Source organism: Panthera leo, chromosome A2 (assembly GCF_018350215.1).
Source record: "Panthera leo isolate Ple1 chromosome A2, P.leo_Ple1_pat1.1, whole genome shotgun sequence".
Taxonomy (NCBI): Eukaryota; Metazoa; Chordata; class Mammalia; order Carnivora; family Felidae; genus Panthera; species Panthera leo.
This window is the reverse complement of record NC_056680.1, coordinates 75,995,407-76,121,416: the sequence shown is the minus strand read 5'-3', so window position 1 is coordinate 76,121,416 and position 126,010 is coordinate 75,995,407. Positions and strand designations below refer to the sequence as shown.

The window sequence follows — 126,010 nt, the reverse complement described above, 5'->3', positions numbered from 1 at the left end:
TGGCCCTCTCTGCATTCTATTACTGCTCAAACCTGTTTGCCTAAAAGCGGCCTCTACAACTTGTTTTTTGAACTTCAAGCAAATCAAACAAGGAATCAAACAAGCTGATTTCTTTTTTTCCCCTTCTCTTTTGTGTCTCCCCCTATTCGACATTACGAGCGATTCATCCATGTCACTGCGTATAGCAATCATTCATTCATTCTCACTGCTGTGTTCTGTTGTCTGAATTTACTACCACTTATTTATCCATCCTACTGTTTGTGGACGTGTGTGTCATCATTTTTTGGCTCTCATAGATATTCTCGTTCATTTTTGTGTGTGTGTGTGAACATGCACGCACAATTCAGTGAAGTATATGCCGGGGGATGGGGTGGCGGGGCCATGTATGCATGTTTTGCTTCAGTAGATACTGCAGTGGACTCATCTAACATCTACAGCAGACTGTTTCCCAAAGCCTTGCACCAATGCATGCTTGTATCAGCCGGGACATTAAGAGTTCCAGTTGCCACATGCTTTTCTCAACACTTGGTTTGTGTCTTCTCCACATTTGCATGTTGCTGATGACTAAAGAAGTTGAATGCCTTCTCAGATGTTTATTATTATTTAAATATCCCCTTTTGTGAATCATCAGCCCAAGCCCTTTGCCAATTTCTCTTTTCAATCATCTGCCTTTTTCGAATGGCCTTGTAAGAGTTTACATAGGGAGGATACAAATCCTTTCTTTTTTTAAAATTTTATTTACTTATTTATTTTTTAATTTACATCCAAGTTAGTTAGCATATAGTGCAATAATGATTTCAGGAGAAGATTCCAGTGATTCATCCCCTATGTATAACACCCAGTGCTCATCCCAACAAATATCTTTCTTAATGCCCCTTGCCCATTTAGTCCAGCCCCCCAACCACAACCCCTCCAGCAACCCTGTTTGTTCTCTGTATTTAAGTCTCTTATGCTTTGTCCCCCTCTTTGTTTATATATATATATATATTTGCTTCCCTTCCCTATGTTCATCTGTTTTGTATCTTAAATTCCACATGAGTGAAGTCATACGATGTTTGTCTTTCTCTAATTTCGTGTAGCATAATACCCTCAAGTTCCATCCATGCTGTTGCAAATGGCAAGATTTCATTCTTTTTGGTTGCCGAGTAATATTCCAGTGTGTGTGTGTGTGTGTGTGTGTGTGTGTGTGTGTGTATACCACACCTTTTTTATCCATTCATCTGTCAATGGACATTGGGCTCTTTCCATACTTTGGCTATTGTCGCTAGAGCTGCTGTAAACATTGGGGTGCATGTGCCCCTTTGAAACAGCACACCTAGAACACAAACTCTTTGTTGTGTAGGGGCCAAGGGCAGGCCGCTTCAGAATGGGCCACTTTGGCATGAAGATTATCTTTGAGTTAAAAGCAATCAAAACCCAGAAGATTCGGGAGAAGCTCCTTTACCTGCCCCACAACAGCCCAAAAAGAATTGAGATAGAAGACCTACTCTAGGAAGAGAGGTATCACCAGGGATAATTGTATTATGATATGAACTAGGTAGGGTAGACAGTGAGAAACTTAGCAGCTGTTTGATCAACTGTATGTCCCATTGTTTCTGAGTGGCCCCGCAAACACTTCACAAACATTTACTCTTTTTCATCTTCCTGTGAATTGTATTCTGTCCCCTTGAAGCACCAGACCCCCTACCCAGTTCTCCTTAGGTCGGAATGTCATAGGTACCTCTTTTTGCCTCTCCGTGTCTGTGTGGACTCCCTGTATGTACGAAGTTAATGATTTGTCTTGCATCGATTCGATTCTTAGTCCAGCTGGAAGGATCTGGAAGGGCGGAGGAAACTCGTTCTTCCTAGCAGGCAGAAATATGTAGTGCATATATCTTATTCCATTTGATGGGAGCATAAAGGACAAAGCTGGACTTTGCTGTGGCTCATAGTCTCCAGGCAGGATTCCTGAAGCATGCAGATTCGAGTATCCCTACAGCTCCCTCAAGGACTTCCTTTAATGTTTTACCACTCTAGCTTTGCTCTGGTGTGACTTCCCTCTGATAACTGTAAACCCTCCCCCCACCAAGATATGTTAGCAATCATCCTTCAAATACATGGCCCACTGGTACACATTTGAAGGGTCTCTTGACTAGTGACTTACTAGGCAGTATTAAATAACCTTATCTTAACAGCAGCTAGCCCCTTAAGGTCCTGGAAGCCTTGCTTCCAAATTCCTTAGTGGCTTACACTATCCCTAACCCCCACTAACTAAGGTATATAATCAGTCACTCCTCACAATCCCAGTGCAGCTCTTTCTGCCCACAGGCCCTGTCCCTGTGCTACGATAAAAACACCTTTTTGCACTGAAAACGCCTCAAGAATTCCTTCTCGACAATTCGCTTGCGGCCCCACAATGTATTCTGTGGATCGGCTTTTCATTCTTAATCGTGCCTTTTAATTAAAAAGAATTTTTTTTACATGTTTATTTTTGAGAGAGACAGAGACAGAGCACAAGCAGGGGAGGGGCGGAGAGAGAGAGAGAGGGGGAGACACAGAATCTGAAGCAGGCTCCAGGCTCTGAGCTGTCAGCACAGAGTCGGATGTGGGGCTTGAACTCATGAACCGTGAGATCATGACCTGAGCTGAAGTCGGACAGTTAACCGACTGAGCCACCCAGATGCTCCAATATGCCTTTTTAATTTTAATGTAGTTCAACTTATCATTTTTCCCCCTTAATAGTTAACTTTTTTTTTTTTTTTTTGAATATAGCTTAGGAACTCTGTGCCTAAGATAATGAAAATATTTTCCTATATTTTCCAATAAAACCTTTGACTTCTTACATTTAGATGGACACTATATCTGGAGTTGGATTTTTGTATATGGCATGAGGCAAGGAGTGAAGAGTGCCAGGTGCACAGCAGGTGCCTGATCGACACTGTTGGAAGGCTGAATTCAGCTGCGGTGGTGCTGAACAAGGCCAGTATGGTTTGGGACCGGCAGTCGGATTAGTGTGCAGCTGTTCAGAGTTTCCTGGGCTTGCAGGCCTATTTCTGGGGCCCACCACAGCTCCCCTCCCCATTTGCCCACTCACCCTCCAGGTCCCCAGAAAAGGGGCTGGGTATTCACGTGGACGCACACAGAGGTTCCAGGAGTGGAAGGCCCTCCTAGACTCCATACTCATTTTGAATCTGCCCACTTCATCCTTTTCTTCAGGGACACCTTTGGGCCTGGATACACAGGAACTGCCTCTGCATCGGATCTAGCTTAAAGGCCATCTGCAATGCACTGTTTTAGATCAAGTGCTCCAGTGTTCTGAGTACCCCCTGCCCAACTCAAACAAACAAAGAAACAAAAACAAAAAAAAAACAAACAAAAAACAAAAAACAAAAAAACCAAACCCAAACAAAACACTTTTTGAAATAATTATAGATTCACACGAATTTGCAAGTAAATGTGTGGCCAGGTTCCCGTGTACCCTTCACCCAGCCTCCCCCAGTGTTCACATCTTGCCTAAATATAGTAAGTATAATATAAAACTCATGACATTGACACTGGGACAAACCATAGAGTTTATTCACATTCCACTAGTTATACATACTCATTTGTGTGTGTGTGTGTGTGTGTGTGTGTACCTCTATGCAACTTTATCCCCTGTATAGCTTCATGTAACCACCATCACTATTGAGATGTTTAACTGTATCTTCAGGACAAGACCCCTTCTGAGGGCCCATTTTAGAAAGCACTCCAATCGCAGATACACCTCTTCACGTTACACCACCCTCAGACTTAAGGCGGAACAAGAGCATCCTGAGTCATTGTTTTTTTATTTTATTTTATTATTTTTTATTTTGTTTATTTTTTAATGTTCATTTTTGAGAGAGTGAGAAACAAAACCTGAGTGGGGGAGGGGCAGAGAGAGAGAGAGGGAGACACAGAATCCAAGCAGGCTCCAGGCTCCGAGCTGTCAGCACAGAGCCTCACCTGGGGCTCAACCCATGAACGGTGAGATCTCGACCTGAGCCGAAGTCAGACACTTAACCGACTGGGCCACCCAGGCGCCCCCTGAATCCTTGTTTAGAAGGGGTATCTCTGATAATTGCACTTCCCACAGCCCAGAGAAGTTGGCCCCCTCATATTCTATTTTAGAATTTGTTTGCATTTTTTTTTTTTCATTTTTACTCATTACCGCCCCCAGTCATGGAAATCTACACCTTTCTGACAGCAGGAGCATCTGCAGGTCAGCTTTAGATGTCAAAGAATGGTACAAATCCCTGACCAACCAGTGCGACAAGTTGGTGGGGACTGACTCTTCGGGAGGGAGACCAGGTATGGCTTGTCTTTGTGCAGGCTGCCATACGCTCTGTGGCTTAAACAACAAACATGGATTTCTCAGAGTTCTGGAAGCTAGAAGTCTGAGATCAGCGAGCCAGCATGGGCAGGTTCTCGGTGAGCGCCCTCTTCCTGGTTTACAGAGGGTTGCCATCTTGCTCTGTCCTCACCCGGCTAGCTCTCTGGCCTCTTCTTGTAAGGACGCTGATCCCATGGTGAGGCCTCCACTCTCCTGGCTTAATTATCTCCCAAAGGCCCACTTCCAAATACCATCACTTTGGGATTATGGTTTCAACACATGAATCTGTGGGAGATGCGCTGGGTTCACTGCAGCTCTCTTCAGAACGCCTGTGAACTAGGTGGCACTGTCACATAGCTGAAGACGGGTTCTGAGCCCTGCGTGTTGATCAAAGCAGCCAACCCCATCCATTCCAGGTGAATTCACTTCCTCACTCATCAGTCAATGGGTGGTGAGTCTCGCGCAGCAGAATCCTGGAACGCATTCCCTCGACTCTGTGCCATACATAAAAGGAGGCCTGAGCGTTCCTCTATACCCCGGCACAGAAGTGTTCAAGTGCACACGAGACATCTGCACCATCAGAACATGCCCGTGAGCCTGTGACCTTTCTCCACTAAACGTAAGGGAAGGAAGCGGTGGGCAGTGAGGGTGGGGTGGGGCGGGGAACTGGGCCCGGTTATGAGGGGCCTTGTATAGCACATTAAGGAGCTTGGATTTTTATCCTCTGCTCTGGTAAGAGATAAAGGCCAAATGGCTGGGTCACATTACCTAGCTAATCCAATCAGCTGACCTGGACACCTAGAGATAAATTCCGAAGGTGAAATTAAAGTAGAGGTGAATGCAGCTTTGTTGTTTAGTTTCCAAGGAGAGAGTAACAGATGAAAGCAGACGCATTAATTAGCTTTTGTGACTTAAAAAGCTTGTTCAGGGATGTGATTTTTAGTTCTCTCGTTTATCCTGAAGGCAACTCGAGCATTCTGTTATCAATAATGACTAAATGTAATCATAAAAGTCATGCCTCATTACTTTTATGATTAGGAAAACATGTGCCATATTAAAACGTTTAAGGCAGAAGCGGATACTGATTGGAGACTGTGGAGTCAACGTTCCTTACAAACGTGTTGCCGTTTCTGTGTGGGAGTCACTGTCTTTTCTGGCGTTGCTCGCTTGTTAAAAAGGAAAAAAAAAAAAAAAGAACTTCTGGTCTCTAAAACAAAGGGAGAAGTGTTGGCTTCATATTTCTGTTTAAACCACTTATTAAACGTCCCTGACAAAATACAAGGTCTGGCAAAGCGCTCTGTGCCTGCTGCCACTTCTTCCCAGAAAGCTCGAGGCTCTGACCCTTTGGGAGTGATGTTTTTTTGCTCTTCTCTCCCTTACCTTCTCTTTTCCGTATTGGGAGGTTGGCCTAACCAGAGACACAGCCAACCATACAGTGAGGAAGCTCAGGATAAAAATCTAAAGTCTATAGTCGGGGAAGAAACAAGACGGAGACCAAATCTGCCTACTTAAGCAGTTGAGGGTAGTTTCTTTTTTTGGTTTCATTTGCCTTTTTATCAGGACACTAGTCTTCCCATTAGTTCCTTATTCATCCATTCACGCATTCATTCATGCATTCATCAAGTGTTTACTGTGCACCTATGTTGTGACGTGCACAGAACTAGAAGCTGGGTAGATAGTGATGGTGAACCAAACAGAACAGACGCAATTTCTCCCCTCACGGAGAGAGGGTCAATACACAAGTAAACATATGGTGTCAAATATATGGTGACTACTTGTGGTAGAAGCTTGGAGGCAACAAATGGAGGGACTTCTGCAATGGAGAAGAACAGGGGTGGGAAGGCTGTGCACTCCCTGAGGAGTAACGTGTAAGGAAAGAATGAGTGTGTGTGGATCTGTGGGGAAACCATCCCAGCAGAGGAACAGCCTAAGAGTCCAGAGGCGGGAATGATTTCAACAGAGAAGATGGCTGTCTGGAATTGAGAGGTCAGCAGGACTGAGAGGACTGCTAATGTAGGGTCCTAAGCCTTCAAGAAGCTGTAATGGGAAAGCACTTAAAGGTTTTAAACTGGGGGATGGTCAGTTTTGTGTTTCCGGAAGATTACTCTGAGAGATATATTGACTTGTTTCTATGTGCAGCTATATCTGAAGGGATCCACAAGGATCTGGTCATTCGGGTTACCGATAGGCAGAGAAACTAGGTGGCTGAGGGACAAGGGTGTGAGGCAGTTTTACTGCAGACCTTTTATTAACTTCTGAGTCTGACAGTATCATATATATCCCAAGACCGGGAGCAGGAACAGGAAGGCTACTGCAGATGTCCAGAATAAATTTCAGACACACTTCAAGAAACTCGGTGATCAGACTGTGGGAGTGAAGAAGGGGGAGGCATTAAGATAATCCCTGCAACTAAGTGGATGGTGATGATAAATGATATTGGAGAGAGGTGAAGAGGGACAGTTTGGGGGCACGGACAGTTGCAGAATTTCTATTAGGAGAGGCTTAGGGGTGGTTAGCGAATTGGAAGCAGGGGCTGGAAGAGATTTGTCTGCAACATGCCTTTGCGTAGCCTTTATATCATCAGGATAAGTTCGATTATCCAGCCGTAACCTAAACAACACACACAACATGCACACACCTCAGAACTTAAAACAGCAAAAAAACTCGGTGACTTAAATAACAGAGATTTTTTTGTTTTCGTTTTTGTTTTTTTCCTTGCTCCAAGTTTGCTACAGGTCCAAATGACTCTCTGGGCAATTTTCCTGCACGTGATGGCTCAGCATTCCAGGCTGCTTTGATCTTAGGGATCTGTATCTCAACACATGATAACTTTGGGACAAAGAAAGGGGGAAAAAAAAAAAAGAAAAAGAGAAAGAAAAACAGCAAAGAGAAATTGTGCACCTGTTCCTAAATATTTCCACCCACATGCGAGATGTGTAATTTCCCCTCATATTCCGGTGGCCAGAGTAACTGCCATCACCCAGTCTCCCTTCAAAGAGATGGATAAATATAATTCTCCCAAATGTCTAGGAAAGCAAGGAGAGCTAGAAGTACACTTATTGGTAAAGCACTAGTGCTGTCACTATGATACTTTACATAAGAATGAAAAAACTTCTGGGGCACCTGGGTGGCTCAGTTGGTTGAGCGTCTGACCTCAGCTTAGGTCATGATCTTGCACTCTGTGAGTTCGAGCCCCGCGCCGGGCTCTGTGCTGACAGCTCAGAGCCTGGAGCCTGTTTCCGATTCTGCGTCTCCCTCTCTCTCTCTGCCCCTCCCCCGCTCATGCTCTCTCTCTCTCTCTCTCTCTCTCCCTCCGTCAAAAATAAATAAACATTAAAAAATAAAAAAAAAGAATGAAAAAACTTCCAAAGTTTGTATCAAAGAATGGGGTACATTAAAAAAGGGGCTCCTGGCTGGCTCAGTTGGTAGAGCATGTGAGTCTTGATCTCGGGGTCATGAGTTTGAGCCCTATTGTGGGTGTAGACATTACTTTAAAAAAAAGGAACGGGGTACAGGTTATGAAGAGAGTCGAAACATGGGCCATCAATGAGCACGTTCCCCCTCCCTCCCTGTCAGTGCTGTGTTGTGTGTGTGTGTGTGTGTTTGTGTGTGTGTGTGTGTGTAGGGATGACTGAAAAATTCCAATATTGGACACATTAAATTCAAGATGCCTCTATCCAAGTGGGTGTCAAATAAGCAGCTAAAAGAAAATGTCAGAGGACAGATCTGGGCTAGGGATGGAATTTGGGGAGATTTTGGGGCGCCTGGCTGGCTCACTCAGTGGGATGTCTGGCTCTTGATTCCTGCTCAGGTCATGATCTCATGGTTCATGAGTTTGAGCCCCGCATCGGCTCTGTGCTAATGGGGCAGAGCCTGCTTGGGATTCTGTCTCCCTCTCTCTCTGCCCCTCCCTGCTTGCTCTGTATCTCCCTCTCAAAAGAAACAAAAATAAACAAACGAAAAAGAGTTTGGGAGATTTAAAAAATATCTATGTATATTTGGGTCTGAGAGTGGGAAGTCCAGGACAGGGGTCTAGGCTGGTGTGGTTGGGGAGAAGATGATCTAAGGAGGATGCAGAGGACAATTCAGACAGTTGTGGACAGAACCCTGCCGCCGACCAAAATTAAAGAGGGGTCTGAAAAGGAGACAAGAAACAACTGCAGAAGGGAAGAATCAAGAGTAACGTTGTTACACCTAAGGGGAAAGGGCTTGAAAGGGTACGTGTCTTTCTTCTGAACTTGTCAGAGCAAAATCCTCCGACCAGGGCGATGGATCCCTACCCCTTCCGTATCTCCACTCCTGTCTCTCCGTTGAATTAGAGCTGTTAGCACTTAACGTGCTTTAGTGGCTTTTCATTGTGTGTTTACATGGTGGACGGGGGCAAGGGATCTTTGTGGGGTCTTGTATTAAGGGCACTATTCCTATTCGTGAGGGCTCTGCCCTCAGACCTTCTCGCCTCCCAAAGGTCCCATCTCCTAACACCATCACCTTGGGGGTTAGGATTTCAACATACGAATTTGGGGGGGGGACATGAACATTCAGATTATAGCAGCGCTTCACGTCACACTGCCCTGCTGTTTCCTTCGCAGCATTTACAATTCAACGCTTGATCTTAGAAAAGGCCAAGCAATGCTACAGCATTTACAATTCTAATTATTAATTAGATGTATAATGTATACTGTGAGTCCCCAGCCCCAACACAAAGCAAGCTACTGGAAGATATAGGAAAGCTTAGCTGGGGGAAGGGATGTGGATTGGCAAGCGTAAGTGGTGGTTATTTCCTTCCAAAGTATCACATTTTCACCAATTGTATGATAGTGTCTTGATAAGAGAGTTGTCGATATGATGAAAATAACATTTGAGCAAGCAGTCTGAAATTCAGATTGTGAAGCAAGCAGAGGAGTTAGTCAAAGTTTGGCACCTCAAAGTCATGGGCTCACCATCCCCCTCGACATGGCCCCGGGACAGACAACTATGATGTTACAACCTGGGTACCCCCTTGAGACAGGACCCTGTCTATCTGTACATCACAGGGCCTAGAATGGTGCCAAACACATAGTAGGTGCTCAATAATTACTGAAGTTGTATTTACACAATCTTACATAAATTATTTTATTTATGCTATAATATGTATAATTATATAACATACATTATTTCATTATTTATACAATAAATAAACAAAGTTGCAAGTATTGTGGATAGCTTAGTTAGATTCAGGCTGAAAACTCCCCGGTGATTTTGACATGAAGTTCACTGATAATCTCAGAGGGAGCATTTGCAGTCAGGTGTTGGCAAAATGGCCACAGTGCAGGGAAGGAACAGTAAGTGGAACCGGGGAGACTGCTCTTTCTAGAGGCTGGCAGCAAAGGGAAGAAAACAAGACAGTAAAACAAGAGTTTTTGTTTTGTTTTAAAAGGTAGAGACTTTAATGGGGCGCCTGGGTGGCTCAGTCGGTTAAGCGTCCGACTTCGGCTCAGGTCATGATCTCGCGGTCCGTGGCTTTGAGCCCCGTGTCAGGCTCTGTGCTGACAGTTCAGAGCCTGGAGCCTGTTTCGGATCCTGTCTCCTTCTCTCTCTGACCCTCCCCCATTCATGCTCTGTCTCGCTCTGTATCAAAAAATAAACGTTAAAAAAAAAAATTTAAAAAAAGGTAGAGACTTTAACATCTTTTGTATATGTAGAGAACAGAGCCAGCAAAGAAAGAACTGAGGGGGCTTAGAAATGACAGCTGATGGTGTGTGGACAAGAGGAGATCTGGCATGTATAGAACCAGGAATTCCCTTTCCCCTGGGACAGAAACGAAGGACGGGTTGGGGGCCCGCCAGCGGCCTCTATCATCTTTCCAAACACAAAGAGCTGAAGCGCGACCTTTCCAAACTGCTCTTTTCAACTTGCCCTCTTCCCCAATTTAATTTGGTTCCACATTTGTTTACAGACCCTCTTCACTTCTGCCCACTTATGCGTCATCTGTCAACTCCTCCCTGTTCTGGATCCACCTGCAGCCCCGAGGTTTTCCACCGGCCTAGTGTATTACCATGGCCAGTTGTCTGGGATTGTCCTGCTCTTTGATACCCAAATGACAAACTCTTGCATCCCGTGGAACTGTAGGGATTCCAGGCTTTTATCTGCTGTCTCTGAGTACAGGTGAGGATCCTCATGGAGTGCCCTCACATCTCACAAACTCTTAGCACCCTACTTCTGTAGCTCAGTTCCAACTGGTCTAAAAATTCCAAAGATGGACAAACCTCTCCCTTTTTTCCCCAAAATATAACTAAGAAATCTGAAACATTTTATTTGAAGGCTTAGGGATAACAGAAAAGAATGACAAGAAAGTAAAAAAGTGTTGTAACTCAAATGTCCAGGCCATTTTGTTCTTGCTGTACCTTGAGGTCATTTTCTCAGATGTCAGAAAAGCAGATCTCATTGCAAAAGCACTACTGATATTCCTTATCACATAGAAAAATCTGCTAAAACCCCATTTGAACACTTCCGTACTTCCAACCAAGTTTCTGTCCCCATGTCATTTCTGTCGTTTCCCTTCTCTGTCCTTGCAGAAGGTCCCTCCCACAGCGCAAAGTCTCTGGCCTTCCGCAGGGTCCTCCAATCATGCCACCTCAGGAGAACAAGAGCTGGAGGAACAGAGGTCTGCAAAACAAAAGCCCCAGTTGTTACCTAAACCTGACCAAGCGTCACTCCGCTGTACCTGGAAACAGAATAGGAGGGTTTTTCAAAGTTTCTCTGCTGATCCCCAGCATCAGAATCTCCTGCAGTCAGGGAATCAAACCAAAACGATTTGACTTGTACTGGTTTTAGACAATTGCTTCAGGACATTATTATGAGTCAAACACTTAGTTTGGGGGCCAAACTGCATTTACATCTATATATGTACATAGCCTTATCACCACTACAGTTTTATTGGTCTCCTCACGGGACTTCCGAATTTACGAAATAGTGTTATGTGGGAGATTTTATTTACCTGTGGTTGGTGCCACCTAGTGGACATCATCTCCTAAACAGCTTAGAGTCTCGGATTTTTATCTACCTGGCGAAGGTAGTGATGAAGATGAAGGTGGCTAACACCAAGTTTTGTTTTGTTTTTGTTTTTTGTTTTTTGAATGTAGGGCTCCACATCCGGTGCAGAGCCCAATGCAGGGCTTGAACTCACAATCCTGACATCAAGACCTGAGCTGAGATCAAGAGTCAGAAGCTTAACTGAGCCACCTGGGAGGCCCAAACACTCTCGGTAAGTTTTCTATTATTTGTTAGGCATGGTGTTAGAGGTGATGCTAATCTATTTAAATTCATCGGCTCATTTAATCTCCAAAACAAAACTAAGAGGAGGGAACAACTATTCCCATTTTGCAAAATACAGAAACTGAGACAAGGAAAACTTGAGAGTTGCCTCTCAGGAAGTAAATGGCAGAGCTACAATTCCCGAGTCCAAGCCCTTAACAACTGAGCCAAAACACCGAGTAAATTCTATTAATGAGAGATTTCAGTACAATGTGTGTATATATTGGGAGGTGATGTTGACGGTGTGGGGTAGCACCTAGGAGGTGGCTGAAGACTTAGGTACGTAGTACTTTGTTAGGTACTAACACATTCCAAGGAAGTAGCTCAGTTGTCCCTTGAGGCATTAAGAAGGGGCCAAAGAAATGTCCCGCATGGGCCACTGGGCAGACAGGATTCATTCTTCTGTGTCCTAAATTCCTCTGGTGTCCACGATGCAGGCAGACCAAGCCATCATTTTTATTGCCTTTCATCATGAGAGAGAAGCAAATATTCACAGCAAGTGGGACAACTAAAGTAGGGTGAAGAATGATGGATAGTCTCCCTCCCCACACATCAAATCAGAAAGCTCAGACGCTGACAACCTGGTGTCTTTATTCCTGACAAGGGAAGAGTGTATCACTCTCTAGCATCTCAGTGAGAAGTCCGATGCACTCATGAGGACTTTTTCTGTGGAGCGGACCTTATGGTGCTGTCAGGGCTTTTCTGTGTAACTTGGAAAAGTTAGGTCATTCCCAGATGTCTTCGTCAGCTGGGGCTGCCATGATAAAATACTATGGCTTACACAGCAGAATTCATTTTCTCACAGTTCTGGACGCTAGAGGTCCGAGAACTGGGTGCAGGTTGGTTGGGTTCCGGTGAGAGCTCTCTTTCCGGCTCACAGAGCCTTTCCTGAGTGCGTGTACCAGGAGAGAAAGAGAGCAAGTTCTCTGCTGTCTCTTCATATAAGGGTACTAATCCCATCACCAGGGCCCTACCCGCAGGACCTCAATCTAATCCTAACTACCCTTCAAAGGCCCCACCTCCAAACACCATCGCACTGGAGGATAGGAGTTCAGTATGACTTTGGAGAGGGCACAGATATTCAGTCCATAACATTCTGCCACTGGACCACCAAAATCCACATCCTTGTCACATGCAAAATACATTTATTCCATCCCAACAACTCTCAAGTCCTGCCTCATTCTGTCAGCTCTGAAGTCTAAAGCCCAGAGTTGCATCCAAATATCATCTAGATCAGGTAGGCGTGAGCCTCTAGATAGGATTCATCCTGAGGTGATATTCCCCTCTGGCTGTGAACATGGGAAACCAGACAAGTCACGCGCTTCCAAAACACAATGGGGGACGGGCAGAGGACAGACATTCCCATTTCCAGAGGGAGAAACAGGAGAGAAGGAAGGGGTGATGGGTCTCAAGCAAGCCCAAAACTTAGCCAGGCAAACTCCATTAGCTCTTAAAGCTGGAGAATAATCTGGGCGCCTGGGTGGCTCAGTCGGTTAAGCGGCCGACTTCGGCTCAGGTCATGATCTCATGGTCGGTGAGTTCGAGCCCTGCGTTGGGCTCTGTGCTGACCGTTCAGAGCCTGGAGCCTGTTTCAGATTCTGTGTCTCCCTCTCTCTCTGACCCTCCCATGTTCATGCTCTGTCTCTCTCTGTCTCAAAAATAAGTAAGTGTTAAAAAAAAAAAAATTAAAAAAAAAAAAAAAGAAAGCTGGAGAATAATCCACTTTGGCTCAATGCTCTGCCCACCCTCCAGGTCCACTGAGGTGGCAGTGCCACCGTATCACCGCCCCCCCTCCTGCTCCCCCCCATGGAGCAGCCCTGCCCACGTGGCTCTCCGTGACTGCACTGTCCATGCAGCACTGCTGAGCGGTCCCGCCCTTTGAAAACGAGGCCTTGCCTGTGGAGTAGCAGCCTTAATGATCTCTGAAATCCCGTGCGGTCCTTCTTCCCTGTTCTTGAAGGACAGCACACACATCCATGGCCAAATGGCTCCATGGTCTCGTGCTGTAAATCCAAGAAGCCCGACAGCCACCCCTCATTCCATCTTGTCTTCTCCCTTCCCTTCCGCTCACGCCAGCAGAGCCTCTGCTGGTACAATCCCATCTCTACGTGTGGCTTCTGTTGAGACGGCTAAGTCCATGAACTGTTGTACCGATGATCTGTATCTAACGGCTGTTCAGCCGCACCTTTAGTGATCACTTCAAAACCAGTTCTCATTTTACGCAACACGGACAGGCTGAGAGCTTCCCAAATCTTCCTTTTCCGGTTCCCTTTTGCCTAACGACTCCATCTCTCTCATTTTGCACGTCAGTCACTAGGAGCAGTCAGGAAGAAGTGAGCTGCTCCTTTCATAGCTGCTTGGGGATCTCCTGAGCTAAATACCCGGTCTCATCACTTGCAAGTTCCACCTTCTACGAAACACCCAACCACAGTCTAGCCAAACTGTCACTTTACAAAGGATTGCCTTTTCTCCTGTAAACGTATTCCTCCAATAACACGTTCATTTGTCTGCGACCTCACCAGAACTGCCCTTAGCGTCCATGTGTCTACTGTGCACTTCAAAGTTCTTCTAAAGCTGCCAAAGCCACTTCTGCCCGTTTAGGTATCTGTTACAGCAGCACCCACGTCCTGATACCTAAATCTACACTCGTCAGCTGGGGCTGCCGTAACAAAATACGGCAGACTGGCTGGCTTAAACAACAGAAATTTATTTCCTCACTGGTCTGGAAGTCTGAGATCAGCATGCCAGCATGGTCAGGCCCTGGTGAGAGCCCTCTTCCTGGCTTCCCTCTCACTGTGGGCTCACGTCGCCTTTCACTGGTGTGTGTGTGACGAGGGAAGGAACACACTCTCTGGGGACTCTTCTTGTAAGGATACTGATCCCATCATAAGGGCCCCACTCTCATGACCTCATCTAACCTAATCACCTCCCAAAGGCTTTACCTCCAAACACCAACACACTGGGGGGTTAGAGCTTCAACATTTGAATCTGGGGTGGGGAATACAAACATTCAGTCCCTAACACCAGATATTATTTTAATTGCTTTTATTGCTTACATTTGTTTTTATTGCAAATGAGTCTGTCTCATTTTTTTCTAACTTTTCATTATATAGTATTTTAAACACCAGAAAAGTTGAAAGAACACAACAGTATATCACTGCTTAGATTCATTAATTACCACATTTGCCATATCTATACGTCTACATGCCTACCTGGCTACATACTTCTTTTCAAAGTAACTTGTGGACATCATGGTATCCTATCCCTGTCAGCATACATCTCCTAACCAAAACATCATTATTACACTTAAGAAAATAATTCCCTTATGTCATCTTTCAGCCAAGTCATATTGAAATTTCCCCAATATCTTTTATACCTGTTCCCCTCTGAATTTGGATCAAATGAAGACTTAAAAAAAATTTTTTTTTAAATTTAAATCCCAGTTAGTTAACATATAGTGTAATAATGGCTTCAGGAGTAGAATTAGTGATTCATCACTTACATAGAACACCCAGTGCTCATCACAAGTGTCTTCCTTAATGCCCATCACCTATTTAATCGCTCCACCCACCGCCCCTCTAGCAACCCTCAGTTGGTTCTCTGTATTAAGAGTTTTATGGTTTGCTTCCCTCTCTGTTTTTGTCTTATTTTTCCTTCTCTTCCCCTTGTTCATCTGTTTTTTTTTCTTAAATTCCACATATGATTGAAATCATATGATATTTGTCTTTCTCTGACTTATTTTGCTTAGCATAATACATTCTAGTTCCACTGGATCAAATGAAGCTTTAAGCATTGCATTTAGTTGGTTCAGCTCTTTAGTCTCATTAATCTGAAAAGCCCTCCTACACATTTTCCCCCCATGACACTGACTTTTTGAAAAGACAATGTGATAATAGCTTTGTGACCATGTTAACTCTTTGGGATATACAAAAATATTTGCCAGTGAAATGGGGGAAATGCTGTTACAAAAATACAATGCATACTTAACTGGCCTCAGATTTAATTTAGGCTTCTCACCTGAGTAGAATCTGAAAGCTTATCAGTTGAGATGCCTGGGTGGCTCAGTCAAGTCTCTGACTCTTGGTTTCAGCTCAGCTCATGATCTCCCGGTTCATGGATTCGAGCCCTGCTTGGGGCTCTGTGCTGGCAGTGCAGAGCCTGCTTGAGATTCTCTCTCTCCTCCTCTCTCTCTCTGCCCCTCCCCTGCTCGTGCACACACTCTCTCTCCCACTCTAAATAAATAAACACTAAAAAAAAAAAGCTTATCAGTTGCAGAAACTGACATATTATTACATGGTGAGAATACTGGAAAACACATAATTCTAGAACTCTGCCTAAATTTACCATAGTTTTAAACCAATGTTCGCTGATGGTTCGGCTTATCAAAATGTGGATGAAAATTTTTAAAAATCCAACCTAAAAAAATTCTCAGTGCAGAAAAATATGAAGTTGCCAGAATCACTCAAAATCAGTCTACCCATAAATAACTGTTATTGCTACTAGGTAAACAGCACGTGTAGCTATCTATACATCTCTACGGGGAGATAGGTAGCAATACTTTTATAAAAATAACATGGTACTCTATATTCAATGCAGGGCCTGTGTGACCGTTCCTTGCCCTATCAGCACAGGGGTTTTGACCCTACCAGGCTGCATATCCCAGGCTCCTACGTTGGCTAACATCTGGCTGGGGTCAATTAATGAAAGACTGTTGGGAGACCAGAGGGCACAAGAAAGAGGGAAGTGAGGGCTCTATTCTTGACAGTGGCTGTGTTTTTTCTAGCTCTCTACGATTCAGGTAACGCTGCTTTCTCCCCTTGTCCCCTCAGCCTACCCTCGGTGGCTTCTGGCTCTTGTACTAATCACCAGATTATCTCATTGGTCGTATTTAGCTTCTTAGATTTTCCTTTACCTGTATAATCAATTCCTTGCACTAAATTCCCTCACTGAAAATATTCAAAGCAGTTTCTGGTTAGACCCTGACTGCTCTATGATAGATGCCATTTTTAATGAAAATATTCTAATTTTAATGAATTTTACTTGAATTTGATGCAACAAAAGAACATGAAGTAGAAAACTTTTTCCTTTAACGTGAAGGGTGTTGTGTTCTAAAAGCTTTTTCTACGTTAAGAAAGGAAATTCTGAAAAGCTGTCAGAAGTTGGAGTTGTTAGGCTTCATATCTTTAACTACTTTCCAATTTTAGACAGTTAAAGTAGACAATTCATGAAAACTAGTATTCACATGCTTTCTGTGACCTCTTCACAATTTTTCAGTTATGTTTATTTTGCTCAGGTTTATAACATTCGTATTCTATTCTGTAACCATAATTTCCATAGTTGCTCAGTATTGGTGAAGATACATATTCAAATCATTAATTCCTATTTCACTTGGAATTGGGTTTCACACAGGCAAGTAGGCTTATTTACTTTATTCACTGATAAGATTCCTTTTTTTTAATTAAAGAGTTTACTTTTAAGTCATCTCGACATCCAGTGTGGGGCTCAAATCCCCAACCTCAAGATCAAGCGTCACACGCTCCGCTGACTGAGCCAGCCAGGTGCCCCATGTTCACTGATATATTCAAAGCAGCTAGAAGAGCGTCTGACCCAAATAAATACTTGTTGAATAAATTATTTACCAAAATTATTCACTTTCTTAGTTTTAATTTCCCTCCTAATTGGCCGGACTTCATGGTTGTATATGTTGATATGTATAAACACACACACATAGTTTGTCACTCAGGAAAAACTCAGGCATGTAGTGCTGTTTGAGTTTCTTCATGTTTGAAGACCTAGGCTGTTGTCTTCTGGCATTAGTGTTCTCTGTTCATTTTATTGAATGAACTCTGAATACAGTCATAATAAGCTGTTACTAATTCTTGACAATCCTACTGGTCAGTGCCCTCCTATCATACTTATTTTATACTGTAAGCTTTTATCTAGTTGTTTGCCACATTTGTGTGCAGAACTTCTAAATGTTTGGTGTTTTTTTTTTTTTTTTTTGACAGGGCCACACTATCTTTGATGATATTCTTTGGTAAGTCAAAAAATATTTCGTAAGTGCCTTCTGCTAAATACTGTGTATTATGTGCAAATATAGATAACCGATGGACCCTATCCTCAAGGAGCCTGTCCCTGGAGGGTAGATAAAATATGCCTGCTGCTATAGTATGAAGCAGAGTGAGGTCTTAGGAGAAACACAGTTCCTGGATGTTTTGAAGAGACGGTAATTACCAAGAGGAATGAAGGAAATGAACACTTAGAGAAGGCCTGTTGTCTGGCAAGTAAAGGCAACATAAAGAGCCTTCATAGATGTTATCTCCTTTGATCTTCAAAACAATTCTGCAAGAAAAATGATCATTATCCCCATTTCGGTGACACCGACATTGAGGTTAAGTAGTTGTCCAGTATCACACAGGGAGAGTTGAGATTTGGACCCAATTCTGCCTGATTCCAAAGCTCATTCACTTTCTCTACTATATATATTACTTGTGGCAAGAATGTCAGAGAAGGCTTGATGAAGAAAGTGGCATACGAGCAAGAACCTTGATGGGTAGGTAGGTTTTAAGGTAGGAGTAAGAATTCTAAATCTACACCCGGTGTTTTCCTCAACTGAGGTATAAGTGAGTGTTAAATCTACTGTCATGAAATTGTTTTTGTTCACGGGGAGGCCCAGTTCTGAGGAGGTAGCTATTACCAGTTACAGGAAAGAAATTCCCAATAGCCTTGTTCTTGAGCTTCCTGGCATTCTTTGGTCTTGGATATCTATCTTCTTCCTCCTCACCCCTCTGCACAGCCACACAAGAATTAAGTCCTCCTGGGGTTAAGATTTATCCTTCCTCTCAGACGTTTCTAGAATAGCATAAATTCTTCAAAACACCATGGGAGCTGTAAAGCAGTGGGTTCCAACTTAAATTCCAAGTCATTAGTGCACTTTTAGACATTTTAGTGAGTCATAACCAGCATTTTTTTTTTAAAGGGACAGAAGAGAAAACAAACAGCACAGGGAACTGCATATAGTTACTTATAACATTTACATGTGTGATATGCAGGTGAGTTTGTTTATGTACTGTGCTATGATGTAAAGTACATTTCTGATAGTGACAGACTCTTGTTTAAACAGTAACAGGGCCTATTTACAAACCATGTACACCAGGGAAACCTGAAATCCTTTTCTAACTGGGATGGAGGCGGCAGCTGGGCTTAGGGTCAGGGAACCCTGAGATGACAGCTTTCTCAAGTCTAGGAAAGTTATCACAGACTGCTTGCTTAAAAACAGGCACAGCTATCAAGCAGTGTTAATATCCTAAGCATTCTTTCAAGAGTAAGTTGAACAGAAATGTAGAGGACAAGAGGCAATTATCTCTTAGTAGAGGCTCTGGAGGGAGGAGTAGGTCCATCTAGCTCAAAGGTTACCGAGTACAAAATGTGCCTTCTCAGAAGAGAGAGGCTGCAGGACTTCTTTAGATTAAAGTACTCCTCTCTGAATGGGTATATATATTTCCAGAATGACAGTGGGGAAATGCCTTCAATCAGCAATATTTAGTCCTTGTTAGTCTTTACTTCCTTCTTATTCCCTGAATCTGTCTCTTGCTCAGTTTTTGATGGTGTTTGGAAAGCCAGCTGCCATATTTGATAAGGCTTGCCTGGGGTAATATGGTATTTAGGGTTCAGTTCCAAGAGCCTGTAGGGAGAGGAGGAAGCTGGGACTGTGTGGGGCTAGAATTAAGGTTACTAACCCGATTTAATTAAACTGCTTCCAATATAGAGAAGTCAGAGTCTTAGCTAAACATCAGTTTTGCTTTGTGTGTGTATCAGTATGATGATAGGTGCAAATTTGCCCTAGGAACTCTATCTCCGAAACCTATCGCCAACCATTTTAATAGGTAATAATAAAATTGTAGCTAACATTTAATATTCATTTAATAATGTGTCAGCTGGTATGCTAAGTATTGTCTCATTTAATCTTTACTATCACCTCAAGAAGCAATGACTCTAGCTAACTACCCTGGTAATAAGAACTACTATTTCGTGACGGCCTACTGTGTGCCAGGAGGTACTAAGTGCTCCAGATAGGTCAAAACATTTAGTTTTCACAACTCGAAAGATAGGTGTTATCATCATTCCCATTCCACAAAGGAAGGAAATCAGCCACAAAGATTAGGTAATCTGCGTAAAGTCTCACAGCTGGGAAATGACGGCTCTGGACTTAGAACCCCCGGTTGTTAACGCTCAAGTTCATCTAGCCAATCACTATATTCTACTGCCTTTCCCGTCTACTTCTGCTAATCCAACTTGTTGATGTATAGTGGACACTATCCTGATCAGTTCTTCTCTTACTAACAGTCCATTCATACTTACTAGCAATTTGGACATCACAGGAGTCTCTGGCTGGCTACTTGGTCAACTGTTCTCTCTCTTTAAGATTTTGTTTTTAAGGAATCTCTACGCCCAATATAGGTCTCAAACCTACAACTTTGAGATCAAGAGCTGCATGCTCCACCGAGCAAACCAGCCAGGCGCCCTAGTGAACTGTTCTTCTCTTACAGGCAATAGTATTGATTCACTCCCCTGCCCACCCCACCCCCCCAAAAAATTTAAGTTCTGCTCATTGTTTTCAAATGTATCTTGCTGAACTATGTTGCTTATATGAATGATATACCATGTTAGGTTTTGTTTATGTGCCTTTTTTTTTTTTTCAAATAAAAAAAATTAAGTAAACGCCACACCACAGGTGGGACTTGAACTCATGACCCCGAGATCAAGAGTCACATGCTCCATCAACTGAGCCAGCCAGCCTAGGTGTGCTTTCTTAACTGTTACTCTGGAATCTTCTCAAGGTTCTGCATAAGCACACCTAATTTTCTTTTTTAGTACTCTCAAGTGAGGACCAACAACACAAGTCAAGCTGATCGCTGTCCTCTACAGAAGTTACAATAATTCTCTGTGCTCTCGCTCTCACCTGTTTCATATGCCTTATTGCTGTCCTACTCTCCAAATCCTCCTCATTCATCAAGGCTCAGCTTAAATCCCTCCAGAGTCTACCTAACTACCCTTGGTCCTACTGCTCATTATTTTCTCTGAATGTATGCAGCACTGCATTCCCTCAAAACACTTAAATTATATGTGTTTTTAATTATTTCTATAAATGCTAGCCAGTGTAGTCGTTGTAGGGACTTTTATTTAATACAGTTCTTGCCCTTTGCAGTGTTAGGCACAACAGGGTGGTATTACTGAAAGAGCATTAAGGAGACATCCTGACCTGGTATTGAGGAGTCTCAGACAAGCTCCTGGGAAACAAGCTCTCTGCTACCCACTGTACTTTTCTCTTAGCATAAACTAAGTGCTATATAAATGACAGGCTATTAAAACATCTTAAAAACATCAGCTTATAAATGATGGGCTGGCAGACAGTTTGTCCGTAAGATGAATATCCGCACCTCAGTGCTTTAGATCACCCATTACTATGATGTTTTGTTTTTATAAACCTTAGGGCAACACGATGCTACAAAATGAATATGAATGTCGGCTTTTTTTGTTGTTTCAAATCATGCTAATTTTATTTTTATTTAATGTTCTCCATTTTATAAAAGTTGATTAAGTAACAATCAACATAATGATAGATTATTACATAGAAGGCACATGGAGGGGATACTAATAAGAATGTCGACTTTTAGGGGTGTTTGGGTGGCTCAGTTGAGCCTCTTGGTTTCGGCTCAGGTCACGAACTTGCGGTTTTGTGGGTTCAAGTCCTGCGGTTGGGCTCTCAGCTGGCAGCACGAAGCCTACTTGGGATTCTCTCTCTCTTCCTCCCCCACTCACGCTGTCTCTCTCAAAATAAATAAATAAGTAAACTTAAAAAAAAAAAAAAAGAATGTCAGCTTTTAAAGAAATTGTGACTGGTTATAGCACAGAGATCACTAGCAATGGATACCAGAGGGCAGTAATAAAAGTGTAAGTACAGTTTCACTTATCGGTTTATGTGAAGAGATAAATTTGTCACACTGCTACTGCTCTGGTAAAATGAGGCAGCTACAGCTAAGGGGGTAATGAATATAGAACACAGATGCTGCAAGCAATGCATGAAAGCAACACATGTCAAATAATTCGACAGATCTTTACCTAACATTTTATCAACAGGAAATCTAATAAAAGAGTGTCCTGTCAGTAAATTTTCATAACTTCACGCACCATAAGAATGCAGACACAACTTCTGATTTACAGACTAAACTATGTAAAATATACTTTGAAGCCTCTTTTTTGCTCTAATTCTTAAATATGCTTTTTTGCTCTAATTCTTTAAACATGAGCATCAGCAGACACGAATAATATCATTATGAACCTGGGTTTGCATTAATCTGAAGTATGGCTGACAGGCTAAATATGAGAGAAAAAAATAAAAAGAGCGCTTCCTAGGTGAAAACTACCTTCTTCTATACCTCAAATAGGTGAGAAATGACCCATCGTATCAGCACTGTATTTAGAGAAGTGGGAAGGTATGGTTAAGCTTCCTTCCTCCAAACCTCCAAAACAAAAAATAAGCCCAGCAATTGAAAGCATCTTGGAAACCACTTACTAATACAGAAATCTACATGTAAACAAAAGCAGGGGTGATTCTGATTCACAATGGTCCTTGGTTGTAATTGTACCTAAAAACTTGTTCATAAAGCTTCAGGTGTAGCAGGGCAGTCTTTTTAAAGACCCCAGTACAACACGCCCCAGATCAGCACAGAGCACTCATAGTGCTGATCTTTATGACTCCAAGCTGTTACTGCCTAACTACAGATACAACGCATCGCTGCACATACTTAATCCAGAATTCGGCACCGTGACAACATCTGTCAGAGGGCAATATAGTAATCTCCTATTGATCCAGGAACTCTGGCACCGAAAGCGTGAACAACCCAAGGTACTGATGTCGTCACCAGGGGACGACAGGAATAGAACCCAAATCCCTAGGCTCCCAAGCTCGTGTTTTCTACTAATTGTGCTCCTTTCTACTCATCCGAGAGCATCAAGTGTAGAGGGCTGGAGAAGGGAGTGGACACAAATGAGCCAAATCGGCGAGGTGGAGACCGCACTGAAGGTCCCCAGGAACCACTCTATGGTACTTCCCTTTGTTTTGGTTGAGGACGATGAAGGCAGCCGCAGCCACAACCCCCGGGGACCAAGAACTGGAACTAGGTACTGCCTGTTGTGCTAACTCTCTCTTCCTCATTTTAGGCCTTTCCTTTTCAACCTCTCCCTTCCGGCCAGCCCTGCCGTTCCCTCCACCTCACGCCGCGTCCGTCCCGTCCCCCGGCTCCGCGTCGCACTTTACAGCCGGTGTCCCCCGGGGAAGCGGCAGCTGCGGGGCACTCACCCGCCACCCGGCCCTAAGCCCAGTCCTTAGGTGGTCGCGGGGGTTCCCAGCGCCACAACCGTTTGCTCTAAAACAAAACAAAACACACAAACGAGTGCTAGTCAAGCATTTTGTGTTTCAACGATCAGAAACTTAATTAGTGGGAACGGGGGTATATACCAAGTTGGCTCTGCGTAGCTGGTCAGGACAAAGCAAAATTTAGACAATACGCAGAGAGCCTTTCTCTTCTCTCGTAGCTCGACCATGCCCTGGGCAACCTCCCACTGGAGGACGCCTTCCGGAGCGCGCGTGTTTACACTTTCCCTACCCTGGGTGCAGGAGACAGCGCTCGCGCACTCCGGGGGATTCCAAACCGTTACTCCGCCCGCCGGGGTGGGACCAGCCCAACGGCCGAGCCTGCGCAGTGAGCCTGGCCGGCCCCGGGGCCCCAGCGCACTACAAGTCCCAGAAGGCAGCGCTCCCCGGGGGCGGGCGGCCGCCTTACCTGCCGCGAGCTTATGCCTCCGGCTGTTACCGCTCTCCCCCTCCCCCGTTCCCGTCGGTCGCCTTTCCACAGTTAAAGGCTACTTTCTCGTGAAGCACGTGAGGAAGAGTCTTAGTAACCTCGACCTGGAAGCTCTTCGCGTGTCCTTTCTCTCCCCGAACTATGCCTGACTCCCTCACCGGAGTTGGGTAGTAGACGAGAGAAGGAAGCTTTCGGAGGCCAAAGCCGAGGCAACTTGGTCGCACTTCCGCCTCCCGGGCTCCGGAAGGTAGCGCGCACGCGCTCTCTGCGACTCCGGCGCGGTTGACTTCCGCTCCCACTGTGCCCTGCGAGCCGAATCATGGATCACACTGGTAAGGAGGCGGAGGCAGTGGGGGTCCCAGTTCCATGCCCCCTTGGCCGGCCTGGGACTTGCTGCCCAGTGGGCAGAGAGGGGATACGCTCGCCCTACAGCACTGGGGTCTGGCGGTGAGAAGGAAATCTCACAGACCCCTCCCTGTGCCCGGCAAGGGCCTGCTGCGTCCCGGCCTACCCTCCGGTGCGGTACCTACCGCCTCGGTGCCGGCAACAGCCACTTCTCTGGTTCTGCTGAGCTCCCAGCCCAGACGGTGGGAGGCGGGGGCCTCGTGGGGAGGAGAGAGCTCTGCTCCTTTTTTCCTCGTCCCGGGTGCTCTGCTCTCAGTTTGGGAGACTGGCGGGTAGATTCCAGTTTTGGAGTCGGGGAAGCCTTGTTACGCTGGGTGTCGATGCGCGGGAGTGGGTTAGAGACTTCCTGCTGTCTCAGTCAGTTTTGGGCGGGTGCTGCGGTGGTCACTGCCGGTCGTTATTGTCTCTCCGGTCCTTCACGGATTAGAGGTGGGAGAAGGGAGTCGGATATGGTTTTCGGAATCATACTCGGAGCGGCTTTTCTGCCTGAGCCCAAAGCATGCCCCGCGGTACGGCTGTGGTTCTTACCCATCATTTGGGGGCGTTTACAAAGGAGAGCTTAAAATCAAGATATTCTCGTCTCTATGCCCAAGTAAGAATGACTCCGCTCTTCGTTACGTCTTGTTTGGCTTTTTCTTCTTTGTGGTTTTTGGATATTGAATGAGAGTGCACTTGGAGTTAGTGTTCCGTATAGTTATGTCAGCCATATCATAAGTAGGAAAAAAAGGATATTTCTTGTATTAAGCATTGGTTAGGGTGTTCTCAGTCATCAAATACCTACTTAGTTTTCTACATATAGATGTAAAATTATATCTATATGGTTTTAGTGAGTGTTAGTCAATGTAATATATGCCAGATACCTGTAGGTCTGGAGATGGAATGGTGCAATGGTAAGCAAGACGGTCTGAATCCCTGACCTCATGGAGATTACATTCTGTTGGGGAAGACACCATAAACAGGGCTTTTGTTTTTGTTTGTTTGGTTTTTAAAACCTAAAATTACAGATCATGATGAGTGCTTTGAAGAAAATAAATGGGTTCTGTGGTAAAGACTAATAGGAGGAGGCTTCAGAGAGAGTGGTCAGGGAAGGTCTTTCTGTAAAAGTAGAACTTATAAGTTGAGATCTGATGCATGAGAAGAATCCAGTCATGGAACTGATCAGGAGGAAAGCATTTCTAGCAAATACAAAGACTCTGAGGAAGGAAAACTTAAAGAAGATCAGTTAGCTGCAGCTTAGTTAGCAAGACGGAAGGAACCCTGAGATTGAAAAGGAAGGCAGGAGTCAGGTCCTACAAGACTTTGAAGTCCATGATAAAGATTTGATTCTAAGTGCTGTGCGAAGCCATTGAACAGAAGTGGAGGAGGAACATAATTTCTTTTAAAAATACAATAGCTTGTTCATGGAGATGGTGTAAAAGAGGGAGACAAAAATAATAGAAAATAGATGATTTAGGAGGTGATCGCAGTAGACCAGAAGAGAGACTCGACTTAGTTAAGTTGGCTTGGTTTAGTAGAAGGGGAGTGGACAAATTCAGTATTTTGGTGGTAGAACTCAAATATGAGCTTTGTGAGAGAAAGGAGAGATGCCTGGGTTTCTGGTTTGATCACCTAGGTAGTGCCCATTACTGATTTGGGGAAAACACACTTTTAAAAAAAGGGGTAGAGGTGAGACCTGGGAATTTGGGAACAAAATTTTGGGCTGCCAAGTATGAGCTGTGTATTGGGACATACAAGGGAAGTTGTCAGGTGGAAATCAGAGGAAAGATGTGGGTGAAAAATACATACTTGAGATTTAGTACCAGAGAGTTAATATTTTAAGGATGGATGAGATCACTCAAGGAATGAGAATACAGAGGGCCAAGAATCAGGCTGTAAGAATCTCTAGTATTTGGAAATTTTGTAGAATTGAAACTCTGGGACCTTGGTGTTAGAGTAACAAATGTGCAACTTTAGCAAAATACTTCTCATTAGAGCCTATTACTAGAATTGGTAGTTAAGCCTGTTCCACAGTTTACAGGATGTTATGTTAAGAAGTTGTAGTATCGCTGGGTGTGTGTCTTGAGTATTTATTATCTCTAAGTTAAAATATTGCCAGAGAAAGTAAGAGTCATCCTGACATGAAAATATTCACAAATGAGCTGACCATTTAAAAAAATTAGTTCCTACTCAGATATCCCTGGTAGATATTTTCTATTCTTTTTTTTTTTTTTTTTTTTTAAGATTTTGTCTCTGAGTAATGTCTACACCCAACATGGGGCTCAAGCTTACAATGTAGATCAAGAGTCACATGCTGTACTGACAGCCCTTTGTCTCTTCGTTTAATTTCTTTATAAGTCATTATCTTTGCTTCATATCAGGAAACAGTGTCAAATACTCTATATTGATTGTGATTACAAACCTTGCAAAAGATTCAGGTTTTTTTTTGGAATTCATAAACATGAATTTGATAACTATTTGAATCACAAATAAAATCCTTGGCCAATGAGGAAATTCCAGTCAGCCAGTTGATTGAGGATGTTATGACAGGGTAGGTATTTTAAGAGAAAGATTTTAATGTCAAAGGATTAAGAGAGGCTGGCTCTTGGGGAAATTGATAAAACCCTTGAATATTATGCAAAAGTGACTGATTTTATGATCATGCTGAAAAGTCAAACATAAAATGAAGGCTATCCTCTAGGGTTCTAATAGAATTTTGCCAGAAAAACTACTCCAGGAAACGCCCAGTTAGCACTCGATTCATTCTTTGGTCATTTTAAGAATTAGCACTTAGTTGTAACTGCAATCTAAATTTTATAAAATATTTCTTGCTTCCTTTAATTCAGGATAAAATTCTAAATAAATCTTTAAAAAACTATAATATAAAAGTGTTACTCCTTTTTAAAGTGGATTCACCTTAAATGGCCAGTTATAGGGGCTCCTGGCTGGTCCAGTTGGTAGAGCTTGCGACTCAGTCTTGGGGTTGTAAGTTCGAGCCCCTTGTGGGATGTAGATTACTTACAGTCTTTAAAAAATAAAAATAAATGACTAGTTATGTCTTCAGTTCTCTTTTTTTGTGTAACAATATCCATGGGCTTTATGTTTTTAGTTGACATATTCAAAAAGAAATTGTGCTGTATTTTCTGATTTTTTAATTAAAAAAAAAAAGACAAACCCAGAATGATATCACTATTGAATGCTGTACTTTGTTTATGGACTTGCAATCTGAGAGGTAGGTGGCAAGGTGTTAAAGGGCAGAGGACTCCTGAAAGTCATGGTAGGCTAAGCAAGCAACTGTTGTGATCTCAACTGCTCAAGGTGGAGGGAAAGGATTTGCAGTGATGAAGTGTTGGTATTTTGGTCATTCACCTAGTTGTAAAACCATTGAGTCCTAATATCAGAAGGAAAGCATTGAACTGTCAACTGTCTACATCAGCTTGCTTTGTTCATTTATTGAAAAATCAGGAATACATTTTGAGCAAAAAAAAGATTCTGTCATATCCATCCTTTGGCTATTACATTGCTTGTAGGTACTTTTACATAAGTAACTAGAAGAAAGCAGATGAAATACATTACTCAGCTTGGTTTAATACATTTGGTGAAGTGCTGAAAGTTGATCCAGTTGGGTTTATCCTAACTCAAGATTTTAGCTACCCATATGCTTCCTTTCCATGAATTTTTTCTTTGAGGATTAGCTATTGTAAAAGTAATAGTAGAAAGTAGACTGAAAGATATTTAAATTAATCATTAAGAATTAAATTATTATTTTGAATTAAAATTATTTTGAATTAAAAAAATAATTGTTCAGGAAGAGTGCAAACTGATGTGAATTTAACATGTGTCTGTAAACCTAGTAGCATTGGAGAGGAGGTCATTAGTACTAGGTTACTGCTTTCAGATTTGGCTTTACTGAATGTAATGTGGACAGTGGGCCTATCAATCTTGGTTGCACTATTTCCTGCAGGGACAGTTCATTCAGTATGTCATATTTAAAATGTTACTATTTTTGAAAATTATTTTATTTGCATTTCCTATTTTGGGACATTTCCCTTTGTGCCTTTGGTGGGTAAAAGTGAATATTTTCTGTATTATAATATTCTGTCATAGACTTTAAAAAAAAGGAGACTATTAACCTTCAAATGGAGTCAGTTCTATGAAATAATCCTCCTGTTACTCATGGGAAATGAGTTAATAGCTAATAACAAGGAGGGCCTTAGAAAGTGTCCCTTGTTTAGATCTAGTTGAATTACAGAAACCTTGCATCCTTCTAAACTCTATTTTTCCATTACGATGCAGCTTAGAATAACACACTCACATGTATATATCTATAAAGGTTATAGCCCAAATACATCATGGTGTGCTTCTGCTACTAAATAGTGTAATAATCTTTACTATTCCTGACTACTTTTTAGAAAAGCTATTTTACACTTAAGGGAATAATCACTTTCCTTAAAACTAATTTCATTTTCTTTTTCTTTTTTTTTTTTTTTTTTTTTTAATTTTTTTTCAACGTTTTTTATTTATTTTTGGACAGAGAGAGACAGAGCATGAACGGGGGAGGGGCAGAGAGAGAGGGAGACACAGAATCGGAAACAGGCTCCAGGCTCCGAGCCATCAGCCCAGAGCCTGACGCGGGGCTCGAACTCACGGACCGCGAGATCGTGACCTGGCTGAAGTCGGACGCTTAACCGACTGCGCCACCCAGGCGCCCCACTAATTTCATTTTCAATGCATTACTTTTTAATTTATTTATTTATTTTTTATTTATTTTTTTAAATTTTTTTTAACGTTTTTATTTATTTTTGAGACAGAGAGAGACAGAGCATGAACAGGGGAGGGGCAGAGAGAGAGGGAGACACAGAATCGGAAGCAGGCTCCAGGCTCTGAGCCATTAGCCCAGAGCCCGACGCGGGGCTTAAACTCACAGACCGCGAGATCGTGACCTGAGCTGAAGTCGGACGCTTAACCGACTGAGCCACCCATGCGCCCCTGCATTACTTTTTTAATTTTGCTATTGTCACTGTTAGTTTTTTGTTTGTTTTATTGATTGTCCTGATGTAGATTCACTTTTCTAACTTAACAAGTGTTTTGTGTGCTTGTTGGAGATGTGGATGGTTTTCTTTCTTTTCCTCCTCCTTCCTTTTATTTATTTTTTTTTTAAAAAAAAATCTCTTATAGTTCAAGATAGAAGTTCTTGGGCTTATAAAGGTTTTATGTTTTTGTAAACTCTTCTGGAATCATGGAAATTTTTATTGTCTACTTTTAGAGAGAGGTTCTGTAGTTTTTGCCAACTCTTTAAAGGGTTCCATCTCAAAAAACATTGCTTTAAGGGTTTATCTAGTATAGAGAAAATTAATGCTTAAACATATATAATATAATATTTAAAATCAGAGCCCAGATATTCAGCCCTTGATAATGTTGGATATGTTACTTTAATACCTGTAGCAGAATAATCTTCAAAAAGGAAAACTGAAAGAAATTACAACTTTTTTTTTTTTTTTTTTTTCTGACGTAGACAATGAGTTACAAGGCACTAATAGTTCTGGATCATTGGGTGGTCTTGATGTTCGAAGACGAATTCCTATAAAGCTCATCTCCAAACAAGGGAACAAAGCCAAAACTGCACCTCGAACTCCAAGGACTATAAACAGGATGCCTGCAAAGGCTCCACCTGGTGATGAAGGTAATTTGTTTAAACTGACAGATCCAAAAGTCTATTGTATCTGATTCCACCAAATATTCCATGTGGTCTTATTTATTTAAGATCTTTTTATCTTACTGTTTCATTTTTCATGCACTTTTCTCTTGCTGTATAATATTTTTGGTTTTTCTTTTGTTATTGAAAGTAACACTGCCTATCATTAAAAAAAAAAAAAAAAACCTAAATAACATTTCAGAGAGCAAAATATTAAAAGTGAAATTTGTCTCCCTACCTTGACAATCCTGTACCAAAATAATTTCTTTTACAACTTTTTTATAGTAACTTTTTAGTATATAACTGCCCTTTTTTCATGTAAGATGCAATTAAAATTTTGCCTTATCAGTGTGTACAGTTGTAGTCATTTAAGAAAATAGGCTTAGGTATTTCATTTATAGATATACTATAATGTATCGAGAATTTTTCTGATTTTTTTTTTTTGCTGTTAAAAACAATGCTGCAGGAAATATCCTTGTACATATAGCTTAGCATGTATGCTTGGTGTTGAATTTAAACTTTGCATGAATTTGGGTATTTTACAGCTTGATGGTATCCATCTGTACATCTTAGAATTTAACAGATATTGTCAAATGGCTCTGAAAAAAAACATCCATTTATATTCCCACACACTAATATTGGGACTATTAACCTTTAAAAATTTCCATTTTGATACACATTTCTTTAATTATGAATGGAGTTATGTGGATATCTTTACATAGTATCGGTTATTTCTTTTGCCTAGGGTCTACCTGTTCATATCTTTTAACCATTTTTTTCTGTATTGTAGTCTTTCTCTTGATTTTTCTGAGTTCTTTACAAATTATTAAATTGGCTCTTTGTCACATATTGTGTATATTCACCATTTGCCTTTTGCACTTTATATATCCAATTTTTATTGTGGTGAAGTTTGAAGATTTTGTGTCATCAGATATCCAATCCAGTCTTCTGTTATGACTTCTGGGTTTTATAAAATTCTTAGAAGGGCCTTTTTTCTATTTCATGAACAGAAAACAATTTTCCCATTTTACCCGTTAGTATAGGGTCAGCAAACTATGGTCTGTGGACCAAATCCAGCCCTGTTTTTGTAAAGTTTTTTTGGAACACAGCCATGCCCATTCAAGTACTGTTTATGACTGCTTTCACACTATAATGGCATAGTTGAGTAATTGCAAGAGACCATATGGCCTACACAGCCTAAAATATTTACTAATCTAGCTTTCTACAGAAAAAGTTAGCTGATCCCTGCTGTGGGACATTTATGGACGTGTATTTGGTTATTTAAAAAGAAAAAAGTGGAGTCTGGCTCTATTTATTTTTTCTCTAAAACAGCTAGCTATTTGTCTTAACCATTGAATAATCTGTCTTTTCTGTGCTGAATAAGAATCCCACTATTATCCTACATTAAAGGCCTAAAGTATTTATGTCAATTTCTAGATTTTCCCTTCTATTCCAGCAATCTATCTATTTTTTTTTTTGGAATCAAAATGTTTTAATTATACCTCATTTTATGGTTCCTTTTATTGTAGGGTATCTCTCCAAGTTCATTTGAAGTCACATGTTCTAAATCATGGTGGTAGTAACTTAGGGCGATTGCTGCACTCTTCATAACGTAGGGTGCCCTTTCTTTGATCTTTTTGTTTCTTTTAATAATTTTTAAAAAGTACACAGTAATGTGCAAGTACATTCTTGTTATCAGAATCCAAACAAGGCAAAAAAGCTAAAATCCCCCTTTTTTCTTTTTCCTCTCAGATATCCCCTCATTCCCTCCCCTCTCATCCCCTAAGCTTACACCCCTTTCTAGAGGGAACTACTATTACCAATTTCTCTTTTAAGAGAACAAACTGAGGCTGGAGATAACTTTTGATTACTTTTGATTCAACTAATTCAGGTAAAAAATAATAAGTGATTGGTGTTTTTTCTAGGCAGATCAAAATAGGGAGATGTGGGTACTAATATGGTATTATACAATTATACATGTATACTTTAATGGTGGGAGTGCAGGTTGAACAACTTTGAAAAATGATTACTGTGCTCCTCATTTTGTTGGCTGTTGTTCAACACAATAACTCAGCATTTTAGATAAGAAGAACTGATCTTCCTTATTTTGAATTTTAGATGACAGAAGCTTTTTATAAGGTATAAATGGGCCATACAAGAGGCGAGGGTCACTCATTTGTAACTTTTAAGAATACTCCTTGAACTGTATACTTTGTATTGGAGATGATTAGTGCACTGGGAAAGTCTTGCTTCCCTGTATTTGTGTGTATGTCCATATGTACATCCATACACAGGTACTGTAATTTAGCCACGTGGGTAAAGTTAAAACTTGTGCGCTTGGTCTACACTGTTGACCAGTTCTAGGGCCTAAAGAGTCATGAGAAGCCTGGCATTTTGGAGGGATAGATTTGCCTTCTCACCTTTACTTTAGGTAATTGGATTCTACCAAGAATTACCATTGGACTGTCCATTGGTTTTCTCTTCTTTTGTATGAGATGAGATGCTTACCATCAAGGTCAGAGAAATTGAGCCCATATGATCTTCATAATTTTATTGATATATATAGTGGAGAGGAGGATACTTGTGACTAGATATGATATGGCTTCTGCTGTTTGGGTGATCAACCAGAGAGAGGTTTTAATTGAAAAGATGAAGTATGAATATGTTCTTATTTCTAAAATCAGTTTCAGTTTTAAGACTGAAGGAGAGGATACCTAATTTGCTTAGTTGTAAGAAGAAAAACCTGCAGAATTCTTTATATTTTCATTGTATGCTTTTGGCAATAAAATCAGCCTCTTGCAGCATGATACCACTTTTGTAGGTAGATTACAGTAAGTGATCAGTATCTTAAAAGTTTGTGCGGCAAGTGTGACGATGGTAATTAATAAAGGTTTATACTAGAGAGAGTTTGGTGAATTAATAAGAGCACTTGAATGGGAGTGAAGTGTTCTGAAGTCTGTTCCTGGCTCTCCCACTTAATCTATGTATTGAGTTACTATAGGTCTCCATACTGCAGTATTCCCAATTATAAAATAAGAGAGTTGGAGTAGATGGTTGCCAAGATCATTTCTAGCTGATGTTATAATGACTTAAACTAGTCTTGATTATCTTGTCCTTAGAAGAGCTTTGAAAGGCATCAGATGGGCTTTTGGGTGAACAGGTCTGTGGTGCCATGTACATGTACTTCCAAAATGAAATTTAGGATTTGAAAAGTTTCTTTTCTCAGAACACTTTCTTTTCTCAGAAGGATTTGATTATAATGAAGAAGAACGGTATGACTGTAAAGGTGGCGAACTGTTTGGAAATCAGCGAAGATTTCCTGGACACCTTTTTTGGGACTTCCAGGTAAAACTAAAAATAAAAAAATTTATTAGAACAGCAAAATATTTTATTATATAAAAAAATATTTTCTTTAATGTTTATTTATTTTTGAGAGAGAGACAGAGACAGAGAGTGGAGGGGTGGGGGCAGAGAGAGAAAGAGACACAGAATCTGAAGGAGGCTCCAGGCTTCGAGCTGTCAGTACAAAGCCCGACACGGGGCTCGAACTCACAGACCACAAGATCACGACCTGAGCCAAAGTCAGGTGCTCAACTGACCGAGCCACCCAGGTGCCCCAGAACAGCAAAATACTTTAAATACTTTATTAGAATAATCAGAATACTTAAAGAATGGTATGAACTTTTATTACAGGTATTACGCTTTTTTTAAGCACACTCAAATCATCTGTTTATTAATGCCCTATTTCCACTATTTTCAAAAATAATTTGAAATAATTTTCAGTAAAGTCAAGTAAAATCAATAACCGTAAACAGAAAAAAGAAACTAATGGGGGCACAGCTAATCATGTGGAATTGTGGGAATTATGCCAAGAAACCTTTATTTCTAATTGTATTAACAACTTTTATAAAATACTAACCAATTCATTGCAAAAATTATAAGTACAATTTTTAGAGATGCTTAAAAAGAAAATTTTAATTATATCATTCAACAGATAAACATCTTAGGTGAAAAGGATGATACGCCAGTTCATTTCTGTGACAAGTGTGGATTACCTATTAAAATCTATGGGCGAATGGTAAGTATAACTAAATTAAATGTTTTAGTAAATGTAAACTTTTGTGTAGAGATGAGATTCTGAAATTTAAGTAGGTGGGTTTATCACTGTTTAATGACTAAGTTTGTGACATTTTAATTAAGTATGGAATAGACAAGGGAAATTTGGGGATACCATGCATTTAATATAATTATCTTGACAAATTCTTGAATTGCTTGAAAATTAACTAACTTCTGAAAACGAATTTCTTTGGACTGTTTGATACATGTTAGTGGATATTTATTCTGGTTTATTAAGGAAAAATTGTTTTCTTGTTAAACAACAAAGTCAGTTACTTATTTCCGAAGGCTATAATTTTTAATGTAAAACTAATAATACTAATAATTCAAATAGAATTGAATTCTAATCATTAAAAACAATTATAACTCTAGTTGTAATTTTATAGTAATTTTGACATATCCTCCTTTAAAAGATAGTTTTGTATTTGTATTTGAAAAAAATTGAATTCAGTAACGTCTGCCTGGTAGAGGGCATGGATCGGGCCCTCTTGCTTTGCTGTGTAGCGTAGCTAAATAAGAGTAATGGACTATGAGTTTTAAAATGGTCTAACATCATTTTACTGTGTCCTTCTGATTTATTTTTAGATTTTTATAAGTTCATTAACTGCCAGGGAAGAATGCTACTTACATTAAATGTAGGAGGTGTTTGTTATTTCACTGCTTGACAGTTTCAGGAGGAACAGGATAAGATAGAACATGGTTATGGTATTCTTCTTTGGGAGTTTTCTTTTAATTATTTTTTTTACTTTTTACTTTATAAATTTTTATTGAAGTATGGTTGATCTATAATATTAAATTAGTTTTGGGTGTACAACATAGTGATACAACAATTATGTACATTACACTGTGCTCACCATGATAAGTGTGGTTACCGTCTTTCAGCATACAAAGTTACTACAATATAATCGACTGTATTTTCTATGCTGTACTTTTCATCCCTGTGACTTCTCTGTTTTATAACTGGAAGTTTGTACCTCTTAATCACCTTCACTTTTGCCTCCCGCCCTAGTATGTTCTCTGTATTTATGACTGTTTCTCTTTTTGTTGTTGTTGTGTTTGTTTTGTTTCTTGGGTTCCACATATAAGTGAAATCATATGGTATTTGTCTTTCTCTGCCTGACTGACTTTACTTAGCATAACACCCTCTATGTTCATCCATGTCATAAATGGCAAGATTTCATTCTTTTTTATGGCTAAGTAATATTCCATCGTGTATATGTACCGCATCTTTTTTTTCTTGGCTATTATAATATGCTGCAATAATGGTGCATATACTTTTTTTGAATTAGTGTTTTTGTTTTCCTCAGGTAAATTCCCAGAAGTGGAATTAACTGAATTGTATGGTACTTCAATTTTTAGTTTTGAGGAACTTCCATACTGTTTTCCATAGTGGCTGCAGCAATTTACATTCCAACCAACAGTGCGTGAGGGTTCTTTTTTTCCCTCACATCTTGGCCAACATGTTTCTCTTGTCTTTTTGATACTAACCATTCAGACGGATGTGAGGTGATACTTCATTGTGGTTTTGATTTGCTTTTCTCTGATTAGTGATACTGAGCGTCTTTTCATGTACCTGTTGGCCACCTGTATGTCTTCTTTGGAAAAATGTTTATTCAGGTCCTCTGCCCATTTTTTAATCTGATTATTTGGGCATGGGGGGTTTTGGTGTTGAATTGTATGAGTTCTTTATATATCTTAGGTATTAAGCCCTAATTGAATATATCATTTGCAAATATCTTCTCCCATTCAGTAGGTTGTCTTTTCATTTTGTTAATGGTTTCCATTGCTTTTGTTTTTCCTTGCCTGAGGAGACATCTGGAAAAATGTTATTAAGTTTACTAAGAGATTGCTGCGTATGTTTTCTTTTAGGAATTTTATGGTTTCAAGTCATACATGTAGGTCCTTAATCCATTTTGAGTTTATTTTGTGTTGGGTGTGAGAAAGTGGTCCAGTTCCAGTTCATTCTTTTGCATGTAGCTCTTCAGTTTTCTCAACACCATTTACTGAAGAGACTGCCTTTTCTGTATTGTTTATTCTTACCTCCTTTGTCGTAGATTAATTGACTGTATATGCATGGGTTTATTTCTGGGCTCTCAATCGGTTTCATTAATCTGTGTCTGTTTTTGTGCCAGTACCGTACTGTTTTGATCACTATAGCTTTATAGTATAGTTTGAAAGCTGGGATTGTGGTACCTCTAGCTTTGTTCTTTCTTAAGATTGCTTTGACTATCTGGAGTCTTTTGTGGTTCCATATAAACGTTAGGATTTTGTGTTCTGTGAAAAACTGCAATGAATCTGTAGATTGCTTTGGATAGTGTGGGCTTCTTCAGGAGCTTTACCTCTATAGGAACCACGGATGAAATTCATAGCATTTATACTTGGAGAAATGTAAGCAGATGCATACGTATATATTTATTGGGGGAAAGGCCAAATATTTCATTATATCTCAAAGGGCTCTGTTACTGAAAAAAGGTTAACTGTTGCTTTTCTGTAATTAGTACTTAATAAATGTTTATCATAGTGAGCAATTCTCAGGTGCCTTTTATGTCCAGGTTACTGTGCTTACAGTTATTTTTTATGGAAATAGTTTAAGTTGTTCTAGTATGCTTAACTGTAATATGTCTCTGTTCACAGATTCCGTGCAAGCATGTGTTTTGCTATGACTGTGCAATTTTACATGAAAAAAAAGGAGATAAGATGTGTCCAGGGTAAGGTTATTAGTAGATTTATTTTTATTTTTATTTTTTTTAACATTTTTATTTATTTTTGAGAGACAGAGCACGAGCACGAGCGGGAAAGGGGCAGAGAGAGAAGGAGACACAGAATCTGAAGCAGGCTCCAGGTTCCGAGCTGTCAGCACAGAGCCTGAAGCGGGGCTTGAACCCACAGACTGCGAGATCATGACCTGAGCTGAAGTCGGACACTCAACCGACTGAGCCACCGAGGCGCCCCATTAGTAGATTTTTAAATAATAAAAGTTTGTGATGTAATGAATTGTAATCTAGGTTAAAGATCAGAGTATGATGTAAGTCAGCAGCAGGATATCAAATATGTAGACATGGCTAACCTTTCTTTGTGAGCCTAGAGTTGGCCTTAGCCTTCTCCTTAGGATAAGGCTAGGTAGCTATTATCTGAGTGTTCACATTAGCCCAAACAAGTACATGTGTCATCACAAAATTAGCGTTATAAACCAAAATGGTTGTTTTGTTTTGTTTCTCTGATGGGACACTAGAGAGGTAGTATCAAGCAGCGATTGGAATTACAATTCCTGGCTTCAGATCCCTAGTCTGCCGCTTATTAGCTGTGTGACAGATTGTTTCTTCATCTGTAAAATGGAGTTAATAAATAGCATCTACGTCTCTGTGTTGTTAGAACTAAACTAGTAGGTCCATACATCTATATTTATAGTACCTAGCATATAATAAGTACTAGGTAAGTATAAGCTCTTATGTACTACCTGCAAATTTTATTATTTATGTCTTGAGTATATCTTAGGGCACCATCATGGTATTGGCTCAGACAAGTTATAAAGATCTAGAGGTATTGGTTGATACTGATCCAGTTCGGTATGGTCTTGAAAGATCCAGGATAACTTTTTATACCAGTTTAGAACCCCTGATAGAAGACTTGAGAAAGCTTTGAGACCAACTTCCTTGGAACAGTTGTAGACTTCTGAGATTCCTTATGACCTGTGTCAGAAGCTATCCCAAGATTTGTAGTATGGGTTGATAACACAATTATGGACACTTATAAGGGATGATTTCTTTTTATGGTGTAGGAAGATTGGCATCACGGAGAGAGAGAGAGAGAGAGAGAGAGGATGATTCAATAAGTGTTCTAATGGTAATATGGAAAAGGGAATTTAGTTTTCAAGATATTGAAAGTAACTCCAGTAAGCACCTCACTGGTCGGCACTTAGCTATTTGAGAACATAAGCCTATCTGGCTCAACTGACTCAGATCAGGAAGTGAAGAAATGGCAACCCAAGTTGATACAAATATTATATACTGTTGCTTTTAAACACCACCCAAAAGAAAGTGTCTTACATTCCTGTTACCGTGGAGACCTTTCTGAGTTTACAGCATATTAGAAGCAAACAAATGAGAACTGTGCCAAATGGCCACTAAAGGGAAGCCTGCTAGTCTCAAGGAGTGCCAGCCTTACAGCAAGGGTGAAAATAGAGACACAGCTCAAACTCAGGAATATAGAGCCATTTAACATAGTCTCAGATGACCTGATACACATATTCCGTGATAATAGCCTATATCCATGCATATGTAGTGATTCCTTGCTTAACTAGTGATTCGGTTCTGCCACTTTCATTGTTTTCAGTTATCCCAAGGATATTCTTTTAAGTAGGGCAAAGTAGATAAAAAACAAAAACAAAAAAACATTGTTAGAGTACATATTTTAACCCATATTGCAGATGAAGAAATAAACAGAAAGATTAAGTGACTTCTCCAAGATTACAGAGCCAGCACTTGGTCCCCGTTCTTCTGATTCCTGGTTCAGTCCTCTTTCCACTATTTCAAAAGACTCTAAAGGCAAGTGTGGATTAAATATAGTGAGTGAGAAAGAGTTATAATTTTGACCCTGAGTCATTAAGAAAATGCTGAGTTAAATTTAGTGCTTACGGTTTAGAAAGGAGGGGGTCATACTTTTTTGTAGTAAAATTGTCTGATAATTCTTCCCTAAGGGACTCCTGATAGTCAGGGTTTGAATTTAAATAGTTTACGTTGCTTAATGTCAAGAACCCTGTCGATGAGGATGATCTTACACATTTTTGCAGTCCTTGCAGCGTCTTTTACTTCATATTGTTTGCTCAGCAAATCCTTGTTGCTCCGTAAATACTGTACAAGTGTGAATTCCATGACTATGACAGACCTTTGGTTCATCCTTTCTGGCTGTTTTTGCAAATGGATGCAAAGCATAGAGTTTGTTTGAGACAATCAGATAATTCTGTGTCTTAGGAACAATAGGTCTTTTCTTAAAACATACTCTTGTTTGATAAACAACTTTTAATTTTTACTTGTATGGAGAGTTCCAAGGTTGGTAGAAGGGTGGATGCTTAATGTGAAGCCAGCAGACCACAGAGTGGCAGTGATTAAAGGTTCACTTACGGTCCCTGCAACTTGTAATTGTGAACTTTTGCAGTTCCCACAACAGATTTCAAGAACAGGCATATCTGTGAGAGTTTGTGCAGTATTTTTCTGGTCTGCTTTTAGTAAATCGTTTTTTCCCCTTCTCGTTCAGCTGTAGTGATCCCGTTCAGCGGATCGAGCAGTGTACGCGAGGTTCTCTCTTCATGTGTAGCATTGTTCAAGGGTGCAAGAGAACCTACCTGTCTCAGAGAGACTTACAGGCGCATATCAACCACCGCCACATGAGAGCTGGAAAACCTGTTCCCCGTGCTTCACTTGAAAACGTCCATCCTCCTATCGCCCCACCACCAGCTGAAATCCCTGATCGTTTTATAATGCCGCCAGACAAGCACCACATGAGCCATATTCCGCCAAAGCAGCACATCATGATGCCGCCACCTCCGTTGCAGCACGTGCCACACGAGCACTATAACCAGCCACACGAGGATATCCGTGCTCCGCCAGCAGAATTGGCCATGGCTCCACCTCCTCCTCGTTCGGTCAGTCAGGAAACCTTTCGTATTTCAACAAGAAAACACAGCAATTTAATAACTGTCCCTATTCAGGATGACTCCAATTCAGGTGCTAGAGAACCACCACCTCCTGCCCCAGCACCTGCTCACCACCATCCTGAATATCAGGGCCAACCAGTGGTCTCGCACCCTCATCATATTATGCCTCCACAGCAACATTACGCACCCCCCCCACCTCCTCCACCACCAATAAGCCATCCAATGCCACATCCTCCCCAGGCCACAGGGACTCCTCACTTGGTTTATAGCCAAGCTCCACCTCCACCAATGACCTCTGCTCCACCACCAATAACCCCTCCCCCTGGACATATTATTGCCCAGATGCCACCTTATATGAATCATCCTCCTCCAGGACCTCCCCCGCCTCAGCACGGCGGCCCACCTGTAACTGCACCCCCTCCTCACCATTATAATCCTAACTCTCTACCCCAGTTCACTGAAGATCAAGGAACTCTGAGCCCTCCATTTACACAACCAGGAGGAATGAGTCCTGGTATATGGCCTGCACCAAGAGGGCCACCTCCTCCTCCACGAATGCAGGGTCCGCCTTCTCAAACCCCACTTCCTGGACCACATCATCCAGATCAGACAAGATATAGACCGTATTACCAATGATTAATAGTGCTTTGAACTGAAGATATGATGAGGAGGAAAAAAAACAACAAAAACTTACGTATAGTCAATCTTTTAATTAAGCTTTGACTGTTCTGGGAAGGAGAAGCTCCTCTTCCTGAGGTGACCGTAAAACACGTAGGGTCTTGTCTCTTAAAAATGGTTTTAAATCTTGACCTTAGGATCGATTTCAAGTACTATACTGTAGTGCAGATAAGTGGCTCAGTTGAGCACAGCTATATTTTAACAACTTTGTTCCCCTAGTGTGGTAAATTGACCCAGAGGTGACCATTTGTAAAGAATTTGGGAAGACTTTTTCATTGTTCCACTTTCAAAAATAGTGCTTTTGTTCAATCCAGTGTTCAGTTTTTCTTGTGATACATTTTGTTAACCTGTGTAAAAGGATTAAATTTCAAAATGGTTGTAAAAATGCTATTTTTATGTGAATTTAAGTGCAGCCACATACTGTTTTTTAAAAACCATATGTTTTACCACTAATTTCCCAAAGTTACAATAAAATCCTAAAAGTAAAAATCTATTAGAATTTACTGTAAGGCAGACTGTTAAGTGGTAGAGAATTATTTCACATTTTAGGCACTGAAAGTTTGAGGTATATTAAGTATATAATGCACTTCACTTGGATGCCTTTTCATTTTTAGGCAGCCTCAGGAGCACCAAAATACATTGGAATTCCAGTACTAAGATATATTGATGTTCATAACATTAAAAGGCATTAGGAATTCTTTGGGAAGATCTGGCCAAAGTAATTGACTCTACAGGCTCCAAGCTATTGGGGGATACTGTTACTCATTAACGTTTTTTCCTGAATGGTTGGAATCACATGATGCACCACATTTACTAATCTTACGTAACATTATTTTATAGAACTGTTTAAATTGTGTTCTCTAGATAAAGTGTTCTACTCTGCTCATTGTCTCAAACTAAGTATTTAGGGCTGAATAGACTTTATGTAATTCCTCATTTCGTGGTGGAGTTGGATCCTGTGCTCTAGGTGGGTTCTTGTTTATTGGGTTTTTAAAGTACAATTTGAACGCCGTAGAGGAATATTGTATTAATGAGGGACATTCTTGTAATCACAGACTTGCATTGCTCAGGTTTCATTACCGTGTGATAAGGTTTTTTTTTCTCTAACTTGAAATTTTAAGACTATAATTTCCTGTTCCTTTTATGGGTTAAGCAGTATGAAACTGGGAACATTTTAAAATGGAGTCACCAGTGAAGACTACCAGATGATTTTGTTTGTATTGGAGAAAAGTAACGACTAAATTGTGATTTTCAGAGCTTTATAACGTGCCTTTAGAGTCAGCATTTGCATTATAGGGGCTTGCTACAGTCCAGCTAAGATGACCACTTACATTTTATATGGAACTCATGTGTATAAATCAACATTCTTAGGGTATGGTCCTATATCCTTTGAGTAAACCCCTGTGAAGTATTTCCTCCCCCCTAAAATGGTGCATAATATAAAAATGAAAAACGTAGTATGCAGATGTCATTTATTAAATAGTTTGTAGTGCGTACATTTAGAACATTTCTTTTTGACAAAGGGTGAGCTGATGGCTAATTTACCATTGGATTCTGTCAGACACAGGCAAAACAGTTTCTCATCTTGGATAATGAGATGCAGAGTCGTCTCTGAACTTAGAGCTGAAGTTAGAGATAGGCGAAATGATTATTTCAACCTTGACCGGCCGGAAATAACTAAGACGCTTTTTTCTTTTTTTTTTTTTAAGTTGAGTGATTTTTTCACATCTAGCAATTTGAGAGTCCAGTGTTAATGCAATATATCTAGTGAGAAATTCTTGTTATTAGGAGCATGGGAGTGAAATAAGAAATAGTATGAACTGGTGGTGGTGAGTGCTTCTATCATATTACTGTAGGTACTTGGACTGGTGCAAACTTGATTCCTTTTCATGCCCCTATTTAGGAGCTGTTAAAATATTACTGTTAAAAATCCAATACCATTCTTTGTTTCTTGTGATAAGAAAATAGCCAAATTCCTTTTAGGGCTTCTCAACTGTTTATGAGGAGCGCTCCTGTTTTTATTGAAATTCACTAGAGTCGAATGTGGTATGAAACCACTTAGCCTATGTATTGGACAAAATAATTAGTATCATGATAAACTTCCACATGTTTAAGAGAATTCTCGTAGACTTTTTAAAAAATGATTTATTTTCAGTTAGGTTTAAAAAATACGTGTTATGCAGGGAGGCAGATCAGATGAATGTGTTGTAGCAGACAAAATTTTTAAATGGCGTTAGACTTGAATTCATACAGTTATTGTTTGAATGAGGGTTGGTGGGTAGAAGGATAACAAAATTACTGTTAGTGTTTATTTCCTCAAGGAAAAAGATGTGAATCCCAGCCTTATTTCAGGGAAGCCTTTGAAGCTATGATGGACATAAGTCTAAATTAAATGTATGTATGTTTCATTATATTGCTCTTAAGACTACTGAGGTGGCAGTTTAATTCTTAAAAACAATAAAATGGAAGCATAAATACTATTTTGCCTAGGTGGATTTTTACCTACTGATGACACATTTGGGAGAATGCAAAATTTTCTGTGTGTCTGTGTCGGTACAACTTTTATAGTAAAATTAGCTTCACTTTTGTTGAGATTGAAACCAGCAAGTCGAATGTTAGTGTTTCTTCAGTGGCGTGCCCGTTCACAATATAACCTAGTATTTGGGAAATATCAGTTGCAAAAACCATAAGAAACTATATCTGTTTTGCCCTGTAAAAATCATTTGCTCAAAATCATTGTGTAAATACTAACTAGATACCACTGACGTAAATGGAAAAGACATTTGAACGTATTTTTAAACTCACAATTAAGTGACTTTATGAGGTATACAGAGCTGCTGACTTCTGTTCTAACATACTGGAAGGGTATCATACCTCTTTTTTTGAAAAGTTCTATAGTCCTTCCTATGTCATGAAAATTTTGGAAAGGTCCTATGTTATAAGTACAGTTGACCCTGAACAACGTGAGAATTCGGGGTGCTGGCCCCCCTGCACAGATGAAAATCCATGTATAACTTTTGACTCACTGAAAACTTTAATAATAGCCCAATAACATAGTTGATTAGTATATCTTATATATATTTATATGTATCCTACGCTGTATTCTTACCATGAAACTAGAAAAGGTGTTACTAAAAGTTCTAATGAAGAGAAAATACAGTTCTGTGTAGAAAAACACTCCGTGTATAAGTAAGTGGACCCGTGCAATTCAAACCCCTGTTGTTCAAGGGTCAGCTGTACATGGAAAAAAATCACAAGTACCAAGAACAAAAAATATACTTTTCTAATTATTAGATTAGCCACCAAATATTGATGTCAATTGAGGAAGTTTTACATAATCATACTCTATTTTGACCAAAGTAGATTTGTGTTTCTTCACTGGTTTGTAACTAATCTGTTAAATTTTGGCCTAGAAACTAAGTAGCATTTACTTATTACAATATATGCACAGTCTAATAAAGCAATATTGGATATACTTCACTTCGAGGGGACAGAGAGATAAGCCAGTGAAAATACTTGATAGTGATACTAATAAAAACATTTGGATTTTCAAACATTTTTTGTTTTGATTCATGCCCCTTCAGTTTTCTACCATTGAGGGGAAAAGTGCTAAGACAATTCCGAGGGCAGGATTTTAGTGTTAAAAGCTTAATTTTCCCATCTCCCTATCTTTAAGAATTAAGACTTTTTAGGCAGTACAGAATCCCACAACTGAAATGAACAATGCTAGTTCATGGGTTTAGGTCTCACACTTGGGCAGGACCATGTCTTAAAAAATTTGGTATTTTGAAATGTTAATCGATTCTGGTACTCTGAATATTCTGTTTCTATTCCAAGTAGTTGTAAGCACTAACTTCATGTTGCATTAAGCCCATTTCTATTAATCTTCCTTTAAAATTGTTCTTTTGCCTTCAGAGTGAAAGATTCTGCTCCCTTTTACTTTTCTTCCCAAGTGTTAACTTTGAAAACTTAAAATCTTTTGTTTTACAATTGGCACTTCAGTTACGTAAGTAATAAATCTCTTGGGGGAAGCGTAATATGTTAATGCTACGAATAAAGCTATAGATCCCCTTGCAATGAATATTTCCCTTCCAGAAATAAGTAGTTATAATTTTGGTGTATGTTATCAGTAATCAGTTACAGAGCTGATAACTAAGTAGGCTCCATGCTCTGGTTTAGCATCCTAATTCATGGGAAATGGGAGTACTTCATGACCGACACCTCATAAACATGAGCACATACCATATGGGATATAAATCATTCACTCATGCACTCATTCGTTCAGGTACGTGCCAGCATTCTAAGCACCTGGGGTTCACAAGTCTTTAGAGAGAGACGATCAACAAATTTCATTAAGTTACCTAACATGTTAGGAGTACGATAAAATCCTATGGCATGAAGGAAAAATAAGGATAATGGGGTGGAAGGAGGTTCGCAGTTTTAATTAGGTCTGGGTAGAATCCACTGAAGAGATGACATTTGACCCACGATTTGAAGTGGGTGAGAGTTAGCCACGTAGGTAACCGGGGGCAGACTTTTCTAAGCAGACATAGTCTGTAAAAGTCTTAAAATGGGGGCTGCACCTGGCATATTTGGGGACCAGCAAGGAAATGGGAATGGAATGAGTGAGATGAGCAGGAAGAGGAGGTCAGAGGTAATAACAGAGGGAATGAGATCACAGGCTTTCTGGGCCATCGTAAACTTTGACCTTACTCTGATCTGGGAAACCATCCTGGGATTCTGAGCAAAGGTGTGGAATGATCGGGCTCTTTTTAGGAGGATTATTCTGGCTGTGTGTTTGGAACAGATGAAGAAGGTAAAGATAGACCAGTCAGAGGGCTTTAATAATTTACACAAGAGATGATGGTGGTACTTGTGGAAGGATAAATATGTAAGATAATAAATATATATTATAATGTAATAAATTTATGTACATCAACTAAGCACTTACTATATGTGAGATATGGGTATCCACTGATGAACAAAATAGATATGGTCACTGACCTATAGAAGCTTACATTTTAACTCTTCTAGGAATTGTTCTTGGTAGTCATTCCTAAATTTTCCTCAAAAAACTTCTTAAATTCTTTTCCAAAGGATAGTGGCCAGAAAAAAAGGGAATTACATTGGAAAATGGATTACAAAAGTACACATACATGTACAGCCATAATGCGAGCGTAATATTAAGTTTATTTGATTCCGGACATTCCTGTTTCCTAAAAGCTCTTCTGGGTACATTTTCAATGTACAGTACTGAATTACCGACTTTGAAACAAATCTGTAGAACACAGCTATATTGTTTCTGAGTTTAGTCCTGCCTTAGGCTAGATCGGTGTTTAGACAGGTGTTCATTTATTTTGTGAGGTAATATTTCCTAATGATTAAGAGCCTGGCTCTGGAGTTGGACCATCTAGACTGAATTCGGGCTCTGCCACCTGCAACTACATAACAGACTAATTACTTATCCTCCTTGGACCTTGATTTGTTTTTCCCCAAAATGGGGTTAAACCTAGTACCTACCTTTTGCGGTCTATTTGGAGAATGAAAGGAATTGATTCTAGATATATTTTAAGGGTAGAGACAGTAGAATATCCTGACAGATTTTTCAACCTGAGCAGTTAGAAGGATGGAGTTGGCGTTAGCTGGGGTGGAAAAGATGCTGGGAAAGCAGGTTAGGGGGAGAAGGTCAGTAGATCAGTTTTGACATGTCCAGGTGAAGATGGCAGAAAATGAATTAAAGGTTCCTGTTGTCTGTCCTTTATGCAGTGTAAAGCCAAGCTTGCATTTAAAACCTCTCATTTGCATCACTAAGTGGTAAGCTACTGCATTTAGATAAGAATGTGTAGCATTCTTAAATAATTATTGGCAAAAAATTTTAAGGATAAACTGGCACGTTATTAGCTTCAAGCTTTCTTAATTTCAGTAATGTGTCTGTCTCTTCCCAAGCTGTTCTGTCTCCTGGTTGCAGTACTGGGTATCTTCTCCCCTTCAGTCTTGCTCTGATTTATGTCGCTTTTATTTTTATCTTCCAACATGATCTCTTGGCCTCTTCCTAAATCAGGGATCAGATTTTTGTACCAATTTCCAATAATTGCTTTTAGGCAGGCAAGTAGAGGCCGAGTGCCACGTATACCCAGAGCATATCCACCTTAGAGGCCTAGGGAGAAAAAACATTTAAGGGTGGGGATAAGGGAACCTCTAAGATGTTAAGGTTGAATAGGCTGAAATGGGGGCACCATGCTTGGAGTGCTCCATGGCTCTTTGGTTAGCGAGAAGGGTGTAAAGAGTACCTTTACTTGGGAAGATGCAGACATCAGCCACGATCCCGTGTGGGGCTTTGGCCTCACCCCCAAATGATGGATGAAATGGGCTTATGTTTCCAATTCCTATTCCCTGACCTCTACAGAGAAAGAGCTCTTAATCTGACATTCATGGAGTATCCTATACAAATGCATCATATATAAATCATGTCTAAAATGTGTGTGTGTTTCCCTAAAGTCTGCAGGGCGCAGGAAGCTCTATAAGGTATGCATGACTCAGAAATTTAAGAAACGTGCCTTCAAAGAGTGCTTACGTTCCAGTTTTTAAGACTAGCTATGTAAATAAACTTTGTTTTACCTTACTGTAATTGGTTTAAGTCTAATAGACAAGCCCTTTCAGTAAAGACAGTAATAAAGAGTGGGAGGGAGCTTTGACAATAAACCTTCAGAGGCGAGATCTAGAACAATTGGGATTTCCCCATTGACAAAGTTATTTTTTACAAAGTTACAAAATTATCTGTTACATAAAATAAATACAAATTTGTACCGAGAACAATGCCAGCAAAACAGAGAAGCACGTATGCGGAATCTTATTCTCTAGCCAAATTGAGCTCTAGAGTGATTATTCTGCCCTGTGTGTTACAAATAATGACCAACAGTGAAGAAAAAGTCAAACTGGGTCCTACCATCTTTTCTTTTCTCTAAGACTGGAAAGAACTGTTTACCCATCATGTTTTCTGTTGGTTTTTCACCTTCTTGCCTTTTCATTTTATATCTTCATTAGCTTATACAATTTGCATACTACGAGGTGGAAGAAAAGGACTTGCCTCCAAAGCTTATTATAGTTACAGATATGACATTAGAAGGATTGTGTCAAAGTCTGGATAGGAGGTTGTTGAATGCGTTAAAAAGCTATAGTGATAATCACAAACTCTGGGCAAAATTAAGGATCACTGCAGAGGTTTTAGACGATTCTCATGTGGCAGGTTTCCAGCCAGACCTCTACCAAGGGGACCCACAACAAGCATATTCCAGAAAGCTAACAAATTTAACAAAACAAGACATATCCACTGTACAATGGAATTTTTTTAAATGGAGATATATCAGTATGAACTGTATACAGTTCTGTATAAACTGTATACAGCATGAACTGTATACAGTATGAACTGTATATAGTATGAATTTATACAATATGAACTGTATAAATTACGAGATTCAAAGCAGTGGTGTAAATACAGTGCAAAACATATGCATGAAGGTATAGTGACCTGGAGGGAAATCTGTCAGTGCTATAAAAATACATATAAACAAAAAATTGTCTTCCTTTGAGAAATCTACAAGATAAAAAATTGAGAGTATTTACAAAATTTTATACTAGATAGGTGAAAAATATATGATGCTAGAACAATCTCGTTCCAAAGTCTGAAACATAATTCTGCTGAGTAAAAATATTCCTCATACAATGTATGAACTTATCAATAACTTTCTGGGTATAAGGTTGTTCTTTATGTGACAGTCAGATGGGGGTCCTTCCGAGTTGTGTGTTGATTAGAATTTTGTTTCAACTGGTACCTGGAAGAAGATAGAAAGTTCTTGTTTTAAAAGATTTGTTAATTTCTAACCCTTTCAATAATCCTATCTTGTATTTACAGTCCATTTTATTAAAATTAAGACCTAGAATTTATCAGAGTCATTGACAAATTTTTCATCTTGATTTTTTAAAATTTAAAATGTTTTTATTTATTTTTGAAAGAGACAGACAGAGTGTGATCGGGGGAGGTGGAAAGAGAGAGGGAGTCACAGAATCTGAAGCAGGCTCCAGGCTCCAAACTGTCAGTACAGAGCCCGATGTGGGGCTTGAACCCATGAACTGTGAGATCATGACCTGAGCTGAAGTAGGACACTTAACCGACTGAGCTACCCAGGTCCCCCTCGTCTTGAATTTTAATGATCATGTACCTTCCATTGCAACTTGGTTCATATAGACCCATGGGATACCATGTTGTGATATGTGTATCTTTCAAAGGCCTGATTTAATTTAATCATCAATATAATGGTTGTAGCAATATATTTCCTTCACAACTGTTTCAGAGGCCACACAAGCCCCAAGGGGCTATGTGTACTGGCTTTCAGCTTTTCTGTGAATCACCACTGATGACCTTATTTATCTTCCTCTAAGTGAGGAGGTAGGGAATTGGTGTTAAATTTTTTGTTTGTTAGTTTTAATATGGGAAACAGGTACAGGATGGTACTGACCACATTCTGCTAGACAGTTAGTTCTGAAGCTTTGATCAGGTTGCAGGTTGGGGAGCCTGGGTGGCTCAGTCAGTTAAGCAGCCAACTTTGGCTCAGGTCATAATCCCATGGTTTGTGACTTTGAGCCCCTCGCCAGACTCTGTGCTGACAGCTCGGAGCCTGAAGCCTGCTTCAGATTCTGTACCACCCCCACCGCCCCACCCTCTCTGGCTCTCACTCTCTGTCCCTCCCCTGCTCGCACTCTGTCTCTCAAAACTGAATAAATGGTAAAAAAAAAAAAAAAAAAAAAAAAATTAAGATAAATAAATAAATAACAAGTAAAACTTGGTAACAATTCTGAATCCAGCCATTGGGGAGAGGATTTCTAGTAAGGGTCTCCTTGTAGGGGGCTCAGGCAAAGTGCCACATGTGGATTTCTCTAGAATGCAGCCATGAGAAACATGGCTGGTTAGAAACATGACTGGTGCTCTTGGACGCTGGGCTCTGGGCTCTCACTGAGACCTATCTAGCTCCTGGGATGGCTTTTTCATAGAACCTTTTTCTATTTGACATAATTTTTTTTTTTTTTGAGAGAGAGAGAGAAAGCACACATGTGAGTAGGGGAGGGGCAAAGAGAGTCTCAAGCAGACTTCATGCTGTCAGCACAGAGCCTGAAGTGGGGCTCAATTTCATGAACCACGAAGTCATGACCCGAACCAAAATCGAGATTTGGATGCTTACCCGACTGAGCCACCCAGGCGCCCTATTTGACATAACTTTTAATAATGGTCTCGGGTTATTTTATGAAATATACTTCTTCATTTCTAATGTAAATTCCTTTTTTTCTTTTCTTCTTAATCCTTTGTTCAAATAAGAGAAACACCACCAGCCACCTCCCATACTTGAAGAGAATCATTAGATTCTTTCTTAAGACCTTAATTCCATTAGTCTTTCACCAAAGGATAGAGCCAGTATGGCCTGGTGAGTAGAGCCCAGGTCTTGGCATCAGACAGATCTTGGTTCAAATCCTGTTGCTGTCACTTTGGTGTGTGACCTTAAGCAAATTAGTTAAGCTCTCTGAGCACTTCCTAATTTTCTCATTTGTGAAATGAAGATATCTTCTTTGCATATTGTTGTAAGATATGAGATATTGAATGTAAACTACCAGGTACCTGACCTGGAGCAGATACCCATTTTGACTTGTGATTCTGGTTTTACCAAACTGGAGACATTTCCTTAAAAGACTGAATATTCTAGAAATGAATGTTCTAAAATGAAATAGAACTATTCAGTTAAGTGATTTGACAAATTTTCCTAATAAGGAAGGAGAGGAACCTCACTTTCATTGCTGCACTGGGCCCTGTGCTAGGGACTTCCTGGGTGCATCTGGGAGTCAGGAAGTGGGTATTGGCTTCTCAGCACCCTCACTAATTCATCTGTAAGTGGAAACAGCATCCCTTTCTCTGCCCCAAGCCTAGAGTAAGATTTTAGTTGTAAGTACTTTAAAAACAAAGAGATCTCTCTCTATATGATCAATATTGCACTAAGATCTAATATCATTATTTTCTATCCTTTTTTGTCCTGTCTGAGTTTATTCCTACCCACCCCCCACCCCCCCACCAGGTCCCTGTGAAAACTGACATTGTTTCCATTTTCTAGGGAAGAAGCACAGGGGCTCAAACTAGTGCCGGACTTTCTGCAGCATGCTGGAAGAGGCCTTACTGCTTTTCAGCTTTGCTGTTGTGTTGTCCAGACAAAGCTACACTTGTTGAAGAATCTTACCCGACATTCTCGATTACGTAATCCTCCATTTGTATTTATGGTAAAATCAAATTTCGGTTGTTTTTCCTGAGAAAACCAGAACGGAATTATGGATTAGGAACATTTTTTTTTCTTAAGGTCGAAAAAGAAAGGCAAATGTAATCACAGATGGTTTTTATACAAACAAGAAAACCACCAGAGAGCTGGTACCTGACTGGAATTAAACTTTGAAGCACTGTAATCCTTCTTCATCAGAATGTGCAAAACAGCATCGTGGATTGTTAAGAAGAAGATGGAGTCCTTGACTTCATCATCAAAAAATTCACACTGTACAAGCTTCTCGATGAAATCATCTAAAGAGAGGAAAGGAAGAATCACAGGAAGAAGCACCTGTGTGGCCACGGGCTTCTTCCTGAGACGGCAGATTTGAACTTCCACTCGCCAAGGTGCAGTTCATTTGTATTCGGTTAGGTGTTTGGGGATGGCAATGGTGTGATACCAGTGTGCCATTAGTTTAGTGTTTTCTGGAACAAAAGGATACTTTTTTATTATTTGTTTATTTATTTATTTATAGCTTTATTTTTGAGAGAGAGAAAGGGAGAGAGAGAGGGAGACACAGAATCCGAAACAGGCTCTAGGCTCTGAGCGGTCAGCACAGAGCCCAACGTGGGGCTCGAACTCACAGACCGTGAGATCTTGACCCGAGCTGAAGTTGGATGCTTAATTCACTGAGCCAGGTGCCCCGAAAGGATACCTTTCTGGTAAAAGTATACATTGAATGCCCCATTGTTAAAAGAATGAAGGAAAAGATTGAAATGAGGAAGGCTTTTGGTACTTCTCAGAAGAAAAGCAATCTGTTTTTGCTCTAGTTGGGAGCCTAGTGGATTCTCTCCCTGGCTAATGACAAGAACAGTGAGTGTGGCTTATAAAAAATTGGGGTTCTGCCAAAATAGAACATATGCTCATAGACCAGTGACATGCTCTTGTTCTGGATTGCTGGACCTGTTACTTACCATAGTCTTGTTTCCTTAAAGCTGCTGTGTTCCATCAGAAAACACCTTCCGTGGCACCCTGCATTAACTCTCGAGTTATCTTTGAGAAACCCCCTTCCCGTAGGCACTAACCAGCACTTGTTTGTACAGATCCCTCAACCAAAGATTACCTCGTGTGAACTATGTGCAGAGCCCTGGCTGGGTAATGGGGAGGATGAAGAGATAACTTAGACAGACATATGAAACTCACCATCAAGGAAGGTAGAACTTGTATATACACCTATAGTAATGAACGGAAAAGTGTTGTGGAAGAATAAAGACAGGAAGCGATCAGAGTTTTTTCTTGAACGTTTTCTTGGTTCTTCAAATCATGACCCGCGCATAGTAGGTCCCTGGGGTTTTGTTGAACGAGCAAGACAGGTACAGAAAACGTGCTATGGAAACTCAGAGAGAGGAAAGATGGTTTCTTCTTGATGGGCGTCTGGGAAAACCTGACAGAGCAGATACCATTGCCAAGAATGCCCAGGGTTTGGAGAAAGATGGAGGAGGGAAGCTACAAAGGCGTGGAGGTGGGCAAGTCTGTTCACAGGCAAGCTTCCGACACTGGCAAGACTTAGTAGTGCCTGCAGGGGGAGGAGACAGGAGCACAGTGTGGTCTCCAGAGCCTGGATGGGACTGTGTGGTGCGCAACGGGCAGGAAGGTGATGATCTTAGTTCAGGGCTAAGAGAGGGATGCCAGGCAGCTGAGGCAGCAGGACAAGACACTTTCAAAGAGATCTGTGATGATGGGGAAGGAGTATAATTGTTTAGTAGATTAAAGGGTTACTGAGCTCAACGGAGTATTTTTAATTATAAGCAAGCCTCGAAACTAGAACATATCTATAGATTTTACGGGCAGGAGCCAGTAGAGAGGAAAAACAGAAGATGCCAATTTCATGCCTCCCTCGGGACCCGGGCACTTGTCCCCTCTCCTTAAAATGCTTTCCCCCAAACTAGTGTATTATGGGCTGAGGAATCAGGGGAGGGGAGGAAGAGAGAAAGCAAGCCTTCTTTCTCAGGAAGATGAGGGTTAAAAGTGGTTGTATCTTCACTCTTCTGCTGCCTATTGAAATAGGCCTCACCTTGTAAAGTGGATTTAATTACATATCAATACATCTAAAATATGAAGAGGCTATTTCTGTGGGGATTTCTGTTGGTTTGGCTACACGTTGGATTTCCTTCTTTTTTTTTTTTAAATTTTTTTTCAACGTTTTTTATTTATTTTTGGGACAGAGAGAGACAGAGCATGAACGGGGGAGGGGCAGAGAGAGAGGGAGACACAGAATTGGAAGCAGGCTCCAGGCTCCGAGCCATCAGCCCAGAGCCTGACGCGGGGCTCGAACTCACGGACCGCGAGATCGTGACCTGGCTGAAGTCGGACGCTTAACCGACTGCGCCACCCAGGCGCCCCTCCTTCTTGATCTATAAACAAGCTCTATACTTTGGAGAGGCTGTCTACCTTGACAGTTCGCCATGAGCCTGAAGTGATTGTCAGAACAAAAAAACCAAACAACTTACCGTCACTTCCAACAATATACACATCTACGTTGATCCTGATAAATTCTTGCAAAAGCTGTTAGAAAGAAAATAGATCTTCCTTAGGGAACAGCGTTACTTGCGAGAAATATAAAGAAAACTCTCATAATTATACCTTATGGGGGATGTGTTGCTTAAAGAACCTTTTACATTTTGAAAAACGACGATACTGTAAAGAGAAACTAAAGTTAAAAACGAGACTCTGACAGAAGGAAATAAAACCGAAGGAAGGAACTCTCCTCCTCAGGAACAAGTTAAAAATCACCATTCTTGCGGGGAAGGACAACAGGGAAATCTTCTGCTTCAACTCACAAGATGAACTCTGATTTAACTTGAAAGCTGTTTCTTTTATGGGATGACCTTGGCCAGAGTTTTCTAGCTACACAGAATTAGAAAAAACCAAAGCCCTAATGACATCATTGTCCCTGCCCACAGTGACTAGATGTATCTAACACCAATGAATCGTCATGTTTTCCAGGTCTCTAGGCTAAGAATAAATACCAGTAGTGATGTAAGGTCATATAAAGGTAAGAAAAGTCGCTTGTACTATTGATCAGTTTAGATGATCAATAAATTATTGTCATCATCAGTGAACACCGAACTTCTACTAGGTTCTGAGTTAACAATTAGGGCTTTAAAAAATCACAACACAGAGTCCCTGTTCTTTCTGCTAAACTGCTGGGATTTTGTGTGTGAGTGTGTGTGTGTGTGTGTGTGTGTGTGTGTGTGTGGTTTCTCCTTGAAAGCTAAAACAAGCCAACACAAAGACGGAGAAAGAAAATAAAAGGCAAGCAGTTGTGAGAGTTCTGTGATGTTAAGATTTTTCTTTTTTCAAGCTTGAGGGAAACAAAATTGATTCCATTTTCTAATTTTGTATCCAGTTCACCCATGTTTAATAGATCTTATCTTAGCTCAGCTTTTATGTAGGCAGATTTCTGGGAAAAAAACAAGAAAAAGAGTGGTAAATGTGGAATTTCTTAAATTTTCTTTACTTCTGTTTGTGCATCTCCTTTGGAAACTAATTTATTTTGAAATGCTGACAGAACCATGGAAAGAGAACAGAGTACAACTGGAAGGTTCCAGTCCTATTTTTAAATCACATGTGACATCATTTCTTTCACATAGCTACTTTTTTGGCAGAGTGGTGGGGGCGGCGGGGAGCAGATTTTATACAGCCAACTCAAGTTTCTTCGGTGTATAATGGGTAAAGACAAAAACGAAAGGATCCACGATTCTACTTTGGTCCAAGACCTTCTCAAATATTCTGTATTTCAGGACAACTTAGATCCAGTGCCCAAAAGGGTCGGAAGGTCCTGCAGAACTAGAATTTGGTAGGAATGTCTAGTGACAGTTTCAGCATACATTAGACATGTAGGTGTGGTTGTCTTCAAAATTATATGCCACTCTCCTGGGAAATCCTCTTTGAAAGACTTCACTAAACATGCCCCACCCCACTCCCTCTCTCTCCATGGAATATCCTGAGATGTAAATCCTGACGATTTACTTCTACTTAAGTGTGTATTACCTAAAGGAGGATCTTTCTACAAATAGAACTTTTTACCTTTGGTTACTGAATTTTTTTCCCATTTTTAAAAAAGTTTTTTTTTTTGATGTTTATTTATTTTTGAAAGAGAGAAAGAGACAGAGTGCAGGTGGGGGAGAGGCAGAGAGAGAGAGAGAGAGAGAGAATCCGAAGTAGGCTCCAGGCTCTGAGCTGTCAGCACAGAGCCCAAAAAAATCACAAGCCGTGAGATGATCTCACGGCTCGTGAGTTCCAGCCCCGAAATTGGCCACTTAACTGACTGAGCCACCCAGGCGCCAGTGATTGGTTGTTTTTATTAGGAAAAAAGAAATTACCGTTTTGAGACCTCTCATTGAAGAGATGTCAAGAAATGACACAGCTGAAAAGTCGAGAATGAGGCTATGCAGGCTGATTTTAGGGACCATAGTGTTGAGAGGAAGGTCGGCATTCCAGTCTATCTCGAAAGGCAGGTCGGTGGTATTGATCGGTTGATCCAGTCCTTCTATCTGATTGTTGTCCAGCTCCTCGTCGGAATCTTTAAAGCCATCATTGGTACATATAATCCCTTTCTGCGAGAGAAGACAATAATATGTATGATAACTCTGACCAAGAAAAACAGTGCATATGTCAAAAATAACCAGTGGGTTTCTGAGGCACAGATTCAAAGTTAGGTCAAGCAATGACCTTTTCTCTGGAGAATAAACACATTCCCAGAAAAACAACAGTTTTAAGGAGACCCTCAAAGAAGCCATTTAAAGATATGACATCAATTGACACATGACAGACCTTGTTACTTAGCATTTCATTTAAAGAAATGGAGCCAACACCTTGAACTACTACGTTTTATATACCTTCAGCTATAACACCCAGAAATGTGGTCAAGAAACTTACTGGTTTCATTTCCAGGAAGTAGATCTGATTCTCACGGGACTAAAGAAGCCCTTAGGAGAATTAAGGAGGCCTAGAGGGTTTTTGAGAAAATGCTCTAATTTGGTCAAATTGTCAGGTGTATACATACACAGTCAATGCTGGGCTAAGGTTCTGTTGGTTCCAGGAATCAGTGCATAGCTGAAATGATAACCCACGTGCCGTTAAATATAAAAAAAAAAATTTCTCCCATTAAAAAAAAGACATTTACTGGTGTCACTTGCAGCAAGCCTTTTTTCTGCAGTTTTCGGATTTTCTTCAAAGCTTTGTTGCGCTTGCGTAGAATTCGTAGTGGATTAAAGCCAACCTGAAAAATCCATTGCTGTGTTACAAGAGTGCTGGATATTATACTGCTGAATATTATAGCGCAGAATTCTAATAACTGTAAGTGGGATGGGTTGGGGTTGGGGCACGTAATAAAGATACTTGTAATAAAATTTTAAAATGGTTCAAACGACGTCAGTGATGACATTGTGTCCAACTCTGGTCTGCTCAGGCTGTGTGCTGTTATCAACATGCAAAAACCTCTGTGCTGCCCCGGGTTTGTTATAAATTATCCATCAGTAGGTCTAAACTCTATTTAAATCTGTGTGTGTGTGTTTGGCTTATGCAACCCTTGGGGGATTTTATTTACTTTCTATTTGTTGGATATGGTGACACTTAATTAGTACTCTGCTTCTATGTAATTTTGATTCTATTAAACTTTATATGATTGTATTTTATGATATCTATCATTTTATGATTTTATAATTTTAGCATTAGATCTGAGGGCAACCTTCGTTTCCTCTTTTTCAAAGTAAATGTGTTCTGTGGCCATATTTAGCTCCAGAGTCATAGGGAAGAAGAATCACATTATGTAATAAAAAAAAATCCTTGACAAAAAAATGTAGTTAGATGGAAGATAAGATTAAGTGAAAAGGACAATATAAAAAGCCATATGAGCAATATAATAGCATCTTTGAAAAAAAAATAGCTGGGTAGGAAAATATTTGATGCACACCAAATGAATAATAATAGGGCTTAAGGCAGAAGCTCTATGCAAAGTACAGAGCAGACCAAAAGGCAGGTTAGAGAATAAGTGCTGATCTTTTGTTTCTTAACCTTAAAGTCTGCTTCTCTGTCATCTTCTCTTCAGCCCATCAGGGACATTCAGCTGTCCTTTGGTGTTAAATATTCATGTAAGTTATATTTACTCATTTCCATTTAGATCATAAATATTCACTTGCTATCCTGAATATCTTCAATGACAGTCAAATAATAAGTACTCTCTTGTTTCTGAAGTTGGTGCCTAAGGAAAATCTGTAGGTTACTATCTACGAAAACCCAGCAACCCCAAATCCTGTGATACGTCCTTTCATTCTATAGCAAAATTGGATAAAAGTTGGCTCTGTATTGAATCTCATCCAAAGGGCCTTATTTCCCAACATATGCATGGGCCCCTTACAAGGTAGTTTCACCTGCTCTGGAACACGGGACAGAAAAATACTAACACAATCCAGCGTCAACATATGTGAAATCATTAACCCTCTGTTGGCAGAACAAACATTTCACTCCTAGATATTCAGTGGAGTTACAAAAAGTATATATATATGTAACAACTTCAAACCTTACAGCATCGATAAGTTTCTGCTTAAAGAAATGAATGTTTGCAAAGTAGATGGGAGATGGACACCTGAAGATCTTCACCCCTTCTGGTTCATACATCTGTAAGGCAGAGAAGTACTATGAGATGATGCCCATTGGGTTCATATTGATATCTTTCATCAAGTCAAAGTCAAAAATGAATCTTCCTTACGTCAGAGTAATCTTTTTTATTCTTATAGACGTTGCTCCTTCCAACATTCGCCAGTGTGCTGCATTTTGGACTGTAGGGGAAAATCAACACCAAGTGAATCACTCGTGCGTGTTTGTTAACACGGACCTTTCCCAGCCTATCAAAGACGGCTCACTTTCAAAATTTAAAAGGCTGGGGATTCATCATGCCATTAGGCACCCTGGAGGGCAAACAACTCGTTGCCCTCCCACGCCTCCTAGAACAGGGCCTCCCACTTACCACCTCCCACTCTACAAAGTGCTTCCATATGCTTTTGCTGTTTGGATCCCGAATATCACAGTTATTCAGTGAAATAGACAGATGCGGTTACCCATTTGTAGTGATAAGGACGTGGTAAAGCATAATGTTTTGCCTGTGACCACTTGGTTTGTCTCTATGATTGATGGGTCCCCAAGAAATGAGTGAAAACATAAATGAATAAGAGAGTGCAGGAACATTTCAACATAAACGTATTTCACCAGTCAGGTATTAACGTTAACTATACCACCTTCTGTTCTAGAACTCTTAAAGCAACGAAGAAGCCTGTTTTTCTGTCACACCATGTCACCTAACACAGGCTGAGTGACCACATGGTGGTGACACTGTATGGCAGAGATGTAAGAATCAGGAAGATGTTTGGACTGGACGTTAAGAATCAAGAATGCTAACTAGCTTTTGTGTCCTTTTCAGACAAGAGGCGACTTGGAGAAGTTCTCTAGTCCGGCTCCCTGTTTTTCAGGTGGAAGCACAATCTAGCAACCCCTAAAGAGGAACAGCCCTCCACTAGATGTGGAGAATCCCACAGTCTTTGTGGGAACACATTTCCATGTCCAGCAAGGCTAGGGCAAAGACATGAAACCTGCTCAGAGGATAATGACTTTCGGTTTACAGCTGGGCAAACAGGCTCCATGATTTATATGATTTCTTTGAATTTGTGGCAAACCCATTGGCCCGCCAACAGCTGGTGGGACCTGGGCTGACGTTCTGGGGTCATCTTGAGGTGAGTGACGTGAGGAAGAACAGACTGGCCCATCTTGATAGATAAGCATGCCTGTTAACCAAACTATATTCCCCTTAATCAGTGACAAGTATTTTTCCCCTTCCAAGGGCAGGTTGAAGTCTGCAAGGATGCAGAGCATAACACTCACAACTGGGTCCTGAACACAATGGTCAGGAGCTGGAATGCCACGCTGGCCGCCAGGCCCAACCCGAGTCCCAGGACAATGGCAAAGATGAAGGTCATGATCCATATCAGCTGTAAAGAGAAGACAACGCATGCAGCACAATTGAGTCCGACTCAAGTCCAGTGTCTTAGGTCCGGAGCTCTGAGAAAGCATGAGCTTCTAAAGTCAAAGCAGAGGCTGGACGTGTGCAGGACAAGGGACCTGCCTCGAGAGGTCATTTCTGTGGGTTCATTCGGAGCCACAGAAATGCATGCAAATATTTTTACAAGTCCGAAGAGAGTGGGTCCATTTCTAATCCCATCCCTGAGCCAGTTAAGGAAAGGACTGAGCCTAACACCGTGGAAACAGGACCTGTTGGTTACAGTCAGCAAACTAATGGGCAGCAAATTAATTTCTTACTTGTGGCCTGCTGTTTTAATCAATGGCTACTATCTGTACAAGAATCATAGCTTGCCCAAAGGGTGTTAAGATCCCCAACAATTATCTATCAGGAACTAAAGTAAACCAAGTGTAGCTGATTACTTTATTCCTGTTAAGTACCATAGGAGATATAAACAACCTTTTTATGCCCCAGACTTTGATCCTGATAAAATTATGGACTCTGCTTCTCCTCCTCGCAAGGCAGGCCAAGTGCGAGGGGAGCCTTTCTAGAGTATTTCCAAGAGGAATGTTCAGAATTTAAATTCCTCCCAGATCCTCTGGAAACGAACGTGTGATCTAATGAAGAACAGGAGTACTAGTGTTTCATGGGCATTTCCTACTTGCAAGTGGCTCATTCTTTTAAATTAAAATCCCTGAGGATGATCGTTAGCGTATGCAGTTTAAAAGCAGCAAGTGAAATAAGCTCAGATATTTGAACAGACGTAGGGAAACAACATTGCACTTAGCTTACACTACGAACACGCACTTCCCATCAGCATCAGGACGGCGTCCTGATTCCTCCCTCTTTCAAATGTCGTTGCCTCTACTCACACAATCATATTTATCCTTTTGCCACAGTCTTCGTATTTCTGTGAACTGCATCAGCATTCCCTTCAGGTTCCCAAGTGCTAACGCTGCCAGGACAGACTGCAAAAAAACATTGAACAGCAGATGTACTGAAAGATAATCAAAGAAGCCATGCAAAGCAAAGGTGAAGGCTGTAGATAAGTTGTGTCCTTTAAAGGGCCTCGAAGCCTATCACAGAACACACCCTTTTCCGGTATACAGTGCCATCAAGAGGCACCAGGTCTGAGACTCTGACCTGTTCCCAGTCATGGCTTTGTCTCCACCATAGTGTCGGCTGCAGGCTATGGATGGGATGAAAGCACTTACTAGCCTGTCCTTTGGGACAGAGCCAGGCAGCTCTTAAGACCTACACCTTGAAGAATTTTTCCCAAAGATAACCTGTTTGGTGATGGGGAGGCAGGTTGCTTTTTGTTAAAAACAAAAAACAAAAAACCTTGGGAAGCTTGGCACACCTGGAATCGTAATTCAAGCCTTTGATGATGATCAGCATTCAGCCATTTGTTAAGAGGAAGCTGAGGTTAGCCGAGATTTGAGGCACCCTCTCTGGCACAGCATAAGCCATGTCTGTCTTGTTCCCTGCTATATCCCCGGGACCGCCAGGACTGGTAAACAAATGCATATAGGATGGGTTTTGATACTTATTCGGTGAGTGAGTGGATATGCTAATGAATTAATATTTCCCAATATTAGCCAGCCCTAACCACTCATTAACACGGCCTCTTTTAAGAAACCCTGATGTTGATACAACTTGATTAGTAGATTCACGAAGAATGATCTGGGTGGTAAACTCTCCTCTAACCCCAGCAACACCTGGGGCTTCTGCTTCTCCACGTGCCAAAATGAAATCATTTGTCTTGCAGGAATTAGGATAGTTCTGGTAGAAAAAAAAAATGCGGACTAGGCAACTATGCTCTCTTCCTTATTTGGATTTTAACACAATGGTAGGAACATGCTCCCAACACCCACCCCCCACCCCCAATTCAAGCTGTTCATTCTGAATGGACGATGGCATTTGTGTATCGACCGCTGTTATGCCGTCACGGCGCAGTGCGTGAAGAAGAGCCCGACAGCTTTTATTTTCCCATCTCAAAGATAGTTTGACTGGTCTAGGTGTTTTTTGATTTTCACAAGTAACATTCAGAACTTAATATCTAACCAGTGAATTTTACTCACTGTGAGAACAGAGGCCATTGTTTAGGGCTCTAAATAATGGCCTTGGTGGCATGAAAGGGAAATTGCCAGCTAAAAAAATGGTGAAAACCAAATAGAGCCTGTAATCTAGTTAGCAGTATGGTTTTGTACTGGTTTTGGTAATGTACTGTGGCTACATAAGATGTCACCACCGCGGTGGCTGGGCGAGGGGTCTGCCGGACTCTGTACAATGTGCTCTCCCCCCTCACCTGGTCAGTATTCCACAGAGAAACAATTTTTTAAAAATTTTCATTGAGATACCTACACAACAGAGCCCTTTCAAAAAATAAAGATTACAAAGCACTGAGAAGCCATAGAAAGGAAAAGGGGGATAATCTTAGAGGGAACCAGGCATCCATACTGCAGTTGATATAAAGCATTAAACACGGATGAAAGGCTTCGAAGTCCGCTGATCCTTAATCAGCACTCAAGAGACATTTATCATTAGCTACTGGCATATTTCCTATGACACGGAGAAGCAAGCCAGCTGTTCCAAGCAAACAGATGTTGCACGCACAATGGCAGAAGGTGTCACATGGATCCTTTGTAGCAGGGCCTTTGATTCAGGTCCTCGGTGTGCTTTATTCATGAGAGAGAGAGGATTTTAAATGGCAATTACTTCTTGAGGTTCTCTATCTCGATGTGCGTGAGGTAGAGCCCAAGCGTATTCACGGGAAAAGCACAGTAAGGCAGAATTCTCAGTGGGGAGGGGGGCTGTATGCACACTTGTTTCTATTGAGATCTACATTCTTCTATTTCTTTGAGGGACTTCTTGATTCCTTTGGAAATCAGCTCGTGGAGAAGGCACCTTTTCGGCCAATAGTACTCCGCAATGCTTGAAGACAGATTTGGCCAGTGGGGCTCTTTGGCACAATCACACTGTTTGTCCAGAAACCTGGGACCATCGTCGCTTTCCAGCCACCAACCAACAAGGAAAAAGGCCTAGATACCAACCAATAAACACTGGGGGCCCGTGTCCTACCTCTATGCCCTTTGTAGTCAGAAGTGTAATCTAATGTTTATAGAGTAACAACAATACGACGGTAATAATATCAATAATAATGGCTGCCATTCATTACCTGCTTGCCCCGTGCCAGGCCCCGGGCTAAGTCCTTAATGTACAATATTTCATTTCGTTTTCACAGTGACTCTGTGACGTGGGTAACTGTTTCCCTCCCTATTTTACAAACGGAGCACTTGAGGTTCAGAGAGGTTAAGTAATTTGCCCCAAAGCACACAGAAAGTGCCAGGGCCAGGATGAGAAAAGTAGGCCTACAGGACTTGAGCGCCAGGGCTCCGTGGAGCACCTCAAAATTATATGACCACCACGAAGAGCAACGCATTTACCATTGTCGGTCTCCTAGAGATCCTCTGTTTCCCAGGGCCCGCTGCTGTTTTTAAAAATCCGGGTGCTGTCGCAGGTTGCAAAGCATGAACCTAAACCCTCAAAGATGACAGCAGAGATGGACGAAGGAGCACGAGGGTGAGGATGGGAGGCCTGTGTGTGGCGCTCGCTTCCATCCCGCAGTCACACGGCGCCGGGCTTGGAGTCCAGACTAACTCCGGGAGCTGCCGGGCGGATCCTTAAGGACGGTTGTGTGGCTGGTAGCACCACTCCCGGAAGCTGATAGCGGCCCGCTACCTCGGCCTTTAGGAAGATCTTCACTCCCGTCAATGCACATGGAGGCTGCGGTGCCAGCGTGTCTTCCCGTCCAAACATTAGTTATATTCAGGGCTACGGACACGCCGGAGGGTAGAGTAGATAAGGTAGCTGGGGCATTTTGCATTCCTAACATTCATACAATGCCGCCAGTGGAAAAAAATAAGTATTTTTGGCCCACGAGTATTGATTAGGAAGAGTGCTTGAGAGTCTGCAGCGAGCTCATTTTCCCATTCAGTTTGTGCTTCCAGAGTTGAAGAACCAGGGTCTTGGATTCCTCCCGCAAAGCGGAGAGACAGAGAGAGAGAGAGAGTACCCAAAGGCAGACAGGTGTTACCTTTTGCAGTGGCTCCAGAAGAAATCCAATGGATACAATGACAATCAGAACGATGATAGCAGAGAGAAGCCCAGCAATCTGTTAACGACGAAAAGATGCTCATCATGGAATTGCCTTCTCCCCTGGCTTGGATTTCCCCGGCACAATCGCCAGGGAGCCCTGGCAGCAAAGACCCTGAAATACCTGCGTTTTGCCTCCAGTGCTCTCCTGCACCCCCGATCTGGAGAGGGCAGTACTCGCGGCAAAGCCTTTGAATGATCCACTGAATATGTTACTCAATCCCAAGGCTATTAACTCCTGGCAGGAGAATGAAGAGGAGAAACTTCTTTAGAGGTGGCACCGTCGAATATTACTTAGAGTGGCCAAAGGACCCCCAGCATAGGTTGTAAACTTACCTGATTGCCGTCAATCGGGTAATCGTACTTGAGGGAATAGACGCTGGCCACTGAGAAGGCCACCACAAAGCCAACGATCGCGATGCCGAAGCTATCCCCGATGGTCTCCTGGAAAATCTGCATGTCGGGTGCGCTGGGGGACTGAAATCTGAAAAGGAAATTGAGCCGAGTTTGAATGTCACCAACCTACTAATAAGCCTTCAGTGGCATCCATTTGCCCTCAGGAAAAGCCCGAGTTCTTTAGCAAGGTCCCCATCCCTCCCTTTCCCCCCCAACTCCTGCTCAATCACTATCATTTCCCAGAATTTATGCTCCAGCAATACCAAGCTTTTTTGTTTGTTTCTCAAAGGCATCACCTGTACTCTTAACTTGGAAGCTTCGAATTTGCTGTTCCTTCTGCCCGTACCACTCCCCTCATCCCCCTCCCTCCCTCCTTCCAGAAAGTCCTCCCTCACCACCAAAGTCAGGGTTAGTTGACATTCTCCAGGCTTCTCCAGCTCTGGATGCTTCCCTTCCTTATCCCTCCCTCCCACCCCCCACCCCCAACTCCCTACCCCGACACAAAGCAGGGACTATGACAACTTCATTATTCTATCACCAGGACTGAGCATTCTTCATGGCGTACATCATGGCGTACGTCAATAATCGTCTGGCGAATCAGTGAATGAATGCAGTCCAGGCTGAGTTTTGTCTCACTGTGGAGTATGGCCAGCAAGAATTTAGCAGCACCGCAAACTTTGGAATCTGTTATCTTACTGTTGAAAAGCAATGCTGCCCGATTTTGATACAAGAATGTCAATCCAGTCCCATGATAACGGTGCATCTGATATTTTGCTAGTATAGCCACGCCATAAGGTACACTTTGTATCCCTCTAAGCTTCATGCAACATGTCTTAGATCCCACTGGTATTGTTAACCTGGATTGAAAAGCATCACCCATAATCCCTCCAACAGTCATCCATGGATGAAGGTCTTTGAACGAACACAGTTCAAGACAAGGGAAGCGAGAAAATCTCCCCTCCATTGATAGCAATACCTTTCATGAAAAGCTGTGCGCAAACACATGGGCCTCGGACTCTGCCCTAGGTTCCACAGAACTGCTAGAGCCAGCGATAGCCCCGATGGAGAAGGGCATTTATAGTGACGTAGTGGCCAGGGAAACGTTCAACTCAGAGAAGAGCCGTCTGTGTTTGTACCTCATGAATTTAGAACAGTTCAGTGATACTTACTAATTGTATTATAAAAGGTACAAGTATCTCCAAGTCAACACCAATTTACTGACATGCTCAACTCCTGTCAACATCTGTTTCTGACCTAAATCTTAATGAAAGTAGGTTTATTGGATCCATTGGACAATTTCCTACTTGCTGTTCATATTTTGTGAGTATCTGTGCTAATATACTTTCAACCTTAATCTTTAAAGAAATTTAAAAAAAAAATTTTTTTTTTAACATTTATTTTTGAGACAGACAGAGCATGAACGGGGGAGGGGCAGAGAGAGAGGGAGACACAGAATCGGAAGCAGGCTCCAGGCTCTGGGCCATCAGCCCAGAGCCCGATGCGGGGCTCTAACTCACGGACCACAAGATCGTGACCTGAGCTGAAGTCGGACGCTCAACCGACTGAACAGAGACCGACGCGGGGCTCGAACTCACGAGCTGTGAGATCATGGCCATGAGATGAGCCGAAGTTGGATGCTCAACCGACTGAACCACCCAGGTGCCCCAGCTTTAATCTTGAAGAAGTACCATGACCACAAATTCTGCAGCTACCATGAATCAGAAAGTTAGCTTGGAATATTGTTTTCTACAAAACAAAGCCCAAATCCATGATACAATGAAGATTTGTGTTTTATACCAAAATAACCAGAGGCCTGCTATTATTCTTGTGTCCTGGCCTCTGAATACCTTAGACAGAGTGGTGTGGTGGAGATTTACAGTCTGAAAACTTGGATTCAGTTCCTGGCTCTGCTACGTACCCTTGCCTGAGCCAGTTTCCTCGTTTGTAAAGGGAAGATAATAATGCTTGTTTTATTTACTTCATAATTTTGGGGGGGTGTCAGGTAAAATAATGAATACTGTTAGAACTATTAGAATAGTAATAGAACATGAATACTATTTACACACTGTAAGGTACGAAGTGCGTGTTAGCTATTATTATAAGATCCCTCTGGAATCAGAGTATGTCCTCTGTGTCTCCTTTACTGCTTCGATAATCACTTTCTTTCAGTCAGTGGGTGTGACTTCACAAAATCATTTCTGGGGTGTCATACTTATTAACAGCAGCTGAGCAATAATTAATAATCATTGTATTCCAGGTGTATTCTTTTTGCAGTTATCAGAAATTTAAAATGCCCACTCGGGGTCCTGGATGGCTTAGTCAGTTGAGCTTTTGACCCTTGATCCCAGGGTTATGGGGTCAAGCCCTGAGTTGGACTCTGCACTGAGCATGGAGTCTGCTTAAGATTCTCTCTCTCTCTATGGCTTCTTCTGTCCCCTCCTCTGCTCACGCATGCGCTCTTTCTCTTAAAAAAAAAATTAAAAAAATTAAATGCCCACTCAATTATCACCCAGAAAAAAATGGAGTGTAAAGAGCCCAGCACCTAATTTAAGTGCTAAATTAGCAACAGTTAGTAGTCATGCAGTGTGAGCGCTTACTCTAGGCCAGGCACTTAGGCATGTCACATGTATTAACACACTTAATCCTTACAAGAAGCCAATGTGAGAGCTACTATTTTTAGCCCTGTGTTTTCAGCCAAGGACACTGAGGCATAGAGTTTAGTTATTTGCCCAAGATCAAAAAATAACTCAAGTAAATCCGAGGCACTCTGCCTCGAGAACAGCCGAGCTTGCCTACCAGGCTACACTGTCTCCCTAAATGCGAGTTATTCCTTCCCCCACCCCACAAACACTGTGGAGAGAGGTCCACCGACATTCAAGGTTTATTCACTAAGAAAAGCCTCTAAGACTGTAACTAAGTGTTCTTAAGTTTATCTTTTATTTCCCAAATCCTTATGAAAAGATCCTCTTTAATTTTTCTATTTTAATTTTATTCTATTCTATTTTAATTTTAATCTATCATCTATCTACCTACCTACCTATCATCTATTATCTGTCATCTATCTATCTGTCATCTAGCTAGATAGCTGTCATCTGTCTATGTAATTCATGTCTTCTAAAACTTTTAAATAAAGTATAACCGCTTGCAAGTTGCAGAGTGAAGAGAAACCCTAGAAATGGTCTTTCAGATTCAGACTAATTCCTGCTTAAAAATCTTTTAAATTAAAAGTGGTGTTTGAAATTCATTAAGTGTAACAGATGACTCTCCGGTGATAAAAATATTTTTGCTTTAAAATACACATACTTGCTTTTTTTTTTTTTAAAAAAAAAAATGGTTATTTTAAAGTCCACAAAGCATATGAATGCTGATTCCTGGAATTCTCAAAAACTCTTTAGGCATGGGGAGGGAGGGAAGTCTTTTTTTTTTTTTTTAACAGGAACACAATTTGTCCTTGGGAAGCAAATCGAAACACATTGAGGCTATGGTCAGAGGGCAGAGAGAAGAAAGCCCAAAACTGGATCCCTCTTCTCAATCCGATAAATGCAATGCAATCAATACATTTTCAATGTCCTGGCATGAACTGGACCTCCCGTCCTGATCTGCAGTGTTAACTGTTGCTCTGGCCTTGTTTTGAATTTGATCACGAGGAAGGACAGAGTGTGCCCTATCTGGATTGCTCAAGCAGTGTGCCACAGGTATTCCTTCTGTGTCTCTTTTGAACTGTTGGAACTTGGCCCCAGTAACCTCAAACAAAACACTACATATTGTTTATAGTAATTTATGGACAAGGAAATCTGGCTTCATTTGGTTCCTTTTTTGGGAGGAAAAGCAGGTTTGATTTTCCTATTTTTTTACTTTGCTCTACTTTTACCTGCGTGTGAATCCCTGCTCATCTGGCGTGTGCATTCTTCCACGAGGACAGACTTTCTGACACTAAGAACTGCAGAGCCTCTGCGGCTCCTTCCTAGAAGGAGAGTATCGTGCCTTCCTCATCCTCCCAAGAGGTAGGGAGGGTTCTGAGCTGGATTAGTGCATTGCAGCTTGCGGCCCTCCATAGCTACTGCCCACTCTCTAATCAGTGCTTGGAGACTGATCATAAAAGACACACTTACCCTCTTTTCATCTCCCCAACCACAGCCACCTCAAACCTGTTTTTGAAGTCAAAGCCATAGGACACACCTGTTGCGATCACAGTCTGCAAAGTTGCAAATTGCCCAAGTTAGAAATATGAGATAATGACTAACAGTCTGCTTAGATAAGAATCTCAAGCCCAGGCTTTGCTACTTTTTACAAAAGTCCTGAAGCAATTCTAATGTGTCACCAGTGTTAAGAACCACAGCTCTGATTCCCGTGGGTCTGTCACCCTCTCCGAGACCTTGCTCTCTGAGCCGGCCACGTCTTACATGGAGAGAACGAACCCAAAATCATAAAAGGAAGTCATTTAATTCTGCATGAAGAGAACGCCGTACTAAAGATTACACCCAGAAAATGCAGAGATAGCATCTGTCCCACTAACACCTCCTGATCTGCAAATGCCAAAGGGCTTTCAACAGAACAGGAGACTAATGAATTCTGGAAGAAAGTCTGAAGATGATCAGTTACCATGATGAGTTCAATTGGGATGGGCACCGGAAGTTTGGCTTTGTAGCGCTGATTTATTTCTTTAACCACAAATACAATCAGCAGAATAATCAAGGATGTCACAAGGTCTGCAATATTAGTCTTCTCTATTTGTGTGAATATGGAATTCAGTACCTAAAATCATAAAAGCGAAAGACAGCCAAGTGCTATACTTTTTCTTTCTTATTAAAAACCTTTTTTATTCTTACTTTTTTGTGAACTTTTTAAAAATTTGAGTGCAGTGGACACACGATGTTAGTTTCAGGTGTACAATACAGTGATTCGGCCTCTCCAGACGTTATGCTGTGCACGTCACAGGCATAGCTCCCATCTGTCACCATGCAACTCTATTACAAGATCACTGACTGCATTCCCTATGCTGTGCCTTTATTTCCGTGACACATTCATTTTATAACTCGACTGTATCTCCCTCTCCCCTTTACCAACTCCCCCCAAACCCCAGCCCCACCCCTCTGGCAACCATCAATTTCTTTTCTGTCTTTATAGGTCTGATCCTGCTTTTTGTTTGTTTGTTCATTGGTTTTGCTCCCCTCCGGCCAAGTGTTATATTAATGTACAGTGTGGATGCAACATTTGATTATTTCCAAACAGCTTTACAAGAAACATTGAGGCAAAAAGGCAGACATAGATGGCATAGCAATCCTCTGTTCTGCTCATGGTAACCATGAATCAGTAATTGTAGCTACTAGCATGGAGGTAGGAGAAAGGTAGGTTAGCATAGTATTGGCACCACACTGGCTTAGGGATGCTTTTGGCATTTTTGCTGGGAAGCTCTTTGGCCGGTGTCCAAATTTTTCACATTTTCACAACTGGTCTCTCCGCTTTTCAGTCTCGTTGGCCATTATTCCACAATCATCATCATTGTTCTATCCAGGGAATAACCTCTGGTCCCCAAAAGTTTTCTTAGCATGTGTCTCCTTAATTCCTGGCCTTTTTTTTTTTTTTTTTTTAAAGGTCAAAGCCCTTCACATTTCTTGGTTTACTGTCTGTGTCACTTTTGGGAATTCGTTTCCTAGCTAATTGTGCACTGTGCATAATCTTAATTTTTTTTTTTTTTTAGTTTTATTTATTTATTTTGAGAGGGAGAGAGAGAGTTTGTGTGTGTGCACATGAGCAGGGGAGGCACAGAGAGAGAGAGGGAGAGACAGAGAATTCCAAGCAGGCTTCTCATTGTCAGCCTGCCTTGGGGCTTGAACTCACGAACCGTGAGGTCATGATCTGAGCCAAAATGAAGAGCCACTTAACCGACTGAGCCACCCAAGAGCCCCTGCATAATCTTAATTTTTGAGGCCATTTGGATTCCACATCCATGGGATCCATATAGCTCAAGCAGGCCCAAAATAGATCTCAAATTGTTTCTCAAACATTCCACTTCTAGAATAGCTCTCGATGGGAGTGAGAGAGTGTTGGTTCCAATATGGAGCAAATTCTGTCTCAACTCCCAATAACTAATAAGCCCAACTAATAAGCCCAAAGTTAATCAAAGCAAGGACATAACAAAGATGAGTGGAAATAAATGAGATAGAACTAAAAGGACAATAGAAAAGATCGATGTAACCAAAACCTGATTTTTTGGAAAAGGTAAATAAAACAGGCAAGCATTTAGCTAGACTCAGCAAGACAAAAAGAGAGAACTTAAATAAAATCAGAAGGGCTAAGAGGCGCCTGAGTGGCACAGTCAGTTAAGTGTCCAACTCTTGATTTCCGCTCAGGTCATGATCTATGGTCGTGAGATAGAGCCCTATGTGGGGTTCCACCTTGAACTGGGAGCCTGCTTAAGATTCTCTCTCTCTCCCTATTTCTCTGCCCCTCCTCTGCTCTCTCTCTCTCTCTCTCTAAAAAAAATAAAATAAAATAAATTGGGCTTTAAATAATCAGAAGCACTAAGGACACAGTCATTCTACAGTACACCCTCAGGTAGAAGAAAGAGCGACTGCCCTATTTACACATTGGTTAATGTCCTTTTGCTTTATAAACAGGGATGCATCAAAGAGTCAGAACCTCAATTTTAAAAGAACAAGACCTGCCTTTGAGAAACAGCGAAACATTAACGTTCAATTAGCACATTTCTTTCAAAATAAAATTTTGAGGAAAGTTTTAAATCTTGGGACAAAATAGGAAAGCCTTTAATAAGGCACTTCAAGTTTTTCTTTTAAATAATACTCAAGAGTCAAATCTCAGAGCACTCGTACTTAATTTCCTTTGTTCACGTTGACCAGATGGTAGACGTGGTTGATATTCAGTGTTCTCCCCTTTGCCACTAATTTTTTCCTAATGTGACTAAGTATCACCACCCGTTGACTTCTTGGAAGTTGTAGGCAAGCCCCACGACGAAGGCATTACTGGAAAGTTCTCCCAGACACATGATAGTAAATTTCACAGACTTCGATAGTTTTTAGGCCAAAGGACTACTCACTTTGAAAATTGAAAATGGATCAGTGTGTGCAGGAACATTCAGCTGAAGCATAAACTTGAGCTGGGAAACCAAAACGTGCACGGCAGCAGCTGTGGTGAAGCCACTGATTAGGGACTCCGATAGATAGATCACCACGAACCCAATCTGTAGAACTCCCATGAGCAACTGGGAAGAGAAGGGCAAAGGCCTTTGTTAGTGTAGATTACCGACACAGCTCAACAAACTAAGGCACCAGCCGCTGAAATGATTCAAAATGTAAAGGTTCAGCCTGTATGCCTGTGTCTTCAAGCAGGTGTCCTTGTCTCCTGGAACACCTCGGGTTCAGGGTGCCTCCCTCCCCTTCCTTCCCGTATCCTACCCGCAAGGTAGATCATGACATAGTGTTCACATAGCGTGTGAGTCTAGTATACCCCAAGAAGTAGCAGGCTTATTCCTCCCCGCTCCACCTTTTAAGATGCCGTACCTTTAGAAGACTCACCCAACATACCTTCCATAGCAAGAGCTTATCTAGAATCAGCCCTCATAAATTTTCCCATGGAATTTTAAGTGACTTTCTAGCTGCTATGGCATTCATGGGTGAGCATCCATTCATGTTCCTTCCAACAAGTTACTTTCATAGGAAGGACACAACTGTGTATTAAACCTCAGAAGTGCTCGGTTTTAACCAGGGGCACAGTTGTTAATTCCCCCAAAGCATCAGTATTTTGCAGTAACAGGAATGGACAGATTCTCCTTCCTTTGGATATCTGGATGGCCTTTCCATTCGCATCTTGGAATGCAGCCGGATCTGTGGGCATGCAAAGGCACTAGATGCAGAAACGTATTTAAAAGAACCGGCTGTGTTGTCTGTCAGTTGGACACACGGCTGATGTCCTTGTTTAAATTGACTTTTTTTTTTTTCTTGAAAGAATGGCCTTAGCCAATAATATCACTAATCACAAACGTAGGCAACATCTTGAGGAATCCATGACATTTTCACTATTCCCTAGCAATGGTGTCAGGGGCATGAATGAGGCTTTAGCCCCTCCATAATCCTCTACAGCTTTCCCGAAAGTCTGATGTGGACAGTTCAAAGTGCTAAACCCCAAACCTTTCCAGCTAGATTACAGTCCCTGAGGAATTAGAACGAGAAAAGTTCCAAAGATGCCAGTGTCACTATTACTTGCAAATAGTTATATTTAGTGACTATATTAATTTCAGGTATTTTACTGCATTAAGCATTTCTCTCCTCACCACTGGTGCCTCCCTGTTCCCACCTTTCCTTCTCTCTAGACCCACATTCACTCATCTTTGCAAGGTGGATCTTCTCTTCTGCTTCTGGTTGGGGGGAGGGACACTTCTTATTTCTCGAAAGAGGGATACAGTCCAAAGGGAAGAGTGGAGGGGTGGCAGGAAGGAGAAAGAACGGAAAGATGTGCACCAGGCAGGGCAAGCAGAATGGGGAGGGCAGATCACACGAGAACGTGCTCACCTGAATGATTCCAGAAAGGATTGTAACCGTGGCAGCCACCATCACCTTATACTCATCTGCTGATGAATCATTACTCATCGAGCTATTAGAGAGTTCCAGAGCAGCTGTACTCTCCGATGGAGTTAATCTCACAACTACTGCTCCCACCATCATACTCAGAACTGGAAACGGACCTAATTAGCAGAGGATGCATTGTAGTCAATACACGCCTCCCTAAGGCACAATTATCTTTCAACCATAATGTAGAGGATAAAAAGACCGCTCCCTGTAGCTCTGGCCTCCTTCCCCAGCCCCCAGTCCCAATTCTTACAAGAAACCGTGACTGCCGTCCTGGGTTATGCACAATTGGAAATTAATCCCGTGCGTGGCTAATGGAGTCAACAAAGAAAAAGCAGTGTGAGCATTAATTAGCCAAAGAATTCACTTACCCACAGATATGTGTTTAGAAGTGCCCAAGAAAAAGTAGATTATAACTGGGAAAAAGGCTGCATACAGTCCGTAGCTTGGGGGGATGGTGACCAGCAGAGCAAATGCTAAACCTGTAAATACACAAGCATCAGGGTCTTTACTTCATGCAAGGGGAATCATAGAAGTCTTCATTAAGTCCTTCAAGTGTTTCAGACTGAACCTTAAAAATAAGTTACTTGATTAGCTCAAAGTGATTGACGATGTAAATGTAGGAGCTCAAACTATAATACTCTTAGAAGAAAATATAGGCGTAAGTCTTCCTAACCTTGGATGAGGCAATGGTTTTCTTATAAATGACACCTACAGCGTGAGCAACAAATTGAAAACAGATAAAATTGAGCTTTGTCAAAATTAAATGTGTGCTTCAAAGGATGCCATCAAGAAGGTGAAATGACAATCCACAGAATGGGAGAAATTATTTGCAAACCATATCTTGGATAAGAGTCTAATATCCAGAATATATAAATAGCTCTTGCAACTCAACAATACAAAAAATAACCTAATTTTAAAATGTGCAGAAGATTCATTTCTCCACGGATATACAAATTGCCAGTAAGCCCGTGTAAAGATGTTCGACATCATTAACCGTCAGGGAAATCAAAATCAAAAGTAAATGAGATACCATTTCAGACTCACTCGGATAGCTAAAACAAGAAAGGCAGATACTAGCTAGTGTCCACAAGGCTGTGGAGAAATTTGAACCCTTGTATGTGGCTAGTGGGTTACCATGTGGCAGCAATTACTCTCCTAGGGATATACCGAAAAGAATTGACACATAGGTTCACACAAAAACTGGCACACAACTGTTCATAACAACATTATTCATAATAGCCAAAAAATGAAAACAACCCAAATGTCCATCAACTGATGAATGGATAAACAAATATGGTATACCCATACCATAGGATGACAGTCATCATGGAAAGAGGGGAATTACCCTCACATGCTACCACCTGGATGAACCTTGAAAACATTGTGTTAAGTGGAAGAAGCCAGATACAAAAAATTCTGTAATTATGTTTATATGAAATGTCCAGAATAGGCAAATCAATAGAGACAGAAAGTTGTTACCAGGGAGATGGATGGATGGATGGATGGATGGAAAGTGACTACTAATGGACAAGAAGGTTTGGGGATGGTGCTGGTGATAAAAACGTTCTGAAATTGCATAATGAGGATGGTTGCACAACCTTGTGAATATACACAAAGAACACTGAATTTTATACATTAAAAGGATGACTTTTATGATATATGAACTACGTGTCAATGTTACTTTATTTTTTGTAAATGTTTTTATTCACCGTTGAGAGAGAGAGAGAGAGCGAGGGAGAGAGAGAGAGAGAGAGACAGAGTGTGAGCAGGGGTGGGGCAGAGAGAGAGGGAGACACAGAATCCGAAGCAGGCTCCAGGCTCTGAGCTGTCAGCAACACAGCCCAATGTGGGGCTTGAACTCACGAACCGTGAGGTCATGACCTGAGCCAAGTTGGACACTTAAGCGACTGAGCCACCCAGGCACCCCAATTACATCTCAATTTTTTTTAAATCTTTTTTTATTTTTATTTTTTACATTTTATTTATTTTTGAGAGACAGAGCACGAGCAGGGGAGGGACAGAGAGAGAGGGAGACATAGAATCCAAAGCAGGCTCCGGGCTCTGGGCTGTCAGCACAGAGCCTGATGCAGGGCTCGAACTCACAAACCGTGAGATCATGACCTGAGCCGAAGTCAGACACTTAACCAACTGAGGCACCCAGGCGCTCCACATCTCAATTTAAAAAAGTTACCTTGCAGTACAGCTACCAGCCCTGTGCTGATTCCGGAAACAATGTCACTGAGTAGCCATTCCTTTATCCGGTAGGCTGGTAACCAAGATGCTATGGGGAACAAAGACAGGGCGATTCTCTTGGCCTTTTGTGTGGAACAGCTGAAAACATTGAAAACCATACTCAGTTAATTATTATCAAATTTTAACGTTGGGACTTAATTGTAGAAGAAAATTGATAAAGATGATACCATATTCAAGAATGAACGACCACGTTCACTACCTTTCCCACTAACATTCGCCTGCTTATCCATATGGACTGCCTCCTGGTCACTACCAAAGGATTTTTTTCCTTTCTTTCCTTCTTTCCTTTTCTCTTTCTTTCTTTCTTTCTTTCTTTCTTTCTTTCTTTCTTCTCCCTCCCTCTCTCTCTCTCTCTCTCTCTTTCTTTCTCTCTTTCTTTCAAAACATGCTGATTCTCTTTGGCCATAATAGAGCTTATGTGTCATCCTCAGCTTGGATTTTACAACGTTTCAGTGGAGAATTTTCCTCCGCCCTCATTTATTAGTCCTCTGATAGGGAAGTTGGGGTTGAGAGCTGAGACGATGTTCATTTTAGAGATTCCCTTTCCAGCTCTGACAGGGAGTAGGAGGTTTGGACACCAAAGATAAAAAGACTCTGGAGGCTATGGGCTAAAGCCAGAAAGGAGAGCTGGAGAAGTTAAGGAGAAGGTGTCTCACTTATTCCTCATACCAGTACCTTAAAAAGTATCTTACCTACAACACACTTTGAGATGATCCAGAAAGGTCTTGTGATGCCTCTGCTTCTTCTTATGTTCTTCCCCAAAAGCATTCGCAGAATACACTGGCCTGGCTACAATGTACTGATTCCCAATGGGTTCGATCATTTTGCTTGCTCTGACGACTGTGGTAAGTGGGAGACCTTTGGAACTGTGTGGCAAACTGTTCTTGCCTTCAGCAGGTTCAAATGCCTGAAACCAAACAAGGCTTGCTTCTTAAATAACTCGGAGATAATGTGATGCAATTTACAGATGAGTGATCTCCGAACTGAATGTTACCACCTTTTGAGATCAAAAGAGACAGGATTAAGGGACCTAGATTGTGTTTTGCGACAGTGATACCACTTTTTACTCCAGTGAGCTGGACGCAGCTCCTTTGGGTAAGTAAACAAGGGCTTTTATTATTTATTTTTAAAAGATCACCAAAAAGCAATAAAAATGGACTCAGTTTACTAATCAGTGAGTGCATTTTTGTTGTTTTTTTTTTATTTGTTAGGTGTGATCTTATCAAGAAAAGGAATTTAATTTTTTTTCCTTAGGAACGTTTCCAAGGTTGTGGCATTAGAGTCCTGGGACAGCTGAGATTTAAAGTCTATTCATTGCCCCTTACCTTCCTGTCAAGGCTATTCCATTTTATACATCTGAATTTTTGTAATACCTATGAAATGCTTGAACTTTGGGAAATTCAAGGATATTGCCCATTTATTTTTCTATTGTTTCTAGGAGAGTTTTTCCGACATGTAGCTGAGGAAACTATTGCACAAAGCAAGTATTACTTGCTTACTTCATTGACCAGTGAGATCTTTTTAAGAGATTTTGGCCAACTTTGTCAACTTCTCTGAGCCTCATCTATATCATTGAGCTTATAATACTCAAGGTTCAGGGCACCTGGGTGGCTCAGTCAGTTAAGCGTCTGACTTCAGCTCAGGTCATGATCTCACGGTTCGTGGGTTTGAGACCTGCATTGGGCTCTGTGATGACAGCCAGGAGCCTGCTTTGGATTTTGTGTCTCCCTCTCTCTCTGCCCCTCCCCAGCTTCCACCTTGTCTCTCTCTCTCAAAAATAAGTACGTTAGAAGTTTTTTAAAAATAATACTCAAGTTTCAAGGTAACTTTGAAGATTATATGAGAATGTTTTTACAACATCTGGAGCATCTGGCATGGCGCCTGGCACACTACAGACTTTCGCTAAGTGATAGTTCATATCCTAGCTATTTGCATTTTCTGCCTAAGATGTTTGTATTTTTCACTGTTGTTGTTGTTCTTATCTCAATCAATTTTGCAAAATCTTTTTAATGCACCTGACCTATTTGGCCCTCACACTCCTTTAAGGCGCTTCTTGTTCTTATTGTCTTCTTCCTACTAATGAGAAAATAATAGCATGCTCCTCACCACAAAAATCCAAGTACTCTTCCTCGGGTAAGAGAGCTAGCGGAGGGTCAAAAACACAGCTTCCGTTTTCAGATTTCTTTGCTGTGTCTTCTACAGCATGTGCAGCTTCTCTATTGTCCAACGTACAGGTGAGTGAGGACCTTTCCAACTACCATTAGCATTTTCCCCTGTAACCTTGTTTCTGTGTCACTACCCACAATCCCCAGAATTTTGTTCCCTGACCTCAATCACAGTTATTAATTGAATCATTTCAAACTAGATCGTACCTTGTGGCATGGAGCTCTCTCACTGCTCAAGGGATTTCCAGCATGTTTGCGGAGCTCAAGTTACAACCGGGAATCAGACGGGGCCGCAATTTCCGTTCCACCTGTCTTGTCTTTGACCACCCATTTCTCTCCCCCATCCTATTCCCTAGTGTCCTCTAAAGTCCTCTCTATTGATCTTCTCTGACCACTGTGGAGTGCTTCTGCCTCATCTTCTGGCTTGACCTCCAGAATTTGGGGTATTTTTGAGCTTTGTTGTGACTGTTAGACCTCCTCTGTTCTTCTTTCTGAGACGTCTCCCCTCCAAACGAGCTGCTTGTTTTCCTGGCCTCTTCTCTATCTGCCCCCCCTCCACCCCATCCCTCCACCCCAGGCCCCAAGTGTCAAATCTCACCAATTACACACTACTCCTCATTGTCAGAAGAATGTTCAAGAAATGGAATTGGCTCACTTATTGCTATGCATGGCACGGATTTTTGTCCTTCTGTGCCAATTACCGACAATACAGCTGGGGCGTTAACACTTCACAGCTAATCTCCATCAATGACTCTTGACACCTTAGATCTCTTGCAAACGCCGTCTGGAGTGTCTTTCAAGGACAGCTTTCATCCTGTGAGGTATCCCACCTAGCCACCCTTAGGATGGAGAAGACGCCAGCACTGTGCCCTTATTTCATATGTCAGATGCTGCCGTGGACAGAAAAGAGAGATTCCACTATTTTGTCACTTTACTCCTATTTTCACCAAGTTGTCCAGAAAAAGTCATCAACTCTTTCTTAAGAAAGTACTTCTTTTTCTTCTTTTTGCTTCTGTATGTTTTTTCTCTGCTAAGGCACAGTTTGATTGTTTTTTTTTTCCCAGTTACATCGATGGTGGAAATAACTTCGTTTCTCTTTGCTTCCTTGCCGGAGGATGACCATGGCTGGTTCTTGAGTGGGTTCCGTCATACTTCCAGCTGGATCAAGGGCCTGGACCCCGCCATCCTGCCCCACATTAGAAAGTTCCTCCTCACCCCAAGCACCTACTACAAGGGGAAGCGCTCAAGGGTAGGCATCAGGGCAGCTAAAGAAATCTTTCCAGAATTTAGAGAAAGAGACCTTGAGGGTCACATTCCAGTCTTGTGGTTTGTTCTTTTGCTGCCATTCTTGCTTCCAAAGCTGCTGCCTCCTGGTCCACACGTAGCACACAATGTGAGCCACTGAATCAACCACTGTGATGGCAATTCTGCCCGGAGAAGGTCCAGATAGTCATAAATTACTGTCATTCTCCATTTCATCGTTTCTGGGATTCTTTAGTATGACCTACATTAGTTAGGAATTTGAAAACAATTTTCTTAACTTTTTTTTTTTGTTTGTTTTTTTACCTGAACAAATTACCTTGCCTCGGAAATTCTTGGAAAAAAATTTTTCTTGGTTCCTAGAATTACAATTCCGGTCTCGTCTCCAGGATTACACCCATATTAATATATGCCTTTTCATGTTCTGATTTATCGTCATCCCTCACATTTCTCTCTGGGTTTCCTAGGGTGTCAGTGGCTTTTAGGGGATTGAAATTTTTTCTTAGGTATCTTTCCTCCTAATAATTTTAGAACTCAAAGCCTTGTTTATACACATTTCCACTTTTATTTCCTTTCCGATGATGTGTTATTTTAAATTTTTTGGCCTTTGTGACATATATGTCATATACGTAGACTCACATATATGCATATGTATAGACCTACTTGGTTCTGAGGCTCAGTCATACACACTCGTCTTTCTCGGCTTTTTTTTTTTTTTTTTTTTTTCTGAGCAGGAATTTAATCCTGGATTTGATTTCTGAGGTTCAGTTTTTTTAATTGAACTATTCTGGTTTATGAATAACTTTTTGATATTTCTAGTGATTAAGGATGATCATGTGCATTACCCCTCCAACCCCACCCTGCACCCAGTTCCACCCATCTCCACCCTGCAGCCAGGCACTGAGTGTCACTGCCTGCCTTCCAGTTACCGAGCACCTCCGCGCTGCCTGCCCCCTCCGCTGAGAGGTGTCTAATGGCCTTGACTTTTCCACTCCTCAGCATTTATCTATCCAAGTGTTCTAGTCTCTCTGAGCGCTGCCCTTTCTGCTAGGAAACAGCTCATTTGAACCCAGATGCTCCTAAAACAGTGCTAGTATTTCTCTTTAATTGGTGGTGATTTGTTTTTTTAATTTTTTTTTAACGTTTATTTATTTTTGAGACTGAGAGAGACAGAGCATGAACAGGGGAGGGGCAGAGAGAGAGGGAGACACAGAATCTGAAACAGGCTCCAGGCTCTGAGCTGTCTGCACAGAGCCCGATGCGGGGCTCGAACTCATGGACCGTGAGATCATGACCTGAGCTGAAGTCGGACGCTCAACCACCTGAGCCACGCAAGGGCCCCTACTTGGTGGTGATTTGAAAGCAGGAGGCAGGCAGGTATGCAGAGTATTTGCCAGCCCCCACCCCCCCCAATCATGGTAGATACCCGTACCACTATTGCCCAGGGTGGATGCTCAATGATCCCATCCTTCAGTAGGATCTCTGGGTACCCCTGCGCCAGTCAGGAAAAACCAGGGGAAGCAGCCCTGTTTCCTGAATTGCCCCTTGGACAATGGGAAATACAGTGGTGTCTTGAGAGCTATACTTATGGGAGGAGGGAGATATAGAAGAACAGGCAGAATAATTGATTCAGTGAGCAACTTAGGAGGAGCCGCAATCTACAGCTGAAGACGAACCAGAAATCAAGGGTACCTAAAGCCCCCCATTCTGGCTGGTGTCAAACCAGATGGAAGCAGGGAGAGGGTGGCACTGGAACTGGAGAAGGCCAGATGGTGATTAGGAGTAACTGGGCTGGGGGTGGTGGGTGGGAGGGCGGATCCGTGCTGAGAGGAGAGGTCAGAAGGGGTCATGGGCTGAGGCAGGCAATAATTTCTGGTTAAATGCTGTGACTCCTGTGTGTTTCAGTCACTTTTGAAACACGGCAGGGTAATTAATTAAGCTATATTATAAATCTGAATCTAGAACTATTTCATTAGGAAAAACAGATGGGTCCATTATCACTTAGAACGTGAAAAACACTCCTGTTTTCCCCTGTGTCTTAGTGATGATCTTTCGAAAGCTATCGGCATCTCACAGACACTTCCAGATTGTTTTTGAGGCCAGAGTTTTTCCCTGCAGAGAGGAGATAAAGTGACATAGAAAGCAATTAGGGGTGATGGATCACGGTAAGGGTACCAAGGATGTGGAGCATTTTCCCCAGAGAGTCCCAAGCAAGGCAAGATGCCCAAAAGAAAAGATTTTGGAATTTTTGTTTTTTTGTTTTTTGTTTTTTGCCAAAATAATATGGATAATTCATACACCTCTTGCTCACTCATAGTGAGTCTTGCATTGCTGACTCGAGAAATTTGTTTCTGTGACTTACTTAATTTATAATGGTCTTTCGGTTTTTATATTTTTATTTTTTAAAGTTTATTTGTTTAAGTAATCTCTACACCCAACATGGGGCTCAAACTTGTGACCCCAAGGTCAAGAGTCCCATGCTTTCCCGACTAAGCCAGCCAGCCACCCCTACAGTGGCCTTTTAACATCTTCTAGGAACCTAACTTTAGCTTCATATTAGTTCAGGCACTAAACATTATTAACAATCATTTTTAGTCACAATTATTATTATTGGCCATCCTGCTGAAAATGAAGTCAAACCCAAGGCAGTTAGGAGGTGTAGTAGGAGACAGTGAGATTTGGCAGCTAAATACACCTGGCTTCGCCGCTGCTTAACCCTGTTGCTAGGGGCAAGCCCTCCAAGCTTCTGTTTACCTAGTGGTGGAAGAGGACCCATTACCTTCCCTGTAGGGCTGTCGTCAGGATTGCAAGTAGGGCTGTTGTCAACACACTTCTTAGCTTTAATTGCATTGTTAATGGCCTCACGACAGAGTTTATATTGACTGGGTAGACAAGTTGTAAATTGGGTTTAACAAAAGTCTACCAGAACCTGTCTGAAAACGTTAGTGCTACCAACTTTTCTATGACTTCATGTCTGCTTTGCATTTATCCCGAGTGACCAGTTGTCCATTCTCACTGGTTTTATGTTAACATATTTGAAAGCACGCGCCGATCTAAGCTTCATAGCACGGCGTGCAAGGCCCTTTACTATCGGCTCTGGCCTGTCTCACTGGGTTCTCAACTTCTCCTCCTCCCCCCATATTTACCATACCTTCCATGCCTTCATGCATGTCGTTTCTTTTATGTGTGTTCTTCTCTTCCAACCCCTGGTGAATTCCTACTCATCCTTAAAAATAGTCAGCTGTCCCTGAACATTGATTTGTCCCTTCACTTCCCTCAACGAGCATTTATCGGCCTATTGTTTGTCAGGAACTCTGTCCCTAACGTAGTTGTGTAAGATAAGAAGATGTGGAAAGGCCTTCATGGAATCCCTGAGAAAGAGTTAATCATTTCCTTCTTGTACATACCTCGTATGTATTGCTCTACCATAGTGTACTACACTGTCATGATTTGTTTACAAGTTTCTCTCCCTAGTTAGCTTCATTTTCCCGGCGGCAGGGCCTAAATCTTACTCATTTTTTCCCTTTGCATAGATTATAACATAGAGTAATTGCCCCAAAAGGTTTGTTTACATAAACTAGACTGGGGACAAAAGATGAAGAAATGGTAAATGACGGTAATGGTAAACTCCAAAGTTTATATGCATTTACAGGGGGAATGCCCAGAATGATTGGCACGGATAGCAAGTTGTAAGAAGAAGGGCCATGAATGTGGGTTGGAATTGAGGAAGGTTTCATGAAGGAACTGTGGGTCCTGAGTTTAACCTGAAAGAACAGATAAGTTCGGGAGAGATGATGGGAAAGCAACAGGATATGAGCAAACCATGTTCAAAGGATAGTGACCCAAAAACTGGAACAGAAGAACTTCTTTGTTGGCCGTACAACTAAGTTGTTAGAGAAATGTTAAAATATGCCATAGCAAGGAGTTTCAGACCCAGTAGGTGAGAGAAGAATGAAGAGGATCCCTGCACTTTCTATAAAGGCTTTAGTTTTTCCAAGCACTTTTACTTTTTGCCCTTGAATATTTATCCTAAGAAGTAGGCACAGAAGGTAGACATTGTTATTGCCAATTCACAGCTGGAGAAATTGAGATCTGAGGAGATACCTGTCACAGCTAGTAAGTGACAGAGCCAGGACAAGAAGCCAGGACTTGTGAGTGATTCTCTCAGAAACACACCTCCTGCTGCCATGTTGCCATGGGGCACCCAATTGCCCTAACTCCGAAGAGAGACAAGGCCAGAGAACAGAGTTCCAGGTGGGGACCTTGAGCCTAGAGCCCCTCCCCCCATGTCTCTACTCTCAGTATCACATGCACAAAATACGGGCCATTCTCACTTTGTGAACCGTTTTGTGTCTTGGTTGAATACGAGCTATTTAGTAGATATTGATACATTGGTTAATTTATGTGCATACTCCTTTATTTATCCTGATGGAAGACGCTAGGTATGTATTTACTCGCTGTAAAAGACTTGTTTCTGAAATCAAATAGTTGTCTCCTAAATTCTCAATAGGGACCATCTTTTTGTGGCTAACTTTCACTACATGGTTTCTCTGAATGACAATTTCACTTGGGAAAAGAGAATTATTTAGTCACATGATTTAATACTTAGTCTCTCACTTGCATATTTAAAGCCTGTTGGGTTACCTTTTCTTGGCATTTTAAAGAAAGAAAGAAATTTTATCTCATTAGGGCTGGTAATCCATAGGATAAGTACCCATGCACAGTTCATTACTCATGGCATATGGCGTTCTACTACTTTCCAGTGACAATTTCCTTCTCTCTCTCTCTCTCCCTTTTTTTCTCTCTCTCTCCTACTTGCTTCATTCCCTTTTCTCCTCCCTCTGCTTCCCTTCTTGGACTTTCTGGGGGTGTCTAGCAGATAAATCCCTCACCTCTGGACCAAAAGGTCTTTCTCAACACCTTCTAACAGCTGATTCTATCTCCTAGAAAAACCATTCCTAAAAGCTTGCTTTCTTTCCCAAACTTCAGAATAGATGATTTACCTATAAAGTCAGATTTGGGTCTGGAGTTAAAAGAATTATGTGAATAATTAAGGCAAAAACCTCTACTATTGTTGAAAAGGCTATTTAAAGCTTAACAATGCAGACAACGATTTATTTGGTTAAATCAAAGTCTACTCAAATATTTACTTCACAACGCTAGAGCTCTGGGCATACATTTTAAACCTATTGTTAGTGGAATCATTCGTTCCTGCTCATGCAACCCTAACTTCTAAATAGGTTTTGACCAGAAGACATACCATATTCAAGAAATAGCAGACCAGTTGGAGTAAAATGATCGTAAGTTTGGTTCCTACCTGGGACACACTCAGTGAGTCACTTCAGCGACAGCAGAAAATTTCTGAGATAAGTTGTCAGGTTCTCAGAAGTGTCCATCCACTTAGGTCTATAGGCTCTGAATGCATCCATATGTATGGAGATGTCTATATGTAGGTTATGTAAGGCAGTGGGGAAATTACCGTTCTGTCAGCTTTAATAATTAACTTTCATTAACTTTTACAACAATGGAAAGACTCCAATGTGGTCTTGACCTTTGAGACTCCGATCAGCAGAAGGGATGGTGACAACAGTTTCCTCAAGTTCCTTGTGAGATTATACCACTCATTGCACTCTGTGTGTGTGTGTGTGTGTGTGTGCGCGCGCGCGCGCATGAGAGAGAGAGAGAGAGAGTTTTATTGGTTTGCAGAAATTTACACAGAGAGGTGCACATGTAAGTTAAAAACAAATCTCTGCAAGTGTTACCTCCTTGACATTTGACCTGTCAGTCTAGAAGGGAGGTCCTAGTGACTTTCAAATTTCTAACCCCAGCCCTCCAGACCCACATATTTAATTGCCTACTCATCATCTCCACTTGGATGCCCCGTAGGCATGTCAAACTTGACACATCCAAACCTGAACACTTGATTTTTTTCTCCCTAATCCGCTTCATCTCTAATCTTCCCCTCCCAGTAAAGAGCACCCCCTGAACTCACGTCAGAAACCTGTTGCAAACACTCTTCTCTTGCACTCTCCCCACCCCCAGCCAATCTATCATCATCAAGGCCTGATGAATCGACTTCCAATATGTATCACAGAGCTATCATTTTCCATCTCCACATGTCTCCCTAACCTGAACCGCCACCCTCTCTCGCTAGAGCCCCACGCTGCCCTTGCTTCCTCTCGGTCCTCGCAAGTCTCTTTGCCACCCATAGTTGTGATCTCTTTCTGCTAGACTCTTCGAGGAGCTAATAATTATCCTTAAGATGAAAGGCCTCCAAAGTCTTGCATGATACCCCCCCCCTGCTCACCTCTCCAACGTCATCTGGTCTTGCTCTCTCCATTGTTTTCTCCACTCCAGCCACAGTGGCGTCTTTTAGTCCTCTGAATTTTTCACCTCCTTCTAGACATTGTTTCCTTTGCTTAAAAGCTCTTCTTTCCTGCCTCTCTGGCTTTACTTAGATTCAGTTTCTCAGAGAGAGCCCATTTGATCCCGGAATCTAAAGCAGCTACTCTCGTGGTATTCTTCCGTAGCTTCCTGTACTTTTCTAACATAGCATCATAATTTTAAGATAAATGTTTTTCGACTTCTTGTAATGGTTGCCTCCCTCATTAGAAAGAAAGCTCCATACAAGCAGGGACCTTGGACTGTCCTATTCATACTGTGAATAAGTAGCTAGAATAAACCTATCACAGAACTGGTGGAATGACAGTTAAATGGATGAATTATATTCCACACAACACAATTCCAAAAGAATTTGGACGAGTCACTAGAGTTTGTTCTAAATTAATGTCACCTGTATTTTTTAAAATCTTTTTAATGTTTATTTATTTTTGAGAGAGAGACAGAATGTGAGCGGGGGTGGGGCAGAGAGAGAGGGACATGCAGAACTTGAGGCAGGCTCCAGGCTCTGAGCTGTCAGCACAGAGCCCGACGCGGGGCTCGAACCCACAAACCTTGCGATCATGACCTGAGCTGAAGTCGGATGCCCAACTGACTGAGCCACGCAGGCGCCCCAATGTAACCTGTATTTTTAAACTTGGCTCAACCAGATACTAACTGTGTAATTGAGTTAGATATGGCATCATTTAGAGTATATAATAGTGCTTTTGAACTATTGTGCATTGATCAAACTTTGGTTTGGTTTGGTTTGGTTGCTAAAAGAATTAGAAAATAGTGCATGTAAAGATAGGATCTCAGAACCATGAATCAGACTAAAAATGATTTATTTTGGAACAAACAATAGTTTGGTGAGGGTGACAGGATACAAGTTGAACAAAGATGAATCAAAAGTATTCCTACATACTAACAATAACTAAACAGAAAATGTAAAGAAAGAAACGTGTCATCGGTAACAGCAACAAAAGCTATTAGGACAGGTAGGAATAAATTTTACCCAAAGACACATAAGACTTTTATAGAGAAAATTGCAAAACATTACTAGGGACCAAACTTGAGAAAAATGTACAGCCATCTATCTTCATGAATGCAAAGGCTCAATATCAAAGATAAATTAACCTATTACAAATTACTCTGTTACATTAAATGTTACTGCAATACCAGTCTAAAAGTTTTCCCCCCATAGAACTTGGGGAACTTGTCCTGAAACTTGTATGGAAGCAAAAAAGGGCCAAGAGAGTCAAAACTATTCTGGTGAGGAAAAAATGGGAAGACTCGCTCTGTCAGGTATAAAGACGTATTACAAAGCTTTGTTAATTCACGCTCTCGTTGTGCTATGGGACACAAATGGAATAGAATGGAAGGCCAGAAACATATATTAAAACTTAATATACGATGGAGGCTGCATTATAGCAGAGAAGAGGTGAACTGCTCCAGGATGGCTATCCACGTGCAACAAGTACAATTTAGACCCCAATTTCACACCATACACACAAAAATTTTTTACGTTGATGAAAGACCTAAATGTAAAAAGCAAAATTTTTAAACTTTCAGAAAAAAAAAAGAATACCATCGAAATCTTGGGATAACATATTTTCTTAAACAAGTCACAAAACTGTGCACATCGTAAAGGAATTTGGTATCAATAAACCCTACTTTGTTTGAATTAAAAATGAAATTCACTGTAACAAAAGTGAAGACAAGCTGTTAGACTGGACAAGATATTTGCCCCAGTTAAGTCTTCAGAAAGTTTCATGTCCAGAATATACAAAGAACTTCTACGAGTCAACAAGACAAAAGGCAAAATCTCCATATGAACTGTCAATTTCCGGGGCACCTGAACTGCCAGTTAATATATGAAAAGATGTTCACCAGTAATCTGGAAAAGTAAATCAAAACCACAGTGAGGTACATTGCACACCTTTCATTCGGAAGGGTGGAACTAGATTTGGTGGAGCCTGAAGTTTATATAATCTGTGGAGTTCATTTTAAGAAAAAGAATACAAAATTACAAATACGAAATGAGCTGTGGGGCTTTAAAGGGCCCCCGGAAAATGAAAGGCTCTGAAAGTTAAGCTCCATTTACTTCGTGGTAAATCTCTTTTGCCTGCAATGCCTGAAAATGCCGAGGGTACCAGGATGTGGAACAATAGGAACTCTTACACTGCTGTTGTGCATATAAACCGGGCAATCACTTCAGAGAGCAGTTTGGTACTGTCTTGTCCAGTTGAGGGCACACGTATTCTGAGACTTGGCGGTTCTCTGAAGTACATATCCTTCAGAAATGTTGCCAAGTGTTCGGAAATGTTCATAGCAGCAATGTTTTAATGGTGGTGGGGTGGATATCCTAAGTGTCCAATTATAAGATGATGGATAAAGAAATTATTCTTTGTTCATAAAATGGAATTGCATACAGTGATGAAAATTAATGTATTAGAGCTGCACATAACACGAATTCATCTGGTAAGCAGAAATTGAGTGAAAAATGTTATGAAGTAAGTGCAACATGATTCTGTTCGTATGAAGCTAAAAAAACATGAAAAATACATACGATTCAGAGACACATAGCAACTGTCTAAAAGCAAGCAATGGAATGATAAGAAATTAAGGATTGAGGTTACTCTTGTGGTGAGTCGGAGGAAATTTACCGGGGAAGACCTACTGACAGGGCTTCAACTGCATCTGTAACATTGTTAACATTTCTTTTTCCTACTGCAGATTTCTTTTGTGTTAAAATTTGAGGTATGAGTTTCCTAGGGTGATCATAACAAAGTACCATCAACTAAGTGGCTTGGAACAACAGAAATTTATTCTCCCACGGTTTCGGAGGCCAGAAATCCAAAAGCAAGGTGTCACAGGGCTCGGTCCCCTGAGAGACCCTGGGTAGAATCCTTCCTTGCCTCCTCCTAGCTTCTGGGGGTGGCCACAAGCCTGTGTTCTGTGGCTGGCAGCTACGTAGTCCTGATTCCTGCCTCTGGCAGCGCTTGGTGCTCTCACTGTGTCTCTGTCTTCCCTTCTTTTTATAAGGAGACTAGTCATTTTAGATTAAGGGCCCATCCTACTTCAGTATGACCTCATTTTTACTGATGACAGTGGCCTTATTTCCAAATAAGGTCATTCTCAAGTACCTAGTTAGGACTTTAACATATCTTTGGGGGGGGGGGGGACAATTCAAGCCACTCAAGGTGTCATTTACATGCAGCGAAATATACAAATCTTAAAGGTATGTTTTGTGAGTTTTGACAAATACCCACTTGTGTTAGGTTCTATTGATCCTGTAACAAATAACCACAAATTTAGTAGCTTAAGACAGCACAAATTTATTATCTTATAGTTCTGTAGAACTCACTGGACTAAAATCAAGGTGTTGATTGAGCTGTGTTCCTTTCTGTGGGCTCTAGAGGAGAATCTACCTCCTTGCCTTTTCTAGTTTCTCCCGACATTCCACATACTTTGGATCTTAACCCCTTCCTCCATATTCAAAGCCAGCAGTGTTAACATTTCTGTGCCCTTACTTTTGTTGCCATTTTCTCTTTCTGACTATAGGTGGGAAAGATTCTCTACTTTTAAGGGCTCATATGATTAGATTCAGCCCACTCAAATAGTGTCCTCATCTCAAGGCCCTTAACGTCAATCATATTCCTAATTCCCAAAGTCCTTTGTGCCACTTAAGATAACATATTCACAGGTTTGGAGCATTAGGATATGGATGTCCTTGGGGGCCATATTCTGCCTGCCATCCCATGTAACACCCATGACATCAAAGTATGGAACATTTCAGTCCCCCAGAAAATGTCTTCATGCCTCTTCTCAGTCAATCTCAGCCACCCCCAGGGGCAACCTCTGTTCTGATTTCTATCGCCTTTGATTAGTTTGGTCTGTTCTAGAACTTCATGTAAATGGGGCATACAGTATGTTCTCTTTTCTGTGTAGCTTCTGTCTCACCGCATAATATAAAAAAAAATTTTTTTAATGTTCATTTATTTTTGAGAGAGAGACAGAGTGCAAGCAGGGGAAGGGTAGAGAGAGAGGGAGACACAGAATCCCAAGCAGGCTCCAGGCTGTGAGCTGTCAGCACAGAGCCCAACGTGGGGCTCAAACCCATGAACCCTGAGATCATGACCCGAGCTGAAGTCAGATGCTCAACCGACCGAGCCACCCAGGTGCCCCTCACTGTGTGATATTTTTGAGGTTCACCTATGTTGCTACACGTATTAGCTGCCCATTTTTAAATTGTTGAATAGTATTCCATTGGATGAATGCACCAAAATTTGTTTGTACATTCTCTTGTTGACGGACATTTGGGTTGTTTCCAGTCTGGGGTGATTATAAACTTTCTTGTACAAGTCTTTTTTGGACACGTGTTTTAATTTCTATTGGATAATGACTTAGAAGCATTGCTGGGTCATGGCATAGGAATATATTAACTTTATGTGAAACTACCAACTTGTTTTACAAAAGTAGTTTTACCAGTTTAACTTCCCACCGTCCATGTATGACAATTCCAGTTACTCCTCATCTTCACCAACATTTCGTATCATTGATCTGTGCAATTTTAGCCATTAGATGAGTGCCTGTTTTATTCCTTTTTTTTTTTTAAAGCAAAATGTTTTTCCTCAAACAACAAAATAAGAAATATTCCTCAAAAGGTTAGCTCAAGTTTCAAGGGTGTAAAGCTTTGGGAGGATACGTTAGCTAACTATTTTTAATGCCATTGTATGATTATAACTTAGAAGCACTCTTAAAAAATTAGCAGCTATTGAGCCTTAACATAACAAATATTACTGATTTACACATATCCTAGGAAATAAATCTTTTCTTCATAATCTTTTCATCATCACAATTGACATGATGCCTTGAATTAAATACTTCTCTTGGATTTTCAACATTTTCCCATTTCCTGAACATGGAATAAATAAATAAATAAATAAATAAATAAACATGTGTCTTATTTATTTATCTTACTATCCCTGGCACAGTGTTGGAAATATCACCGGTGCTCTAAAAGGCTTTTGAGTGACTAACACAAATAAATACGCATATTGATTTAAAGCATGAATATGAAAGACCAGCGTTATCTATCCCTCTTTTAATAGAAAACAGACTTTCAAATTTGCACTAAAATCATAATTTGATAACAGCTAAAAATTTGGGTTGAGATAAATCCTTTTTATCCCATTCTTCATTTATGGTGGAAGAATCTGCTTAATTGAAGAAGAAAATGAGCACTTATAAAAAAGAGAAGTCGAAGACATTTGATGTTCATGTTCTAAACCACGAAGTTTCCATCCACAAAGTTGTTTCAGATGCGGTATCATGTGACTCATAACACTTTGGAGATGGGTGTTTTTATTTTAGTAGCCTGGTATCACCCTCTTCTACAACATGGCGTGGCCTACGAAATGTACTGAATTCTATTAGAAGAGCCTCCGGATAAAATTTTCATGAATCAAACCCAAGTTGAATGTAACAGAAATGCCTGTCTGGGTTAGAATTCAGAAACCCCATTAGCCCTCCGTAAAAACATGTGTGTGAGTGTGCAAGTGTGAATTTTTCAGTGGCCATAGTTCTCATCGGATTCCCAAAAGCCAAGAAATATGAAAATTATAGAGCAGAACTAATAGATTTAATATCGCGGCTACACTGACGTGTCAAACATATCCATTTGTATATAACGATTAGTGGACTCATTTAAATATTTATTCATTTAAATAACTCATTTAATAACTGTATTAAATAACTATTTAAGTAACCTGATTTTTCTTCAGAGTTGACCATTTAAGTGTTTGGCTGAGTACATGAAAACAAATTTCCTGGCAAAATGAAGGTGCATCCCCAGATGTCATTGACAAAATGGGCAGAAATTACACCAGGAGGCAAATCTCTCAGTCGGGAAGAGAACTAGAAAACTTCAACTCTCCTAGATTAACTGTTAGGTCTTGACTTTCAGTCATTACTGATTTTTCTAATAGAGTCCAGGGTGTTTTTTCACAGATTCAATTTGCCCATGCAGAGCATCTTTCTCTGTTTCCTTCAGGATTTAGGCAATAAGACAGTTATTTGTTTGTTTATTACTAAAGACAGACCCCCAAACGATTCCTATCCATCAAAGAAAATAATTCCCAGTTTAATATGAATCTCTAATAATCCCTCTTAGTGTCGAGACCAGACACTGAATGGAAACTCGAATTTCAGAATGGAGAAAAAAGATTCCAACAAACCAGCAATCAGCAATCGGAAGCAAATCAGGAGTGTACGGGTGGCTAAGTTGGTTAAGCGACTGAATGGATTTAGGCTCAGGTCATGATCTCATGATCTCACAGTTGTGAGATCGGCCTTGAGCTTGGCGTGGAGCCTGCTTAAGATTCTCTCTCTCCCTCTGCACCTGCCCTCATGTGCCCATGTACTCAAAAGATAGCCCATGCTCTCTCTCAAAAAAAAAAAAAAAAAAAAAGAAGAAGAAGAAGAAAAAGAAGCAAATTAAACCTTTTGATGTCTTTTATTTTGGTTCAACTTGAGACTTGGTTTAGAAAAAAGCACACTGGGAAGAGGAGATGCAATCCCGTAGAGTACAGTCGGGTGGAAGCCTTTAGAGCAGAGTGACCTCGTGGAGGCCAAGTCATCCTGGGTGAATCCAGGGGTGGGCGTGGTGCACAGAGGGAGTGGGAGGTGATGCCGAAACATTTGCAGGAAGTACATTTTGTCCAAACTTGAAGACGGTCACCTGGGGCTCACAACTCTGATTCCAAGCTTAAGTCACATTTCCTTTATTGTTTATTGTCACTCCAGTTTGTTTTATTATGTGTGGTGGTGTGATAAGACTTCTTAATAGCAATATTGGACTGAAGGATTACCTTTTATATGTTTGAAGATAATATTATAACCTTCTGACCTCACCATTCTGGGCTCCCCTCCCATCCCCCATCTTCATTGCAGAGGTGGGACTCCCAGTACAACAATGGGCGTTATTGCCAACATTCCTTAACGGTTTGGAAGGAAGCCAACTTCATCTTGGGAGGATTGTAAAGAGTTGGCAGGGTTTCGCACCAGTTTCATCATGGTAGAATTTTCTAGTAAACAGTAAAGGTTTCCAACAAGAAACGGTAAGAGTCACCAAGACTCCGGACATCTGGACACTCATAAGACTGAATGGATCTATTTTTATTTTATGCCAAAACAAAGGGGTCCTTTTTGGCCATTTTCTTAGTTCCTGATGTCACATGTTACACTTTTTGCTTATTTTCTGGAATTCTTATCCTTTTGTCCATGATCGTAAGTTCTCTTTATTCTTCTATCTCTGAGAGCAGTCACCTTCTGGCTTGTTCTTCTATCGGCCATCACCTCTGGTTGCCTCGGCTTTGTTTTGTTCCTCCGCTTTTTTTTTTTTTTTTTTAATGTTTATTTATTTTTGAGAGAGAGAGACAGAGAAGCAGAGTGTGAGTGAGGGAGGGGCAGAGAGAGACAGAGACACAGTCTGAAGCAGGCCTCAGGCTCTGAGCTGTCAGCACAGAGCCCAATGCGGGGCTCAAACTCACAAACCATGAGATCATGACCTGAGCTGAAGTCGGATGCTTAACCGACTGAGCCACCCAGGTGCCCCTGTTCGTCTGCTTTTCTAACTCTACATTCACTCTTTTAGAGGAATTCATTCTCTTTACAGTCATGGTTCCAAAATCAGCATCTATCTCTCTCTCTACTCATTCAGGTGTAAATCTCATTCTTCTAGTTGCCTACAAGAATGTTCCCTTTAAGCCACCCTGCAGCTTCTCAAACTAAGAACATCTAAAATTACTGTTACCATGGGTCCATACTAGCACAGTTCAGGGTACTCCTCAAGCAAAGTTTTCCCACAGTCAAGCCCTTTTCCTTCTCACCCATGAGTCCTTTCTGTAAATTCTCATTGATTCAAGTTGAGTAAAAAACAGCAGGTAAGTGGATGAAGCCCCAAAAGTGCTACTCAGTCCCCAAGAATTTGCATCAATATCTCTCTCTATCATATTATTTCATTTTCTTTTCTACTTTTCCTTAATTTGACTCAAATCAATCCATTTGTCTATTGTCCTTTCCATGTTCACTTTCTACTTTTACAAGTTACGCATGCACATTGTAAAAAAAAAAAAATAGAGAGAGTTACATCGTATGGAAATGCACAGAATAAAAATGAACGTCTCCTTCCACCACTTCAACTGTGTTTTTCAACAAACAAAGCTAATCAAGAGAGAGCATAGAATTTTCCATTATATCAATAGATTTAGATAAGAAGAGAAATTATAATAATCTTTTACCTTCTGTATCTGTTTAAATAGCACTGACCTTTGAAGATTTTTAAAGGATTTGGTGGGTGCAAGACAAAAATTCTATTTTTCCTCTGGATGTGCTCATAGGACAGGTAGACATTGCTACCTCTGCAAATGCCGAACAGAGGAACTGGAAGCAAATAGTGGCTAAAATAAGCAAAGCAGATAAGCCTTGTATAGGAGTTTCCCAGAAGAACCAACCACGGCTGGGTAAAAGCAGATACCATCTGGTGTAACCAGGTACTTATGCCCTCGGGTTCTGTCTTCTTTCTTCTTCCCCACCTCCCCCTCTGCTGGTGTGTGAGGCAGAGCGGTGGGCTCACCTCCCCTCACTTGACATAGATCATTTCCCAGGAACCATCTGTCTCCAGAGCCCCAGGCACAACCATTCCTAGGAGTGCTCAACAGTGCCCTCCGAGCCTCACTGATCATCTTGACAAAATTCTTCATAGGCCCTCTCAAATAAATATCATCCGTACAGTTGGTTTTTTGGACTGCGTTGGCCATTGATTTATGTACACATTGAAAAGTGTATTGAAAAGTGTATTATTGAATAGTACACAGGCATATAATTTTGAATTGATCAGATGTGAATGGCTGTGGTCATTTCTAAAAATATATGTATAGATAGATAGCATCAGGCATTTGGTTACAAACAGACATAACTCTGCTACTGAAGCATTGTTCTTATGAGGAAATCAGATTTGATTGACAATCTTTTGATTTATTAGAACTTTTTGAGGAATGCAACCCATTGTAATTTTAAGAACTGCTTGTTCTAGTGTTATTACTATTTATAATCACTGGATATTTGTTGAATTCATTATGAAGAGATTGAATAGGCAAGTATAGCCAGCTTTATCGCAATCTTTACCATGTAATCGAAATTGTAGAAATAGAGGGAAAGAACATATAAATCATGGGCACTTGGGTATGAAAGGGAAGAAAAATTGACTCCCTTTATTGAAAAGGGAGGAGTTTTCTTGACAAATTCACTAATGCTAATTACAGTTAGTGCTGTTTTGCTCTATCTCCAAAAAAAATTAAAAACAGGATTCCCATCGACTTTTCTCTTTTGTGCCAGTAAACATTAAAAAATATTTTATCATGGGGTGCCTGGGTGGTTCAGTTGGTTGAGTGCTTGAGCGTCCAACTCTTGATTTCAGCTCAGGTCATGATCTCACGGTTGGTGGGATCAAGCCCTGCATCTGGGCTCTGTGCAGAGAGTGGAGCCCGCTTGGGATTCTCTCTCTCTTTCCCTCTCTCTCTGCCCTTCCCTTGCTTGTGCTCTCTCTCTCTTTTTCTCTAAATAAATAAATAAACTAAAAAATTTTTTTTTACCGCCACACTCTGTGATGGAAGCTAACCTAGCAAGGAAAGGCAGCCAAGATCAGAGGACAGTCTGTTATCTTTAGAGACATAATCATTAGCTCAAAGTTCATTACCTTACATTTAATTTAAGTGAGTTATCAGCCACCAAATGTTATCTTCTACTTCAAACATTTATAGAGCCCTGAAAAATCTTCAAATTGTGTTAAGTCCCATTGGCTTGTCTTTCACTCTTCGAAACAATGTTGTCATAAATAAACTTGTGACCGTCTAGTCCCTCTTCTTGATATTAAGGTATTTGGTGAGACCAGACTCAGCAATTAAGGCTAAGACCCCTTGGTTAACCCTTTCCTGTCTGCAGATATTCATTTTTGTCTTTATCCTTTCTTTCCTGTTAGTTTGAGGTAACTCATTTCCTCATATTCAAGTTCTTAGATATTCCCCCCTGTGTTTATAAAAGGAAAAGTTTGACACCCAAGAGTATGAATTGGACATTCCCATATCTATTGTGAGTTTCAGGGTGTGCATTGCAAAACCTCCAGTTCATGTAACAAAAATCAGCATCTTCTTGCTCTTGATGTAATTTTCTAACAAGTTTGCTTTGCTTTGTCTTTTATCATCCATCCATTCATCCATCCATCCAGCTTATTTTACAGCATTAGGAAAAAATATTGTTTAAAATTCAAATTAAATTATATAAATGATTGCCTTCCTTCCTCTTCTCCTCTTCCTCCTCCTCTTCCTCCTCCCCTTCCCCTTCTTCTTCTTCTTCTTCTTCTTCTTCTCCTCCTCCTCCTCCTCCTCCTCCTCCTCCTCCTCCTCCTTCCCCTCTTCCCTCTCCTCCTCTTTCTCCTCCTCCTTCTTCTTCTTCTTCTTCTTCTTCTTCTTCTTCTTCTTCTTCATTTTCTTCTTCTCCTTATCCTTCCTCTTCTAGGAAAATCTAAAGGATTAGTGATACATGAATTTCCTTGATTAAAATTCATGGCCCTTACAGGGCCAGGGAATGATTTTGCTTCTATTTTTCTTGCTGAGAAGATTTCAGATGTAATGGTGAGTTATTTTGGACCATGTGGATATAGGCAACAGCTCTAGGGAAGTAGAACAAGGTAGAAGAGCCAAGGTTTCTGACACCCTAAAGACTCTCTGCCAGCCCCCATAAGATATCTTTGATTTTGTGTTGAACAATATCATCTTCTATTACAGTCTTACAGCTTGTCCAGGTAAAGAAGTTAGACTCTTGAATCCATACTTCTCAAGGCTTCTCAAAAAAGTTTTTTTACTGTTGGGTTTTTAGCTAATAAGGAGGCTTTGTCACAACTAAAATTAGTATTAAAACTAATGGCCATTCTCCACCCCACTCCCAATTTTTTGCAATGATTCCAATTTTAAATCATCTGTGTCACTGTCCCTTTAGTGCATATGAACTTGTAAAACTCTGTATTCCCACTTTTTTGTTGGGAAAATACTATATTGTTACTGAAGTAGATAGCTTTTGGCTGCAAATAACCCCAAAATAAATCCCCAAATCAAATAGGTTTCAACATAAAGAAAAAGTAATGGCTCATGCTATTGAAAAGCTCAGAGGTAGGCTGTAGGTAAAGTTTGGTCTGGTTTCATTTCTTTGAGAATTTCTTGGCTGTGCTGTCATTGGTAATTTCCATCATCAGGTTGGATTTTCCTTGGGAGAATGGATGTAAAGACTACCCAATTCCAGTGGTGTTTTTAACTGGATCCCTGATGGCCCAGCTATCTTTACAAGTGCCCTTCCAGCTGGTGTGACCACATGATCAGATCTGGCCAACCAGGTAAGGGCAGAAGGGTTGGAAACAGTTTTTAAGCCTGACTTTTAGAGATAGAGTCCTCCTTCCACCTTTTTCTTCTTCTCATTGGATTTTGGATGTGGCAGTGAGTCATCTTGAATCATGTAGATGAAGGCAACACTTTTGAAGACAAACCACCTTGAATCCTACAGATTAAGGTGGAATAAGAGGAAACAATTCTGAATTCCTGACCCTGTGGAACCACCATGCCAGCCTTGAATTACTTATCCCTCAACTGTAAAATGGGGGAGAAAATACTCCTATTTTGTTTAAACAAGTTTGAATCTCTGTAGAACAGCCAAGAAGGACCCTTGGGGTCTCTGAGACCCTTTTAGTAGATCCCTGAGGTCAAGTCTATTATAATAATACGCTTGTAAGCTAAATAATGGTCCCTTAAAGATATCCACATTCTAATTCTTGGAACCAGTGAACACATTACTTGAAATGCAAAAGGGACTTTGCAAATGTGATTAAGGATCTTGAGATGGGAGTTTACTTTCGATTATCTGGGTGGCCCAGTGCCATCACAGGGACCTTATAAGGTGGAGACAGGACAGCTGAGTCAGAGAAGCAGCTAATGATGCTGCTTTGCTGTTTTTAAATTTTTATTTAAATGCTAGTTAACATACAGTGCAGTATTGGTTTCAGGAGTAGAATTCAGTGATTCATCACTTACATACAACACCTGGTGCTCATCACAAGTGCCTCCTTAATACTCATCACACATCTAGCCCACCTCCCATCCACCCATAACCCTCACTTTGTTCTCCATCTTTAAGCATCTCTTATGGTTTGTTTTCCTCTCTCTTTTATCCCCCTTCCCATATATTCATCTGTTTTGTTTGTTAAATTCCACATATGGATGAAAAGATATGGTGTTTGTCTTTCTCTAACTGACGTATTTTGCGTGGCATAATACACTGTAACTCCATCCATGTTGTTGCAAGATTTCATTCATTTCAATGATTAATATTCCATTGTATATATGTCACATCTTCTTTATGGATGGACATTTGGACTCTCTCCATAGTTTGGCTATTATTGTAATGCTGTTATAAACATCAGGGTGCATGTACTCCTTTGAAGCTGTATTTTTGTATCCTTTTGGCAAATACCTAGTAGTGCAGTTGCTGAATCATAGGGTAGCTCTATTTTTAACTTTTTGAGGAACTTCCATACTGTTCTCCAGAGCGGCTGCACCAGTTTGCTTTCCCATCAACAGTGCAAGAGGGTTCCCCTTTCTCCACATCCTCGCCAACACCTGTGTCTTCTTGTGTTGCTAATTTTAGTCATTCTGACAGATGTGAGGTGGTATCTCATCATGGTTTTGATTTGTATTTCCCTGATACTGAGTGATGTTGAGCATTTTCTCATGTGTCGGTTGGCCATCTGGATGTCTTCTCTGGAGAAGTGTCTATTCATGTCTTTTGCCCGTTTCTTTACTGGATTATTTGTTTTTTGGGTGTTGAGTTTCATAAGTTCTTTATAGATTTTGAATATTAACCATTTATAAGATATGTTATTTGCAACTCTTTTCTCCCATTCCATAGGCTCCCTTTTAGTTTTGTTGTTTGTTTCCTTTGCTGTGCAGAAGATTTTTATCTTGATGAAGTCCCAATAGTTCATTTTTGCTTTTGTTTCCCTTGCCTCCAGTGATGTGTCTAGTAAGAAGGTGCTCTGGCTGAGGTCAAAGAAGTTGCTGCCTGCATTCCCCTCTAGGATTTTGATGGTTTCCTGTCTCATGTTTAAGTCTTTCATCCATTTTGAGTTTATTTTTGTGTATGGTGTAAGAAAGTGGTCCAAGTTCATTCTTCAGCATGTTGTTGTCCAGTTTTCCCAACACCATTTATTAAAGAGACTTTTTTCCATTGGATATTCTCTCCTGCTTTGTCAAAGATTAGTTGACCATATAGTTGTGGGTCCATTTCTGCATTTTCTGTTCTGTTCCGTTGATCTATGTGTCTGTTTTTGTGCCAGTACCAGACTGTCTTGATGACTACAGCTTTGTAATATAGTTAGAAATCTGGAATTGTGATGCCTCCAGCTTTGGGTTGCTTTGACTATCTGGGGTCTTTTGTGGTTCCATACAGGTTTTAGGATTGTTTGTTCTAGCTTTGTGAATAATGCAGGTGGTGTTTTGATAGAGATTGCATTAAATGTGTAGATTGCTTTGGGTAATATAGACATTTTAACAGTGTTTTTTCTTCCATTCCATGAGCATGGAATGTTTTTCCATTTCTTTGTGTCCTCTTCAAGTTCTTTCATATACGTTCTATAGTTTTCAGACTACAGATCTTTCACTTTTCTTGTTAGGTTTAGTCCTACATATCTCATTGTGTTTGGTGCATTTGCAAGTGGGATTGATTCCTTGACTTCTTTTTCTGTGACTTAATTTTTGGTGTATAGAAATGCAACAGATTTCTGTACATTGATTTTATATTCTGCAACTTTGCCGAATTGATGTATTAGTTCTAGAAATTTTTTGGTGGAGTCTTTTGGGTTTCCTACATGGAGTATCATGTAGTCTGCAAATAGTGAAAGTTTGACTTCTTCCTTGCCGAACTGGATGCCTTTTATCTCTTTTTATTGTCTGATTGCTGAGGCTAAGACTTCCAGTACTATGTTAAATGTAATGGTGAGAGAGGACAACCCTGTCTTATTCCTAACCATAGAGGAAAAGCTTTTCCCCATTGAGGATGATATTAGCTGTGGGTCTTTCATATATGGCCTTTCTGGTGTTGAGGTATGTTCCATGTATCCCTACTTTGTTGAGAGTTTTTAATCAAAAATGGATGCTCTATTTTGTCAACTGGTTTTTCTGCATCTATTGACAGGATTATATGATTCTTATCCTTTCTTTTATTAACGTGGTGTATCATGGTGATTAGTTTGTGAATATTGAACCATCCCTGCAGCCCAGGAATAAATCTCACTTGATCGTGCTGAATAATTCTTTTAATGTATGGTTGGATTCAATTTGCTGGTGTCTTATTGAGAATTTTTGCTTCCATGTGCACCAGGGATATTGGCCTATAATTCTCCTTTTTAGTGGGGTCTTTGTCTGGTTTTGGAATCAAGGTGACTGGCCTTGTAGAAGGAGTTTGCAGTTGTCCTTCCATTTCTATTTTTTGGAACAGTTTGAGAAGAATAGGTATTAACTCCTCTTTAAATGTCAGTAGAATTCCCCTGGGAAGCCATCTGGCCCTGGACTTTTGTTTGTTGGGAGATTTAAAACAAGCTTTTTAAAAAATATATTTACTTTTGAGAGACAGCAACAGAACATGAGCAGGGGAAACACAGAGACAGAGAGGGAGACACAGAATCCAAAGCAGGCTCCAGGCTCCGCACTGTCAGCTCAGAGCCCGATGCAGGGCTTGAACCCACAAACCCTGAGATCATGACCTGAGCTGAAGTCGGACACTCACCTGACTGAGCCATCCAGGTGCCCTGCTGGGAGATTTTTGATTACTGATTCCGTTTCTTTGCTGATTATGTGTCTGTTCAAATTTTCCTATTTTTTCCTGTTTCAGTTTTGGTAGTTTATATGTTTCTAGGAATTTGTCTATTGCTTCCAGCTTGCCCATTTTATTGGCATATAATTGCTCATAATATTCTCTCATTATTGTTTGTATTTCTGCAGTGTTGGCTGTGATCTCTCCTCTTTCATTCGTGATTTTATTTATTTATCACAACAGCTTGAGCACATCAAACATGAGAATCCTGTTGTCTTTTACTGAGCTAGATATAAAGAAGTTTGTAAAAATATAAAAACCAATACCGCTTCTCTCACTAATTTTTGTTTTGTTTGGGAAATTTTAGTTATTTTTCATTTAAAATACTTCTTTTTTTTTTTTTTTTAAATGTTTTTTATTTATTTTTGAGACAGAGACAGAGCATGAACGGGGGAGGGGCAGAGAGAGAGGGAGACACAGAATCGGAAACAGGCTCCAGGCTCCGAGCCATCAGCCCAGAGCCCGACGTGGGGCTCGAACTCACGGACCGCGAGATCGTGACCTGAGCTGAAGTCGGACGCTTAACCGACTGAGCCACCCAGGCGCCCCTAAAATACTTCTTTATATTAACATATGAGAGGTCTCTTTGTTTTCATTTTAAATGAGTTAATAGTTTTTAAATTCTCAGTTTTAATTTCTAGTACAGTAAATACTGATAAATATAACCCACATAAATGAAAGCTATTTCTGGTTTTCAATAATTTTTAAGGATGCAAACGATGTTGGATCAGGAAATCTGAGAACCGTTAATACACCCTAAATCACGTAGTACCAAAACTGACTGTTGCAATTTCAGGTCACAAATCCACTCCCTACGCTCTACAAAAGAAAGAGAGGGCTTTCCTCCCCAAACATCAAATAGATGCGCCAGCTTTCACTCTGATTGGACCAAACTTAGGATCTCTGCCCACTCTTGTACCAATCACTGGGACAAGGGGAGAGATGACTCTGATTCAGTACTCAGGGCCCAAGCCCGGAGCTGGGGTTGGGCTCGATCCCACTTACACTGTGTGGCTGCTACATCGTCGGAGAAGGGGACATACGGATGCCGGGGCGTCAGCCAACAATAGTTAATGTACAAAATAGTAATAATGATGATTGTAAACACACAGCATTTCTTGTCAGGCTGTTCTAAGTCCTCAGTTAATTCTCACAGCCACTGAATGAGAAAGGTATTATTATTTATCGTGATATGGGATATACCCTCTGCCACCAGGTCAGCTCAGAAATATGCTCGAGGAGGGGCGCCTGGGAGGCTCAGTCGGTTGAGTGGCTGACTTTGGCTCAGGTCATGATCTTGTGGTTCGTGGGTTTGAGCCCTGCGTGGGGCTTCTGTGGTGACAGCTCAGAGCCGGGAGCCTGCTTCGGATTCTGCGTCTCCCTCTCTCCATCTCTCTCTCAAAAATAAACGAACATTAAAAAATAAATAAAAAATGAAAAAAAGAAACATGCTTGAGGAGTGTTCAAACGCTTGACTTTCCTAAGATTTTGACCGAAGCTTAACTGTTAACGTAAGGCCAGGAGTAGAGTGCGAGAGTTTACGGCAGAGGCTTTGGGATAGGACCGATGTTCTCACACTGTGCTCAGATTTTGACTGAGAAAATACTAGTGCTTTTAATCTATAACCTGTATGATATCCTTTATAACTCCCCTGCCCCATGGTATTTGTTAGTGGGGAAGAGTTATATTTTACTCTGCTTAAATAGTATAATTGAAGTCAACAATGTGAACAGTCTCTTTAGAGTTAAATACTCTGTTTCTTTCGGGACCGTGCTCAAGTTTGTCAGCTTCTGGCACCCTCTTCCAGAAAGTGCTAAGTGTTTTGGGGAAAGGGTGGGAGGAGTGTGATTGGAGCCTCTGTGGTGGAGGACTGTAAGAGCCTCAGAACCACATCCTGGACTGGCCTTGGCTGAGGGTGACTGGACCGGCCCCTAGGTATTCTGTGGGTGTCTGCGGCTGAAGTGGGAGGGTGGTCTTCTCATTGGTTTGGTTAAGTCCCCCTTCTCTTCATGAACACCTCACCCCCATCTTGGTCTTTTTGCTTTTTTAATGTTTTAATTTATTTTTGAAGGAGAGAAAGACAGAATTCAAGTTGGGGAGGAGCAGAGAGAGAGGGAGACACAGAATCCGAAGCAGGCTCCAGGCTCTGAGCTGTCAGCACAGAGCCCAATGCGGGGCTCGAACCCACGAACTGCCAGATCATGACCTGAGCCTAAGCCGGATGCTTAACTGACTGAGCCACCCAGGTGCCCCCCACCTTGGTCTGTAGTTGGCCTGAGGACACGATGGACATGATCGCTGTTGGCAAAGTCCTCAACCAGACTCTAAACTCATGTTCCTGTCACACACTCCTGCCCTCCGACCCCAAATATCCCACATGGGAGCAGAAGTCCTTAGGAGAACTGAAGGGAGGCCCTCCTCCTGCCTAACCATGCTGCATTCTGAATTTACTCCAACATGGCTGCCTCCACGTTGGTGCAGGGCAGTTCATGAGGTGGTTCCTTCCCAGAGTCCTTGGCAGAAAGCAGAGCAGAAGCCCCTCAGATTTAGGCTTTCTCTTCACCTTATCTTCTACTACTATTCTCTCAAGGACATTAACACACAGAAGGAAGATTGGGACGCATGTGTCTCCCTGCCTCTCTGATTCCACTCTTCTCTCCATAGACCATTGAGAGGAGAAAGAGCAGGCTTTTCTCTATAGAGACCTCTCCTTCGTGAAAGTCTGTGATCAAGTCCTTCAGTCATGGTTCTTGATGTGGCGAAGGAGGACCTAGGAGAATTTAGAAAAATCCTTTTCTCTATTGACAAAACCCGACTTTCAAACCTGTTGTCTTGCTAAGGAATTGAAAATCTGATTTTGGATGTTAGAAGCTGAATATTCTCTCTCTCTCTCTCTCTCTCTCTCTCTCTGTCTCGTGTGCATGCACGTTCTCGCTCTCTCTCTGCATTCCTGTTATAATAATCCCAAACTCATACTCCTACCACTCCTGGATATGCCTTGGGTGCTCTGAATGGAAGATTGTATACATCTGAGAGAAAAGAATACAACATGAAAATATGTACGTGGGGGGAAAAGGTACAGCCGTACACCTAGTAAGTTTACCCCAAGACATGGACAAACCCAGATTGGATCCTGGGTCCGCTACCCATTACTTATGTACCTCTGGGCAGGTTAACATCTCTAAATTTTGGCTTCTTCGTCTGTTATTCAGAGAAAACAATAGTATCTACTTCATAGATTGGTTGTTAAGGTAAAATGAGGTAAGCTACATAAAGCACTTAGCAGAGTTCCTGCCACCCACTAGGTGTTCCATAAATGACAATTATATATTTATTGTGAGCACATATGTTTTTTACATGCCTGCAAATCCCATTTACATACTCACTTGGTCTAGCACTTGCCCTGTGAACAGACATGCTCCTGTGGCTCAGGCTACACCTTGTTCTCAAACTAGCCGTGTTAGTCTATGTTCAGGATGAAGTGGACCTCAGTTCGTACTGTGAGAAAATGTTACTCAGTGACTGGTTAAGCCACTTTGTTAGCACTTTGCTTTTCGGTCAGTTCTTTCCAATTCTTACAGACAGTGCAAAATGAGACTTCTGAGTCTACAGGGACATCTTTACCAGGTGGAAAAGTGGTCACTCCCCTTCTTGAATGATGGAAAAGTGAGACTGGAAAGAAAGGAAGGAAAGAAAGGAGAGAGGAAAAGAGAGAGGGAGGGAAGGGGGAAGCAAGAGAGGGAGTCCCAAGCAGCATCATTATAATCTTTTTTTAACTAAAAAAATTTTTGTCAATGTTTATTCATTTTTGAGAGACAGAGCACAAGTGGGGGAGGGGCAGAGAAAAGAGAGAGGGAGACACAGAATCCAAAGACGGCTCCAGGCTTTGAGCTGTCAGCACAGAGCCTGACGCAGGGCTCGAACCCACGAACTGCGAGATCATGACCTCAGCTGATGTTGGACGTTTAACCGACTGAGCCACCCAGGCGCCCCTATTATAATCTTTGATACTAATTTGGCTGACCAGTAGAAGACTGCTGTCACCCTTAAGTCGAAATGTCCTACACGTAATGGGAAGGCAGTCTGGTTATTGTGGGAGTCTTTAATGGACAATTCAGATTTTTACATACTTTATTCAATTAACAGATTCCCTAAGCTTCTGTAAAACAGGAATGAAATTACGATTCTGCGACTAATATGGACCTGTTCTGTAGCTCACAGAAAAGTGTTTTAGACGCACAATGCATACCTATAAAGAGACAATGTAGGCAATCACCTATATCAGCGTTTGGCACACTTTTTCTGTAAAAGGATAGATGGTTAATATTTTAGGCTTCGTGGGTGATCCGGACTCTACTGCAAATGCTCAGCCCTGCTGTTGTAGCTGAAAGCAGATATAGATGGTACGCAAACGAATGAGCATGGCTGTGTCCCACTAAAACTATGAATACAAACATTGGAGTTTCATATAATTTTCACTAGTCGTGAAGTACATTTCTCCTCTGATTTTTTTTTCAACCAGTTAAAAATGTGGGCAAAAAGGCAGTGGGCTACATTTAGCCCCAGGTCTGTAGTTTGCTGACCCCTGATATACAATGTCATTTTGGAAACACTGAGGGCTCTTTCTACTTGCTTCCACCAAAACCCTGCAAGTCCACAGTGGGTATTTGAGTCCTTTAGCTTAGGATTTCTTATTTTTGTTTTTGTTCTCAGGAGATACAAATTCCCAATTGCCCAGTGCAATGGTTCCACTTAGCAGCCTTTACGGTTGCATTGTAATAAAGTTCTGATTCTTGGTCGACTATAGTGGGCAGAATATAGGAAGACTGTTACATGTTCTCAGGAGGAAAGAGGAGCCATCGGAGTGTGGGTAAGAGGAAAAGGTGGATTAAGGGGAAGCTTCGGATGGCATGAAAGCCCCCCCTTGTTCAACATTTGGCCCAGCATCATGGTGGCTTGAACAGACTTTAGAGAAGGAATTGATGGAGTGTGGAAGGCCTGAAGGTGATGTCAGTAATGATCGTTTGAAGAGAAAATCTAGGCTATCGGCATCAACTTCACAGGGCTTTGAGAAAGCCAGTCTAAAGACATGTTGGACAACACCTGCCAGTGCCTGCTTCCCAATGGACTCTCTCCACGTGGGCATTGTCTTTTGATATAAGCAGAAAACTCCAGTTAGGAAGCCATGGACAACACCTGCCAGTGCTAACTTCCCAATTGACTTTCTCCACGTGGACACTGTATTTTGATAGAAGCAGAAAACTCCAGTTAGGAAGCCATGGATGGAAAAGATAACAGGGTTACCTTCCCCAATTGGTCAGATGAAGGGCTTGCCCTCAGTCACAAAATTCTCGAATGCACCCACCCACGCATTATTTCACTAGACTTGTTCTTTCCGGCATGGGAGCTACTAGCCAGGTGAGGCTACTGGGCACTTAAAATGTGTCTAAATTGGTAAGTGCTGTTAGGTATAAAAGACACACTGGATTTTAAAGACTGAACAGAAAAAATAATGTGAGCTATCTCACAGATAATTGTAAAATATGGATTTTATGTTGAAATGACCCCAATACATGGGGTTAAATAAAATGCATTAAAATTAATTGCACCTGTTTCTTTTTACTTTCTAAACTATGGTGATTAGAAAATAAAGTTACACGTGTGGTTTGCATTGGGTTTCTGTTGGAGGGTGCTGAACCAGACTTTGGTAGCAGAGTGCCATGAAAAAGTACTGGAGGGAAGTCAGAGGCCTGGGTCTTACTCTTCCCTTTGTTTCTTACTTGTTTTATGACTTTGGGTAAGCCACCTATTTTAAAAAAAATTTTTTTTAACCCTTATTTTTGAGAGACAGAGCACGAACGGGGGAGGAACAGAGAGAAGGAAACAGAATCTGAAGCAGCTCCAGGCTCCGAGCTGTCAGCACAGAGCCTGACACGGGGCTCAAACTCATGAACCACAAGATCATGACCTGAGCTGAAGTCAGACACTTAACCGACTGAGCCACCCAGGCACCCAGACTGGTAAGTCACCTATTTTAATCTTCAAAATCTGAGCATGGAACTAGATGATCCTGAAAGCCTCATCTAGATGGAAAAAAAATTATTCGGGCTAAGAGTATTCTTATCGTCTCTCTCTAGAGAAGCCTTTGCATCGAAACGAGGAGCAGCAGTAGAATTAACTACAACTAATCTCAAACATTATTATTTTTATTATTTCACACAATGGAAAGCTAACATTCTTCTTCTACTTATCTCCTGGGCTTTAAATATAAAACTATGAACCATTTATAAAATTTATCACGTAATATTCTAAAAAAAAGGTAAGAAAATGCCATTTGATAATGACAGTGTCAGTGTAACTATAATTAATTTGTCTGAGGCTCTCTGGACTTTGCTTTGCCACATTCTGTCACCTCTCCTGTCTTCTGGCTCCTGAAATGGGCAGAGACCTGGCTGAGAGGTCAGTAGGAGCTTCATTGTTAGAGCCTTATCCAGCCATAGCTTCTAGTGGGTTCTGGATCTCCCTGAGACCACTGGCTTGAAATTGTCTCTGCTTTTCTTTCACCCGGGCTGAAATCACACCATTCTGTGGATGCATTTAATCACACACCCTGTGTTAGTATTATGCATCTTCGAAGAAATAGATATAAAGAGGAGAGGTCCTTCTCTCAGGGACAGAACTCAGAAACAGTAAATGAAAGGATTCTTTGGGTCTTAAACCCCACAACAATTTTTCTTGTCACTTTGATTCAGTGGACTCCTAAATAGGTCTAAACATTACTGTAACCCATGATTTTTTGTTTATTATGTTAAATCCACATATTGCATATTTTTCTATTTATTCATTTTTGTTGGATGCATGATAGCCATAGCCTTTGGAAGGTATGTCTGAATTCAAACTATATTTTGGTTCCTTGGAAAGGGTGGACCTCATTTATTTTTTTCATACTGAGTTTTTTATTTTCAAATAGCTTCAGATTTACAGAAAAATTGCATAGTACAGAGAGTTCCCATATACCTGACACCCAGGTCCTCTAGGATTAACGTCTTAACTTAGTGTGGTACATTTGTTTTGATTCATAAACAATATTAGTACATTATTAGTTCAAGTCTGTACTCTCTTCAGAGTTCTGTAGTTTTACCTAATGTCCTTCTTCTGTTCCAGTGTCCCACCCAGGATACCACATGACATTTGCTTATCATGTCTCTTTAGATTCTTCTCTTGGATTGTGGTGGTTTCTCAGACTTTCCACTTATGTATTTGTTTGTTTATTGAATCTTTGTGGGCTTTTTCTCTTTTTTTTTTTTTTTTAAATTTTTTTATTTTTCAACGTTTCTTATTTATTTTTGGGACAGAGAGAGACAGAGCATGAACGGGGGAGGGGCAGAGAGAGAGGGAGACACAGAATCGGAAACAGGCTCCAGGCTCCGAGCCATCAGCCCAGAGCCTGACGCGGGGCTCGAACTCACGGACCGCGAGATCGTGACCTGGCTGAAGTCGGACGCTTAACCGACTGCGCCACCCAGGCGCCCCTTCTCTTTTTTATTTGTATTATTTTTTAAAGATTTTATTTTTATTTATTTATTTAATTTTTTTTTTTTTTTAGTGTTTATTTTTGAGAGAGACTGAGAAAGACAGAGTGTGAGTGAGGGAGGGGCAGAGAGAGAGGGAGACACAGAATCTGAAGCAGGCTCCAGGCTCTGAGCTGTCAGCCCAGAGCCTGACACGGGACTTGAACCCACGAACTCAACTGCAAGATCATGACCTGAGCCGAAGTCGGATGCTCCACCACCTGAGCTGGCCAGGCTCCCCGCTTCTGTCTCTTTTTAAATCGAGCTATAATTAACATACAATGTTATATCAATGACTGTATGAGTTAGGATGCTTTAGAGAAACTGAACCAATTGAATATATGTACTATACACACACATACACACACACACAAAGAGATTTATTTTAAGGAATTGGCTGATGTGACTGGGGAGGCTGGCAAGTCTGAAGTCCAAAATCTGTTGAACAGCCTGGCAAGCTAAAATATCAGGCAGGAGAGGCGCCTGGCTGGCTCAGTAGAGCGTCTGACTCTTGATTTCGGTTCAGGTCATGATCCCAGGGTCATGGACTCAAGCCCTGCATCAGGTTTCGTGCTGAGCGTGGAGCTTGTTTAAGATTCTCTCTCACTCTCTCTCTCTCCCTTCTCTCTTCTCTCTCATTCTCTCTCAGTCTCTCTCCCTTTGCCCCTCTCCCCTGCTCACACTCTCTCTCTAAAAACAAACCAAACAACCCCCTCCAAAAATCAGATAGGAGTTGATGTTTCAGCTTTGAGGCAGAATTTCTTCTTTTCTGGGAAACCTTTGGCCCTCAACTGATTGGAGGAGGCCCTGTCCACATTATAACCTCCTTTATTAAAGACGAGTCAACTGATCGTGGATGTTGACCATATCTCAATACAGCAACACCCATATTGGTGTTTGATTAAATAACTGAGTATTTCAGTCTAGCCAAATTGATACAGAAAACTAAGCATCACCATGACCCTCACAGTTTTGAGGTGTATTGGTCAGATATTTTGTACAATGTTCCTCAGATGGGATTTGACTGTGTTTTCTCATGATTAGAGTGGGGTTATATATTTTTGGATGAACTGGATTTTATGGGTCAATGGACTGAGGAATGACTGTGGCTGGGTTGTTTGGAAATAGGGTCCTTAGAAATACAATCCTGGCCCGGGCCCTGGAATATACATACATTCCTGCTCTGGTCTACCATTTGTATTCTGCTGGGATGTTCAATTTGACCTGCTGACTGTTATTATTTAAACTTAAAAAAAAAAAACAACTATTATTATCAACACTATAACGAGTTGCAAAGATAGTACAAGAATTCTTATAGACACTTTACCCAGCTTCCTCTAAAGTTAATGTCTTACATGACCACGTAAACTGTACAAGACTGGTAACTAACCCAGTACAAGACTAAACCATAAACCTATTCAGATTTCACTAATGTTTCTACTATTGTCCTTTTACTGTTCCTGGATGTGGTCAGGAAGGCACTCATTTTGTTGTCATGTCTCCTCAGTTTTCTTCAATCTGTGAGTTTCTCAGTCTTTCATGACCTTGACGCTTTTGGAGAGTTCTGGTTGATTATTTTGTAGAATGTCCCTTGGTTTGGTGTGTCTGATATTTTCTGATGTTTCTGTGATTTTATGCTTAGACTGAAATTAGGTGTTATTGGAAACCATACCACAGAAGTGATATTCTTTCTTAGTGTATCATATCAGGCCACACAATATAGCTATCTCTGACCAATGATATGTTAACCTTGATCGCTTGGTTAAGATGGTGTCTGCCAGTTTTCACCCCTGTATGGTTACTATTTTTGCCTTTTTTTAGTTAATAATTTCTTTTGCTGGGGAGGAGATAATTTGAGACTATGCAAATATCTTAAATTTTTTAAAGTTTTCACCCACTGATTTTAGCATCCACTGGTGGATCTTGCCTACAGCCCTTATTACTCTGGTGTTCAAATGGTGATTTTCTTTTCCCCCTCATTCCTTCTATATTACTAATTGGAATATTCTGTAAGAAAGAGTTGGTCTTTCTCCTCCATTTATTTATTTATCCAATTGTTTATTTATATCACTATAGACTCACCTGCTTTTATTTTATTCTTTGGGTTATACCCTGATTAAAAAAAATTTTTTTAATGTTTAATTATTTTTGAGAGAGAGAGAGAGAGAGAGAGAGACAGAGTGTGAGTGGGGGAGGGGCAGAGAGAGAGAGGGAGTCTGAATCAGGCTCCAGGCTCTGAGCTGTCAGCACAGAGCCCGACATGGGGTTCGAACTGTGAGATCATGACCTGAGCCGAAGCTGGACGCTTAACTGACTGAGCCATCCAGGTGCCCTTACACTGATATATTTTAATTCTAGTACAAATTTGAAATAGAGGGTTTTAATGAGTCTTTGAGTGAGAAGATTTCCTCATGTGTTATTATGTATCTTAATTTTCCTGAAAGGAACTAACATAAAATCTAAATCTCAGAAATGTAAGTAAGGAGTAGACAGTCTCGTGAAGTGGTTTTCAGAACAAGGCTTCTGGAATCACACTGCTCAGGTAAAGTTACCCTCTCTGGTTTACCTTTCTCACCTATAAAATGAAGATGTAAGCAATATGTACCTAAAAGGATATTTTAGGGGATAAAATCTGATACTGTATGTAGAATGTTTAGAATAGTATCTGAGTTTATGGCATTTGCTCAAAAAATTAGTTTGTATTACCAAGAATAAATAACTAAAGGCAGATTAACCCCATTTGTCATGATCGAGCCAGAGATAGTAAAGTAAGGGATTACTCGAAATCACATTTTTTAGGCTGGTCCTACATTTTGCTTCTGTTTTGCTTCCTTCCTTTATGTGCTCAGTAAATACCAAACTCAGTATTTGTCCTAAGAATTATTCTTTAAGTTTTCTGAAATAGATCTTGAGCAGTTGGTAAAATCGTGGAATTAGAAACAAGCAAGCATTATCTTCCACGCCCAACCCCCCTCTGTGTCCATCCCTCATCCCTGAGGCTCCCTCGACCCTGTGAGTGATATACCAAAACCTGGGTATAGAGCCAGACATACTACCCTCTCCTGTCACTCCATCCCCTGCCAATTTGGCATATTTCGCTGTTACTCCTCTGGCCAGTCAACGAATATTGATATGCACCGGCCTCTATATTCAATCCCTTTATTCTCTTGTGGGATCACTCACATGTCATTTTACGATGCCATTGTTCCTCAGCATAACGAGAAATCTGGGGTCTGCACAACAAAACATTTGACGAATATCCTTTCGCTAACCTTCCTCGCGCTCCAGCCCCTCCCACTTCAGCCTCTTGGACTTCTTGCTGTTCCTTGAACTCACCAAGCTTTTCGCTGCCTTAGAGCCTGTGCATCTATGGTCTCCTCTGCCTGGAATAATTGTCCCCCCACGTCCCCGGCCCTGCCCCACCAACTCCTCACTTACCAGTTACTCATTCTTCGAATCTCAGCTTATGTTGCTTCCACAAGAGGCTTTTGCTGATCTCCACACCTTTATTCTTTCTCATTGACCCTTGCTCTTTTCTTGCCTAACCCTTATAACACTGTGTTATTATGTATTTCTTCATATGTGCCTTTTTTTTCTTTTTTATGCTTGACTCCCTCCCAGAATGTAGGCTCCACGAGGGGCAGAGCCACATTTGTTTTATGTTGTGGCTGTACTTCTTATGTCTAGTACAGCATCTGGCACATAATCACAATCAATAAGTGCTTTGTTGAATACATTAAACAGCCAACATCTGCAAGATGAGAGTGTTTAATTCAATGTATTCCCCGACCTTTCATCAAACATTTGTTGACTGCCTATTATTGCCGGGAATAAGAAATGACTAGGTCACATCCCCTGCCCTTTTGGAGGTCCCAATCTGTTGGGACAGGGTAGTAGGCTGAATGTTGACCCTCAGAATGTTAAATCCAAGTCCCCGGAACCTGTAAATATTACCTTATTTGAAAAAGAAAAAAAAGGTCTTTGCAGATATGATTAAGGATCTTGAGATGGGGAGATTATCATGGATTATCTGGGGGGCCCTAAGTGTCATGACATGCGTTCTTGTAAAAGGGAAGCAGAGGGAGATTGTACAATTCACAAGGAGGGAACGGTGATGTGAAGGTGGGAGGCAGAGATTGGGGTGATGTGGCTGCAAACCAAGGAATGCCTGCAGCCACCAGAAGCTGGAAGAGTCAAGGAACACATACATCCCTATCGCCTCTGGCATGTGCGTGGTTTTGCTGACACCTTGATCTTACCTGGTGACGGACTTTGGATTTCTAGCCCCCAGAACTAATAGAGAATACATTTCTATTGTTTGGCGGGGGCTGTAGTAATTTGTTACAGTGGCCACAGGAAACTAGCACAGAGGATGATACAAATAAACAAATCCTTGCAAAAACAGTATCACATATTGAGGTAAGAAACAAGGTAGTGTAGAGGCACCTGGGTGGCTCCCTCCAGTTAAGCTGCTGACTTCAGCTCAGGTCATGATCTCACCATTGGTGGATTTGAGCACCGCGTGGGGCTCTGTGCTGATAGCTGGGAGCCTGGAGCCTGCTTCAGATTCTGTGTCTCCCCTCTCCCTGTCCCTCTCCCACTCATGCTCTGTCTGTCCTCTCTCTCAAAAATAAATAAACATTAAAAAATTAAAAAAAAAAAAAAAAGAACAAAGGTGGTGTATGCTTGCAGAGGAAAGAGCTGTCTGGGAAAATGTTGCAAGGGAAGGGACGTTGACGCAGGATTTAAAAGATAAGCAACTGTTTTCCAGGCGGTGGCCAAGGCTGGTACATGGGGAGGCCATGTTGGGGGAAGCAGCAGTGTGTGTAAAGACATGGGGCCCCCGGAGCATGGCAGGTTCAGGGAACTGGAACATCTGGGTTGAGCTGGTAGATGAAGGATGGGGGGAATTAAGAAGAGAGAGAATCCAACTGTGACCAGACTTTGAACGGCCTTGCCTGTTCTTACCCCTTCTTCTGTAACTGACAGGAAACTGATGAAAATATGGGGATGACTGACTTGTGGCAAATGAGGTTCCACAGCAACATGAATAGCGGACCAGCTCAGAGTCTACGAGGGAAAACAAACAGGGGAGCAAATAATGGTAGGCTGTGGCAGAATCCTGTGAGAGATGAGAGACTAAAGCAGTAAGAACAGAGATAGAAACATGGGGATATTTGGGAGACAGCGTCTTCGTTTACAAGCTGACAGACCCCGGAGATACCACTGACTGTGGAGCGTAAGAGAGGGAGGACTTATGGGTGCACTGAGGATTTTAGCTGGTGAGGCAGAGAAATATCACTCACAGAATTGTACAGGGGAATGGTCTAGAGAGTTAGTTCTGTTGAATTTCAGGTGCCTGAGGGATGGCCAAGTAGAGACTTCAGGAAGGTGGTGAGAAACATGGGTTGAGTCTAGAGGCGCAGATCTGGAGGTCATCAACAAGAGATGGGATTTGAAGGCATGAAAGGGAATGAACAGGCAGAGACAAGAGAAAAGGATCGAGGTCAGAGCCCTATATGGTACTGGTTAATTGAATGGGAGAAGAAATACAAACTGTGTGATGTACCGAAAGGGCTGTAGACATGAGTGAGTATTCTGGAGTCCCGGAGGTGTTGATGATTTCTGTAAATTGCCTTTTTTCGAAAGACTTTTGGGCGTCTTAGAAACTCGAGTTGTCCCCAGGCTAACAAACTGGGAACTTGGTCAGCAGCCTGTATGTCTATGCCTGCCGGCTTCCTGGGATCTGGCCTGAGGATAAGGCTGTGTAATTTGGTTAACCTGGACTCCTATAAAAACCGAACTTTTGACCAAATCATTAAACAATTAATCCAGCGAGCACTTAATGATCTGATCGAATTGGTCCATAGGCTGACCATAATGAAAAGAAAAATCCCCCTCTGTCACAACAATTTGAACCAATTCATCATGTCGACATTTCTTGAGATAAGCGTTTAATTTTTCAGTCATTAACAGGCTTCCGGACATATTGGCAATTGCTCTCAAGCTATACACGTCATGTTTAAATTAATGAGGTCAGGCCTCAGTAACCTCATGCACCTTCGTTGCCTTTTCTGAGTGTTACTGGCAGACCTGAGGCATGAGCAAGGGAGGGGGAAAGAAGGAGGGAAAACAAGGCACGGAAAGAGGTAGGAGAGGAAGAGAAAAGGAGAGAAGAAAGCAAGGAGAGAGAAGAACAGAGAAACAGAAAAGGAAGCGGTTTATCTGAATTTGCTCCTAAAGGGTAGAATGAAATATTTCTAGTGACCACAGGATCAAGGCAGCAGTGAGGTGTAGCAGGAAGCATGCAATGGGGGCCAGACAAACCTGGGCTGTGAGCCTCGGCTCTGCCATTCTAGTTGTGTGACCTTGAGCCAGGTAACCTCTCTCCCTCTCTCTCCCTCTCCCTCTCTCTCTCTCTCTCCCTCTCTTTCTCCCTCTCTTTCTCCCTGAGCTTCATTTCCCTCATCCTGAGAGGTGGTTTGGCACAGAGTTGAAGAGCCAAGTTTCTGGACCTGGGTTTAAGTCCTGATTCTGCCCTGGAGCAGCTGCATGACCTTGGGCAGGTCACTTAACCTCTTAATGACTATGTCCTTCTGTTCTAGAGCATGCATAATAACAGAATCTGCTTTATCTAATTGTTGTGACTCTTAAACGAGTTAATACTTGTAAAGCAAGTGAAGACTGTGCTTGATAATGTTAGCCATTAGCTATAAAATTGTATCAGTTAGATTGTAAAATATTTGTAAAAGCTCCCAGCCCAGGGCTTGACTTACGAGGCAGGCGCTCAGAAACTATGAATCATTTTCCCTTGTTTCAACTCCTCAGATGCCCCAGATGGGAGAAGAATGGCGACTTCTAACTTCTCTTCTCTATCTCCATCAGGGCACATCCAAATCCACTTGGACCAGGCTCTTTGGATCCTCCATCCATAGCCTGGTCTCACTTGGCCCTGGGCCAAACCTGCGTGCTCCCAGATGGAGCACCGCCTGGGAGGAGGGTTTTAGTGGGTTGCTTTTTTCCCAAAGAAATCTGAAGAGTAGTCTAAGGTCTTCATGGTTAACTTTGCAACAGCATCCAAAGCTCAAAACTTTTGGAATTTAGAGGTGGTATATGCATAGTATGTTGATGAAAATGACAACCCGGAAGAGAGATCTAAGAGGATGGAAATTAAAGTCAATACCAGTAAAGCCCAATAACTGGACGGTCACTGCAGTGTCCACACTTTTGAGTGTGGTTTGGGTGGAGAACATGGAGTGAAAGAGTGAGGCAAGTGTTTTTGCCCCTTTCCCCTTAACTAACAGGGGGCGGGTATATACCAAACATGCTTGCGTGTGTGCACACACACACACACACACACATACACACAGACACACTCTTCCTTTTCATACACTTCATTAGCTGCCTGGAACCAAAGCTTGATAATTAAAAAAAGCAAAATTTTAGCACAATTCTTGCAAGCCCAAAGTCAAATATTGGGCAGGCATAAATCCCGCAAAGAGCAGAGCATGAAAGACGCCTCCTTCCACTTCTTGCAGCTTCCAGATCACCTCTACCCTCCCGTGATTTCCCACTTGCCTCTCCTGCCCGGCTCAGGGGATGGTAAGAAGCCAAGACAGATCCCCTCTGGTGCCGGCCAATGTAGATGATGCTATGTAAATAGTTAAAGGAGGGATGAGCCCATGGTGCAGGTGTCTCACTACCTGATGTGGGCACATTCACACTCAGTAAGGGTATAAGTTGCACAATTTTCATGCCCTTCTCCTTGCCTCATTTTTCTCATGTCGAAAATAGTGATAGCCATAGAACCTACTGTACAGGGTCGCTGGGGAGATGAGACAAGATGGTGAAATGAGACAAAGTGGTGCGCCCAGGCTCTGTCTCCAGTTTAGCAGCCAATATATACATAGTTGCTATTGTATTCATCTGAAAACTTTGTGTCCACCCTAGAATGGAGGGACATGTTTTCCACTGTGCAAGGAGAAATCAAGTTTGGCGTGAATGCAGCAATGTGTGAATCACATTGCTTTTATCAGAATCCGGTTATCTTTTGAAAGGGTGTACCGTGCGTGTTCTGAGTTATCGTTCATGAATTGCTATCAAGGTCACATGTCAAGTGGCTTGGGATTACTGATGAAATGTTACTACTAACCATCTACCTCTTCCACCTTATATGTGGAAGCCTGAGCTTCCCAAAGGGATGTGAAGACTCCTGAAGAGCATTTTCCAGAGATAATCCAGGGAGGAGGGCTGCTGACACCTGCCAAATCCAGACTCTGGTGTGGGAGATGGTGGGGTGTCATGCAATAGCTCCTGTATTTTTACCACCCAGCTGGTCCTGTGACGACTTTCGCCAAGGGAGCATCTCTCCTCTCTTAAAGTTGGCTTCTGCTTCTCTCCAGGTGATATCCCAAGGTCACCTGGGAGAGGGAGGTCAGTGGTGGGGGTGGGGGGAGGGCTGGGAGGAAGCAAAGATAGTCTTGTCTTTTGGGCTTGACCCCAGCAGGGCACATCAGCTTCTACTCGTGATCCTGACACCACATTTAGAGATAAGATCTAATCGGAGGGTAAATAAAAGAAAAAGATGCTTGCAGGAGGTGTGGGGGAGCAAAGAGGGGAAATTCAGGTGATATGTAGTGGCACCAGGTGTAGATTGCTGCCCATCTGGAGCCAGCAGGTGCATTTTTTATTTGAACAGAGTTCCACTGGGATTGAACTAATGATTCAACGTCAAGCATGCTTCTTGCACATCTCCCATATTTCTGTACCCTGACTCCTTCTTTGGTCTCATCGAATTGATGAGTCAGCATGGGCACCTCACTTGCAGGGAAGGGATGGGTGTTGCCTTGAAAAATGAAAGTAGGGGACACCTCTGTGTCCCAGCACACTCTCCTAAATTTTTTTTAATGTTTATTTATTTCTGAGAGAGAGACAGAGCCCGAGCAGGGGAGGGGAGGAGAGAGAGGAAATTGCAGGATCAGAAGCAGGCCCTGGGCTCAGAGCCTGAAGCGGGGCTCAAACTCACAAACAGTGAGATCATGACCTGAGCTGAAGTCCGATGCTTACCTGACTGAACCACCCAGGTACCCCTCCTAGCACACTGTCCCAAAGGCACCGGGGAGGAAACTGGTTGTGATGGGGAGGGGGTACTTTGGAGAGCCTCCCCTGACCCTGCTCTACTCTCCGCAGTGACAATCTGCATCCTGTACTGGGCTCCCTGACCTTCACTCTGTCTTACTCACTCTTACTCGCAAGTGCATAGGAACACCTCAATTCCTTTTTGTCGAATGAATGAAAGAACTTGGGTTTTGAGGCTCTGTGGATTAAAACTGCATGTTGTGTGTGTGTGCTCACCAGAAAGCCTGGGAAGAGTGAGGTTTATAGTTGAAAATATATTTTTCCCCCACAAGTAAAGTCTTAGAAGACCAGAGAGGAGGTAAGGCATTTTTTCCCCAAACATTTCTCTCAGGGAGGTCGTGGAAGATTTGGCCCTAACTGGTCTTTAGAGGATTAATAAAGGGCAAAGATCCATATCACAGACTCACATCAGGTACATTCCTTATGAAGCACAGGCTGAACCGGCCAAGAATGCAGTAAGCCCCACCCTGAACCAACACCACAGAGACTCTGAGACTGTAACAGACGTATGGTGAGGGAGTGTGTAATTTATCTCTAAAGCTTTTATTCGTAAGTAATCTCTGCATCCAACTCAGGGCTTGAACTTACAACCCTGAGATCAAGAGCCGTATGCTCTGGGGGCGCCCGGGTGGCTCAGTCGGTTAAGTGTCTGACTCTTGGTTTTGGCTCAGGTCATGGTCTCAAGGTCATGATTTCAAGGTCATGAGGTTGAGCCCCGTGTTGGGGGACCTCCCCCTCCCTGTGACGCACTGGGTGTGGAGCCTGCTTAAGATTCTCTCTCTCTCTCTCTCTCTCTCTCTCTGCCCCTCTCCCACCTCAGAAAAAAAAAAAAAAAAAAAAAAAAAAGGAGTCATTGCTCTACTGACTGAGCCAGCCATGTCCCAGACAGCTCCCCTCCACCACCAGCACCAGCACTCCCCTTCCAGCATAAATCAACCACCAACCTAGACTCAAACTTAGGAGCAGGAGGAAAACACCCAGAAGGAAAGGGGAAGGTTCACATGACACAAAGGACAGGAATGTAGAAGCTGGTGACTAAATTTTAATCACCGTACCTTCTGATGTACGAGGACAGTAGTGATAGTGCCCAAGGGTTGGAGACAGGACACCTATTATCTAGCGATGACACTCAGAGTTTATTGAGGGCAGGGGAGGCCTCCTCTTTCTAGATGTCCTGAGATCTGCTGCTCTGCAGCAGGAAAATACTGGATTGTAAACCCTAGGACATGACCCATCACCATGCACGTATGTACCGTGAAGGCAAACGCCTTATGTGGGTGAAGCCTCGTGTTGAGGGAGTACCAGGTACGTATGTTGCTCACGTGCTCAGGACATTTCACCAAATTGCAGACTCCAATAAATAATTCTCCCGAGCCTGCAGTTATTGCTTCCTGGGTCATTTTGAAGTCTGATTTTGGGCATGCCAAAGGGAACATTGGCCCTGAAACCATTAACCGCCACCCACACACTCTAGCTGAAATGCTTCCCTTCTTGGCGTAATCTGAAATTGTTCTTCCTGATTAAAGCAAAGGGCTTTCTAAAGCCTCCATTAAAAATTTTTTTATACCCATTAACACCCATTAGCTCTGGTTAGTTTATCAGATTTCTGCACCTGACTAGGACCCAGAGGGTAGGGTAAGCAGTGAGGCAAGAGGGAGTGGGGGCCGGGAGTGGGGGAGGGTACGGAGGACGAGAGGGTTCTCACCGCACCCACACCACGGCTTGATGAGGGAGGCAGGGCAGTGCTGACTGCATTTTACAGTCGGGATCGTTGCGGTTCAGGGAGATAAGCCCCTCGCCTGACGCAGGGCAATGGTCCTTCCATCAGGTTGCCTCCACCTGGGACTTGCTGGGTTTGTGTTGAGAATTTTGGAGACACGCCAGGTGGGTGCACATAGTTCAGGGAATGTTAGCTCCCCCTCACGCCATGCGGCTCCTGAGTTCTGACCTCTCCCGTGCCAGTGACACCAGCTGAGAAAACACACACGTCCTGTCCAGAGGGGAAACAGGGAAGTGGCTGAAACTGTAAATGACATGAAACTATCGAGTATCCATGCAACACGTATTGATCGATCATCTATGATGTTCCAGGCACCGTTCTAGGCCCTGGGGATATAACTGTATGTAAAAGAGCAAAAAAACCCCCTCTCTTCCCCTTGTGCTTATATTCTAACAAAGAGAAGCCTGCCATGAACCACACAGATAGGGCACATACTCAGTAGGGCAGGTGGAAATAAACACGACTGAGGGAAGGGAAAGGCAGAGTCCGGTGGCGGCGGGGGGTGCTGATGGACAGATTGCTGCATCGGGTGGTCGGGGATGAACTTCTCGATATGATGAACTTTGAGCAGGTGTCCCGGGCGTTACAGGAGTGAGCCATGAGGCTGTGGGCGAGGACTGTCCCAGGCAGAGAGGATATCGGGTGCGAAGGGTCCAGTGCATGCACCGAATCACGTGTGTTAAGAAAACCCCGGGGAGAAATATTATTTGGTGGTTCCTGCGGACACGGTTTTTGATTAATGGAGATAAATACTTAATTAATTAATACATAAACCTACCATTTAAACATTTGGCCTATAATTACCCAAGAAGAAATCAATATTTGAATCTTGGACTATGGTTTAAGTAGGAAATTACCTTTTTAAATCACCTCTTCATTAGGAAAAGCTTTAACTGATTAATTAATAATTCACTGACTGGGAGAAGGTCTTGCATAACGTATTGATCAAACCTGATTCATATTTGAGAAGTGTTTGAGTTCGCGCTTTGGGGTAGCATGGGGTAAAGGTATTGGGGCACACCCCGATGTTCTGGTCACAGTGGACACGACCTGGTTCCACAAACCCCATGGAATCACCCCAGAAGCGTCTCGACACAGAGAAGAAACGTACTTACAAATACTCTTCACACAACCTGGGTTTCAGTGCAGTTCAACATACGTCCTCACGTGGCCGAGGGGTGGGGGAGCTTTCTGAGGTCTCTTTTATAAAAGACTGTCCACTCTCATGACCTAATTACCTCCCCAAGGCTCCACGTCTAATTACCATCCCATGGGGATTAGAATTGGACCCATGAATTTTAGGGGACATAAACATGTGGTCTATAGCACCCACTTTGTGCTAGGAACCGAATGAGGTGCTGGGGATACAACGGTGAACAAAGCAACGACAGAACCTGCTTTCGCGGGGCTTCCACCCCCAGGGAAATACAGGTGATAAACAAGTCAATAAGCAGAGAGTAAAAAGGGAAAGGTCAGTGAAGCAAACCAGTGGGGCATGGTGACAGCCTAACAGCAGGCATTCGATGTGGTTCCAGAAAATCAAGGAGAGCTTCTCAGAGGAGGTGACATTTAAGCAGAGATCCGCAGCATCCGAAGGAGACACTCAGGGAAGCAGCCGCTGAGGGAAGAGCGGGCACAGAGGGACGGCAGTGGGAAGGCAGCCACGTCCAAGGTTGTGGGAGGCCAGCGTGCACAGTGTGGCGAGTCTGTGAGGAACAACATGATTGGCCACCAATCAACTGTTTCGTACAGGACACCCAAGTCAGCAGTGTTCCTTTGTTGTATGGACCACATGGATGCAAATTATGTTGCAGGAGCCAAGAATGGGGTTTGCCTCAGGGCGCCCGGGTGGGTTAGTTGGTTAAGTGTCCAACTTTGGTTCAGGTCATGATCTCGTGGTTTGTGGGTCTGAGCCCCGCATCAGGCTCCGTGCTGTCAGAATACATTCCCTCTCTCTCTCTGCCCTTCCCCTGCTTGCTCTCTCTCTCTCAAAAAATAAATAACCATTAAAAAAAAAGAATGGGGTTTGCCTTTACCTTATGAAGAAGGCGTATCACTTATTTAAAACATCTTTTTAATGTTTATTTATTTTTGAGAGAGAGACAGAATGTGAGGCGGGGAGGGGCAGAGAGAGAGGGAGACACAGAATCTGAAACAGGTCCCAGGCTCAGAGCTGTCAGCACAGAGCCCAATGTGGGACTTGAACTCACAAACCATGAGATCATGACCTGAGCCAAAGTCAGACACTTAACTGACTGAGCCACCCAGGCAGCCCAGGTTATTGCTTATTTTTAAAGTCAGCTTAATTGGGATGTAATTTACATACCTTCCCTAGGTCCTAAATTGTGTCTCTGGAGTTGCCATCCAGTATGAGGTGCCCTAAATATCAAATGACTACGATTGTGGTCCCCCTCACCTTTCACTTAGTGCTGCACTAAGCTCATTTGGGCAGGGTGGAATTTAATGAATACAGTAGATATCAAACCACCGTAACCCATCTGAGGGACGCAGCAGTAACTGGGCCATATTTTCTGAATAACGAATAAGGAAATATGATTTGATAAATGGTTCGGGGGGGCGCATTCTGTGTATTTTATTATAACATTTACTTACTATTTGAAGAGCAATTAGAATTTCTGGGACATTTTGGTGACTTTTGAGGACAACGAGACAGGATATTTAAAATCAGCAGGATGGTCCTGGAAAATCCACGATGCAAGCTTGCCCAGCGGATCAGTGTTAGAGCCACTCGTCTTGCCACCATCATAACAGAGGTGGGGCTAGAGGCAGTGGACCTAACTTCAGAGTTACGGTCATGTACTTACAGGCTCTGGAGTCAAAGGAACTTGGGTCCCAACCTTGTTCTGCCTCCTCTAACGGTGTGATATTGAGTACCTTTCTTCACCTTTTGGAGCCTCCCTTTCTTCACCGGGGTTAACATGGTCATGAAGTGAGGTAGTATTTGTAGTGCTTAGTGCGGTATATGATACAGGCAAGACCTCAGTTGATGATACTGATTATTATTATTGTTTTCTTCTTTTTGTAAATATATAGGGAGAAGGGAAGGTGAAATTTAAGACTGGCTGATTTTTTTTTTTTAACGTTTATTTACTTTTGAGACAGAGAGAGGCAGAGCATGAACAGGGGAGGGGCAGAGAGAGAGGGAGACACAGAATCTGAAACAGGCTCCAGACTCCGAGCTGTCAGCACAGAGCCCGACGCGGGGCTCGAACTCACAGACCGCAAGATCATGACCTGAGCCGAAGTCGGACGCTTAACCGACCAAGCTATCCAGGCGCCCCAAGACTGGCTGATTTTTGTACCAAAGGTACAGAAGAATTTGGGGCACCTAGGTGGTTCATTCAGTTGACCATCTGACTTCTGCTCAGGTCATGATCTCGCGGTTGGTGAGTTCGAGCCCCATGTCGGGCTCTGTGCTGACAGCTCAGAGCCTGGAGCCTGCTTCGGATTTTGTGTCTCCCTGTCTCTCTGCCCCTCCCCTGCTCATGCTTTGTCCCTCTCTCTCAAAAAATAAATAAATGTTAAAAAAAAATTAAACACACACACACACACACACACACACACACACACACAACAGTTTTAGAGGAATTCTTTTGTACAATGAGAGCTTCCAAATTTTCAACTTTTTTCCCTAACTTGACAGGTAAAGATGTCTGGAAATTGCCCACTATATTGCTTTTCTGTTTTTGCTGTGCAAATTGCCACAAACTTAGTGGCTTGAAACAACATAAATTTATTATCGTACAGTTTTGTAAGTCAAAAGTCCTGGGCAAAAATCAAGATGTTGACAAGGCTCCGTTTGTTTGTTGTTGTTTTCCTGGAGGTTCTAGGGAAGCAACTCCTTTCTTGTCTTTTCCAGCTTCTTAAGCCTGCCCGCTTTCCTTGACTCATGGTTCCCTTCTCCATCTTCAAAGCCAGAAGAGTCCTCTCATATCACATCTCTCTGACCCACTTTTCTGCCTTCTTCATCCACTTTTAAGGACTCATGCAATTAAACTGGGCCCCTCTGGGGAATCCAGGATCATCTCCTCTCAAGCTCCTTGACCTTAATCACGTCAGTAAAGTCCCTCTGCCACGTAAGGTCACATATTCACAGGTTCATGGGATTAAGATGTAAATACAGGGGGCATTATTCTGCCTACCATAGTAGTAAATTCAAAATACAATCAGACAGATAACTAAATAAGAGAAGAGAGGATATAGAGAGAGAATGTATCTATAGCCTATATATTAGCTCCCAAATCAGCAGAATACCCAAGTACCCATAATTAACTATTTTTAACTCAATTAGTCTTATTACAGAATTTTTCCAACATGAGTAATTTTCTTATATTTACTATCCAAATAACCCAATCATTGAAATACTTAAAAATGTAACCACTTGAAATAATGCTTCAAAGACAAACCCGTTGGCCACTCAAACTGTACCAAATTCAACGATGTGTTTTTTTTTTTAATTCCTTGTAATGGCATTACACTCGAGGAGTCTCGGTGGACTACAGCTAGAGAATGGAATCCCCCAGCTGACAGATGTGGAGAAGGCTCAGTTGGAGTAGTTGATGAGGAATGAGCCGCGCTTGCTTTCATTCCCGGCATATTAGATTGTTTTTCTTTTTTCAACGGCTTTAGCAGAGCTTGGGAGAAGTTCCTAGTTCCTGTGACAGTCATAGCAACCTGATTCATGGAAAAAACAAAGAGGCAGGGAGGTGGGGGGGGCAGTTGTGGAAAGAGGCACATGTGCATAAACTCATGATTAGTTCCGTGCTTTTGGGCAAAATCATCCAGAAACACATATTATTTTCCTCACGTACCATTCTTTACTACTGTAATAAACACATATGGATGTCATTGTCCATTCCTCTTGCCAATCTGTGCCTCGAATCATCTTTCCCAGAGTGACGCATTCGAATTCATATTTTTCCCAATATTCCCCATGACAGGAACCTATATTTGCAGCATGACCGGCTGGAGGGGGTGTGCAGTCTGTGGTTAGAGAAGGGAGGAAAGATCACAGGTACCTTAAATGAGGGTAGGTAAAACCTCTATGGTAGAAAAAGGTTTAGTATAAGAAATAAATGTTCTCTTCCACTTACTTTGCCTACTGTTTACCACCAATGGCAGATCAGATCTCTGTCTTTGACCTTGCCCAGGGTCCCTGGGGATTGTGATCGCTTGGATTAATAGCTGGTGGAGACGAACGCAACTTTCTGCCAGTGAAACTTGAAGGCTTAAACATGAGCTCACCGGATAAAAATATTTCCCAATAACACGGGGCTCTTCGAAGCAGTAGCCAGCCCCCAGCTCTCAGGCCATGCTTGGTAAGGCGCTGTTCCAGAGACCCAAGAATGGTAGTGCCGAAGGCACCATTGTGTGAGAACAGAAGCTCAAATGGAGACCAGTTCTGGTGGCTTCTGGTTTTTCTCACCTAATGGCTTCCTTGGCCTATCACAGCTGGCAGTGAGCCTTGCACAAGCGGACGACAGTAATAAAATGAGAACATGGGAGCGAGACTAGCTGCTCTTCATTTCACTCCAGAATCACGCCACAAGGCCCCAGGCACTGGGCTGCTTGATTTTGCCAACTTTCAAATCACTTCCCCAATCCAGAGCTCCAGCCTCTCCAGCGTGGGCAGGGCGGCATGGCGGGTGTGGACCAAATGGACTTTAACATGGGTGGGGTCCATGTCCAGAGGTTTGATATTACTCACTTAAATGATATTAAACTGGAAGTAGGGTTTGGAAAATTGGGAGGGGAGCCTGGGAAGGGAGAGAGAGCATAAGAATGCAGACTCCAGAAAATAGAGGCACAGCCCTGAATCCGTGCACTTGACTTCAAATAGGTTCTGTTTATAAAGAACATGCACTGATGCTTTATGTGCCCGAGTCACAGGCTCAGTCACTCAACAAATATTTACTGAGCACCAATTTAGGGTCGGGCTCTGTTCCAAGGACTAGAGAACAAGACAGATGGAATCTGGGGGGAAGCTTATATTCTAGTGAAGGGAGACAGATCACAAAAAAGTAAAGAAATAACGGGATCAAGTGATAGACTGGAGAAGGAGAAACTTGAGCTGACATCCGAGTGTCAGGAAGGAACCAATTGTGGGAAATGCTGGTAAAGACACTGCAGGAAGAGAGAAGGGTGAGTACAAAGAAAAAGCCAGGTGTAGGGCGCCTGGGTGGCTGTTTAAGCTGTTTAAGCTTGTTAGCGTCTGACTTCAGCTCAGGTCACCATCTCACAGCTTGTGGGTTCGAGCCCCGGGTCGGGCTCTGTGTCGACAGCTCGGAGCCTGGAGCCTGCTTCGGTTTCTGTGTCTCTATTTCTCTCTGTTCCTCCCCCACTCATGTTCTCTCTCTCTCTCTCTCTCTCTCTCTTTCTCTCTCTCAAAAATAAACATTAAAAAAATTAAAGGAGTGCCTGGGTGACTCAGTCGGTTAAGCGTCTGACTTCGGCTCAGGTATGGTCTCACAGTCTGTGAGTTCAAGCCCTGCATCCGGCCCTGTGCTGACAGCTCAGAGCCTGGAGCCTGCTTCGGATTCTGTGTCTCCCTCTCTCTGCCACTCCCTCGCTTACACTCTGTCTCTCTCTGTCTCTCAAAAGTAAATAAATGTTATGGGGCGCCTGGGTGGCTCAGTCGGTTGAGCAGCCGACTTCGGCTCAGGTCATGATCTCGCGGTCCGTGAGTTCGAGCCCCGTGTCGGGCTCTGTGCTCACAGCTCAGAGCCTGGAGCCTGTTTCAGATTCTGTGTCTCCCTCTCTCTGACCCTCCCCCGTTCATGCTCTGTCTCTCTGTCTCAAAAATAAATAAACGTTAAAAAAAAAATTAAAAAAAAATAAATGTTAAAAAATTGTTTTTTTTAAGAAAAAGCCAGGAGGTCTTGAGCAACAACAAAAAAAGGGCCAGTGGGCTGGGAACCTTTTCTCCTGAGACTTGGATTTGCTTTGTTTATTTTTTTTTTAATTGTGGTAAAGTATACATAAAAAGATTTAGCACTAACCTTTTTTTTTTTTTAAGTTTATTGATTTATTTTGAGAGAGAGAGAATGAGAGCAAGCGGGGGAGGGGCAGAGAGAGAGGGTGAGAGACAGAGAATCCCAAGCAGTCTCTGCGAGTGAGCACAGAGATCATGAACCACGAGATCATGACCTGAACCAAAATCAAGAGTCTGAAACTCAGACTGAGCGACCCAGGCGCCCCTAACCATTTTTACGTATACAATTCAGTGGCATTAAATACGTTCCGTCATTATGTGGCCATTGTCATCATCCAGCTCCAGCATCCTCTCTCTCATCATTTCAAATGGAAACTGCCCATCGAATACTAACTCCCGTCCCCTGGTCCCCCAGCCCCTGGCAACCAATGTTCTAGTTTCTGTCTCTATGGATTTGACTTCTCTAGGTACCTCACATATGTGGAATTATATACATTTGCCTTTTGTGTCTGGCCTGTTTTACTTGGCATCACGTTCTCAGGGTTCATCTATGTTGTAGCACGTGTCAGAACTTGCTTTTTAAGGCTGCATAATATTCCACTGTGTAATTATACCACATTTTGTCTGTCCACTCATGTGTTGATGGACACTTGGGCCGTTTCCACCTTTTGGCTATTGTGAATTACGCTATGAACACTGGTATTGAGACTCATTTCTTTGTGAAGCTTTTCCTTTTTATTTTTTAATTTTTTTTACTTTATTTATGTTAAGTTTTTTTTTTTTTTTAATTTACATCCAAATTAGTTAGCATATAGTGAAGCAATGATTTCAGGAGTAGATTCCTTAATGCCCCCTACCCATTTAGCCCATCCTGCCTCCCACAACCCCTCCCGTAACCCTCAGTTTGTTCTCCATATGTATGAGTCTCTAATGTTTTGTCCCCCTCCCTATTTTTATATTATTTTTGTTTCCCTTCCCTTATGTTTATCTGTTCTGTCTCTTAAAGTCCTCATATGAGTGAAGTCATATGATTTTTGTCTTTCTCTGACGGACTCATTTCACTTAGCATAATACCCTCCAGTTCCATCCACGTAGTTGCAAATGGCAAGATTTCATTCTTTTGGATTGCCAAGTAATACTCCATTGTATATGTATATACCACATCTTCTGTATCCATTCATCCATTGATGGACATTTGAGCTCCTTCCATACTTTGGCTATTGTTGATAGTGCTGCTACAAACATGGGGGTGCATGTGTCCCTTCGAAACACCACACCTGTATCCCTTGCATAAATGCCTAGTAGTGAGTTGCTGGGTCATAGGGTAGTTCTATTTTTAATTTTTTGAGGAACGTCCATACTGTTTTCCAGAGTGGCTGCACCAGCTTGCATTCCCGTATTTTTAAATTTTAATTGTAATTTTTTTATTTATTAGAGACAGGATGGTACAAGTGGAGGAGAATCTTAAGCAGACTCCATGCTCAGTGCAGAGGCCAAAATGAGGCGCATTCTCACAAATATGAGCTCATGACCTGAGCAGGAATCAAGGTTCGGATGTTTAACTGCTTAACCAACTGAGCCACCCAGGTGCCCCAAGACTCAGTTTTAAATGAGGGCACCCACAGTCTAATTTAACTCTTGAGATGGATGGATATGTGATTAAAACACATGTGGACAGTGTTGAAAAAAAAACAAAAACAAAGTGGCAAAATGACTTCACTGATAGTGTATGTTCCCCACCTCTGAGATTTTTATTTACATGGTTATTTTACTTATTTTTATTTATTAATTGGCTTCGTGTTATGCGTTTCTAAATATTGATTGGAAGTAATTATGAAGGATATCTATTGAGTCTGGGGACTGCCTTTTAAAATCACTGTATTTATTTTCTTTCCTGAAGTATTCAATGTAAAGTATCAGAAAAAATAATTTTTTAACTGCATAATGTGAAAAAGCATGCATATATGACGTGGTCTCTGAATTGCCCCAAAATGACGCCAGAATATTCCAGAGGAG

The 126,010-nt window shown here is 41.7% G+C and overlaps 2 protein-coding genes and 1 long non-coding RNA gene across 3 annotated transcripts; 1 reads left to right on the top strand and 2 right to left on the bottom strand.

Moving 5' to 3' along the window:
• Positions 1 to 9,945: 9,945 nt before the first annotated feature.
• Positions 9,946 to 24,076, bottom strand: LOC122206195. The gene is made up of 3 exons (XR_006196381.1): positions 24,021 to 24,076; positions 23,649 to 23,795; positions 9,946 to 10,975 (listed from the first exon to the last, which is right to left on the bottom strand). It is a non-coding gene; the product is annotated as an uncharacterized LOC122206195 (long non-coding RNA).
• Positions 24,077 to 24,128: 52 nt separating this feature from the next.
• CBLL1 (Cbl proto-oncogene like 1) lies at positions 24,129 to 42,493 on the top strand. Its single transcript, XM_042915112.1, is given in 7 exon segments — positions 24,129 to 24,254; positions 24,256 to 24,487; positions 29,387 to 29,554; positions 32,811 to 32,911; positions 33,561 to 33,644; positions 36,317 to 36,390; positions 38,936 to 42,493. Coding segments are annotated over 7 exon segments (1,734 nt in total). The 5' UTR covers positions 24,129 to 24,215; the 3' UTR covers positions 39,972 to 42,493.
• A 5,190-nt stretch (positions 42,494 to 47,683) lies between these two features.
• On the bottom strand, positions 47,684 to 74,597 carry SLC26A3 (solute carrier family 26 member 3). Its single transcript, XM_042927568.1, has 20 exons — positions 74,467 to 74,597; positions 73,713 to 73,852; positions 71,890 to 72,000; positions 71,462 to 71,634; positions 69,991 to 70,155; positions 67,536 to 67,688; positions 67,046 to 67,128; positions 62,874 to 63,021; positions 62,662 to 62,775; positions 62,479 to 62,556; positions 59,255 to 59,350; positions 58,247 to 58,353; positions 57,081 to 57,150; positions 56,897 to 56,989; positions 55,497 to 55,592; positions 54,694 to 54,927; positions 52,819 to 52,873; positions 50,480 to 50,622; positions 50,291 to 50,356; positions 47,684 to 47,845 (listed from the first exon to the last, which is right to left on the bottom strand). Exons 1-20 carry the CDS (start codon positions 74,595 to 74,597, stop codon positions 47,822 to 47,824), a joined length of 2,280 nt encoding a protein of 759 aa, XP_042783502.1. The 3' UTR covers positions 47,684 to 47,821.
• Positions 74,598 to 126,010: the final 51,413 nt, after the last annotated feature.

What these genes read in the sequence shown, in the direction of transcription:
- SLC26A3 (XM_042927568.1), bottom strand. Translation starts at nt 74,597, where the DNA reads ATGATCGAACCCATTGGGAATCAGTACATTGTAGCCAGGCCAGTGTAT. An exon ending in ACCCGATTGACGGCAATCAG is followed by an intron (nt 62,776 to 62,873) that starts GTAAGTTTACAA and finishes TTCTCCTGCCAG; the next exon opens with GAGTTAATAGCCTTGGGATT. An exon ending in AAAAGGATAAATATGATTGT is followed by an intron (nt 58,354 to 59,254) that starts GTGAGTAGAGGC and finishes TTCTCTTTACAG; the next exon opens with CTGATATGGATCATGACCTT.